General features: G+C 38.2%; 15 protein-coding genes and 2 pseudogenes across 25 annotated transcripts; 9 read left to right on the forward strand and 8 right to left on the reverse strand.

The window, feature by feature from the left end:
* Window positions 1-4,916: 4,916 nt before the first annotated feature.
* LOC133725829 (membrane-associated progesterone-binding protein 4) lies at window positions 4,917-8,922 on the reverse strand. Its single transcript, XM_062153208.1, has 8 exons — window positions 8,776-8,922; window positions 8,453-8,529; window positions 8,268-8,339; window positions 7,748-7,785; window positions 7,254-7,297; window positions 6,817-6,863; window positions 6,038-6,212; window positions 4,917-5,773 (listed from the first exon to the last, which is right to left on the reverse strand). The coding sequence occupies exons 1-8, from the start codon at window positions 8,872-8,874 to the stop codon at window positions 5,606-5,608; spliced, it is 720 nt and encodes a 239-aa protein (XP_062009192.1). The 5' UTR covers window positions 8,875-8,922; the 3' UTR covers window positions 4,917-5,605.
* Window positions 8,923-10,001: 1,079 nt separating this feature from the next.
* On the forward strand, window positions 10,002-14,116 carry LOC133725830 (uncharacterized). Of its 2 annotated transcripts, none has more exons than XM_062153209.1 (12): window positions 10,002-10,157; window positions 10,310-10,440; window positions 10,535-10,617; window positions 10,714-10,792; window positions 10,952-11,019; window positions 11,422-11,503; window positions 11,640-11,752; window positions 11,841-11,924; window positions 12,273-12,419; window positions 13,084-13,192; window positions 13,275-13,394; window positions 13,639-14,116. In XM_062153209.1, the coding sequence occupies exons 2-12, from the start codon at window positions 10,353-10,355 to the stop codon at window positions 13,710-13,712; spliced, it is 1,047 nt and encodes a 348-aa protein (XP_062009193.1). In that variant the 5' UTR covers window positions 10,002-10,157; window positions 10,310-10,352; the 3' UTR covers window positions 13,713-14,116. The 2 variants fall into 2 exon arrangements, with proteins under 2 accessions (XP_062009193.1, XP_062009194.1); XM_062153210.1 differs by having other exon boundaries at window positions 10,717-10,792.
* A 221-nt stretch (window positions 14,117-14,337) lies between these two features.
* On the reverse strand, window positions 14,338-19,407 carry LOC133725831 (uncharacterized). The gene is made up of 9 exons (XM_062153212.1): window positions 19,146-19,407; window positions 18,111-18,578; window positions 17,856-18,024; window positions 17,160-17,457; window positions 16,967-17,039; window positions 16,315-16,405; window positions 15,725-15,804; window positions 15,229-15,636; window positions 14,338-14,886 (listed from the first exon to the last, which is right to left on the reverse strand). Exons 1-8 carry the CDS (start codon window positions 19,203-19,205, stop codon window positions 15,265-15,267), a joined length of 1,611 nt encoding a protein of 536 aa, XP_062009196.1. The 5' UTR covers window positions 19,206-19,407; the 3' UTR covers window positions 14,338-14,886; window positions 15,229-15,264.
* A 1,187-nt stretch (window positions 19,408-20,594) lies between these two features.
* On the forward strand, window positions 20,595-30,127 carry LOC133725832 (vacuolar protein sorting-associated protein 53 A). Of its 2 annotated transcripts, XM_062153213.1 has the most exons (24): window positions 20,595-20,798; window positions 20,956-21,050; window positions 21,171-21,227; window positions 21,323-21,473; window positions 21,659-21,729; window positions 21,937-22,061; window positions 22,235-22,395; window positions 22,477-22,618; window positions 23,291-23,354; window positions 24,261-24,446; window positions 24,534-24,569; window positions 24,897-25,001; window positions 25,094-25,153; window positions 25,808-25,885; window positions 26,307-26,414; window positions 26,503-26,568; window positions 27,053-27,130; window positions 27,206-27,339; window positions 27,423-27,516; window positions 28,208-28,285; window positions 28,689-28,751; window positions 29,022-29,090; window positions 29,175-29,270; window positions 29,523-30,127. In XM_062153213.1, the coding sequence occupies exons 1-24, from the start codon at window positions 20,750-20,752 to the stop codon at window positions 29,820-29,822; spliced, it is 2,466 nt and encodes an 821-aa protein (XP_062009197.1). In that variant the 5' UTR covers window positions 20,595-20,749; the 3' UTR covers window positions 29,823-30,127. The 2 variants fall into 2 exon arrangements, with proteins under 2 accessions (XP_062009197.1, XP_062009198.1); XM_062153214.1 differs by lacking the exon at window positions 20,595-20,798 and having other exon boundaries at window positions 20,968-21,050; window positions 21,319-21,473.
* A 214-nt stretch (window positions 30,128-30,341) lies between these two features.
* Window positions 30,342-34,620, reverse strand: LOC133725833 (DEAD-box ATP-dependent RNA helicase 53, mitochondrial-like). Of its 2 annotated transcripts, XM_062153216.1 has the most exons (9): window positions 34,019-34,620; window positions 33,752-33,879; window positions 33,254-33,665; window positions 32,523-32,621; window positions 32,099-32,323; window positions 31,676-31,837; window positions 31,013-31,379; window positions 30,804-30,973; window positions 30,342-30,655 (listed from the first exon to the last, which is right to left on the reverse strand). In XM_062153216.1, the coding sequence occupies exons 1-8, from the start codon at window positions 34,397-34,399 to the stop codon at window positions 30,816-30,818; spliced, it is 1,932 nt and encodes a 643-aa protein (XP_062009200.1). In that variant the 5' UTR covers window positions 34,400-34,620; the 3' UTR covers window positions 30,342-30,655; window positions 30,804-30,815. The 2 variants fall into 2 exon arrangements, with proteins under 2 accessions (XP_062009200.1, XP_062009199.1); XM_062153215.1 differs by having other exon boundaries at window positions 30,804-31,379; window positions 34,019-34,617.
* A 2,743-nt stretch (window positions 34,621-37,363) lies between these two features.
* Window positions 37,364-47,986, forward strand: LOC133725834 (receptor-like protein 7). Of its 7 annotated transcripts, XM_062153219.1 has the most exons (14): window positions 37,374-37,610; window positions 38,043-38,180; window positions 38,513-38,565; window positions 38,687-38,756; window positions 40,064-40,114; window positions 40,896-41,048; window positions 41,628-41,676; window positions 42,277-42,346; window positions 42,453-42,524; window positions 43,154-43,221; window positions 43,298-43,443; window positions 43,855-43,892; window positions 44,046-44,135; window positions 44,279-47,986. In XM_062153219.1, the coding sequence occupies exon 14, from the start codon at window positions 44,627-44,629 to the stop codon at window positions 47,753-47,755; it is 3,129 nt and encodes a 1,042-aa protein (XP_062009203.1). In that variant the 5' UTR covers window positions 37,374-37,610; window positions 38,043-38,180; window positions 38,513-38,565; window positions 38,687-38,756; window positions 40,064-40,114; window positions 40,896-41,048; window positions 41,628-41,676; window positions 42,277-42,346; window positions 42,453-42,524; window positions 43,154-43,221; window positions 43,298-43,443; window positions 43,855-43,892; window positions 44,046-44,135; window positions 44,279-44,626; the 3' UTR covers window positions 47,756-47,986. The 7 variants fall into 7 exon arrangements, with proteins under 7 accessions (XP_062009207.1, XP_062009206.1, XP_062009205.1 ...); XM_062153221.1 differs by adding an exon at window positions 38,962-39,961 and having other exon boundaries at window positions 37,371-37,610; window positions 43,298-44,135; XM_062153218.1 differs by having other exon boundaries at window positions 43,855-44,135.
* An 808-nt stretch (window positions 47,987-48,794) lies between these two features.
* LOC133725837 (DEAD-box ATP-dependent RNA helicase 53, mitochondrial-like) lies at window positions 48,795-52,316 on the reverse strand (annotated as a pseudogene).
* LOC133725836 (DEAD-box ATP-dependent RNA helicase 53, mitochondrial-like) lies at window positions 52,247-55,179 on the reverse strand (annotated as a pseudogene).
* A 5,051-nt stretch (window positions 55,180-60,230) lies between these two features.
* LOC133731990 (receptor-like protein 53) lies at window positions 60,231-62,154 on the forward strand. Its single transcript, XM_062159449.1, has 3 exons — window positions 60,231-60,763; window positions 60,882-60,963; window positions 61,048-62,154. The coding sequence occupies exons 1-3, from the start codon at window positions 60,231-60,233 to the stop codon at window positions 62,152-62,154; spliced, it is 1,722 nt and encodes a 573-aa protein (XP_062015433.1).
* A 1-nt stretch (window position 62,155) lies between these two features.
* LOC133732000 (receptor-like protein 7) lies at window positions 62,156-62,989 on the forward strand. The gene has a single exon (XM_062159457.1). The coding sequence runs from the start codon at window positions 62,156-62,158 to the stop codon at window positions 62,987-62,989; it is 834 nt and encodes a 277-aa protein (XP_062015441.1).
* A 13,944-nt stretch (window positions 62,990-76,933) lies between these two features.
* LOC133732009 (receptor-like protein 7) lies at window positions 76,934-80,029 on the forward strand. Its single transcript, XM_062159465.1, has one exon. It carries the CDS (start codon window positions 76,934-76,936, stop codon window positions 80,027-80,029), a length of 3,096 nt encoding a protein of 1,031 aa, XP_062015449.1.
* A 1,186-nt stretch (window positions 80,030-81,215) lies between these two features.
* LOC133725838 (DEAD-box ATP-dependent RNA helicase 53, mitochondrial-like) lies at window positions 81,216-84,917 on the reverse strand. Its single transcript, XM_062153225.1, has 8 exons — window positions 84,418-84,917; window positions 84,167-84,294; window positions 83,673-84,084; window positions 83,467-83,565; window positions 83,107-83,331; window positions 82,685-82,846; window positions 81,691-82,170; window positions 81,216-81,529 (listed from the first exon to the last, which is right to left on the reverse strand). The coding sequence occupies exons 1-7, from the start codon at window positions 84,790-84,792 to the stop codon at window positions 81,730-81,732; spliced, it is 1,842 nt and encodes a 613-aa protein (XP_062009209.1). The 5' UTR covers window positions 84,793-84,917; the 3' UTR covers window positions 81,216-81,529; window positions 81,691-81,729.
* A 1,913-nt stretch (window positions 84,918-86,830) lies between these two features.
* Window positions 86,831-88,545, forward strand: LOC133725839 (chlorophyll a-b binding protein 8, chloroplastic). The gene is made up of 3 exons (XM_062153226.1): window positions 86,831-87,102; window positions 87,202-87,263; window positions 87,753-88,545. The coding sequence occupies exons 1-3, from the start codon at window positions 86,950-86,952 to the stop codon at window positions 88,366-88,368; spliced, it is 831 nt and encodes a 276-aa protein (XP_062009210.1). The 5' UTR covers window positions 86,831-86,949; the 3' UTR covers window positions 88,369-88,545.
* A 1,320-nt stretch (window positions 88,546-89,865) lies between these two features.
* On the forward strand, window positions 89,866-92,772 carry LOC133725840 (transmembrane 9 superfamily member 12). The gene is made up of 2 exons (XM_062153227.1): window positions 89,866-90,023; window positions 90,375-92,772. Exon 2 carries the CDS (start codon window positions 90,449-90,451, stop codon window positions 92,426-92,428), a length of 1,980 nt encoding a protein of 659 aa, XP_062009211.1. The 5' UTR covers window positions 89,866-90,023; window positions 90,375-90,448; the 3' UTR covers window positions 92,429-92,772.
* Window positions 92,773-93,118: 346 nt separating this feature from the next.
* On the reverse strand, window positions 93,119-94,645 carry LOC133732016 (myb family transcription factor PHL12-like). Its single transcript, XM_062159475.1, has 5 exons — window positions 94,441-94,645; window positions 94,265-94,341; window positions 94,091-94,151; window positions 93,707-93,798; window positions 93,119-93,586 (listed from the first exon to the last, which is right to left on the reverse strand). The coding sequence occupies exons 1-5, from the start codon at window positions 94,643-94,645 to the stop codon at window positions 93,119-93,121; spliced, it is 903 nt and encodes a 300-aa protein (XP_062015459.1).
* A 2,650-nt stretch (window positions 94,646-97,295) lies between these two features.
* LOC133743533 (uncharacterized) lies at window positions 97,296-105,318 on the forward strand. Its single transcript, XM_062171512.1, has 22 exons — window positions 97,296-97,516; window positions 97,606-98,130; window positions 98,282-98,532; window positions 98,616-98,699; window positions 98,847-98,981; window positions 99,077-99,198; window positions 99,493-99,657; window positions 99,912-100,017; window positions 100,244-100,349; window positions 100,454-100,564; window positions 100,757-100,920; window positions 101,074-101,191; window positions 101,881-102,105; window positions 102,603-102,793; window positions 103,054-103,221; window positions 103,344-103,449; window positions 103,620-103,757; window positions 103,861-104,019; window positions 104,175-104,384; window positions 104,493-104,687; window positions 104,772-104,843; window positions 104,960-105,318. Exons 1-22 carry the CDS (start codon window positions 97,469-97,471, stop codon window positions 105,116-105,118), a joined length of 3,558 nt encoding a protein of 1,185 aa, XP_062027496.1. The 5' UTR covers window positions 97,296-97,468; the 3' UTR covers window positions 105,119-105,318.
* Window positions 105,319-113,027: 7,709 nt separating this feature from the next.
* LOC133725841 (flowering time control protein FPA) lies at window positions 113,028-121,418 on the reverse strand. 2 transcript variants are annotated; one of them, XR_009854579.1, is made up of 5 exons: window positions 121,233-121,418; window positions 120,836-121,138; window positions 115,210-116,426; window positions 113,172-114,485; window positions 113,028-113,063 (listed from the first exon to the last, which is right to left on the reverse strand). XR_009854579.1 is itself a non-coding variant. In XM_062153228.1 (4 exons), exons 1-4 carry the CDS (start codon window positions 121,233-121,235, stop codon window positions 113,273-113,275), a joined length of 2,736 nt encoding a protein of 911 aa, XP_062009212.1. In that variant the 5' UTR covers window positions 121,236-121,418; the 3' UTR covers window positions 113,069-113,272. The 2 variants fall into 2 exon arrangements, 1 of the variants encoding a protein (XP_062009212.1); XM_062153228.1 differs by lacking the exon at window positions 113,028-113,063 and having other exon boundaries at window positions 113,069-114,485.
* Between the last annotated feature and the right edge of the window lie 249 nt (window positions 121,419-121,667).

Genomic DNA, 121,667 nt, shown 5'->3' on the forward strand with positions numbered 1-121,667 from the left:
CTCCTAAGGAAAATCGAACCTTATTGAGCTTTAAAGATATAAGAGCCAACGGATTCCATGCGGAAACGCATAATAAGAACGGAAAAGAGTTCCTTTGCATTACCTCTAATGATTGCGGATGAAAGCACATCTTAGAGAAGCTTATGTGTCAATCTAGTGGACTTTATGTCACTACAATTCGACCTATTGAATCCAATAATGTCATAAGAGAAGATCTCTTGGATTCTGACACATATTGGCTTTGGCATGACCGACTAGGGCACCCTGGTCGTGATATGATGCTCCGTATACTAAAGACTTCACACAGACACCTATTCTTCAGAGTGAGAAGAAGCAAGAATCGAAAATTGATTCCTGGACATAGCAAGACAGCAACAATTGCAGCATCTGGCGCTGCAGCCGTCTTGGGGTGCCATAGGGCCGCCCAAGTCTCATGTGATGATGCCATCCATGGCGCCAACCATGAGCATGACGCCATGGTTGTTCCTCCCAATGGCAATGACGCCATAAACAACAATTCCCATGGCTCCACCACCATGATGGGAGATGTAGTCACACACTTTGCTTATAATAGCGCTACAGACGCTCAAGCCCAACCAAAATTCTGATTAATTGGTTGCTTCTAAGGCCCCTCGCTCATTTTGCAAAGCCTGTTCATTCGGGAAATTAGGACCGAGACCGTCCTACGCAAAAGATCTCAAAATACTCATTCCGTTCTTACAGAGAATCCAAGGGGATATCTGTGGACCAATTCAACCATCATGCGGACCTTTTAAATACTTTATGGTATTGGTTGATGCGTCGACACGCTGGTCACATTTCGCGCTGTTGTCCACTCGAAATGCTGCTTATGCTAAACTCCTCGCCCAGATTATCCGTCTACGGGCTCACTACCCCGACCATCCCATTAAGTAAATTCGACTTGATAATGCTGGGGAGTTTACATCGAAGACATTCGATGACTATTTCATGTCACTGGAGATTAATGTAGAGCATCCAGTTCCCCATGTTCATACCCAAAATGGCCTCGCAGAAGCTGCTATCAAACGACTACAGATGATAGCGCGGACATTGGTTATGCGCCCCAATCTCCCTGTTTCTGCTTTGGGATATGCAATATTGCATGCAGCGACGCTAATTCGTCTACGATCCACTACAACCCAATCTTACTCTGCGTTACAGCTAGTGACTGGGTACGAGCCTGATATCTCACACTTACGCATTTTATTACGCCGCCACAGCGTACTAAGTTGGGTCCACAACGACGAATGGGCATTTACTTTGGATATGAATCTCCAACCATCGTCCGCTATCTTGAACCCTTGACAGACGATCTCTTTACCGCTAGATTTGCGGATTGTCACTTTGATGAGACAGTCTTCCCATCGTTAGGGGGAGATAAGAACATAGATGTTCAACAGGAACGACAGGAATTGTCATGGTCTGTCCCCACTATGTCTCATCTCGATCCCCGTACCGCACAGTCCGAACTTGAAGTGCGACGAATAATCGATGCATTTTCTGATGTTGCCAAAGTGACCAGATCACATATACCTGCTGCAAACGTGCCTGCAAGGATTAATGTCCCGAATAATTGACATAACGCCACTCCTGTGACACCAGGAGATGGCGCCATTGCCCAGGATGGCAATGATGTGGCGTCTATGGCCACAGGTCCCGCAAGGAAGCGTTGTAGACCAATTAGTTCGAAGGATACTCGCCCTAGAAAGAGAGCGAATAAGGCACAAACAAATCCTTTGATCATCGATACTCAAAATTCGTCCCATGAGAATGTTCCGGATTATGGTTATGTCCAAGAGACATCATTGGGGGACGCCTCAATGTCAGAACCTATCCCTGAGAACGTAGAGATCTCTGTAAATTACACTAGTGTACATGGGACGTGGGAAAGAAGCTCCATCATCATTGATGATGTATTCGCGTATCCAGTGGCGCGTGAGATTATTGAGACCGATGACATCGAACCACGCTCCGTTGATGAATGCCAACGTAGAGCTGATTGGCCAAAATGGAAAGATGTGATCCAGGCAGAACTTGATTCTCTAGCGAAAAGAAAGGTATTTGGCAAAGTTGTACCAATACCGCCCAACACCAAACCAGTTGGTCACAAATGGGTATTCGTTAGAAAGCGTAATGAGAAAAACGAGATTGTAAGGTACAAAGCTCGCCTTGTGGCGCAAGGCTTCTCACAACGCCCTGGAATCGACTGCGAGGAGACATATTCTCCTGTAATGGACGTCATAACGTTCCGCTACCTTGTCAGTTTGGTAGTTTCCGAAAAACTGAACATGCAGCTTATGGATGTGGTTACTGCGTATCTATATGGGGATCTAGATACAGAGATATACATGAAGATTCCAGATGGAATTCAGTTACCCAAATCAAGTGGCTCTAAATCACGGAGCGCGTTTGCAATAAGATTGAAACGCTCACTATATGAATTGAAACAATCCGGACGGATGTGGTATAATTGTCTAAGTGACTACTTGATTGGTAAGGGATATGTCAACAATGAACTATGCCCATGTGTGTTCATAAAAAGGACAAGTTCCGGATTTGCAATAGTAGCGGTTTATGTCGATGACATGAACATAATTGGCACCCTTAAAGAGTTAAGGGAAACCGCTGAACACTTAAAATCCGAGTTTGAGATGAAAGATCTTGGGAAAACACGGTTTTTCCTCGGTTTGGAACTTGAGCACCATAGAGATGGTATCCTGATTCATCAATCAGCTTATACCCAAAAGATGCTTAGGCGTTTCAACACTGACAAGATTAGGCCTTCAAGCACCCTAAATGATCGTCCGTAGTCTTGATCCAAATAAGGATCCATTTCGTCCAAAAGATGACGATGAAGAAGTGCTAGAGGCAGAAGTGACCTACCTAAGTGCAATAAGCGCATTATTGTACTTAGCACAATGCACAAGACCGGATATCTCATTCGCTGTGAATTTGTTAGCTAGATATAGCTATGCGCCAACACGACGCCATTGGACTGGTGTTAAAGATATCTTTCTATACCTAAGTGGTACGATAGATATGAGCTTGTTCTATCCCTACAGAGAGACGATGGATTCGGACCCATCAAATGCAAGGGACGCCACACATGGTGGAATGCGTTCCCTCTCCCTATCCCAAAACGATATAAGTGTTTTGGAAGGTTTTGCTGATGTTGGGTACCTCTCTGACCCACATAAATGTCGCTCCCAAACTGGTTATGTTTTCACCATGGGAAAGACCGCGATATCTTGGAGGTTTACAAAGCAGACCTTAGTCGCTACCTCTTCGAATCATGCAAAGATTATTGCTCTTCACGAAGCAGTTCGTGAATGTATATGGCTTCGATCCATAGTTACGCATGTTCGAAGCAATTGTGGTCTGAAGTCTACCACAGATGAGCCAACGAGCATTTATGAGGATAATGCTGCTTGCATTGAACAAATGAAGCAAGGCTACATCAAAGGCGACAACACCAAGCACATATCGCCTAAATTCTTCTACAATCAGCAACAACAGAAGCTCCTCAAGATGAAAGTGAACCAGGTTCGATCTGAGGATAATGTGGCAGACTTGTTTACTAAGTCATTGCCCAAATCCACGTTCGAGAAACATGTGGCAAGAATTGGCTTGCGGAAATTATCTGAACTCCCATAATCGTAGTCATCAGGGGGAGGCGCAGACATCAGGGAGAGATGTCTACATGTTCGTCTCGAAATGTGAAGGGTGTGTTGTGCTCTTTTTCCCCTTCGATCGAGGTTATTTTTGTCCCACTGGGTTTTTGATACTCGGCAAGGTTTTTAACGAGGCAACGAGAGGAGCACCGCTTTTGGGCAACAGAAGGGGGAGTGTTCAAGTAAAACTCTAATTTGTGTTTGGCCCAAACTCTAGGTTACTTGACCTAGTGGTAATAGAGTTTAATTAGAAGAATCTAGAGATTATTTTTCCTTGTATGATTCAGACTTTATGTATTGTAATCCTCTATATAAAGAGGCCCCTATTATCAATGAGAATACACAGCAAATTTCTCTCAATTTCTGATTCCCTAAAACATATCTAAATTACTTATTAATGTAATTTATATTTCTCAAAAAAAAAAAAAAAAAAAAAATCTGTTAACCATAGATATTAGTACACTATAGATTCTGAACATAACCAAAGCCAAATCAGTCAAATTTGATCAAAACAACTATCGATCAGTCGTGATTTGTTTGAATATTTGTTGTAAACTTTGATTTTCTAAAAACACGAGTGAATGAAAACTATTAAAAAAATATATATTTAGGGGGTGGATATTTCGAACGATAGTCTTCAATCTGGGAGGGGGAGAGAGGCAACTACCCTTAACACACTACTGGCCACGTTTGTTTTGCCTCACATAAGGATTGGATAGGAAACGACATATCCAATCAGATCAAATGAGATGTTTGGATGCCCAGATGTGTTAGGATCGGAAATTTTATATCCAATCAGACATGGATAAAAAATCTTGTTGAAATGGTGTGATAAATTAAATCCTGCTACTTATTTCTTCGTCTTTCAGCCTCATCGACAACGTAGAACTTCTCTCTTCGTCTGCGACCTTCACCTTCCTATGCTCTGTCACAATTCTCTGGCCCTCTGCGGCCATTTGACCTCCTGTTGCTGTCTCTCAGGTAAATCTCTCTTGGAATTAATCGATTCGTAGATGTTCGATCATATTCCGCCACCACGTACTTGATCGCCGTCGTCACCACCTCCGTGAGCGCCACCAACAGCACCTCCCCGAGCGCCGCTGTGAATGACTGCATAATCATGATCCAGATCTGTTCAATTTTGGTCTAGAATTGTCGAAGTGAAGGATATGTAACATCTGTTGATTCTGAAATTGTCATCGTCATGCTCCAAAATTTAAAAAAAAAAAAAAAAAATCTTACCCAGTTCCCAATCTTACCACACAAACGCAAGATTGGTTTGGAGTTAGCATCTCCTATCCAATCTAATCTAGTCTAATCCAATTTGAAATCTTAAATCCAATCCAGTCTATTCTACCAAACGCGCCCACTATGTAATTAGATTTGAATCTCCTTCAAATGAAACCTGATAAAGGCCTTTCTACTTGGCTTTCTTCAAGCTTTCAAGGCTAGGTGTTCCTTTTACTGGAGCTAATGCAGCGTTCTCATGGTTCAAAGTACAGTATCTGGAGGAGGGTTCCAATGGACGTTGTAATGAACAATAGCCTTCTTTGGTTCTTATGGAGTGAAAAATTACCCAAAAGTACCATTTTTTCCAAATAAATGTACATTCGAGCATTTACTGAATGATCTCACTTTATTTTAAGTAACTAAAATGTATATAATTTACAATACAAAGCAGAATACAATGAAACACAAAATCCATCCAAATCAGTTTGAGGAATATGTTAAATCCAACATTGCACGGCAAGAAGAGAAACGGACATCACTTCGGCCGCTTTAATAGTCTCTTTCTTCACGTCGCTTCAGTTCATTCCGCCTTGTTCAACCTTTTAAAAAAGGTTGACAATTGACATCTGTGTAGAAGGGGTTCACTCAACACTCTGAGATGGAAGTTCTGCAATGAAACTCGTTTAAACTCGGCAGGTCTTGGCAAGATAATCACATCCTTCGTAGACTTCCAACCCTGGTTGGCTCAGTTGATCCTCTTTAAAGCACGCACATCGCTTGCTCATTTTCCCAGTCAAAGCAATTTCTAGTGGCCTCTGAACTAATCGTGGGACACCCACATCACACCAAACCTACCCAAAATGATTGACATATAAGATAAAGCTCATTCAACACCAGATATGTAACAGACTACAGTTCTGAATTCCAACTTGGGAGTTGATTCAGCTAGTTTTATGCTAGGTTCATTGCATTACCTCTGTTACTAGTGTGTCAGATATCAAGGTACAAGTAGCAGTACTACACACCATTGGTTGGTATCCTAGTTTATAAGCCTCCGCAACAACACAAAGTTGATACACATGGCACAGAAATATTATAAGAACCGAAACACATACCTCTCCGCCCTCATCCTGACTCCACCTTGAATTGCAACCAGGTTGCTTTGCTTCTTCAATCTCCTGTTTCTTCAATAGCTGTGCACCTCTGGCAGCCTTTGCTTCAACTCCCTTCAAATATTTCGTAGGATTTCCTTTGGGATCATAGTACCGACCTACTAGCTTACCAACAAATCTGACAATTAAGTCATGAATAATGATTACCATGCATTTCATTCATTCAAAAAGGTGAGTTATGAAAAAATGCACAATAGTATCTTTCTCATGTAATTACAATTAAAATGACAAGAAATAGAAACCAGGCCCAAATACTGGAGCAAAGAACAAGTGTATTGTGATTGTCATAAGACAAATTGGTGCACCAGTTAGAGGCACACAAGTTTATTCCAAAGAAGAGGCCAGAGGCCATTCGAGTGGGAGATAAAGAAAATGACTTATCCGCAAGCCAATTCTTTGGTAATGGATCTTTGCCCTTTACCAAAACAATTTATAAGCATTAGAATTGAAGACATAACAATGATTCCTATGTGTAGTAGATATCTATATTACATCAAACAGACATACAAGGTTTAAGACATTCATGGTACAACTTCCCAATCATATACAATGGAAACTTAGTATTAAGTCTAAAGTTTCGGTTCCCAACAGTTTCAGAAGTGGAAATAGATGGGCTGTAAGAATGGTGTTCCAGTAAACATGAATTAACTACCAAAAATATTAAAGGCATTTTAATTCCAACTTCCGACAGCACTGAAATAGTAAAAAGATGTATGGCTCACGTGTAAGTTCTAAAGTAGAAATCCCTCCATTCAACAATACTCTTCACCTGCAGAACAAAATAACTGAATCATACTTGTGGTACAAATTAATGAAACTTAGCATGTCAAAGTGCCGAAATTCCAGCTAAACCAAAAAGTAGGGATTCGATTGAATATTTACTTACTTCTCCCTAATTTTATTATTCTGTCTAAAAGTGTGTAATCTGATCATCAAATGATAAGCAAGACATAGGGTGAGCAGGGGGAACCATGGGTTCACAACAGGTGAGCTACTGACAAACTGCAATTCTTTACTAAGAAGGCTAGAATCAACAGCTACATCCATATAAAGTGATTTTGGTAGCCACAGTTCTAAAATTTATGGTTACTTCCCCCCTTTGAGTCCAGTGTGGCTTCACAACCACCAGGCAAGTGGGGGAGGAAAGAACATTAGTTACCTGTTGGCTGGATAAACCACTTAACGAGTCTGTGAGCCCATCTCCTGCAATATAACGAATGAGACAGATACTATATTATTACTGTTGTAACATTGAAACCTTTTAGTGTCAAGAGTTACGTCACCATTCAGCTATAAATCCATAGAGAAAATTAACCATCCAATTACATTCTTGTAGAGAAATATAGAGGTAACTGCTAAGGTTTCCAAATTGTTCCAAAATTCTAAATCCCAAGCTTAAACATCCAAGTGAAACTAACTAACATTCAAAGCTTCTCCTTATTTACCAGGAAAAGAATTCCCTTCAACAGACAAACCCAACTCTTTTGCTTGTCCACTAAAAATTCAAAAGCAACTTCAAACTACTTAAAATACACTAATCAGAAAAATAAGCCAAGAACAGATAAATGCAAAGGCAACTCCAAACATTTTCGAATTTAAGCTTGCATGTGATCAAAACTAATTTAAAGCCAAAAAAGAATAGACCATTCTTACCTGTAAAGTTTCCAGAAACAAATGCTCGTGAAGCATCTCTTCATTCATGAACATGGGAAGGAAAAAACAAATATTAATACACAAGTCTAGACAGATACAAAGGAGAAAAGGATATAATTGATGATCAACTATATTTGAGGGCTCCACAGAAACCAAATACTATTATATCAAATGAAAAATGGAAATTTTGAGGGAAAAAAAGTATCAGTACGAGTTTCTCACTAGAGGCAATTAGATATGAAACGAACTGCCTATCAATCTCATAATACTAGACTCTGTTTTCATTTTCTGTAGTTGTATATTTCTTGTGTACTTCAGCTTGCCCCCTTGGGGATCTTTTCAGTTTACACAAAATTAACCAGTCCATAAGGCACTATTGAAACATTTTTAGCCCATAAGATGAACTATTGCTGTACCGTACATTATGAATGAAGTTGATTAAAAAGAAGAAGAGTTCAGAATGTGGAAGGTCTAACAATAGCACTTTCAAAATTCAACACATGTATAAAAGGGAACACACCTTCCAGAAAAATGATTATAACCCCCACCCTCACCGTAATGAGACTTTCCTTTCGTCACATCGAAAACCGATCTGTTCCAAAAACATGAATTAGTTTCTAGGAATCACCAAGTCTAAGTTCATACAGACAATTAGTAATCATATAGTCATATACACATCTGAACAGAGAGGAAGCAAAAGGGTACCCGAGAATTCCTAACAAGATTGGCAAACTTTGATCAGTCCCATTGTACAAAGCCAATTCTTCAACAGTGAACAATCTCTGCAAATATCAGCATCATCTAGAGTATAATGTCAAACATTCCAATGCAAACCAAAGTTACTTGAGCAATCAAATCTACGCTATTTGTGTTAGTGCGCAAAGCCCAGAAAAACAAATACCCTATTGATTTGTTGAAATAAAAGATCAATTCCCAGGAGTAAACCCAAGCCAAATCGAATCTTGGTTTTGATTAGCTCCCAAAACATGAAAAGAAGAGGCAAAAGAAGTGAGCTTTGAGCTTCTGACCTGTTTTGAGAGTGGCTTATAGTAAAAGGCGAAGAGAGCGAGCAAGATGACAAAAACGGCAATTCCTACAAAAGGAGACGTTAAAATCTTTGCCGCCATCGCCAACTGAAGACTGGAGAGACTTCAACAGCTTTTTAGTTTTCCTGAACTCAACTGCTTTTACCATCGGTCGTTTTTATTTTTTATTATTATTAATTTTTTTTATTGAGAATATTATTATTATATTTTTAATTATGGCATTTACCTTAGTTAAACATTTTTTTTGGGGCAAATGTTGGGGTCATACATTTTAGGTTATCCAAAAAAACTTTATATATGACTCAACGTTAGGAAGTCTTTAAAAGTTATTATTTATGTTGTTCTTTTTCTTTTCTTTTTAAACAAAACAAAAAAAATTACCGTTGTTGTCTAAGATTATCATGTTTTTATAATCTTGATCAATACCGTGTCAATACATGTATATAAAGTGCAGAAGAAGAAAAGTAAGAAAAAATGGACCAATTACTACCAAAGTTAGGTCACATAGACTGATTAAGTCGTTCCAAACTACAGACACATGATAGTCTGAGACTACATAATTACTCTAAATGTATAAACACCTACTGTGTCGTAAATATACGAGAAAATTATATCTGACTTAAAAATGACAATCTCCATCGTATTGTAGCTCATCACATTTGCAATAAAAATAAAAAAACTCTTCATTAGTTTGTTGCATAGTTATTAGAGAGCTGTTCACATATCTTCTACCTTATCACATTTATAATGAAGAAAAAAAATGTAACTATTAGAGAACTAATCACATGTCTTTCTTGTGCCATGTTTGCAATGTGGTTGTTTATAATTGCGTTCGAGTTGGTATGAGATTAAAACTCAGTTAAAAAATATACTCTTATTTAATCTTCTTTCTTAGAGTGATGAAAGATAAATCATGTTGAGATCATACAAAATATGTAACATCTCTAGCAGAAGACATGAACTTTTAAGTGGTCGTAGCTCACGCCCCGAATGAAATTCTGTCATTTGTCAAGGTCCGAAAACATGACTGAAGAAAGTTTGATGAAGAAGAAGGGTTGATACTGCGACGATTTTCAAATGTCAAGCCCAAAAAGTAAATACCTTGAAAATTAGGTACTTAAATCGAAAAAAAGTCATATTGTAAATTCTGTTAAAAAATGGGCCCCAACTGATCAGGATGGTCCAAAAAGGGAGAATGCCGCGGGCTCACGAGAAGACCCCACGGAAGCGCGCACAGAGTATCCCAGCTCCGAACTATATAGCCGGCAAAGGTAGTCCAACAGCTACAATTCCGACTTCCGTGTTTGGTCTTCGCCCCGCAAAATTCTCTCCTTGTTCGCCGATTCGTTCATATACACCTTCAGGTACCTCCGCCTCTGATTTTGAATTCCCAATTCAATTAGGTTTTTGATTTTAATCCCAATTCAATGGTACGAATCCCAATTCAAATTTTCAATTTTGATCGCAAGAAAATTGAATGCCTTGGGTGAAGAATCTGAAATTTTCGAATTTACAGGTTTAGGTGAATAATCTGGGCATTGTTGAGGTGCGAAAAAAAAATGGGGATGAAACAAGCCTTAAAGAGCTTGGATGCGTTTCCTCGAGCCGAGGAGCATTTGTTGCAGAAGACTCAATCTGGGGCTTTTGGTAATTTCGCGTTGTGTTTGTGTTCTTTCTGATGGTTATGATTGTAATATCTGGATTGGGGGATTTATTGGGGGGTTTTGTGTGTTTTGTGTAGTTTCGGTTGTTGGTTTGCTCATAATGGCGACATTGTTTTTGCACGAGCTGAGATATTATCTTTCATCGTATACTGTTCATCAGGTGAGAGGATAATTTTGAAATGCCTTGTCTTTGTTTTTGCATGTATTGTGTATATGAATAGATTTTGTCTAATTGAAATAGCTTATGTTTTTTTAGCAGATGTCCGTGGACTTGAAGCGCGGCGAGACTCTTCCAATTCACATTAATATGACGTTTCCGTCTCTACCTTGTGATGGTTAGCACTCTTGCAATGGTGGTTTCTTTGTAAAATATCTTCTTCTCATGTGTTTGGTAGTTTTGGTGATGAATGATTGGTGGTAATGCTCGGTTTTTAATATTTTATTGCTTGTGTGATGAATGATGGTAATGACTCGTTTTCCACTTTTGATCGCAGTCCTGAGTGTGGATGCAATTGATATGTCGGGCAAGCATGAAGTGGATCTTGACACCAATATATGGAAAGTAAGAGAGCCAATTGATTCTTGTGATTTTTTTATTTTTTATCTTTATAAAGTTATAGTGTGTTATGTATCGAACCGTTACAAACTAAATGTGCTCACTTTGGTAGCAGTGTTTTGTCTGTTAAAAGTTGTTAATAATGCACTTCAGTGATAGTTATGCTGCCCAAGTGTAAACTTCATGTGTATGTTATAGTACAACATCTCTATTTTGAGATAGGTACCATTGTATCTGTTGCGTTCAGTGTAGACTTTGATTCCAGTAATCCTACACCACTTTCCTGTTAGATACCTGTTTTCAGTGTGTGTGTGTGTGTTCCGTGAGATTTAATTTTACAAATTTGTGCTGTCTTTATCCTTCCTCTCTCTCATTGTTATTCTGCTAACCAGTTTAGAGTGGCTACAGCTTCGCCTTAACAGTCATGGACACATCATCGGCACTGAATATTTGTCTGACCTTGTGGAGAAGGAACATTCGCACAAGCATGGTATAACACACTTGTTGCATTACAAATCTAATTTTATTTTTCATGATTTTGAGAAGGATCTATGATTTTTTTTTTTTTTTTTCGCTCTGGCTTTATTTGTTTAAGTGTCCAGCATCTGATAAATGACCTTGACCAGATGATGGTAAAGAGCATCACCAGGAAAACCATTTACATGGAGCTTTTGATTTAGCTGCAGAAGAACTGATCAAGAAAGTAAAGAAAGCATTAGATGATGGAGAAGGATGCAGGGTATAATTATAGATATCACTATTACATGTAAATAATTTTTATATTATAATGTATTTATTTTTTCTTATTATTATAATTTGACTTGCAGGTTTATGGTGTTTTAGATGTCCAAAGGGTTGCTGGAAACTTTCATATATCAGTTCATGGGTTAAACATATTCGTTGCACAAATGGTTGGTTTTCCTTGGATCTTCATACTCGTATCTTTCCATTTCTCTTCATCTTCCATCCAGAATTGCAAAATAATTAAACTGTGGATTTTAAATATATCTTGTTCAAATCCCTATCTGAAAAAAAAAATTATATATATATAAAAGATTTATATTAAATTTTAGTTATACGATTTGGATGAGGAAATAATATAGCGTTTAAAGGTGGTGGATTAAATTGATCCCTACTGTCTCCTTTCTTGTATCAAGGGTTCCTTGTGTGTCGTCTGGTGTCAACTGGCTTTCTTTAAACTTCTTTGGGAGCTTCATGGTGATCTTATTGATGGCTCCTATCTTATTGCTTCTGTGCAGATTTTTGAAGGATCTAAAAATGTAAATGTAAGTCACATTATTCATGACTTGTCATTTGGCCCAAAATATCCAGGGATTCACAACCCACTTGACGGAACAGAGCGCATTTTGCATGACACCAGTGGCACATTCAAATATTATATAAAGGTTTGATATATGGACTGCCTCTGGATTAATATAATGGTCTCTGCTAGATTTAGATCTCAGGACTTTGCTATACACGCTTTATGCAAGTATGTTGTGCAAGCCTTTAAATGAAGTGTTTCATTTTCTTTTAATTGTGAAAGTTCAAGTGATTGTACATATGAGCAGTAAAGCGAGGAAAAAAAAAAACCTAGAAGTTCAACCAAATGCAACAAGGCACATTCCTATACATTGTTTTTTATTAAGAGTTCTGAATTACTATATTCCTGAAGTGCAAATATTTTAACTACCTTTGGGGTCAGCACTTGTATCTGTTGTCTGTACCTAAAATATTTATAGCTTATAAATATACTTCGGGATAAATATCTCATTTGGATTTGTAAAAATAAATATACCTAAAATTAATCAAGAAAACTTACCATGCCTTGAGCTGTTTACTTCTACTTCTACCATCTCAACATCTTGGGAGCTTGCCAACTTCTTGGAATTTGTATTTCCAAGAGAGTTTGGATAAAAGTCTAAAGTGATTATCAACACATTTTGTTGGTTCATCTACTTGTCAAAGCATAATGGATTTTCTCACTTTATTGGTGAATGGGTTTTTGTGAAACATTAAGAGGCTTTGATGAATGATGCTCTGAAAATGTACTTTTCTGTTGTGATGCAGATTGTTCCAACTGAGTATAGGTATCTCTCAAAGGAAGTTTTGCCAACTAATCAATTCTCTGTGACAGAATATTATTCCCCAATGAAAGAGTATGATAGGTCATGGCCAGGTTGGTATATCAGAAATTTATTCATCTCCCCCTTTTATTGGGTTCTCTGTGTTGATTATCTGACCTGTTGATTTATATTCAGCGGTCTACTTCTTGTATGATCTTTCGCCAATTACTGTAACTATCAAAGAAGAACGACGCAAATTTCTTCATTTCATCACTAGGCTTTGTGCAGTATTGGGTGGTACCTTCGCTTTGACAGGTATGTATTTTAGTGGTCTTTTAAGTTATAATAATCTTGAAGGGAACAAACTGCCCATTATACTATGAGGGGATAGAGTACTAAAGCAATTGCCTCTTCTATGTTTTGTTTATAATTGATTCAATTATTTGGCTAAGGAAAGGTGGCCAAATGATAGAGTAGGAACTCAGGCCAAAAGATCCTGTGTGAGGACCTGAATCTTCTGGTTTTGTTTAATTCTGTTTTATTGCTTACCTTGCATCAGGAATGCTAGACCGATGGATGTTCAGGTTTGTTGAAGCATTGACTAAACCAAATGATAGAATTGTATTGCGATAAACTTCAGGAGTCTACAATTACCATCTACTAAAGCCAACCTCACAGGGGACTCATGATGCTTGCAAGGTCATAAAATTTCCCAGTTAACAAATGATCTTGGATGTAAAATGTGGAGTCTGGAGGTGAATGCATTGCTTCTGTAACTTAATTTCATGTTTGCTCCCCCTCTGGTGATGACCAAAATGTCGATTTGCAATGTCATCTTTTCCACATATATTATTTTTATGGTTACAAGTTGCTGGGGAAGCACAAGGTTGTTTTAGCCTAATCAGTACACGTGGATTCTTTAGACTCAATTTTGCTTAGTTTTCATTTAGGTAATATTCAAATTTTGGTGAGATGTTAATGAGCAGTTCTAAACGTCTCCTATATCCTCTTTTTAATGTCACTTTTTGTTATTGAAATCTGGCGTTCCACATTAATCTATGATATCATTTGCTAAAGAAGAATTTTGCCTAACTAGGGTGAAATTGTAAATCAAAACAGGAGGGAAATGTAGCAAGGAAATTGAGAACAGCTTTCAGATTTTCATTCATGGTTATTCAAATTACCAAAATCACATACAGTAATTTCTTGCAAAACTTTGGGGCTGTGCTATTGAATGATAAACTGTAGAAAAAGTCCATAACACAATCATCCGATGAATGTTCCATCATCTTTTCTTGCAGTCATACAATTCTCTGTCCTGTAAATTTCATCATAAACTATCATACGTGCTAGTCATGATAGAGACGCAGATCTTCACCAGTCTCATCTGACAATTCATAGAGAGCTTCCTCCCAAGCTGGCAGTCTGAATGGGAAGATCACTTTCTAGGAAACCCTTGTGAATGACAAGAAATTACATATTTAATTTTCATGACCCCAAAAGACGGGACTCAAGCTAATTGTCAAAATTTTGAACTTTATCATGCTAATTTTCAAGTTTAGACAGCCTCTAATGTAGGATTTTCGCCGTCTCTTAATTACTAGCAGTACCTCCTCGTGTCCGACTGGCTTTCACTTGGCAGATTAGCCAAACACAAGGCTTATAGTTAGAACAATCATTCGGTCAGCGGTCTCTTATATTTCTGACAATAATGTTCCCACAACATGCCATTGCCTCTTTTGCCGAGTTACTTACCCATTTGTGTCTGAACTTCCTGATGGAGTACTTTCTCTTTCAACCTGTTAATCTGCAAAAGAAAATAAAATAAAATAAAAACAATCATGCAAACTCAAATACTTGCAAGTTATAAATTTGATTATTTGTTTTACCAAGTTCGGATATCATGTATTAAACCAGTTGCTAAGAAGTTAGAACTGATCAGCTGTAGTGCCAGTTCTAGTCCAATCTATATTAACTTATGACCTTGTGGACAAAATAAAAATAGAACATCCAGAGGTAATGGAAAGTCTAAATTGCTGAAGCTCAAAATGGCTTTAAACCTTGTAGTTAACCTTTCTTTAGGAAATGAAAAATGTCAATATGTGTTGGCAGAGCTGAAATGTATCTCGTCTACTGAGCTTGAAATTACCTTTTAACAACTCAAAAATTGCTCAATCTTTATGAATTACGTCTCCCGTCCAATGTCTATCCGCAAGGAACCATTCGCATTTGGATCTTCATTCAATTGTTGTTGCTGCTGCTGAAGGCGTTGATGATGCTGGAGCTCTTGCTCTTGCTGTTGTAACTGATTCTGGGAACCTTCTCTCAATTGTTGACGTCGTTGTTGCTGATAATGGCGATGATATTGCTCTTCATGCTGCCACTGCTGGTGCTGCAGTTGCAGTTCATTCATAGTGCTAGTATGTTGATGGGAAGATCCCACTTGCCTGCTTGCTTTCCATCTAAGATACTCCACTAGAAGAGAATTTGTGCTGATCGCAATCCCAAAGCCAGTAAATGAGGAAAGGATGACCGAGAGAATTGGATTTACATTAAGCTGCATGTATAATCAACATCATCAGAGAGCAAAGAAAAGGAAAAGGAAAGAACACACGTAGGAGGAAAGAGGAACAAGTTCTGCTTACGATAGTATAAAATATGTGAGCAAAGAGGATCACGATGGCAAACTGGAAGGAGGCATAGGCCCATATGTAGCTCCTGCTTACTGCCACAATATATATAATCAGATTTATCAAGTAAAAGTCAAAATAACAGAAGGCTTCACTAATGTTTGAAGCAACAATGGAGAGGGGCAGAAAGAGAGGGAATAAACCATATCATGAGTTGCTTGTATAGGAACAAGTCTAATAATTTAATACTGTTAAGAAAGGTATTCCCGTAAAAAATAATATTCCTCTCACATCTGAATTCTCCTTATTTACCCCATTTATTTTTTCAATTGTACACAAACCAACTAGCACATGTTTCATCCAGTGTTCTTGCATTTAATAACATTTGATGTTCATATTTCTTCAGTCTTAAATTGCCTAGAATGGTTCGTTGCCTAACAGATTGACAATATAAAAGTGAGAGTAACAAAAGAACCTGATTGAATCAGGATTGCAAAGTCAAATTGGCAAAATATGGCTTGAGTTATAGCACTGCTTAAGAGAATTTATGAAACGAATTTGTAGTAACACAAAAAAAATTTGATATAACAAAAAGAATAGCTCACCCATTGTTGAAGCAATCATGGATGAAAGGAGACCTAAAAGGCAAGAGAAAGGTAAGGAAATGGCAAGAGCACGAGGGCCCAAGTCAGAGACCTGTTCAAAATTGAAAAAGAAAATGTCACTGATAAATTCATTCTGATGTAAAACAAGAACAAATGTGCATGTGAATTTCGATAACGAGTAGTATAAATAGACTGCAGGAGGTAAACTCCTGAGGTAATCTAAATTTTCTAGAACTATTTGCTCTACTGCCAGCACCACATGGGATCTGTTGGTTAAATCTTCATCAGGCTCCTGAAGCTTTACCCCTGAGGCATTTGATGCTTGATGGCACCCGTATGAAGTTACAGTAGACACAGAATCAATTCTTACAGTATTACAACTTTAAAAGGGTTCCTGATTACATGCATGTCTAGATACCACTACAAATGGTCTTTAAAGAAAATACCCCCGAAGATCTACAGTCTTATTGATTCACTGTTTAACATCTTCAGGATCATATCAATGATAAGATAAAGTATAGTAACTGATAGTAACTTTTTGAATCTAGTAGAATATTTATCTTTGCCAGCAAGTCAGAATTTTTGTAGTACCCAAAGAATGATGCTATATAGTTACAGTTTCTAGGTATTTGCAATTAAGCATAAAGCGTACCAGAAGTTGTTCCAGAAAGCAGAAATATGCAAGCATGCTGACCAGAACAAGAACTGGTATGTCCTGCCAGACCCTGTCAACGATGCAACAAGGTAACACCCAAAATTAAATTAAAATAATAATTTCAAATGGAATTTCTACAAAAGTCTGTGACTGATATATTGATGGAAACACATCGAATACTTCGACTTGCCTGTAACGAGCGACTTCCCTCTGCTCGGGTATTGTTGGTGGTCGTCTAATAATAGTTTGAGGATTGTGTATTTTGAGTAGTGTTACATGTAGGTTTCGAACATCCTGTCTGCAGACATCACAGGTCTTGTTACCTTTAATGGTAAACCACTTTATTGCACATTCTTTGTGAGCCAGTGCCAGCTCTCCTTTGCAGCTGCACTCCATTTTAAGAGTATCACCACCTTCTGCAAGCTCAACCAAACAAATTCGACAAACAGCTTCTTCTTCAGGAATATCCTCACCAGGATCTTCGGTAGCTGAAATTAGCAAGTTATCAGCATAACTTGCATATATGGATAGTGCAACTATACAAAGAACAATCAAAATGGGAAACAAAGTAATAAATCCATAGGCATTTAATAAAAGATAATGACCCTATCTTTCAGCTGGGTAATCTGAAAGCCTTGGTTAAGACTTAAAAGAACCGAAGGATGTCGTTCCTGAAAGGTAGGGTAATGAAGAGAATTCAAGAGATGTGAATATTTGTGTAGAAGATGATTACTAAGTCACTACTAAGTCCTTTTCAGCATGCACCAGTGACTTTGAATAGATAATTACAGAATTGGTTTAATGAACCAAATATCTTACTAAGGATATACAAAAATATAAAATAAAATAGTTTGAAACATGTGAACAAAAAAATTGTATTAATTACCAGTTTCCATTGCTGGGGCACTATTTTGGGAAGCAGCATCAACTACTGCAGGACGTGGAGTTGAAATTACACGCATCATGCCTCCAGAATCCATCCGCCTTAAACTTCTGGTTTTAACATTCACTGGAACCGAAAATGAGCGGATCATTTGCTGCTCAACTTCAATTTTCTGAAATAAAATTGATTTTGAAATGCAATTTAGAAGCTATTTGATTTAATAATTGTTAATCAAAATGACAGTGGGATTGCACTTACAGATAAATCAGAATGACCTTCCAACTGTCTTCCCTGCACAGACTCTGAACCTGAATTTGCACTCGGTGTAACTGGTAAAGAATGTGTTGCTTTTAATGATGGAGAGAAGAACATCCTATTAAGTGAGAAAGACCTCGAGGTAGAAGGCTTTTCCACAGGAGCATCTGATGAAGCTGTATCTGGCAGAATGAGAATGGCCTTCTCGCCATCATGGGTCATATTTTTCGCCCTAATGCTCTTTGAAGGAAACAGATATTTCACGGATGATTTGATCTTAGCTGAATGTGGTCTTGGCGGCAGCCCAGCTCTAATAGAACTAGGACTTTGTACAGACGGAACATCAATCATCGTAAAAGCAGACAAACTACTTTCCAGAGTCCTCTCTGGTATCTGCAAAGAGGACAGGTTTGGCCTTCGAGACTGTTGAACCAAGGAAATTTCTTCATTTCTTTCCTCTTGATTACGAATCTGCAAGCCACCAAACAACTCCATTGACTCACAATTCAACAACGAGCCCCAAAATTTTCTATAGTCTAAGCAATAATCCACAACAACCAAAGCAAAGATACTGATACCAACTCCGAAAATGTAACGAAACCAGTGTCTAACATGCACAACAACTCAAAGGGTGTACTTTGTGGGTGTAATTCGAAGTGATTGACATAAAATTAAGTCAAAGACACATAATTTAAGCTTTCTCAGCAATCTCTGGGTCTGTGATGCCTGAAAGTAGTGGTGTACATGTAACATATCTAGAAAATGAAGCTTTTATTATATTCCATTCAGCAATCAATTCCATATATCATATTACAGATACAATCATACTGATAAAATAACAGAAAATTTCACCCTTTAAAGTTTAAACTAAAATTACTACTAAAAAAAACTTTCTTTTTTATAATTTAGAACAATTAGAGCAAGACATAATACATTAATATAAACCCAGAAAATGTAGGAAATGAACATAAAGATTAAACCTTTACATGTCAAATTACCAAACTTTAGAACCAGAAAATTGCCAAATAAAAAAATCACCTGGGTTTTGTTAGAGTCTGATTCCTCTCCATGTTGAACCTCAGGAGCTGAATTCTCCATCAAACCCCAGAAACCTCTACAAAATCTCACCCCAAGAAAAAGCCCTAAGTTTTTGAAAACTAAGGAAGTGTGAGACAGACTGTGCTTAGCTACTGAGGGTGACAAACTCGAGTATAAATTAGAGAGCACGCAACTCAGTGAACAGTGGCAAAATGATGGAACCAAGAAAGAGAAGCTTGGTCGGACCTCAATCTATTATTAAATAAAGTTTTGTTCTTTTTGGTGATATTGGGAATTTTAAACTCCTTTTTGTTTTATAAAATTACCCGCCAACTTGATTTTGTGTGTGTTGCTTTTCGATTCCCTTTTTCGCCTTTTTCCTTTGCTTCTTCTTTACTTTACTCGCGGGGTTTTATTTTAATTAGCACTAATGGCACGGTTAGGTGGTTTGATTGCTTGTTTTTAGGTAGGTATGAGTGCGATTAACTACTCCCTTCCTTTTTACTTTGGATGAATTAACAATGCAACAAAACTAGGGACGGTGATCGGATTGGGCATGTCGGTTTTCGTATCAATTTCGTGTTTAGGTAAAAAAATGGAAATTCGTGATAATGTGGCATGTTTGTATTTGTGGATTTGTGACAGATACATGTTAATTCGATAAATAATACCACATTACCACTAACTATTCGTGCTTATTGCCCACGTTATTCACATGTGTCATCGCAAGTGAGGCTAACAATGTCTATAAAAAGTGTGGCTAACAATATCTATGTAAGTGAGATTAAGTACACCGAAGAAGTGATATGTTATCCCATATCTGTGGGAACCAAAGCTGAAACTTTCTCAAAAAAAAAAAACAAATTTTTTTTTTTTTCAAAAATCATCATTTGCACTCAAGATTGTGGAATAGCATATAGTTTTTTTTTTTTGTTGCTAAATTCGTATGTTTTTATTTTCTCATCAAAATCTAACCACCTCTAAATCATGAAATTTAAGCAATTATGGAATTAATAGACCTAAAAAATTTCAACTTTTTTTTAATGATTTTTAAAGTTGGAAAATTGGGTTGAAATTTCTGAGGGTTGTCACTTAGAGCAATTATTTTAGATAATTAGATTATGACACGAGAGAATTTCGAAAGAAAAAGATGCTGACAAATGACAAAAAATGGTATATATTTTGCCATAGCACAAATACCTTATGTTGGTAATGTCATGCATTCCTTTTATTCAAGCTTCAGGTCCCATTTTATTTTTTCAGACTATGTTGCAGTGCTGTAAATTTTCATGTGCGGAGGAAAAAGTTAATGGAAATTAACTGTCTTCATGGGTCAACCAGTGGGGTTGTATAATAGAGCACTAAACGCACAATTGGGCCTAATTAATTGGGCTCGTACTCTCCCAACCTCTGGCTCCATAATAACATCGGGTCAAAGTCGTTATTTCCTTAACCCGGTTCACAAAATGCCCCCGGATCTGAGATCGACCCAATTCCAGCGCCATTGAACCAAGGAGAGCTCTCAGACTGCGAGAGAGAGCAAACCCCCCACTCTCCACAATTCTCAGATCTCCTTCGAAACGTTTCGAGCTCGATTCACAGCCATGGACAAGTCCAGCGCTCTCGAGTACATCAACCAGATGTTCCCCACAGGTTTCTCTCCCTCTCCCTCCCTCTCAATCTCAATCTCTCTCTCTATACATGTCTTTCTACAAAGAATTGGAAGCTTAGGGTTTACAGAAACGCATGTAGAACAAGAATGTGTAGGTTTTGAACTCACTGCTTGAATGCTTTGATTTTGTATGAACAGAGGCATCGTTATCCGGCGTCGAGCCGCTAATGCAGAAGATTCACAGTGAAATTCGGCGCGTTGATGCTGGAATTTTAGCTGCCGTTCGTCAACAGGTAATCATCGTCTTCATCTTTTTCAGCTCACTACTGCAAATTTTCGCCGAATAGTTCTTGGAAATGAAGTGTGTGCGGCATTTCTGTAGTTTTTGATTGATTGTGTGGTTTGTGTTTCAGAGCAATTCAGGGACCAAAGCCAAGGAGGATCTTGCTGCCGCTACGCGAGCCGTGGAGGTCTGTTAATGATCTCTGTCTATAAGAATTGTTTGTTGCTATATATGGCTCATTTGTTTGTTTTGATTTATTTCTTTTGTGATCCTCTAAGGCAGGAACTCATGTATAAGATCCGGGAAATCAAAACAAAGGCTGAGCAGAGTGAGACAATGGTTCAGGAGATATGTCGTGACATTAAGAAGTTGGATTTTGCTAAGAAGCATATAACAACCACCATTACTGCTCTTCATCGTCTTACCATGCTCGGTTAGTTGCTGTGTTCAATCTTTTAAATGAGTTTGTTTGGTACAATGACTTGTACAACGGTTTGGAGTGTATTGACATTACCTTTTCGTATCAAAGTTAATTAGATTAGAAGATATATTGATTCTGAGAAAGTTTTGTAAAGTTAAATTCATTCTCATGGCAATACTTTTTCTGTAACATGGCAGTCTCTGCTGTTGAACAGCTTCAAGTGATGGCTTCCAAACGACAATATAAAGAGGCGGCTGCACAGTTGGAGGTAATCCATATGCTCTCTATGATGTCATTGTACCGTAGGCATAAGAGGTGCTTAAGTCATGCCCTATTTTCAGAAAAGAATCTGTTTACTGCTGATGAATCTTTTGCATTATATACAATTCATGTGAAAAGATATGGCCATTTTAGAATTTTATATAATACTATTGAGAATTGCTTCATATTAATTCTGGTTCATGATGTATATCAGGCTGTGAACCAATTATGTAGCCATTTTGAAGCCTATAGGGATGTTCCAAAAATCACAGAGCTCAGGGAGAAATTTAAGAATATCAAACAAATATTAAAGTCACACGTGTTTTCCGATTTCTCAAGGTATGTTGTTGAAATTGTGTGCATGTGTTTGTAGTTTCTTTTGGGTTAAACATCATAGTGTGTGTTCATCTTCTAAAAGAAATTGTGTATCTGAATTAGTGTTTTTTATTTTTATTTTATTTTATTTTTTTAATATACCCCTAAGTTTTTCCTCTTTTGTGTTTTGTTCTCAGCTTAGGTACTGGAAAGGAGTCGGAAGAATCTAATTTACTCCAGCAGCTATCTGAGGCTTGCTTAGTTGTTGATGCATTAGAGGCATCTGTGAGGGAAGAATTAGTAAATAACTTTTGCAGCAGGGAGCTTACTTCTTATGAGCAAATCTTTGAAGGAGCTGGTGTGTCTCTTAGCACTTATGCTTTCTGTATAACAAACTTCACATTAACTGTCTTTGACATCCTGTTATCTATATTTGTAGAACTAGCTAAGTTGGATAAGACTGAACGAAGATATGCATGGATCAAGCGCCGCATGAGAACGAATGAAGAAATCTGGAAAATCTTTCCTTCTTCATGGCATGTTTCTTACCGACTCTGCATTCAGTTCTGCAAAAAAACAAGGTAGTTCTACTCATCTTTGATATCAAATTAGTGCATTCGGTATTCTTTAATAAAGGCTTTAAGTTTCTTCTGTTTCTTAGATATATGTATAAAGCATCTTATACTATAAAGAGGGAGTATTTGATGTTTGAGCGTTTGTATTGACATAGTTGCCCAAGAGAAACCCTGATATTTGTTAATTGCTATTTGCTGGTGTTAATCTGTACCACTGGAAAACAACTTTTGTCAACCATAAATCTCAAACTTAACATACTCTTTTAAAAACGGTTTAATCGTTGAGGACAATAATGTCAAAGCACAGAAGAAAGCAGGAAAAAAAATCCCACAACTGAACTTAACCACCCTGCACTCACACAGTCCCACGTTCATCGTATGTCTGTGTGGCGATATCTTTTACATGTAGAGAGAGAATAATACTTATGCTATTAGACATAGCAGATAAATTATATGTATTTATTGATCTTTCTTTTTCTCAATTGGCTTTGTAAGTTGTTCTTTCTTTTTGTTTTTACATAACCTTGTCTCCCTGTGAGGTCGTCTGTTTTGCTTACATGAAAAAAATTAATTTTACTTGATCCTCTGGAGTTGTAGGATTTAAGTAACATCTGATTTTGCTAGGTAAATAAAACGTTATAATCTGTTGTGCTGTTTGTATTTTTTCCTTCTCTTCAGGAAGCAGCTAGAAGATATCCTTAATAATCAGAAAGAAAAGCCAGATGTTGGGACATTGCTGATGGTAAGCTTTATTTCTAATTTATCATCTTTAATTGCTTTTAATGTACTTGAGGAATGAAAGTTGGTGCATCTTGGTATTGAAAACTAGAAGAGGTCAATTAAATTTTTTAATTTATGTTTGTAGAAGCCCCACCAAACCTCTAAGTTTAGATAAGCCTACTTTCAGCATTCTGAGGCCTTTAATTCAGTATCATTAGGTCATCAGGTCTATTTGCATTGGCTGAAAACTTGATTTGCCTTAATTTGTCTTCTTGTTCTCTGTTGTACTGTGCCTTTTTCTTTTTCTAATATAACTTCTGTTACTCTTGAAAATAAAATAAAAATAAGTGCAACCATCTGTATATTATAAACTCCTAATAGATAATATCATTTGTGGAACTCCTGAATATAACTGGAAATGGGTCGTCCTACGCTCCTAATAGATCCTTTAGTGGAAACAATGGGAGCAGTATCAAACTTAGTGGTGAACAACAGCTTTAGGAACATTCAAAAACTATGAGTGACCTTGATGTAGTGCAATATATTTTTCAGCTTTTAGGAGCCATTTGGACCATATTGCTTTGCCTTCTTTTGTTCTTCTTGTAAGAATGCTGCCTGAGGAATCAATGGAGTTTATTATGCAATTAAAAAGAATAGAGATAGATAGCAAACTGATTCATGCCCAAGTATAACTGTGAACGGATAAATTGTCTCCAAAGTGATACTGTATTTGATTTGCCTAATTGGACTTATTTGAGAATATATGTTTGACAAGGATTTTTTTTATTTCAAATATCATACTTTTATAGGTGATTGGTTATATTAAAAAAAAAAAGCTGGTCGAAATTTTTTATGATTACATTCACTCGCATAGCTTTTTGCCGTTTTTCCATTTTGGTGTTTCTAAAGCCTTGGTTGTTTTCTATAGGCACTACAGCGAACTCTTGAATTTGAGGATGAATTGGCAGAAAAATTTGGAGGTGGTACTCGAGGCAGGGAGGTTGGAAATGAGATTGAAGAAATTGGTAGAGGAGAAAACACTACTCAAAGTGCTTCAGATATTCGAAAGAAATATGAAAAGAAGCTTGCTGCCCATCAAGGAAATGCCACAGAGGTATGCATGCTGCAGTTGCAACTTTGTAAGTTGGAATTTGATAAATTATCAAGTTACTGATGTTTCTTTCTGGTTTTCTCTTGCCAGGAAAAGGATAAAGAGTTATCTGTGCCTGGAGCTGGGGTAAGCTTCTCAGTAATGAGAAATGTCACACCTGCATATTTTCTGCATTACCTTTTGAAAAAATATCGGTGACTCTCTTACGTAAAGAAGTCAGCTTCGATCATATTTTTGACAAAAGTTCTAATTGATCCATGTGAAGTCAGTTCACCATTATTTTCTTTAGATCTTATTGTTCTGAGAAAGCTCGGGTAACTACTCTTATTTACTTTTTTAAGCGAAGCGAATAAATCAAATTTAATAATAAGATACCGGATGGATATGTTATCTCATACATGGAAGTTCTAGAAACTTTATTTTGGTAGATCTGACATGTGTTTGATTTGGCAGTTCAACTTCCGTGGAATCATCTCATCTTGCTTCGAGCCTCACTTGACTGTTTACACAGAACTAGAAGAGAAGACACTAATGGAGAATTTGGAAAAACTTGTTCAGGTAGTTTAGGTGCAATACTCGTTATAACATATATTCAATATTTCAGTCTCTGTTAGGTTTTTCTTTTAATTACCTTTTATTTCTTTTGATAGGAGGAGACATGGGATGTTGAGGAGGGAAGTCAGAATAATGTTTTGTCAAGTAGCATGCAGGTAAGCATTTAGACATTCATTGTTTTCTGTCAACTCAGAAATATCAGAATGCAGTTCGCGAGCTTATAATTTGATTAATTAATCAGGAACCCTACTTTCCTCATGCTTATTTGTTAATTATTCTCTGAAACAGACTATTTTATCTATTTTTTTTCTCGGACTGAAATGATTGGATCTCTACTTGCAATATTAGAATACTGTTCCTTTATATTGGAAGGCAGCTGTAGTTTAGGGTCTGGCTTGGTTACACTGGTTTGTTTGCAGTTTAGGTCCTTTTGTCCTCTTTTTAGTATCATGTTTTTTGTTTGATGATTGTTGTTTCTCTTCAATTAAAAAAAAGAAGAAAAAAAATAGCAAGACCGTTAAAATCCTGGTAGATGTTTTGGCCTCCTCTTAGGTGTGAACTTAGTATCTTATTTTTAAGTTCTTTTTCCATTTGCAGCGGGAAATTGTCTTCTTATTCCTTATATATAGTTGTTCATTACTCAACTTTTTGGATTTATCAAAAAGAATTGTTCTTCTTAGTGTTCACAATTGTCATTGCATGAATGGTTGAAAAGATGCTGTGATGGAGTTGAAGTTCTTAAGATTATGATGTATTATTTAAAAGATGTTCAATGACACTGACTTGGTTTTCTTTCTTTGGTCCTGCAGTTGTTTCTTATAATCAAGAGGAGCTTAAAACGGTGCAGTGCTTTAACAAAGAATCAGACATTATTTAACTTGTTCAAGGTACATTCTTGAAATTCATCATTTCATATGCCAATTTAGTGTGCACACTTTCATGCACATAATGCTACAACTCACAATTGCTCAGCATCATTACTTAAAAAGGAATAGAGATGTTTCTATATAAAGGGAACTTACCTGCTAATGAGATGAAGCCCTATGCATTATAATATTTCTCAAGAGGGTCGATACATGACAACAAATATAGGCTGTCATATTTTGTTGAAAGACCATTTACCTTCAATTCCCTTCGAAGTGTAAATAGAAATGTGCATTTTTCTTTCTTACAATCTGTTGCAGATGAAAACAGATTTTTCGTCTCATTGTCACTACCATCTCCTATTAAGCTCAGCACCAGTAAAAAATTACACACACACACACACATATTATGAAGATATTGTACCCATGCCTTTTTGCATTTCAGGTGTTTCAAAGGATTCTCAAAGCATATGCAACAAAGCTTTTTATAAGATTACCTAAAGGCGGTACAGGAATTGTTGCAGCAGCAACTGGTATGGATGGACAGATAAAGGTATTAATGGAACAATTTTTACTTTCAGGATATTTCAGAAAGTTATAGTCATCTTAAATAGGTGCTTATCTTTTCAATGATTCAGCAGACATCAGACAGAGATGAGAGGGTGATTTGTTACATTGTCAATTCAGCGGAATATTGCACCAACACGGTAAGCAGTTTTCTGTACAAATGAAACTCCTCTGTTACTGTGAAATTTTTAGCTTCGTTCCTTTTTGAGTTTCTGCATATGAAGATATGGAACCTCATTAAGAACTAGATGGTTTATTTTACAGTATGTCTGACAGACATTCCTTAACAAAACCTTAAAGTGAAGTACGTCTTAATGCAGCTCAATCAGCCATAATATAAAATTAGATGCAGAAAATAGAGGATTTGTTATTATCTTTGAAATATGTGTTTTAATATTCTACATCAATTGTCTGAGAATTTATTGCCGGTCTTTGTTTAGTTGTTCAGTTCTGTATTTGAGTTAAGTTGACATGGAGCGTCTTCTTTCTGAAACTATAGAAAGCTGTCATTATGTTATGACAGCACTGAATTTGGTGTTCACAAGATTATCATATGCACACATGCTTAGTACAAGACTGAAACAGATTCTACATTCTTGTTGATTTCTGTTTAATTCTTGGCAGTCTGGTGAACTCGCTGAGAGTGTGTCCAAAATAATTGATTCTCAATTCGCAGATGGGGTGGATATGTCGGAAGTGCAGGTATTAGGCATTTCAAAAAAGATACCTAAGGCATATATTTTCTGTTCATTTCTCAAGATTCGTGCAATTGTACAGGATGAATTTTCAGCAGTTATAACAAGAGCATTGGTAACCTTGGTGCATGGCCTAGAAACCAAGTTTGACAATGAAATGGCTGCAATGACACGAGTTCCATGGGGTACACTTGAAAGTGTTGGTGACCAATCAGAGTGAGCTAACATTATTCAATAATGTATACAGTAATCTAGGTGTAACATCTTTTCCATAAATGACCATGTCCACCTTTTTGCAGGTATGTTAATGGCATAAATATGATCCTTGCTAGTAGTATACCTATACTTGGAAGCCTTCTTTCACCGATCTACTTCCAATTCTTCTTGGACAAGGTACGAGTGGCTTAACGTATTTTGTCCCCATTCCTACCATAGATATTGGTCTTGTGTTCAAAGGTTCACAACTCTTGTTTTCTGCAGAAAATTTGTGTTTGTTATAGAAAACACATGGCATGCCTTTTGCACTCACTTTAAATACTTTAAAAGTTGTGTGGCACTATCCTTCACTCTATTCTCTCTGGCAGCATCTTACAAGTTACCACACTTTTCACATGGAATGATCTCTGATGAAATGTCACTATAAATTCTGAAGCAATGATTAAAAATTAGCTCTTTCAATGTTATATATCAAGTCTTTTATAGACTAGAAGAGTTTTCATTTGGTGTATCCTTGTTTTAGACCATTGGTCCGTGTGGCCACAGGCAAGTGTCACATCTCCTCCTTTCTTAATGAGGTCTTGGTCTTGACTCATGACGGAGATAGTAGTTGAACCTGGAAACGGTGAGGAAAGCTACGCTCATGGGTCTGGCCAGTGTACCCAAGGAAAAATGGTTGTACACAATAATGTGAATAAAATTAAGGCTCCATATTCATGATATGACCATAGGATCAAGTTGGTGAATCTAATGACAGTGAATAGATGGATAATAAACATCCTTCAGCTGTGAAGAGTTATTTTGTCCGGTTTGTAGCTAAAGTCAGTTCTCGAAGCTTGTTCTCATATAATTCACTCAATCTTTGCAGTTGGCATCATCTCTTGGTCCACGTTTCTATGCTAACATTTTCAAGTGCAAGCAAATATCAGAGACTGGAGCTCAACAGGTACAGAATGCATTCTTTAGTTCTCTTTTTCTTCGTCTAGATCTAAATCTGTTTATATCAGGAAATGTGGGCTAGTCTATTAACCATTGCTTTTAGATGTGCAATGCTTACACCTGGAGGTTTCTGAAATGAGATTTGTGGGATATGTAGCAAGAATTGATCAATAATAACTTATATTAACAATTCCTTTTTCGTAAAACTTGAACAAGTGCTATAGATTGTAGTGCAAATAAATATACAGTTGAACAGCATAGTGTAACATATTGGCAAGCTGTTTGTGTTATCAAACGTTCGAAGTAATAGGGTTTATAGTTATCATTTATGTTTGATCATTTGGTACAAAAACTTGTTTTGTCAGGGAAATAATCTCTGTGATTGATTCACGTATATGTGCTTATTGCAGATGCTATTGGATACTCAAGCTGTGAAGACTATTCTTTTGGATATCCCATCACTTGGTCACCAGGTGAGACATTATTGACATATTGTAATTGGTGAAAAGTATGATTAGAATCATACTATCCAGTTTATCATATCCCTTTTGTCATTGTTTAGCAATATCAGGATTAATTTTACTCAACATCTCTCTAATTTGACTTGAGAGACAAGATGTCTCTCAAGTCAAATTAGGTTTACCATGAGTGTCTGCAACAATTTTCTTGTCATAATAGACTTGTTATCTTTCATAGTAGACAAATCAAACTCATTAACCAGATAAATGTTTATCTTTTAATAGACGTCACGTGCTGCAAGCTATGCAAAATTTGTAAGCCGTGAGATGAGCAAAGCTGAAGCACTTCTAAAGGTTGGTATCAGTTTGTTGTCACTATTTCTGGCAGCTTCTAGATTTTTTGTTCTAAGGCAGGTTTCTGTCATCTTTTTGCAACAGGTCATACTGTCCCCAATTGATTCTGTCGCAGATACATATCGTGCATTGCTACCAGAGGGAACACCTATGGAGTTTCAGCGAATTCTTGAGCTCAAGGTCATTAACAACTTCTATTTAGCTTTCTCCATTCAGTTATGCTTTTTTTGGCTCAGTGATGAGATGTCAGATTGTATCCATTGGTAGAGTGGTGCTTTGTGCACTTGTAGTTTATGCAAGTATCATTCAACAACAATTCTGTGCCTTTACTGGTTTAGACCACATAACAATTAGCGTCAATATCTAGTCTTTTCCAAACAAATTACAAATTGTACTATCCCACCTGGGGTTTAATTTGACTGGCATATGCAGGGTCTTAAAAAGGCAGATCAGCAGAGTATACTTGAAGACTTCAACAAGCATGGGCCGGGAATTACTCAACCTTCTACCCCACCGCCACCAGTTGCCACACCTGTTCCAACTGCCCCGACAGTCTCTCTGATACAAATTCCCACTTCAGGTGGATTCCTTGCACCCAGAGAAGATGTACTAACCAGAGCAGCTGCACTTGGACGTGGTGCAGCCACAACAGGGTTCAAGAGGTTTCTAGCTTTAACAGAAGCTGCAAAGGACCGGAAAGATGGGCCTTTCAGGAAGCTCTTCAATGCTTGATAGCACTGAACCCCTTAGAACTGTAAATCATGTACTGGTTTCTCTTTTCTTTTTCTTTCCATTTTTTCTGGTTTTCATTTTTCTTATGCTAATCTTGTGTCGTTTATCACTTGCTTTTGTGGGGTTTTCATAGGATCAAAACATTGTATTAGTCTACTAATAGTGCAAAAAGTATAGGAATATATTTCGCTCATGGCATCTAATATAAATTGTTCCCTAATACCAGATACCAATCGTTGAACAAATTGCAACTAGAAATAACAATTTGTTGCAGCATCTATAAGATTTCCCTTTGTAGGGTTTTTACAATGGAATGTATAATTATGTCTTGTGGAGCTCAACTTGTTTTGTTTAAAGTTGGCCAATTTTTTGTTTTACAAAGAATTCCAATCTTCTCTACAAGATATGTAAACTCGTGCTTCTAAATCTCTATTTGGATTATGTACCAATGCGCCCAAATTTACCAAGACAATTTTAACTACCAACAAAACAAAACTGTAAGAATTAAAACACTGCCGATTAAACAACTACACTTTTGAGCTCTTTGTGAAACTTCAAATAAAAGATGAGTCGTTCAAATAAACAAATACATCATACTAAAATTACATGACAGAGCCCTCTTCTCCTTTATATATGATAGGGTCAATTTCGCTTCATCAACAGCTAAATATCTAATGACTTCTACTTATAGGCACTTTTAATAGGTGCAGACGGCCATGCACCATTTTCCCACATGCCTCTGATCTTTCCCTTTGAAAAACGGAAACAAATGGTTCAGATAATCTTTTCCTCTCCGTTGTTCCAGTAATTGTTCTCTCTCTGTTGTAGCTTAGCTGATATTGCAAAACAGACAGGTGAGAATCTCCAACATCACTATCCACTGAAAACGGTGGAATATCTCAACTAATAGGAACCAAAGTGAGCAGCGTACAGTAGAAATGAAAACAACTCACCAAAGAGGAAAGTAAAAATTAGATTTACCATGCATTAAAATCAAAAGGCTCGTCTTCCTGCATCTTGATCATCTCCAAAACTGCTAGAATTATTGTCATCAAATCCACTCTGGCGATCTAAACCATAGTTCCTAGAACCACCGGAACGATCTCTGAATCCACTTGAACGATCAGAACCACCAAATCCTCCAAAACCACCTGATCGGTCAGAACTACCAAACCCTCCTCCAAAACCACCTGAACGGTCAGAACCTCCAAAACCATTTGAACGGCCAGAACTTCCAAAACCGCTTGAACGATCGGAACTTCCAAAACCACCTGAACGGTCAAAACTTCCAAAACCACTTGAACGGTCAGAACTCCCAAAACCACTTGAGCGACCGAAACCTGAATTGCCAAAGTTTCCACCTCGACTTGTGCTAGATTGACCAGAATCACCAAAGGAACCAAAACGACCTGAATTAGGTCCACTATATCTACTGCCAGGTCCAGAACGGCCAAATCCAGGTCCCCCTCCCCCTGGACCACCAAAACGATTAAATCGACCACCACTTCCTATGTCGAACATGTCGGCACTTCCGCTGTCAACAGCAATTTGGGGAAGCTGTTGATCAGAAAAAAAAATCACACAATCAGTCTAGGATGATACATACTCTTAACACAGATATTCGGCTAAGAATACTGGAGAGAATCAATTCAGACCTGCGGAAGGCTGACTCAAACAATCCAGAAAGACATAATCTGAGTGCATTTAGAGATATTAATTTAGAGACTTTAACAAATTCAATACCATCCTGATCTTATTTACTATCAAGCCACTTTCTAGCCTATTAATGAATTTGTCCAAAAACACCTAATAATCCAAATCATATTTTTGTTAGTCTTAATCACAACAGGTACCTCTTTAAAGCGGCATCCAACATCTCGCTCAATCATCCTTACATTCCTGGTTTGATCCTGTGAGTAAATAAGAATAGCACTGCCTTTCTTCCCAGCACGACCTGTTCTGCCTGACCGATGAACAAATATTTCTGAATTATTTGGGAGCTCGTAATGTATCACCTAAGCACAAAAACGACAATACAATTATGTCAGTAGAATTCTGAGTCATTAATTTGACTGCATACTATATCACTGAGAATACAGCTTAAAACCATATATGGGCCTAACTAGAGAGCATTTCAGAGCTATCATTACATAATTAAAACTAAAATGAAGGAAAAGAATGTTCATGAATACAACTAGATTAATAAAATATGAATTCAATGCCTCCTAAATTTAACATTTAACTCAATGAAAGGAGAACAGCTAAAGAATCCTCACCAGATCAACATTGGGTACGTCAAGCCCACGAGCAGCAACATCAGTGGCAACTAAAATATTGAAACGCCCATCTCGAAAACCTGCAAGTGTCCTTTCTCTCTGTTGTTGTGAAATATCCCCATGCAAAGCCTCACAATTATGCTTTCTTGCCATGGCAGATGCCAATCGATCAGCATCACGTTTCGTCTGAGTAAAAACAATGCACTTTCCTCCTCTTGCATGTTCCTAACAAATATATATCTAAGGGTGAGGGTATGCCATATGTGGGAAGCGTACGACCAAGAATTGATGAACTTTCTCAAACATATGCAAATAGAAAAATTGATATCAAATTTTACAAAGAAATAAGAAAATTAAAAAAAAATATTAATAAAGCAGTCATGCTTGAAACAAAGCAGAAAATAAGAAAGTTATAATTACTTACTGTTATCAGTGGTCCAATAATTGACGCTTTTCCATATGAGTCTGCAGCAATCGAGTATAGGGAAATTCCATCTGCCAATTTCTGATCAGAATCCCCAACCTAAAGCACATGCAAGTTGTTAATTTTCTTGCACTAAAATAAATGGGAATGTATATCTTATAGGAAAAATTCCACAAATGGTCACTCAATTATGACTCATTCGACACTTTAGTCACTGAAGTTTCAAATATATCACTTTGGTCACTCAACTATTACACTGTCAATCACTTAAGTCACCCAAAGAGTATTTTTTATAATTTTTTTTAATGAAAAAAATTAACAAAGTGACTTAAGTGATTGACAATGTAATAGTTGAGTGACCAAAGTGATATATTTGAAACTTCAATGACCAAAGTGTCGAATGAGTCATAGTTGAGTGACCATTTGTGAAATTTTCCCTATCTTATAAACCCTACAAATTCAGTCCAAAGTCAACATAATATAGCAGATTTCTCATGTTCCACTAAATTTTTTAAATTAAAATCTCACCAAAACATTTTCTACCTCTAAAATTTTGTATCTTTTGGACACGACAAGTTGATCATACAATTTTCCATTGATAAAACCATGAAGTTACAGTACAAAGCTTGTTGCCGTCAGTTCAGTAACGTCATTACTAGTGCTCTGACCCTATTAATGGATGGTAATCATGGGTTAAGTAAGAACAGACTATAACAAAAATGCATACTTACAAGATCGATAACAGCTGGATCTTTTAGGTAATTCCTAGTAAGATTTTTGATCCATGTAGGCATTGTTGCAGAGAACATCAAGGTCTGACGTTTCTTTGGTAATCTCTCCAAGATTATCTCCACATCCTCCTGAAATCCCACTTGAAGCATCTGGTCAGCTTCATCAAGAACAACAAACTGAACTTCCGATAGATTCAAAGCACCCCTCTTCAGGAGATCAATAACACGACCAGGTGTGCCAACCGCCACATCAACACCATGGTCAAGCTGGCCCATCTGCCTTCCAATGGGTGTACCACCATACACACAAATCGTATCCAAACTCGGTGCTGCCTCATAGAATTCCTTGTCAACTTGCTTTGCAAGTTCTCTCGTTGGAGCCAACACCAAAGCCAAAGGATTCCTCCCACGGCTGTATAATAAATCATCAAGTTAAACCCAATTGGAAAATCCACAATACTACTAATCTAACAGAGGAGTGTGATTGAAGAAACAAACCCATGTTTGGCATTGAATTGAATGATTTTATCCAAAATGGGAATCCCAAATGCAAGAGTTTTCCCAGTTCCAGTTCTAGCACGACCAATCATATCACGCCCTTGCATTGCTGGTTCCAACACAGCTCTCTATGCATCACAAAATCCCCAAAACAACACATCAATATTCCGAAAAAAAAGTTTCGAAATTTAAACACTTTCTTACTTCCCAATCAGTCTCTCATAAACATAACAGAGCACATCAAATTGGGGAAATGATCAAAATTACCTGAATGGGAAAAAGCTTGGTGATTCCCTTCTTGGCCAAAGCAGAAACAATCTCTTGATCAATCCCTAGCTTCGAAATCTCGAGCCCATCGTCGCCGCTCTTTTTAGATGACTCGTCGTATTGGCCGTCCTCAACTGCGAACTGGGCGGCGCTCAACAAAGTCGGCGATGCGCGATAATTCAACGGCACCGATTTCGATTGAAAGTTCCTAGCTTGAAACCCATGGGAGGTCTTGGCCTCGCCGACGACGTCGCCTGAGGCCGGAATCACTTGGCCGGATGACGGAGTTGGCGGGAAGGAGAGGCGGTTTATGAGGAGGGTTTCGATAGCGGCGAGGTTGCGCGCCATCGAGGGTGTCCGTCGGAGCATGATGCTCATCATTTTTGGGGGTGTAATTTGGGGGTTTAGGGTTTTAGGGTCTGTTCAATTCAATGGTTGAAATGGGTTTATGGTAGTTATTTGTGTCATCCTTCTGCGGTGAAAGAGTGAAGACTGTAAGAGTGTAAGTGGTAAGGAGCTTGTTCCCTTAAGCAAGGTCTCGAGTTCGAGCCTTGTGAATGGAGCAGCCAGCGTTGGGAGAGCTTCCCCCCTAAATGGGGTCCGACCCGGCTCGAGGGATTAGTCCTTGCCTACGGGTAGGGGATACTCTGGTGGTTTAACCAAAAAAAAGAGAGTGAAGACTGTACTGAACTCTATAGCCACTATGTTTTACGGAGTTTTTTTTACAGTGTCTTATAACCATTAGATTTTAAGACTTTCAATGGTGAAGATCAACGGTTACAATTAATAACTTAATTATTTTTCTTCTTCTTTCTTTCTTTCTTTTTTTTTTCAGAAATTTTGAAATTTGAAAATACCTGTCCTTAATGTGTTTTTCTGGAAAATGAGGATCGCAGTACACATATCAATCCTTACTGGGCAGCAGAAACCAAAATCAATACACAGAACACCAGATTTTGGTTACGCAGTGAAAATCTCAAATATGAGATTAAAAACACTGCCGGACTCTTACTCTTGAGAGCCCAAAATAAGAATCATCTTATTATGAAGGATATGTTATTTTACAGACTTGAATAGCACTGGCTCAGCTACAATGAATAGACAAAATCTACTACAAGGTTTGTCTTCCTTCTTGAACTCCTTCTTCTCTTGAACGATCTCCACATATCACTCTCCTTTCTTCACAGCTCCTCTACTGATCTCAAGAGAAGTTATGCATATGAAACAATGATCAAGAACACTTAAACATAGACCAAGTGTTTTGACTCTTGTGAATATTTTATCTTAAGAAAACAAGCAAGACTCACCAACTAATTCTTGCGTACCTAGATGCATACTTTCTGACCGTGTATGTTTCTGTGTATATATGATTGACCAATGGCAAGACCTCAATACCAAGATTCTACCCTAATTCTCCTTTAATTAGGAAAGAAACTTTCCATATAAGAAATCCAACAAATCTTAAGGAAAATCACTTAGGAATAGACAAAATCCTAAAATGCCTAGGACATCAACACCACTATTTTAACAATCAGAAATATCTTTAAAAAAACGTTCGGTTTTAGTCTTCCACTGTGTAGTGAGCATGTTTACTTATTGAATTGTCTTTCAGTTTAATTTGTAAACTCTCTGTAATGTAATATGTGACTCTAAAGAACGAGTTTGTATTGACGTTGTGAGCTTGGTTTGTTGTTGCGTAGTTTAAATGAAAAATTTTCTAAGTGTTTTCTTGTGCTTGTTAAGTTATCGCGTTTAGAATTCGAATTCCTTTATTCGAAATTCGGGGCGTGACACTAGCGCAAGAACAAATTAAAAATTGAACAATTCGAAAAAGAAACCAAACAAAAGGACAGTGGCAGCAAGACACCATGCACATTTGTTAAAGAGCTCCATGCCATGATACTACATTAGTAACAAGTGAAAGTGGTTTAGAATCTAATTACATTCCAGTTAGGATTTTAACCCCACGAACGAACCGAGATTCAGGATTAGACACATCCCGCAACATCACCACAATAAATTAGAATAAACAAACATGGATTAAAAATTATTGACACGACTTTTAACGTGGTTCGGCAAATTTCCTGCCTGCATCCACCCAAGATACTTGCTCTTTTACTGATAACCCAAATCTCAAAACCCTTGTACACCCTCACTGATAGAATACCCAAGAACACACTGTCTCACCTAAGAGAATTTCCCTTTTAGCACTTTTCTCTCTCACTCTCATGCACAACCCACAAGTTATTTCTATTGCTTGCATGCTTTAATACATCAACCTTGCTACATATATATATAGGCATACCAACCAGTGGCAGATCTAGGATGGAAATTTGGGGTGGGCTAATATAAGGCTTGTTTATAAGAAATTTTCTTTCCTATCAATATTTTTCAAGAATTTTGAAACTAAATTTTAAAGAAATACTAATAGAAATTGTTGTAACTAAAGAAAAATAGGGAGAAGAAATGTGAAAAGAGGAAAAAACAAGTAAGAAATTTTTAAGAAATATTAATATAAAATGTGGTAACAAAAGGAAAAAAAAAAAGGAAGAGAAAAAGGGAGAAAAAAAATGGAGAAAGAAAAAAAAATAACAGAAACAAAAGAATAGAATGGTGGAGTTAGGGTCTAGTCAAAAAAAAAAAAAGGAATAGAATGGTGGAGAAGTAAATGAGGAAAAAGCAAAAGAAATTCATGCCTCCAAGAGGATTTGAACCTAGGCCACAAGGGAAATAACACATCACTTAGCCATCTAAACCATTCATGGCACTGTAAATTTATTGCACATAATGTGTAACATATTAGAAGATTTTTTGTGTTGGGCTATACCAACGTTGGTGGATACGCTCCTGATACCAACAGCGAGAGCGGCAAGCTTCCCATCTTGTGAATAACGTGGGGCAGCAAACAAAGACCAAGCTAGTCTTTATTCAACATTCTACCACTATTAATAGCCTACAACAATTAATACATTCACATACCTATTTCACCATGCCAATTTAGCCATGCACATACGCGCACTACGTGAAACATTGTTGCATGTTTTCTTCACCAACCATGTCAATTGTCAAACATAGTTACCACATTAATACTTGTGGAGTTGAGGGTCATCACTTCTTTTTGCATGAGAATGAACACCAATCGTCCAATCCCAACAATTCCAACCCTGTCATATTAGGTGAGGCCCATCATCATATTTACAATATACGAAAGCTAAACTACACTGTTGCTGTAGATTTCACAAAAGACAAAATGAATGAATAGTGGACTGGCGATTGTGCCCTCCGTGCTGTTGGTTATTGCACGCAATGAATAGTTCCCTTACTATTCTACCCTTGCCTCATGTCTTCGGTGTTGGATAGCGATCGTTGTCGGGTTTGGAATTCAGCCACTCAGATCAAGAAAAAAAAAAAAAGCAAAAGAAGAGAAAAGAAGGAAAAGAAGAATCGAAGAGAGGGGAAGATCTCGCCGATAACCGTCGGGTTTGAAACTCAGCCACTTAGATCAAGATCAAAAAAAGCAAAAGAAGAGAAAAGACGGAAAAGAAGAATAGAAAAGAGGAGAAGATCTCGCCGAGAATAGACCGGCCGGAAGGTATTTGTTTGATTTTTTTTTTTTTTTTGTGGGTTTTTTCTTCTTTTGTTGGATGTTTTTGAGGACGGTAGTTGTTTTTGGATATTTTGAATTAAGTGGACGATGGTTCGATTTGTTATTTGGTGATTTGATTTGTATGGTTTTGGCTTTAGATTAGTTGTGAATGATTTCATAGAGTTTGGTCGTTTTCATTGTTTTGATGACTATCAATTAATTCCATGGAGATTCAAGGTTGCATGATGAGCTCACCACCAAATTGGAGCAGTTTTTTTTTTTTTTTTACCCACTTCAGTACAGATATATCAAATATGGTCAAATCGTGACTTATTAATGGAGCTGAAAACGAATAGGAGAGGTTTGGTTTTCAAAGCTTATCTGCGAGATTTGATATAAAATTTCGGATTTTGAATTTTTGATTTGATGTCATCGTAGGTCGCTGGGGTGGGAAAGAGAAAGAGGAGAGATCCAAGATTGTGGTGGACTTCCGGGGGAAGGTTTGAGTTTGTTTCTGGAGAGGTGGATGCTAAAATTTTGATCGAGTTTGGGGGAGAGCTTTCAGCAGGAGAAGAGGTGTGTGTTTGATTTCGGTTTCTTTCAGTTGTCTAAAATTGTGGTTTAATTTGATTGAGTTTTGTGTCTCTAAATTTTGTGTATTTTGTATATTAGGATGTAAATGAAAATAATCTTCTTTCTTTGAGCAAATAAACTAAATTTCTTCTGGGTATGCACATATATGTATGTTTGTATACAGAGTAACTGAGACGTTTAACCATACTCCTTCTTATGTTTTAGACTATTACTTCTTTTTAAAATGGGTAGTTGAAAGCACATAATTGACATGTATAATGTTGGGTACCTTAATTGGCATATTGAAGTCCCTTTTCTTTTATGATGATTTCCAGTGTAGAGATGAAGAAGGGATATTCTTGGTATATTCAGTCAGTAGCTTTGAAAGGTGAGTTTTTTATTTTTATTTTTTATTTTTAACTCAATTCGCATATGATCATTCAAGGCTTCAAACTTCTAAATCTGATTCTCAAAGTCTTGATCTTTTGTTGCTTTTGGTTTACTTGCAGCACCTGTGTATTCAATTGGACCAATTTAGGAGTGGAGTGCCTTTTGTGTAATAAAAAGTTTCTGGTCAAGGTAAGTGTTTTGATGCCCTTGATTAGGTTTTTGTGGTTGGAGATGGTCAATTTCCCTAAGAGTTATTTGATTTAGGTCTGAAGTTGTTATCTTCAGCATGTGTGTGTAGTTGCAGATGCCTTTGATCAGGTTTCTGGGTGGGAGATAGTAATTTTACATAAAGCTTATTGTATATGGACTGAATTGTATTGTTCTTTGTGCATAGTATGAAGGAATTCCTGGGAATGGAGTAGCTTGAACACCGCTTATTATGGTGGAGTATCATTAAAATGAGATGTATTGTTTGACATATATTATCTAGAACCCCCACTTATTGTCAAAACAAAAAGAAAGTGAAATGGTTAATTGCTTTTGGGGGGTAACAATGAATACAGAAGTCATTGCCTACAATAGCTCTTTATGTGAGTGGACATAATGGGGAGTGCAATTTCTTTCTGCTGTTTCGGATTATATAGTGCAAATTGTTTCTGTTTCATATTTGTTAGTTGATTACATGGAATAAAAACCTGTAGGCTGTATACTGCTGGTATTAAAAGGAAAGTCTCTGATCCTATGTACTGTAAATATTGACATTTAGAAGATTAACATTTCTCTGGAATTTTTTATATGTTTTTGCTTATTTATTTGAATACGGTATCAGTTTGCCACAAAGAACTATTTGGTAGGTGGGAATTTGAAACACCAGTTCATCCATATTCTGCTTAGTGCTGCTTTCCTTATTCTACACTCTACATTCTAGAGTTGTATACAGAATTACAGTTGAATTAAAAATGGGTTCATAAACACACTCAGTTGAACAAGTCAAAGATAATAATCTATGGCATTCTGTACATACTAGAACTCTCTATTTTTACTTAAATACTGAGACCAAGAGAAGGAAATACATTCATGACCCTTATATATACCATAGACTTCCATGTCATCAAAAGAAAAGAAAAAGAAAAAAAAACACTTCCATGTGCTAAACTAATTAATAACATCAGCTTGGATAATGAGGTTAATATAAAAGTTTCCCTTGGATTTTTAAACTATTGTTAGTCATTTCATGATATTAATTATATCTATTTTGCTTTCCGAGCTTAATAATGCTCCTGTTGTGCTGAGAGGATTTGAATTTAGCAAACTTCAGGAAAACTATCAGCAAGTTTGTTGATTGATTGAACCAAAGTATAGAAATAGGCAATTCATTAGTCCTTGAAATGAAGGTAGTGCCCTTTTTAAATGGCTTTGTTCGGTATTTTTCTCCATTTGATTTTGATTAGGTTTGTCTACCTATATATAAAGTTTTTAATTTACTGCTGTTATAGGTGCGGACTGTTGATAGAAGTTGAGTCTCACTTTTGGCATTTCTCTATCAGGTGACATTTTCTCTTTCCTCTTTTATGTTTTTGTAATGTTGTTTTTAATCTCTAGATTGTGTTTGTTACTTATTTCATTTTTTTTAATCCTGTTCTGTCGTTTGTGTGAAATATATGTTGTTATTTGATGATTCAGTTTTCCCCTTTTTTTTTTTTTTTTGGATTATGCGCCTGAGTTCATGCTATGGTATTGTCTGTCCTTTACATGGATATGGCGTTTACAAATTATAAAAGAAATCTTTTTTTTTTTTGGCCTACGTCATTGTTCTAAATTGCATTTTGTCGGGAGAGCGGAAATGGTTGTGAAACCGTTGAAAAAGTGTGTTTCCTTCTGTTTTGAAATATTGTTTTGATATTTATGAACATTATTATTTTTAAAGCTGAATCTAAACTTTATTTTCGTGTAAATTTGGTGTTTGTTTCGGGTTCAGTGTCTACTCACTTTAGTAACAAACTGTCAACATTCATAACAACAGCAGCAGTAAAGATTGCTATTCACTTTTTCTTGCATTAGTAAGGACTTAGATAAAGATACTGAGGGAAAGACATACAGCAGTGGTATAAAAATAATCAAAGATTTGTCTATGAAATTTGAAAAGTGGTAGGCATTGACAAAAAGCCAAATATTTCTAACTGGTCTAATTTTTGAAGTCTATTTATGTGAGTTATTGTTTAATTGTGCACAATAGGCTGAAGTAGACAATGGAGCTGAGGAGTATTTTCCTATGTATTAATTTACATTTGAATTCAACTTATATCAATCTTATGAATCCTGTATCAGATGACATCTATCAATGGAAACCGGGAACTAGGAGTATAACACTCGCTGTATTTTCTCAATTGCTGCGATTCTCTAAGATTCTCAACTTTCCGGTCTCAATTTATCAAACAATGAGGATTGGTTTGTGCTTCAGTCTAAGGCAATGAGAATGAGGTAATTTTACTTGCTTTTGGTTGAAAAACCCGATCATATGATCGCATGCCTAATTTCAAGGGCCCAAATGGGACAAAGAGAACGAATATACATTGCATGTTGATAGGATTTGGTATCATTTGGAACTATATATTCACACTGCACAACTGGTATTAAGCATGAAAATGAACTATATATTGGGTTGGGTTCATTTGAAATTTGATTACTGAAAATGAAGTAAAGGTGGAGTCTTTTTGTTTTGTTTATTGGTTTTTATTTGTTGGTTTTTGAAGGTATCAATTGGAACTGTCGGAACTGTGTAAGAAAACTTGGGAGGAGAACATAATTGTGTGTCTGGAAACTGAATATAGGGATATGACTAACTCAAATTAATTTTACAGTCGGATTAGGTGGAAGTTTGAAGGTTCAAGACTTGAATGCCATAATACGCATCTTTGGGATGCTGAAAACATGACATGATGTTTCCCAGTCTATGACTTAATGTTTAGGAATTACGAGTTTGAGCTGTAGCTTGCTGGTTATATATTCATGGGACTGATTTGCTTTCAGTGTTCTAATTTGTTATTTTGTGTAATGCAGCAAAGGGTGACAAGTTGTTGGCGTCGCAAAATGCAGAGAGCCATCAGAGGTGTGTTATCGGCTTTTTTGTATCTTAAATTGATTGAGAAATATTCATTCTGTTAAATTGTTTGTTCTCTTTAATAAGCGCTATATGGGGCGCATATCTGTGTTTCCCATGAATTCATTTCTCTACATCTTTTTACAATGGTCTCTTCAAAAGAAAAGATATGGTTTTAGGATGAAGGCAAATTTAAAATCTGTTGAAAGGAAGGTAGAAATAACTGATAATGAGTATGCATAAACTAGGGGTCCCATCTCACGAGTGCACTTAGTGATAACTTAATACTACATTGTGTGGCTGTCTTGCTCAGGTTGTCCAGCAGTTCCAAGAATTGTTTTGGAACTTTGTTCTTCATTTATATGATGTGCAATCTTTGTAGCAAGAACTAATTTGCTCATCTAATTTTCTTGCACGGTGTTCCTGTGCAAGCTCGGCAAACACCACCATTGTTGCAGTACTTTGTTACTATAGGGAAACTCAACACTTTTGAATCATTGGAATTGTCACGTTTGGTTGTAAATCAAAACAAGAAGCATCTTTTGGAGAATTGGCTATTTGAGGACAAGCTTGAATGTAGCGAAGAGCTAACTTTTTCGATAATTTCAGGACGACAAAGTTACTAGATGAAGAAATTGAAGAGGACGAGATGTTCTGGAATCAGGAGGCTCTTAAAGAGGTAATATTTTTTTTTCTCCTCTTTCTTTTTTCGAAGTTTTGTTTACTGTAATTTGTACTACTGTACACTGTTTGTAATTTACGTTCATGAATGGATATTGTGGTAGGAGGAAGAAGATGATAACTATGAAGTGGAGCTGAAAGTTGTTGATTTGTTTGATAATGACTTGGTTAAAGATGTGAGTTCTCTTCTACCAGGGTTCAAATTGTTTACTTTAATTTCGAGTTTTCTAGCATTTCAGAGGAAATATGTGAGTTGAAATTACCTCTATCGATTTGTTTGTGCAATTGATTGGGAACTAAGCTGTGATTATTTTGAGCTGACGTCGACAAATCTTTTCATTTCCTTTGATTATGTATTTTACAAACTTAATAGCTTATACCTGAAGTCACCAACTGATGTGTATAAGAAATTATGCTGATTTTGGGGGTTTTACTGATTTTGAATCAATTTGGCACCTTACAAATGGTGAGCAATGTTCAATTAGAATTTAAGCTCCAAGCATACAGTGCTATAGTCAATGCTGATAAGGATTGCCTAAGGATCTGTTAGACCCTATTTAAAATTTTGACATCATAAGTGCACTTATGATGTCAATCCCTATTTAAAATTTAGAAAAACCTCAGAAGTGAAATGGAGCATTTGATACATGCATATAGAACTTTGCCAAAAATACCAATTTACATATTAAAAGGTTTTCTGGTGTGCATGCATTTTAATTAGTACTTGGAAATTGGAAGTACAGAATATCTCATGCAAGGCAATAGATTGTGTTAATATTAATTATAGCTGGCTTAATACTATCAGTTCCTAAGCTGGATTGAGCGATGCTGTGATTTGGTGTTGAAGCATCTTTCAGTCATCCAGAAACAAAGGTATGTTGCTACTCTCTTAATACACTATTTGTCTCTGTCTCTCAAAATGTACTAATGCATATTATGACTCTTCTAGATGCTGATGAAAAAAGTTGATGCATTGATGAAAGCCATGGAGCAGAGTCTGAAAATAAAGAGAGAAACCGTAGCTAAAGATAAAGAAGCTGCAGCAGCCAAGGTGGATGCTGACAAAAAGAACAGAATTATAAACTCATCTAAGAGGTTCTAATTACTTTTCAACAGCCTCAATACCATTCTTTCCTTTTGTATGATGCTTCTGTAGCAGCATCCCTTTCAAATATTAAAATTTTTCAGATCTGATCACCTGAATATATGATTGATTTTATGGTTTACTTCTAATTGCTGGGGGTAACAAAAGCATCTTCAATGTTTGGTTACACGAGATTTATTGAAGATAATGTGGAGATTTAGTCTTTATGAGCAATGTGTCCTATTATGATCATACGACAATAATTCCCGCAGCAAAGTTTCAGCTTAATGACAAATTTAAACCCAGTTCGTTTTTCTGTCCAAGTTTATGTACAAAATTTGGGTTCCTGTTTCTTTAAAGTTTTATTTTGGGTTCTGATTCTGCGTCATTTTGATGCGTCAAATCTGATATAACTCCCCTAGGTCCACTCCTTGATAAGACTGAACGTTATTTCACCAAGGTAAACTCAACCTCCTGTGCAAAAAATTTAAGTTCATGTATTTTGATTATCGATCTCTGCATTCTTCCGTGACTACAAAGGAACTCCATAAGAAAGCTGACTGGTAAGATGTCTTCTAATATTTATTTATTATCTGCTTTGCCTACATTTTAGATAATAAGCTTCTGATAGAACACTTGGAAATGAAGCGTACTGTTGAAAGGCCAACTGTCGACAACCTTATCTGGTTTGCTCACATTTTAGGTAATAAGCTAACCTCATTAATTCATGAACAGCTAATATATGTTCTCAAGGTTTTCCATGGTAAAATTCAGGTTTCTATCATTTTTGCAGTAAATAAGCTAATACATAGATCATAAATCGGTTCTATCATTCTTTTCATGCAGAAAGATATGAGAAGTTGAAGTTGGAGATTGTGAATAGAAAGAGCGAGAATGAAAATTTAAGGCAGAATTCATCGACCAAATTAAGAGACCAGCTATTGACCAGCATTGCTCTTCAGCAAGCAACACCAACACCGACTGAACATTGTATTCAATTTATAGCTTCATTAAAGTACATACATCAAGTTTGATCTGAAATTCTCAGTTTTGTATCAATCACATTATCATCTATTAAACCAGTTCCCGCGCAAGCCGCGGGCAACTATTGCTCGTAAATATACTATAAAACGACATGACTTTGTCATTGTAAATTTCCTGTAGACTTTGGTTTCTAGTTTGACATCCCACCTCATGGAAGTTGCTCTGTTCCTTGTCCATAAAAGAGTCTCAAGTTCTCTGTTATGTGAAACCCACAAACCTACATACACATATACTAAGAACACAAAATTTTTCATGGGAACGGGAATGAGATCATCCTGGTGGGGCTTCGTTTCTGTGCGTTATATTATACTCTTGTTGCTCATTAATGCTGCATGCTGTTTTTCTTTAGTACAAACGCAGACACTTTGCCACGATGATGAGCGCTCTGCCTTGTTGCAATTCAAAGCTAGTTTCACTATAGACAAGTCTGCTTCCCAAGATCCCTCTGCTTATCCGAAAGTTGCACATTGGAGTAGGCTAGAAGGAGATCCTCAAAGGAGTAACTGTTGTTCATGGGATGGTGTTGAATGCAACCCCGATTCTGGCCATGTTGTCAGCCTTGACCTCGCCAGCAGCTGTCTTCATGGTTCCATCAACTCCAATAGCAGTCTTTTTCAACTTGTTCAGTTGCAGAGGCTTGACCTCTCTGATAACAACTTCAGCTACTCTCAAATACCATCCAGGTTAGGCCATACTCTTACTAGTCTAACATATCTCAACCTATCAATGTCTTCATTTTCTGGCCAAATTCCATCAGAAATTTCATATCTATCCAAGCTGTCTGCCCTTGATCTGTCTTCTAGTTACGAGTCTCATCTCAAAATGGCCAACTTCGGAAGCCTAGTTCAAAACTTGACCAACATAAAACAGCTTCATCTTAGTTTGGTTGAGATAGGCTCCACAGTGCCTAATACATTGGTGAATGTGTCTTCTCTCACATCTCTCCGTCTTCAAGAATGTGACTTGGAGGGGGAATTCCCAGTAGGCATTTTCCACCTACCAAACTTGCAAGTACTTGATTTGGCCATTAACATTGATCTAAATGGTCACTTTCCTGATGAGCTTAACAAGAGCAGTCCCTTGAAGATATTGAATTTTGAATTAACCAATTTCTCTGGTCATCTACCTGCTTCAATCGAAGACCTTCGTGCCTTAAATTTGTTGAACATAGCACACTGTAACTTTTATCCCCATGTTCCATCTTCACTTTCCAACCTTACCCAGCTCAATTTCCTTGATCTTTCCTTTTTTTCCAACAAGGGTACTTCCAGTGGCCAAGTTACTGATTCCTGGTCTTGGGTTGGAAAGCTGACCAAACTCAACTATTTGTACCTTGCTGATACCAACTTAAGGGGAGATTTCCCATGTTTTTTGGCTAATCTGACGCAACTTGTGGAATTAGACTTGAGCCACAATCAAATAACTGGTGAAATCCCATCTTCTTTGGCTAATCTGACACAACTTTCAGAATTACGGTTGTACCAAAATCAAATAACTGGTCAAATTCCATCTTGCCTTGGGCAGTTGACCCAATTAACTTTATTAGACGCAGCATCGAACAATCTGCAAGGAACAATTCCCAGGTCGCTATTCGAGCTTAGAAATCTTGAATATATAGATCTCGAATCAAATAACTTGAGTGGGTATGTTGAATTCGATCAGTTTTCCAAGCTCGAAAAGTTGAGGGTACTTTGTTTGTCGCTCAACAAGTTATCTGTGCAGATCAAAACTGGATATACTGCTATTCCTCCAAAGCTTCAAGTACTAGGAATGAGTTCATGCAACTTAACAGAGTTTCCGGAATTTTTGAAATACACTAGGGAACTGGTGGATCTAGATCTAGCTGATAACAATCTTCACGGCCAAATACCAAAATGGATGTGGAATTCAGCTAGTGAAACTTTGTCGAATCTGAACCTCTCTCACAACCACTTAACAGGATTTGAAGAAAATCCAGTCATCATTCCATGGCCTCGGTTAGAGTCTTTAGAGCTCGACTCTAACATGTTACGAGGATCACTGCCAATTCCAAGGCCGTCAATGTATGTCTATTCTGCTTCAAACAATGAATACGAAGGAGAAATTCCAGCAACATTCTGCAATGCGGGGATGCTAACTGTTCTTGATCTATCTAGCAACAACCTTAATGGCACGATTCCCCAATGTTTTGAGAATCTCACATATCTTTACATATTGAAACTGCAGAACAATTCTTTTCACGGGGATATTCCTCGAATAGGTTCAAACATATGTTTCTACTTAGAAGCGATTGACTTGAGTTATAATCAGCTACAAGGGAAGCTACCAAGATCAATTGCCAATTGTCCTGAGTTGATGTTTCTTAATTTGGGAAATAATCAGATCAGTGATACCTTCCCCTCTTGGTTAGGAACACTTCAACAATTAAAAGTTCTCATTTTGGGGTTCAATGCATTTCATGGCATAATTGGAAAGCCTGCAAGTAGCCATGAGTTCCCTGAGCTGTCCATTGTTGATCTATCTAGCAATGATTTTTCAGGTATGTTGCCCTCCGACTACCTAGAGAACTGGAATGCCATGAAATCCGTTGATGAAAACGAGCAAATATACGTCAATTCCCCTTACGACGGAATGTCTGAAGGAGTGTCCTACTCCTATGATTACCAGATTACAGTTTTTAGCAAAGGTGTTGAATTGAAGTATTTCAAGACCCCTTATCTTCTGAGGCTCATAGACCTCTCGAGTAACAGATTTGAAGGAGAGATTCCAGGTGTCATTGGGAATCTAAGAGGGCTTCATGTGCTCAATCTTTCCAACAACACTCTCACTGGTCCCATCCCCTCTTCTTTGGGGAACTTGACTGCTCTTGAATCGCTGGATCTCTCCCAAAATCAGTTCTCAGGAAAGCTCCCCGGTGATCTGGCGCAACTGACATTCCTTTCATACTTTAATGTATCCCATAATCGTCTTTCGGGGTCCATTCCACAAGGTCGACAATTTGATACATTCCAAGAGGATATGTACCAAGGAAACTCAGGTTTGTGTGGAAAACCTTTGCCAAAGAAATGTGAAGATTCTGAGAGCACAACACCACAAACAGCCTTTGAACAAGATGAAGACTCTGGATTTCAAATTGAGCTAGATTGGTTTGTGGTTCTGCCAGGAGTTGTTGCTGGTCTAATAGTTGGAGTGGTTGGGGGAGACTTCTGGACAACCAAGAAGCATGACTGGTTTGTAGAGACATTCAGCAGGAGGAGGCAGCTGAGAAGCACAAGGTGGAGGAGGGGACTCAGAACTTAAGTCTTATTTAATCCATATCTAAGGGCCCAGTTATGAACATTAGCTTCATGTACGTGCCTAGTGTTTAGAGCAGTGTTGGGGCTATTATCATGTTGTATTTATGTATTATGTTATGTGTTCGTATATTTCGAGCAGACAGACATCGTCTGCAGACTCTGGTGTAATAACTATTAAGCTTCACACTGTCTTGAGTACTTTTTGTTCTATATATATCCAATAAAAAAACCTTGAGGCTGAGCTGCCTAACTGCTATCTTAACCTAGACATAAACCAGATATAATAATAGGTCTTTTCAGTTAACGTTGCTTTTAGTACTTGTACTGCTCCATGCCTCCATCATCTCCCATGATATCACTTCTCTCTGTTCATTATTGGGAGAAGAAAGAAGAAGAAGAAGAAGAACCGCCTCTTCATCATTAGGGAACTTGACTTCTCTCGAGTCCTTGGATCTCTCCCAAAACCAGCTCACAGGAAAGATCTCCAGCAGTTTAGCAAAACTCAATTTCCTTGCTACTTTAATGTGCCCCATAACCATCTTCAGGGGCCTATATCACATGGCCAACAATTCGACACATTGCAAATGAAGGAAACTCAGGTTTGTCTGGAGGACCTTTATCAAAGAAATGTGAAGACACCAAGAGTTCAGTGCCCCGGCGACCTTCAACAATCGAAGAATATCAAGATTCTGAGATGTCATTTAGCTTTTTTAGGTTTTGTTCTGGCCTTCAGTTAAAGCCCGATATCATGTTCTCCATTCAGAATGGGGTTACTTGAGTTCATAAATTAAGTTCAGTAAATCAACACTACTACTAAAATTTGTATGAAGTGCAGCAGCTTTCTACTATACATATACCTTGAATTCTACAGTAGTTGGCTTTAATATTTGAAACTAATCACTCATTTCGAGTCCTGACATTGATTTCAAGTAAGGTTTCATTTTTCAGTCTCAGTGAAGCAAGCATGATCTGAAAAAATTAAACGGGCAAATAGCTATAATTGATAAAGCATTTAAACGATTATGATCAGTAAGACGGCCAAACAATTTCGGATCTAACTTGCTGCCAAAGAAATTCAGGTGCTTATTGCACATTTTAATTCTGTAGTCTGAACAATGCAAATCACAGCCCATTCCAGACACTGAACATCTTTACACTGCGAAAGCACCAAGTAAACTACTATACTCGAGCATTATCTAAGACTTCAAATAAAAGACTAATCGTTAATGTAAACAAATAAGATAAGTTACATGAGAGAGCCCTCTTTTCCATATGTAGTTCATTTCATACCGGAATTTCTCGATTTAATATAAACAGCAAAATATCAGACTTCTTCAGAATAATTAGAAACTTGCGACATGCCCCTCTTATCATTCACTTTGAAACATGAAATGAATTGTTCCTAGCTAATCTTTTTCTTCCTGCCTCCCGTAGCTTCCTTCAAGGCAGACGCATGAGAATCTCCAACAACATCATATAACCAATCGCATGGTGGAACATTTCAACTAAAAGAAACTAAACGATCCAGTAACATAAGGAACAAAGATAAAGAACCGAAAAGCAAAAACAAATTAAATTTTAAATTTACCTTTGAGTAAATCAGAAGGCTCTTCTCCTTCGTTTTGATCAAAAATCAGAACTACCAAACCCTCCCAACCACTTGAATGGTCAGAATTTCCATACCCCTGTGAAACCATTGTCTTTCCCAAAGCTTCCAAACCGGCTAGAATTATTCCCACCAAAGCCCCTAGAACCACCGGAACGATCTCCGAAACCACCTGAACGGCCACTTGAACGATCAGAACTACCAAACCCTCCAAAACCACTCGAACGGTCTAAACCACCAAACCCTCCAAAACCACTAGACCGGTCAGAACCACCAAAACCACCAGAACGGCCAAAACCTGAATTACCAAAGTTTTTACCTCGGCTTGCTGGACGACCATATCCAGATCCCCTGGAACCACCAAAATGACCACCGCTACCACCTCTGTCAGAGAACATGCTTGCACTGCTGATATCAACAGCAATCCGGGGGGGCTGATGAACAGAAACTAACCAATGCAGTTAGTCTAGGTTGCTACGTATATAAAAAAAAGTTCATGCTAAGAAAAGAACTCCCAGTCAGACAGCTGTGTATGCATTCAAAATGTTAGGAAACTCCCATACAATACCTAGAGAGGACCATATCAGACCTGTTGTACACTTTGACTCAAACTAAGAAGAAGGGCACATAGGCAGTGCGCATGTTCATGAGCACTCAATTAGTAGATACAGCTCTTAAATGTGATTTTTTTTTTTTGGAAAGTTAAATGTGATCATGTATTACTTTGGTCAAAGTGCATTAGTAAGTATTAATCAAGAAAATTTAACTAGTACATAACATCCTGATTTTATTAACTTATCATGCCACTTTTTAACCTATTAGTTTTCCCAAAAAACTTGATATCCAAGTCATACTTTTGTTATCTTGACAGACCGTTAACTGTGAGTAGCTTTCACAACCATATAGGTAAAGGTATAATGTAAAGGACAGTGATCTTTACCTCTGTGAATCTGCATCCTACATCGCGTTGAATCATTTGGACGTTCCTGGCCTGATTTTGTGAGTAAATCAGAATAGCACTTCCTTTCTTCCCAGCACGACCTGTTCGCTCTGACCGATGAACAAATATCTCTGAATTGTTTGGAAGCTCATAGTGTATCACCTAAGCGTACAAATAGAAAAGCACAATTGATGTTAGTAGAAGTCTTTGTCCCTGATTTAATCCCATAACAACATCGCATCAATAACCATATATGGGCCTATTTAGGGAGCATTTCAAAGCTTTAACCACATCATTACCAATAAAATGAAGGCAACAGACCAAGAGGCTCATACATAAAACTAGATTATTTAAGGAATGAATTGAATGTCTATTGAATAAACATTTAACTCAATGAAAGGAGAGGAGAACAGCTAAAGAAAGCTCACCAGATCAACATTGGGTACATCAAGCCCACGAGCAGCAACATCTGTTGCAACTAAAACATCGAAACGCCCATCTCGGAAACCTGAAAGTGCCCTTTCCCTATGCTGTTGGGAAATATCTCCATGCAAAGCCTCACATTTATGGCTTCTTGACAGGGCATATGCCAAATTATCTGCATCACGTTTTCTCTGAGCAAAAATAATGCACTTCCCTCCTTTTGCATGTTCCTAACAATCAAATATCTTATGGTGAGGATCAAACATATGCTGAAAGGCCAAGACCAAGATTCTTAAACCTATGCAAATAAAAAGATAAAATCAAGGTTTACTAAAAAACCAAAACAAGAAAATTATATACTTACGGTTATAAGTGGTCCAAGGATCGATGCTTTTCCATATGATTCCGCAGCAATAGAATACAGAGAAATTCCATCTGCTAATTTCTGATCATTGTCCCCGACCTAAAGCACATGCAAGCTGTTAATTTTCTTGCACCATAATCAAACAAAAATGTTTCCTACTAATGACCGCTGAAGTAGAACAGACCAAAATGAAAATGTATACTTACAAGATCAATAACTGCTGGATTATTTAGGTACTTCTGAGTAAGACTTCTAATGAAAGGCGGCATTGTTGCAGAGAACATCAGGGTCTGACGTTTCTTTGGCAAGCTCTTTAAGGTTGTCTCAACAGCCTCCTGAAATCCCACTTTAAGCATCTCATCGGCTTCATCAAGAACAATGAACTGAACTTCAGATAAACTCAAAGCACCCCTACCGATTAGATCAATAATACGCCCCGGTATGCCCACAGCCACATCAGTTCCAAAGCCAAGCTGCTTAATTTGGTTTCCAATGGGCGTACCACCATACACACAGATAGTATCCAAGCCAGGTGCTGCCTCATGGAACTCCTTGTCAACCTGCTTTGCAAGCTCTCTTGTCGGAGCCATAACAAAGGCCAAAGGATTTCTCCCACGCCTACACAATCAAAAGTAAATCAAAACCCGAAGAACTTATAAAACCTGCAATAGCAATTGATGACAAATGAGGGTCATGGAAGAAACTAACCCATGTTTGGCATTGAATCGAATAATTTTATCCAATATGGGAATCCCAAATGCAAGAGTCTTCCCAGTTCCAGTTCTAGCACGACCAATTATATCACGCCCTTGCATTGCTGGTTCCAACACAGCTCTCTATACATCACAAAATCCCCAATACAACACATCAATATTCCGAAAAAAAAAGTTTCAAAATTCAAACATTTTCTTACTTCCCAATCATTCTTTCATAAACATAACAGAGCACATAAAATTGGGAAATGATAAAATTACCTGAATGGGGAAAAGCTTAGTAATAACCTTCTTGGCCAAAACAGACACAATCTCCTTATCAAATCCCTAGCCTCAAAATCTCGAGCCCATCTTCGCCACTCGCTTTAGATGACTCGTCGCAGTCATCCTCCAAAGCCACCAGGCGCTGAACAAAGTCGCTGGTGATGCCTGAAAGTTCAACGGCCCAGATTTCACATGAAAGTCCCGAACGTGAAACCCTGGGTTAGCCTCACCGCCGCCGACATCACCATTCACCGATTAAATCTACCACCACTTCCTGTATCGAACATGTCTGCACTTGCGCTGTCAACAGCAATGTGGGGAAGCTGTTGATCAGAAAGAAATAACAGAATCAGTCTAGGATGATACGTACTGTAACACAGATATTCCACTAAGCATACAGGAGAGACTCAAGTCAGACCTATGGAATGCTGACTCAAACTAACCAAAAAGACACATAATCTGAGTGCATTTAGAGATATTAGTTTAGAGACTTCAACTTTATAGCCTACTCATGAATTTATCCAAAAACACCTAATAATCCAAATCATATTTTTATTAGTCTTAATCTCAATAGGTACCTCTTTAAATTTGCATCCAACATCTCGCTCAATCATTCTGACATTCCTGGTTTGATCCTGTGAGTAAATAAGAATAGCACTTCCTTTCTTCCCAGCACGACCTGTTCTGCCTGACCGATGAACAAATATTTCTGAATTATTTGGGAGCTCGTAATGTATCACCAAAGCACAGAAAACGATGATATAATTATGTCAGTAGAATTCTAAGTCCTTAATTTGACTGCATATTATATCACTGAGGATACAGCTTAAAACCATATATAGGCCCAACTAGGGAGCATTTCAAAGCTATCATTACATGCTAACACAAATGAAGGAAAAGAATGTTCAAGAATACAACTAGATTAATAAAATAGGAATTCAATGCCTCCTAAAGTTACATTTAACTGAATGAAAGAAGAACAGCTAAGGAAAACTCACCAGATCAACATTGGGTACATCAAGCCCACAAGCAGCAATATCAGTGGCAACTAAAATATTGAAACGCCCATCTCAAAAACCTGCAAGTGTCCTTTCTCTCTGTTGTTGTGAAATATCCCCATGCAAAGCCTCACAGTTATGCTTTCTTGCCATGGCAAATGCCAATTGATCAGCATCACGTTTTGTCTGAGTAAAAACAACGCACTTTCCTCCATTTGCATGTTCCTAACAAATACATATCAAAGGGTGAGGGTACGCCATATGAACATAAGACCAAGAATTGATGAACTCTCAAACATATGCAAATAGAAAAACTGAAATCAAATTTTACAAGGGAAGAGAATATTAAAAATATTAATAAAAGCAGTCATGCTTGAAACAAAGCAGAAAATAACGGTAATTACTTACTGTTATCAGTGGTCCAATAATTGACGCTTTTCCATATGAATCTGCAGCAATCGAGTATAGGGAAATTCCATCCGCCAATTTCTGATCAGACTCCCCAACCTAAAGGACATGCAAGTTGTTAATTTTCTTGCACTAATATAAATGGGAAATGTATATCCTATAAATCCTACAAATTCACTCCAAAGTCAAAACATAATATAGCAGATTTCTCCTGTTCCACTAAATTTTTAAATTAAAATTTCACCAAAACATTTGCTACCTATAAAATTTAGTATCTTTTTAAGGAAAAAAAATATAATATATATATATATATATGTATATATATGTATATATTTTGTTCCATCCTCAGGACATAAAATAGACAAGACAAGTTGATTATACAATTTTCCACTGATAAAACCATGAAGTTACAGTACAAAGCTTATTGCCGTCAGTTCAGTAATATCATTACTAGTGCTCTGACATTATTAATGGATAGTAATCATGGATTAACTAAGAACAGACTACAACAAAAATGCATACTTACAAGATCGATAACTGCTGGATCCTTTAGGTAATTCCTAGTGAGATTTTTGATCCACGTAGGCATTGTTGCAGAGAACATCAAGGTCTGACGTTTCTTTGGTAACCTCTCCAAGATTATCTCCACATCCTCCTGAAATCCCACTTGAGCATCTGATCAGCTTCATCAAGAACAACAAACTGAACTTCCGATAGATTCAAAGCACCCCTCTGAAGGAGATCAATAACACGACCAGGTGTGCCAACCGCCACATCAACACCATGGTCAAGCTGGCCCATCTGCCTTCCAATGGGTGTACCACCATACACACAAATCGTATCCAAACTCGGTGCTGCCTCATAGAATTCCTTGTCAACTTGCTTGGCAAGTTCTCTTGTCGGAGCCAACACCAAAGCCAAAGGATTCCTCCCTCGCCTGTATAACAAAACATCAAGTTAAACCCAATTACAACATCTACTACTAGTCTAACAAATGGAGTGTGATTGAAGAAACAAACCCATGTTTAGCATTGAATTGAATGATTTTATCCAAAATGGGAATCCCAAATGCAAGAGTTTTCCCAGTTCCAGTTCTAGCACGACCAATCATATCACGCCCTTGCATTGCTGGTTCCAACACAGCTCTCTATACATCACAAAATCCCCAATACAACACATCAATATTCCGAAAAAAAGTTTCGAAATTTAAACACTTTCTTACTTCCCAATCAATCTCTCATAAACATAACAGAGCACATAAAATTGGAGAATGATAAAATTACCTGAATAGGAAAGAGCTTAGTGATCCCCTTCTTGGCCAAAGCAGATACAATCTCCTGATCAATCCCTAGCTTCGAAATCTCGAGCCCATCGTCGCCGCTCTTTTTAGACGACTCGTCGTATTGGCCGTCCTCAACTGCGAACTGGGCGGCGCTCAACAAAGTCGGCGATGCGCGATAATTCAACGGCACCGATTTCGATTGAAAGTTCCTAGCTTGAAACCCGTGGGAGGCCTTGGCCTCGCCGCCGACGTCGCTTGAGGCCGGAATCACTTGGCCTGATGACGGCGTTGGCGGGAAGGAGAGGCGGTTTATGAGGAGGGTTTCGATGGCGGCGAGGTTGCGCGCCATCGAGGGTGTCCGTCGGAGCATGATGCTCATCATTTTGGGGGTTTAGGGTTTTAGGGTCTGTTCAATTCAATGGTTGAAATGGGTTTAATGGCCACTATGTTTTACGGAGTTTTTTTACAGTGTCTTATAACCATTAGATTTGAAGACTTTCAATGGTGAAGATCAACGGTTACAATTAACAACTTAATTATTTTTCTTCTTTTTTGAAATTAACTTCTTCTTTCTTTCTTTCTTTCTCTTTTTCAGAAATTTTGAAATTAACTTAGTTCCCATCCATCTCTTCATCACAGAAACTAAACTCATCTTTTTTGTCAGTTATCCCATACATCACACTGTTCATTTATTGAAGAATGGAATGATAACTCCCAAAACAAAAACCAAAAACAAAAGTGATGAGTACAAGTGAAACTCAATCAACATAAAATATATTTCGAATTTAAGAACCCTAATTTCGAGCAGTCGAGTACTCAATCTTCATATAGAGATCAGGGCCTCAATAATCAACATAATATAGGATTTTAAATTAATCTAATCTCATAGAATTCAAGCTTTCGGCAATAGATGGTATTATTGAAATCATGAATTCCTCCCTTTTAATTTTATTACTTCAGCTGCAAATTAATTTTTCAAAAGCCAATTGTTGTGAGATCCAACATGAAGAACTGGAAGACAAGGGGTGAAAAATAATTGATATAGGATCTGGAAAAAGAGCTGCACCAATAGGATTTTTTTTTTATCCTTTGAGAAATACCTTTAGTTTTTTTTTAAGGAAAGACGACAAATTATATTAAGTGATAATAGAGGGTTACATGGAGCGATGCAAAAGCATTGAAAGAAAACAATAAAGCATAACGAGATGCACAAAAACATCTATAATAAAGAAAAAACAATAAAGGATAATAAGATGCACAGACGCATCTAGAATGAAATGTAACCAGGATGTGACTTAATGTCGAACGACACCGTTGCACTGCATATGTCACAAGAGCAGTGTAAATGTAATAGTAACCGTAACTGTAATCGTAACCGGTGATATGATCACCTAGGAGAGGTGATTCGCCCACCAGGAGTTCGAAAGTAACCGAGGGTGTCAGAAACTCGAAAATTAGCAAACGAACTCCTAAGAACCAGAACCAATACCAAATCAATATGAGCAGCTGTCTCGGATCCAAAATCCGGATTTGTGAGTGACTAGGATCCCAAATACGGATCCAAATCCGGGCTAAGACCAAAGACAAGACTGCCAAAGCAGCCTTGACAAAAGCCCAAGCCCATTTCAATCTGATTAGGGCACCCAAGCTCATGGGCACCCTAGCATCAGCTCCTCTCTGGGCACCCGAACTCCTCCACACCCAAACACCACTGATCTGAGCCGCCGCGAGAAAGCATTCCGGAGAAGGCAGCTGCGCAACAGACCTGGGATGACAGGACCCCTCCCCAAATTTCACCCTGAAATTCGAGGTGGACCTGCGGGACCCACTTTTAAAGAAGGTTTACCAAAATTTCGACATAATCTCCCCTAAAAGTGGACAACCCAAAACCTGTGGAGAGTAACTTTCACTTCTAATAGACCAATCACAAACTCCTGGAGCCACCCTGCTCCCAAAATCCAATCTATCTCATAAACGAAAAGCAAACACAAAACTTTCCCAATAATTAAAGTCTAACAACTCCAATATCCAGATACAACAATTTGTCCAAGATAGGTCAAAAGCCCCAAAATAATATTTACTACAAGTTTGGGTCACAATTCCCATAGTAATCAGAGCAATTCTAGGAACATAAATTAACATAGTGCAGTAGGTTAAACAGGTAACCTACGGGATGTGATGACGGAAGCGGATGCGGTCACTATGGCTCACTCCAAGACGCCGAGCAGCAATACTGTAATCTGGGCATTTGAAACCAAAGGGCCCAGGGGGAAAGTATTTAAAAACGTTAGCGTGAGTGGACAAAAATAAATGTTTGTAAAACGAAAGAAATAGAGTTTATACTTTCCCACATTTATTTCCTTTAAAAACCCGATGCATGCAAAAGTTAAAGAAACAAAACAACTATTAATTCAACCCAAGAAAACCGACTAGCCCCGCTAGTCACAACCATCAAGTAAAAAGGATTGAAACTCCGTTACTCAAGAAAATAAGACCAGCCCCGCTGGTTAAAAGAATCGGACTAGACCCCGCTAGCCCAGAAATAATATAATGAGTAGGGGAAGATGATAGCCATACGAATAAGCCACTCAGGCTCGGGTGATAGCCTCCCAGGCTAAAGTGCTCCCATATACTCCCGTTATATACCCACACGCCACTATGTGTAGCGACTAGGATATTGGGCTTCAGCATTACTGTCACAAAGACAGTAACCAGCGCCACAAAGGCGGACGGGCTTCGGTGATCCCATCACCTCGCCACAAAGGCGGAAGATCAATGCTAGCAATGATAATAGTCACCCAAAGTATGGCAAAAGGGCAATCCAATAACCACATAAATCCATAAATACATAAGACTTCCCCAACTCTCGCAAGTGCATTTCCAACGATGTGTCCCACACGCCAAGATAAATCAACGGCGTGTCCCACACGCCAAGATAATCTCAAGTTCAAAATAATTAGGAGAGAAATAATAATAAAACATAATCTCCGTAAGTTGAAATAAAACCAAATCCAAAATCATCATCAAGGCATTCTCAATGCCAAAACCGAAAGTCGATAAATAATTAAGAAATATAACTCTATCGAAAACCCAATTCGAAAATTCTTTCAGAAATCTCAGAATCAACGAAAGAGAATATAAATCATTCCGGAAAACACCTCGGAAATTGTATTATTGAAAAACAACCAATAACCATGTTATCCAAATCGAGCATAGAAAATAATAACTCGAAATCATGCTAGAAGCATTCACCAAATAAAAATATGATAATCCGAAATTAATATCATATGCTCGATAAACGTCATGTTAATTGATAAAGCATTAATTAGATAAAGTAAATGCATGCATCGTTTCTTAAAAATAAAGGTCCACTCACAGTATGTGGTCAATCCTGACGTCGCTCGGTATTTTCCTCGTATGGAGACTCCTCTCGTCCTGTATGAATAGCACTTATAAAAATATATTTATAGGACGGAAATTAACTTTACGATAATTAGAAATTGAAATTCAAAACGTCCCCCTTCAAAATCCAACTTCTCAATTCACATCGAATCCATCCGTAATTCTCCAATAATATTCATTCATCGATATATAAATTCTAAAGTGAATTCGAAAGAAATTCGGCGATTGAATTCACGTAAATCGATAATCAACAATTTATACTCAATTCGTAATTCCTCCAATTTCCACCAAACTTCATGTATAAAATTTTACAATCATTATAGGATTTATGGAGCCAAAACAGTAATTAAAACGCAGCTCTACGCGCCACCCACAGTGGCCGCGCGTGGGGCCCACGCGCCGGCGACCACCACCTCCGATGGCCACCAAATTCTGGCAGCAGCAACATCACAACAGACCCAACAATTTCTTCAACTACAACACATTCCAATTTTACCTTAAAGTACTCGAAATTGGCCGGTGAAGAAAACCCAGAAAAACCTCCGAACCCTAGAATTTGCAATCGTCGATTCGACCTCCACACTGTAAATTGAAGTGAATGGCCTTAGGGGAAATGATCACCGGCTTGAGGCACCCCTACTGTCCCAATTTGATGGTCGGAAACGGCCGGAAACGGCGAAATCGCCGGAAAGCTCAAACTGCCCCCGTGGACTTCCTTGCTTCGATTCGGGGTTTTCCGGCCAAATTGCTGAAATCCAAGGGCACCAGCGTGGAAAGGGGAAAGAGGCGACCTTGTGGTGGCCGGTTGTCCACCAGTTGATGGCCGGACGGCGGAGAATTGAGGGGAAGAAGAAACCGGCGAAAATGAGGGAGGAAGAGATCGGGGGAGAGGAAAGAGAAAGTTACCGTGGGTTTCCGAAAATGGAAACCTACAGTGGTAACTTTCCATATATATATATTTATTACCATGAACAGTAACTATCTTAATACACTCATAACTTTCGCACACGAACTCCAATTTTTACGTACCACACGTCCACTGACTCGGTTTAACGTCGCCTACAACTTCCGTGAAGAAAATTTTCTCAAATTTTAACCCGAATAAAAAGTCAACTTCTAGCCCCCCCCCCTTAAAAGGTAAAGCTCTAACCGCGAATGGTAAAACATATAGTAATTCACTTAAACACAGTAAAAGGGTAAATCAGATACGGGGCGTAACATGGGAAGCTCTTCAACGTCGATTCGATCTGCATAAAAGAAGAGGACGTATGATTGGAATTATTTCTTTTTCAGTATTTTAAGCTGTATAAAAGAACCAGAGAGTTGAAATCTGCCCGAAAAATAAATGAATAAAAAAGAATAGTAATTAGTTTATTCCAACCTTCATTAATCCTCACCCTTGAGAGTCTTTAAATCTAATGGTTATAAGAATGTGTAAAAAAATAGTGGTCATTGAACCTGTCCTAACCAGGTAAAAATTTCACTGCATCATACTGCGATTACTTTATAGAATTATATCATGAACCACAAACTTCTTTTTAGACTGATGTCATGATAGTCCGTCTCAAACTTCTTTTCAGTTTATATGAATAATTTCCTATAGAAAAAAGTCAAATAAAAGAAACCAAATCAAATGTTTTTATTTAGGTTGGTGAGAATTATAACAGAAGGACCCAATATAAAGCAAACAAAACTTGCATTCTTTAACTGAAAGAAAACACTTATATGAATAGTGACTTGACAATAAGAATGAATTAGTAAATGAAATATATATAAACAAAAGAACCAACAACCAAACTAGCAGAAACTAGCGCAAGAACGACATAAAAACTGATCGTGCAGTTCGAAAAAGAAACCAAACAAAAGGGCAGTAGCACCAAGACACCATGCACATTTGTTAAAGAGCTCCATGCCAAGACGCTACATTAACAAGAAGTAAAAGTGGTCTAGAATCCAATTACATTCCAACTCTGTCATATTAGGTGAGGCCCATCATCATATAAATATATTACAAAACGACCTGACTTTGCCATTGTAAATTTCCTGTAGACTTTGGTTTCTAGTTTAACATCCCACCTCATGGTAGATGCTCTGTTCTTTGTCTATAAAAGAGTCTTAAGTTCTCTGTTATGGGAAACCCACAAACCTACATACACATATACAAAGAACACAGAATTTTTCTTGGGAACAGAAATGGGATCATCCTTGTGGTGCTTCTTTTCTGTGCGTTATATTACACTCTTGTTGCTCATTAATGCTGCATGCTGTTTTTCTTTTGTACAAACGCAGACACTTTGCCACGATGATGAGCGCTCTGCCTTGTTGCAATTCAAAGCTAGTTTCACGGTAAACAAGTCTGCTTCCCAAGATCCTTTTGCTTATCCGAAAGTTGCATATTGGGGTAGGCTAGAAGGAGATCCTCAAAGGAGTAACTGTTGTTCATGGGATGGTGTTGAATGCAACCACGACTCTGGCCATGTTATTGGCCTTGACCTCGCCAGCAGCTATCTTCATGGTTCCATCAACTCCAACAGCAGTCTTTTTCAACTTGTTCAGTTGCAGAGGCTTGACCTCTCTGACAACAACTTCAGCTACTCTCAAATACCATCCAGGTTAGGCCATGATCTTACTAGTCTAACATATCTCAACCTTTCAATATCTTCATTTTCTGGCCAAATTCCATCAGAAATTTCATATCTATCCAAGCTGTCTGCCCTTGATCTGTCATAGTTACGAGTCTCATCTCAAAATGTCCAACTTCGGAAGCCTAGTTCAGAACTTGACCAACATAAAACAACTTCATCTTAGTTGGGTAGATATAGGCTCCACACTGCCTTATACATTGGTGAATGTGTCTTCTCTCAAATCTCTCCGTCTTTGAGTATGTAACTTAGAGGGCCAATTCCCAGTAGGCATTTTCCACCTACCAAACTTGCAAGTACTTGATTTGGCCAATAACGAGTATCTAAACGGTTACTTTCCTGATGAGCTTAACAAGAGCAGTCCCTTGAAGATACTGGATCTTTTCGACACCGATTTCTCTGGTCATCTACCTGCTTCAATCGGAGACCTTCGTGCCTTAAATTTGTTGAACATAGGATTATGTACCTTTTATCCTCATGTTCCATCTTCACTTTCCAACCTTACCCACCTCAATTTCCTTGATCTTTCCTATTTTTCCAACAAGGGAAATTTCAGTGGCCAAGTTACTGATTCCTGGTCTTGGGTCGGAAAGCTGACCAAACTTAACTATTTGTCCCTTGTTGATACCAACTTAAGGGGAGATTTCCCATGTTTTTTGGCTAATCTGACGCAACTTGTGGAATTAGACTTGAGCGAAAATCAAATTGGTGAAATCCCATCTTCTTTGGCTAATCTGACACAACTTTCAATATTACACTTGCGCCAGAATCAAATAACTGGTGAAGTCTCATGTTTTTTGGCTAATCTGAAACAGCTTTCAGAATTACGCTTGTACCAAAATCAAATAACTGGTCAAATCCCATCTTGCCTTGGGCAGTTGACCCATTTAACTTCGTTAGACGTACAATTCAACAATCTGCAAGGAACAATTCCCAGGTCACTATTCGACCTTAGAAATCTCGAATATATATACCTCGACTCAAATAACTTGAGTGGGTATGTTGAATTCGATGAGTTTTCCAAGCTCGAAAAGTTGAGGGGACTTTCTTTGTCGCATAACAAGTTATCTGTGCAGATGAAAAAAGGATTTAGTGCTATTCCTCCAAAGCTTCAAGTACTAGGATTGGGTTCATGCAACTTAACAGAGTTTCCGGAATTTCTGAAATACAGTACTAGTAAACTGGTGGATCTAGATCTAGCTGATAAGAATCTTCAGGGCCAAATACCAAAATGGATATGTAATTCAGCTCGTGAAACTTTGAGGTTTTCTCAACCTCTCCCACAACCACTTCACTGGATTTCAAGAAAATCGAGTCATCATTCCATGGCCTCGGTTAAAGTCTTTAGAGCTCGACTCTAACATGTTACGAGGATCATTGCCAATTCCAGGGCCGTCAATGGAAGTCTATTCTGTTTCAAACAATGAATACGCAGGAAAAATTCCAGCAACATTCTGCAACACGGGGACCCTAAATGTTCTTGATTTGTCTAACAACAACCTGAACGGCATGATTCCCCAATGTTTTGAGAATCTCAGCGATCTTGAGATATTGAAACTGCAGAACAATTCTTTTCACGGGGATATTCCTCGAATAGGTTCAAACAGATGTTTGGACTTAGAAGCGATTGACTTGAGTTATAATCAGCTACAAGGGAAGCTCCCAAGATCAATTGCCAATTGTGCTCAGTTGATGGTTCTTAATTTGGGAAATAATCAGATCAGTGATACCTTCCCCTCTTGGTTAGGAGTGCTTCAACAATTAAGAGTTCTCATTTTGCGGTCTAATGCATTTCATGGCATAATTGGAAAGCCTGCAAGTAGCCATGAGTTCCCTAAGCTGTCCATCATTGATTTATCTAGCAATGATTTTTCAAGTCTGTTGCCCTCCGACTACTTAGAGAACTGGAATGCCATGAAATCTGTTGATGCAAACGAGATACACATCCAATACATGGTCTTAAGCAGTGGGGTATATGGAGACACGTTCTACTACGATTACGCGATTAGAGTCTTTGGAAAAGGTGTTGAATTGAAGTATTTCAAGACCCCTTATCTTTTGAGACTCATAGACCTCTCAAGTAACAGATTTGAAGGAGAGATTCCAGGTATCATTGGGAACCTAAGATGGCTTAATGTGCTCAACCTTTCCAACAACACTCTTACTGGTCTCATCCCCTCTTCTTTGGGGGCCTAGCAGGGGCCCACCCGAAAGAGTATAAAGCGTTTGCTCAGTAAGTCCATGGTTGACAACGCACTGACGCTAATTATGCTTTTGCAAGTCTAGCGGAAGTAACGCTTCGAACCGCTAGGCAACTCCCCAACCAAGATTGCCCTCCTTGACTGGGGACTTGGGGGACTTGTACTTACATAGGCATTTGCAAGCATAATTAGCTATAATGAGCCACGCTCATGCTACCGCCATCGGTACCAACTCCCGCCAAAGGAGTGACTTACGCCAAGCAGACTACAGCCTGAGCCCCGGCTTACCCTCAGATCACCGCTGACGTGCCGCGCCAAGATAGCATCAGAAGCTCCAGAAGCTGGGAATTGAAGCACATCAGTCCCACATCGAAAACATGGAGAATATCAGCTCCCTCCTCACCTATAAAAGGTTCTCTCATCTCTCCTCATTAATTACGCATTTACTACTTACCTACTGTTACTTTGTCAACATAAATACATTGACTAACTTAGGCATCGGAGAAGAGAAGACCGCCCAACGCGGTCTCCCTCTGACGCCCGCTGTATTTTACTTGACAGGTATCAGAAGCTCTGAGAATATCACAAGTAGCGGTCCGCCCATTGGACCAGCGTTAACCAAGGTTTAGTTACCGCTAAACCTTAGACATTAACAGCTATATCTAGCTAACAAGTTCAGAACATATGAGATGTCCGGTCTTGTGCATTGGGGTAAGTACAATAATGCGCCTATTGTACTTAAGTAAGACACTTCTGCCTCTAGCACATCTTCGTCATCATCCTTTGGACGAAGAAGATCCTTTTCAGGATCAAGACTACGGACGATCATGGGGGTGCTTGAAGGCTTGACTGTCAAAATTCCTAAGCATCTATCAACACGATGCTCAAGTTCCAAACCGAGACATAATCATGTTCTCCTAAGATCATTCATCTCAAACTTGGATTTCAAGTGTTCAGAGGTTTCCCTTAACTATTTAAGGGCTTCCAATGAACCACGATAGAATCCGAAACTTGTTCTGGAAACGCGCGGGCATATCCCTTCCCAATCAAGTAGTCACTTTAGTGAGCGTTTCAATCTTATTGCAAACGCACTCCGTGGTCTAGAGCCACTTGACTTGGGTAAATGAAGTTCACCATGAACCCTCATGTACATTCTGTATCTAGATCCCCATAGAGATACGTAGTGACCACATTTATAAGCTACATGTTCAGTTATTCGGAAACTACCAAACTGATAGGGTAGTGGAGTGCAATGACATCCATTACGAGAGAATGTGTCTCATCGTAGTCGATTCCAGGGCGTTTTCGAGAGAAGTCTTGCTCCATAAGGCGAGATTGCCATCTCTTTTTCTCATCACACTTTCTAACGAAGACCCATTAGTCAATAGGTTTTATGTTAGGAGGTGTTGGCATCACTGGCTCGAAAACCTTACTCTTCGTTAGAGAATCCAACTTAACTTGGATCGCATCTTTCCATTTAGGCCAAATCTCTCTACGTTGGCATTCATTCATCAACGGAGAGTGGTTCGATATCATCGGACTCAACAAACTCATGTACAATGAAATGCGCAACTACATCATCAATTATGATGGAGTTTCTATCCCACATCTCATGTACACTAGTGTAATTTTCATAGAGCTCTATATTCTCAGGAATAGGTTTTGACGTTGAGGCATCCCCCAACGATAACCATAATCCAGAAGATTCTCATAAGACGGATTTTGAGTCTTGATGATCAAAGGATTGGAATGTGTCAAAGTATCCTTCGAACCCACGGGCCTCCCATGCATCCTAGCTGGGGCCATGACCTATAACGCCAGAGTGCCACTCTCTTTGGCGTTGGCGTGGCACTCTGGCGTTGGCGTCATGCCTACCTCTATGTAGGGTGGTGCTACATCCTCTCGTATGGACGTCATTCCTTGTAGGCATATTTGCAGCAGATGTGTGATCTCGTCACTTTAACAGGGATCGAGATGAGACCTAGTGGGGACAGGCCACGACAATTCCTATCGTTCCTGCTAAACATCTGTGTTTTTATCTCTCCCTAACGACGGGAAGACTGTTTCATCAAAGTGACATCCGTAAATCTAGCTGTGAGGAGATCGCCTAGCAAGGGCATTAAGTGGCGGACGATTGTTGGAATCTCAAATCCAATGTAGTTGCCCATTTGTCTGTAAGGACCTATCATAGTGCACTGTAGCGGCGTAATTGGCACATAAATGGCACACTCAAATATGCGTAACCCAGTCACTAACTGTAACGCAGAGATACATTGAGTGGCAGTACGTCGTAGACGAATTAGCATAGCTGCATGCGATATTGCATCATCACCCCAAGCAGATATAAGGAGATTTGTGCGCATTACCAATGTCCAGACTACCATCATAGTCGTTTCCGCGAGACCATTTGGGTGTGTTCATGGAAATATGATGTCCAACATCAGTCCCAATGCAATAACCATCGAAAGTCTTCGATGTAAACTCTCTAGCATTGTTAAGTCCAATTGACTTAATAGGATGATCCGGGGAGTGGGCCCGTTGTTATATGGTATGTGCTAGGAGTGTAGTATAAGCAGCATTTACAAGTGGACAATGGCACAACACGTGACCAGCGTGTTTGCTTGTCAACCAACATCATGAGATATTTAAACATCCGCAAGTTGGTTAAACTAGTCCACAGAATCCCTACGGATTCTATGTAAGAACAAAATGAGTATTTTCATATCATTTGCATGGGACGATCTCAGTCCTAATTTCCCTAAGGAACGGGTTTTGTAAAACGAGCGAGAGGCTTTAGAAGCAACCAATGAGGATTTTGGTTGGGCCTGAGTGTCTGAAACGCTATTTGAAGCAAAGTTTGTGATTGCAGCATCACCTAGGGCGCCATCACCATGATGGACGCCATCCATGACGTCATGGATAGGGACTGTGCCAGCCCTAGGTTGGTGGTGGACTGCGACGGCTCCAGAGGCAGCGGCGGCGGTCACACTTAGTCTGGGAATCAACTTTTGATTCATGCTTCGTTTCACTCGAGAGAAAGAATGTCCATGTGAAGTCTTTAGTAGACGGATCATCATATCATGACTAGGATGACTTATCTTGTCGTGACAAAGCCAATATGTGTCTAAATCCAAGAGATCTTCTCTCATAACTTTATTGGATTTAATAGCTTGGATAATGACATAGAATCCACTAGAGAGACACATAAACTTCTCTAAGATGCGCCTTTGTTGCAATCGTTAGAGGTATTGCAAAGGAACTCATTTTCATTCTCTACATGCGTTTTCGCATGGAATCCGTTGGCTATTCATAGGTGTAATTTGCCCTAGGAGCGTAGAGAGTTTCTGTGACAGTAATCAAGATGCCATTTAGGAACTTGGGCTATTCCATGTCCTTGAATTAATACTGATAGCCCAGCCATCGTAGTCACAAAGTAATATGCTCAGAATCAAAATGGAGTCATAATGAAAAGAACTCGAAATTTTATTCGTAAGCCAACGGAGTACATCATTGTCTCTTAACCATTAGGAGAATCTAATCCAAATGCTAGCTAATGCAAAACAAATGTAGTCGTTTGACTTCTTTCGGTAACTCCAAAATAAATATGACCAGGTGAGTAGAGAGATGTCGGTGGAGCAAAGCTCGCTTAAATACCACTTATCTCAAAACCTTCCTAGACATCACACTCATTTTGGATGAGCCTATGTGAAGAAAAACTAAACCAATGACATTTACTATAAAGTATATGACAATTGCCTATTACATCTCTTGGAAAAATAAAGACTTAAACAGAATTGGCGATCTATTGATCCCAGCCAGATTTGTAGTCTTCAACCCTTCACTCTAGATCATCTTCTTGATCTTCTTGTTCCACATAGTGAGCTTCTCTTGCTTCACAATATGCTTTGTAGGCGGTGACAATTTCTTCACGAGCTCTACAAATGTGTGCCCAATGACCGGATACTCCATATCGAGAACATACATCTCTTTGCTCAGACTCCATTGATTGAGGCGCTTTGAAAGCGTCATTTAGATGGCTCTTAGTGTTGGTGGCGCCACCAACATGGCCAGAGGCGTTGCCTCCCTCTCTCTTTCCATGTTGACCTCTTCAGTTCAGTGTTCGCCTATTTTGGTGGTTACCTTTCCAAGTAGAGCGATTATATGGACCAGAACGTCCAGAAGTATCCCTAAGATTAGAGTTTCGCTCTTGGCGCCCTCTCTTAAGGGCGTGACTATTATTGGATTCCGGAATATGCTTTGTTTCCACGGATCTCGAATTATAATTTTTCACAAGGATGTTGTCATGCTTTTCATCGACATTCATAGCTCCAATGAGCTCATGAAACCTTGTGATCCGTCCTGCAGTAACATCGATTCGATAGTTCTTAGCAACTATCAATGCAGAGACGGGGAAGGTAGAGAGAGTCTTCTTAATCAACATCACATTTGTGATCTCTTTACCACAGAATTCCATTAAACTGACTTGAAATCACAGAAGTGAAGGCTATGCCATCTCACTTCTAGGTCAGGAAGCAGGGAGTCACGGACGTTGCCAAATCTTTCTTCGAGTGAGACCCAGAGCCTTCTGGGGTCTTCTTCATTCATACACTCGTTATGGAGCGAATCATCCATATGACGAGTCATTAGGATGATGGCTTTCACCTTATTTGCCTCTAAGGCTGCTCTATTTGCTTCCAAAGCTTGAGCTTGCTCAATAGTTAGCACGTCCTGGCTAGGCTCAAGAATCATATCCAGGATTCCATCGGCCTTGAGATGCTGACGGACATCACGCACCCACCTGTGATATCCAGAGCCAGTTGTTCCCAATGGAGCAAAGTCCAATTTGTTCAGGTTACTCATCCTGAAAGAGAACAAGAAAAAGGGTTAGTTTCGGAGCGAAAAAGCTACCACGAAAACATATAAAATTCCTGAGCTTAATCGCTTCCAAGAAATTAGGAATTTCTTAGCGTAATTGCTTCCAAGAAATTCAATTCCAAGAGGTATTGGATTAGATCGAAACAATGACGTAAGTGGTCGATCATAAATTCTCTACAAACTCTAAGTTTAGAGATCTCAACAAGCTCCAAGCTTGGAGTGAGCACGAAACCCCATAGTTCGGCTTAATTAGGTCTCCCCTATGATGAAGAAAGGGGGGGGTAGAAGAAGGGAGTTTTCAAGTCCCCGAGAAAAAGAAGAGAAATTGAATAAAAACTAAAAAAAAACAGGAACTTTTAGTAAAAAATACCTCGAAATAGGTCACCGGAAAATTTGGCCGGAAAAAGTGGCTGGAAAAGTCGCTAGCGGTGACCTATCGCCAGTATGCTGATGTGGTATCGATCTGCTGACGTGACGGAGCTGCTGCTGACGTGGCGACGCTGACTGGACGCTGACGTGGATGAGGCTTCTGGGCTTGGTTGGCTTCTCTTCTGCTTCTGGGCCGAGTTCTTCTGGGCCGCACACGCACGTGGGCTGCCTTCCCCTTTCCTCTTTTTTTTTTCTTTTTTTTTTTCTTTTCTGCTAGTTTTCCTGCAGTAGGTGATACGCTAAGGACAAGCGCGCAATTTAACCCTGTAAAATGTAGTTGTTATTATAGAATAAGTAGGGATCGTTCAAGCCAGGGATTGAGGGTACACCTGAAATTGTAAAAACAAATAAAGAATTAAAAAAAAGTACAAAGTATTATTTACAAAAATAAAACAAAGAAAAGAAGATATATACAAGTAAACACAAATAAGGGGGTTTTGGATTATTAAATCAAAAATTAAATAAATAAAATAAAGAAAATGTAAAAACACATATACAAGGGTGGAACGCAAGGAACAAAGATCAAAACCACAATCATATGCAAGAAATCCAATCACAATTCCTATAGTTGATCTTCTATGTCATGAGAAAGAAGTTGACCATGTGAAACGTTAATAAGCAAACAATTTCCCATATTTTACTTTCCTTGAATGTTTAGTCTAAGTGAAAGCACCTAAATTAAACCTATTGAACATGCAATCATAGTCTATAAAGCTACCTAATCAAGAACACATTCAATGCATGAAGAACAAATAAAGGATGTTAACCAAAAAAAATTCATCTATTTGCAATCCTCCTTAATTGATTTCGACTTTTGTCCAAAGCTTTTATTACTTATGATTTAGGTTCACAAAACTATTAGGTGAATTGTTTACCTAAATCTAGCACCAATTACATTCATATATCATAAGTTGGCTACCAAAGAACACGTACATATAAAAGTTTTATGTAATCCAAAATCAATCAAGCAATCTCGCATAAGCAACATAGGAATCAACATAAAGAAATTGCAACTTTATTTCAAAACATATAAACTGGCTTCAAACTTTGCCCTTAACGTCATGTTAACTAGAATTCATAACTCTACGAATCAAACAAAGGAAAACAAAAGAAAGTATGAAATACACCGTGAAAGATGGATGACAAGCCTTGAGACGAAGAACTTGAAGATCCTTGAAAGCAAGCAATCTTCTAGGGACGACACAAGGGTGGATGGCGGCTAGGATCTTGATGTATTGCAGGACTTTTTCTCCTCCTTGGTTGAGACGCAGAGCTTCTGAAGACTAGAGAATGGAGAGAATTTTTTGTGTTGGAATTTTCAGAGGGGGAAGAGATGTGTTAAGTTGTGTAAAGTGGTGTAAATGACGCTCCTATTTATAGGAGGATGACAACTTGGTCTCCAAGCCTTCAAAATTCTTCTTTTTATTTCCTAGGATTTATCTGATTAATCCACACAGCATTAGCCAATCAGATAGGTCCACATCATCCTTTCTGTGTCATCCAACCAATAAGAAGCCTTCAAATTAGTACCTTGATTCTAGGGAGATTATTTTTGCATTAATTGCATGATTATTTTCTGATTTATCTCCTTAATTTCGGCCAAGGATAGAGTGTAGAGCTCAAGGAATGTATCTGGACTTGTTTTCAACCTTCCTGAATATTGTAAATCCCTTAAAACTCTCCATGATAACTTCAAAAACGTCACCTTCTTGAATCTTCTTTTATTTTCATGGAAAATCATGTATTTATCCCCAAAAATGACTCATTTTACCTCCAAGACCCCTATAATATCTAGGTTTCTTCATTTTGCCGAAAATTCCCAAGTATTCTAAAAGAATCTTGAGTTTTGAGTCATCTTGAAGTCACATGGTCTCCTAGTGCTCTCAGGTTTCCTAGCCTTATCAAGACTCCTAGTCAAACAAGGACTCTTCATATGAAATGTTCTTGAACCTTTCAGAATCTTCTTTTGCTTTCCTAGTTCAACTGGGACTCCTTGTGTCTTGCTTTTGTCATCTCCAACGTCTCACATCCTTCTCATGTGTCTTTAAGCTCATTTCCTTGTCATTTTCTCCGATGTACCTAGAAAATAGAAACTAAATTTAAAATGATTAAGTAAAGGAAATAACTAAGCAAAACATGGAGAGTTAAATATTAAAACATTGCATTAAAATGCTCCTATCAGTATGGTTTGGCTGCCGGTTCAGTATCTTCTATACCGATTTTTGGGCTATTTCTTCCGATTCCTGAATCGTTGGTTTGGATAGCTTCCGCTGGCAAAATTTGGTAGTAATTGGAGGTCCGGAAGGTGGTGAACCGGTGAAGTTTTTGCTGTGGGCGGTTTGAAACTTCCGGTGGCCGGTTCGGTATGTTTCCTGCCGGTTCTGGACTCCTGGTGTGGAGGACTTCAAGGTGTGAGGTGGAGGCAGAAAAGGATTCAAGGTTTTGTATTCGAATTTAGGGTTTTTGCTTCTTGAATCAGGGTTTGGCTATTTGTTTCAGGGTTAGGGCTTCGTGCTGATAACGTGTTTAAGGAAAACAGAAATTGGGAGAGAATTGAGTGCTTTCATTGATAATAGGGTCATCTTTATATAGAGGATTACAAGACATAGAATCAAAGTTGTACAAGGAAAGATAATCGTACAATTAATCGGAAATCTATGGATATCTCCGAGAATATATCTAATTATGAACCATATTACAACTAGGTCAAGTAACCTAGAGTTTGGGCCAGACATATATTCTAGATTTACTTGAGCACTTTTCAATTTATATGGATAATTTTTTATTACAGGGGGCCTGAATCCCAAGAAAAAGAAAACAAAGACTCAGAAACTAAACAGCCAAAGCTGTTACAAAGGAACGAAACCTCACTAGGCCATCAATGCAGAGCCAGCCCAGAGGACTGGAACTTGAGGCCTCCCCCTCAAGCCACTGGCCTCCAGCGAGCCTCCGACAATTTTTATTTTATATATATATATATATTTGTAGTTCAGTAATGGTTTATATATTATTTGCCATCATGATGAGAAGTTGCTACTCTAGAGCAGCGGGTAAGTGTGTAGTGTGGCCTTCTAAGCCACCCAGGTTCGAGCCAAAACACTTTCATTTTATGTTCTCTCCTTTTCTTTTTTTTTTAATTATTATTATTATTATTTACAAATGGGACCTAAAAGGCCCAAACAGAAACAAAGAAAAGACTAAGAAGAACCAGTTCTCGTAGTTCAAGCTATAGCAATGAGGTCATCAAGGCTTGAGCAACATGAGTTGGAGGATCCTTAAAGGTGATGAGGCCAAGATCATGATCAATGCTGCATTTAGCCAATGCATCTGCGGTCATGTTGCATTCACGAAAAATGTGAATGAGATGAACATTCTGCATATTGGCCATAAAGTTGTTGCAGCCAACAAGCAGGGATGCAAGAGGATGAGTAGAAAGGTTCTGCTGCTACACTAATTGAAAAAGAATAGCAGAGTAAGATTCAATTTCCACATTTGAGATATGCAGGCTTGAGACTAACTTCAGATTTGGTTTCTTTTATACACATCCTTATTATTTTATATTTCAAATCAGATGTATTAAAAGACCAAAATCATATGTCCCTATTTTATATGTTCCTTATATGTTCCTATCATATAAAATCTGATTTGGTTTCTTTTATACACATCCCTATTATTTTAACAATAATCATATGTTCCTATACATAGAAAAATAATAATAATAATCATATGTTCCTTATATTATTCTATAATTATAAACACAATAAATTTCTATACATGGCATCCTCATTTAAAACAAGAATAAAGTTAGAAACCATCTAATTTAAATTTTCCTTAAATGAATTGTAATTAAATGGGGTGAGATACCATGTAATTTAGAATTTCGAAATCAATAGCATTAAATGTTTTTAAAACATATCGCTTTACTCCCACTTTTTAGTTCATTTTTTTTATTATCTAAAAGTGATTATTAGACAATTTATTATCTAATATAAAACATCACAGGTATAAAACTTTGTAATTGTTAATGTGTTTGACCATCCAACGACAACTTCGTAGTTCCGCCATTGTGGAGAAACTACTGATACAATTTTGGTTGAATGTTCGACTCAAAATTTTATACTTGATCAAAAGGATGTTTAGTGGATGAGAACTCAAATAATATAAAACCTATTTCTAAGCATTTATTTGAACTTTGAAGGGAACAATAATGAATCCTTATGTATTTCCCAATAACTAACACAAGTAACCACGTGGTGTGGTGTGTTGGTCGAGCTGGCTAGTCTGGAACCCCCAGGTCTAGAGTTCAAATCTCAGCTCCATCCCGTGGCCAGCAGATTTGAGGGACCTGGGTTAGTTAAAACACCCAATGGTTCGTGCGTCTGCGGTGCAGTGATTAGTCTGGCTATGCTGGGATACACTGCATGGGTGTGTATGTTAGTTCTATTGACGTCTTCCACTCAAAAAAAAAAAAAAAACTAACACAAGTAATTAATATGGTCAATTATATATACTAATCAAATGTTAAATAATAGTGTATTTCATGGTTTTTAAGTTTAAGGATATTTTAGGTAATTTGGGTTGTGTATTTAGTAAAATGTTAGAATGAGAAATTAAATGATAGGTGTATTGAGTAAGGAGTGTGTATTAAGTAATTAGGGGTGTGTATTTAAAACTTCTCTTTTTTCTGGTTTCTTTTGGTATTAAACACTTTTTTTTTTTTTTCATTTTTATGTTGTCTCCTTTTTCTTTCTTTTTTAATTATTTTTCTTTTTCTGGTTTTTTTTGTATTAAGCATCTTTTTTTTTTTCTTATTGCTACAAAATAGTTTCATTTTATATCCTCTCACTTTTTTTTTCTTGGTTTCTTTTGATATGAAACACTTTTTTTTTTTCATTTCTACTAATGTCCTTTCTAATATAGATGTTTTTTTTGTTCCATTTTTTTAATTGCTACTAGTGTATTTGGGTTCAATTTATTATAAGAAAAAAAAATTGTATGAATGTTCGCCTCAAGTCTCCAAAATGTCAGGACTGGCCTTACATCAATGTCATCTAAGACAGCTTGAGTAGTAAAAATTGGATAGGTATTGAAGCTATAAGTTCCTAGATCTTGATCAAGACTCCTTTTGGCTAAAATATCAGCGACCGTATTCCTCTCTCTATAAATATGCTTTATAGAGAAGGATTCAAAATGTTGTGCCAAAGTTTTGCAATTGTTCAACAAGGTTCCAAGAGGATGAAGCTCAATATCAGTACCGTATAGAAGGTTAAACAACATAGCATAATCAGTCTCCACTTCTAAATGCTTAACATCTATCTCAACAGCCATTTGGAGGCCAGTAGTTTATATAGATAATTTCATATATAGAAAGAAGTAGAGAGAAGTCACATAAAAGAAACCAAATCAAATGTTTTTATTTAGGCAACAACAATAGATAATATTATTGCTTTGGAGAATCCGTGCTTTGGAGGAATTTTTAAACATTGATTTTGATTTTTGAAGGTGCTGGGTTTAGTATGCGTGTGACATTTGATGGAATTTAGGCCATCTCCAACCCAAGGGTTAAAGGGCCAAATGGCTAAAATTTGACAATTTTCATGTCCAACCCCAATAGTTAAGGGTTAAAGGGCTATTTTTGAGGGCCAAAGTGCAATGTAAAATGTTGTGCCAAAGTTTATAGAGTAGGATTCAAAATGTTGTGCCAAAGTTTTGCAATTGTTCAACAAGGTTCCAAGAGGATGAAGCTCAATATCAGTACTGTGGATGTACATACATGTGCATTTGCAAGCATAATTAGCTATAATGAGCTACGCTCATGGTACCGTCAGAGGTACTGATTCCCGCCAAAGGAGTAGCCTACGGATACACAGCCAGGCGAGCTACCGCCTGAGCCTCGGATTGCCCCCAGATCACCGCCGACGCGCCGTGCCAAGATAGCATCAGAAGCTCCTGACGCTGGGAACTGAAGCACATCAGTCCCACATCGAAAACAAGGAGAAGATCAGCCTTCTCCTCACCTATAAAAGGTTCTCTCCTCTCTCCTCATTAATTACGCATTTACTACTCATTTATTGTTATGCTGTCTATATGCATCGACTGACTTAGGCATCGGAGAAGTGAAGACCGCCCAACGCGGTCTCCCTCTGACGCCCTGTCTTTCATTTGACAGCTAGCGAAGATCACCAAGTCCACAGAGTAGCGGTCCGCCCACCGGACCCGCGTTAAACGAAGGTTCGGCTACCGCCGGACTTTGAGCATTAACAGTGGAGAAGGTTAAACAACATAGCATAATCATCTCCACTTCTAAATGCTTAACATCTATATCTTAACAGCCATTTGGAGGCCAGTAGTGTGTATAGATAATTTCATATAGAAAGAAGTAGAGAGAAGTCACATAAAAGAAACCAAATCAAATGTTTTTATTTAGGCAACAACAATAAATAATATTATTGCTTTGAAGAATCCGTGCTTTGGAGGAATTTTTAAACATTGATTTTGATTTTTGAAGGTGCTGGGTTTAGTATGCGTGTGACATTTGGTGGAAGTTAGGCCTTCTCCAACCCAAAGAGTTAAAGGGCCAAATGGCTAAAATTTGACAATTTTCATGTCAAACTTAAATAGTTAAGGGTTAAAGGGCTATTTTTTAGGGCCAAAGTGCAACCTAAAAGACTAAATATATCCCTTGATTTAGCCCTATAGCCCTTAGAAAAAATAATATTTTATTCAATTGGGAGACCTAACTGATTGGATCAGAAAGTGTGGAGGCCCACGTCATGTGATACAACTTGCATGCATGTGTGAGTGTAATTTCAAATTTTTAAATCAATGGTCCATATTGATTACATCTTATAATCTGATGGCTATAAATGGCTAGATGACGTCAGCAACGGCTTATCGAACCAATTAGAACTCATTGCAAAAGTGTTTTAAAAAAAAAAGTATGAAGCTGATGAAAGTGAGTAGAGAGAAGTACATGATTTTGTGAGTTATGATAGTTCAAGCACTCAGTTTATAAAATTATTTTTTGCTAAAGATAACGAGTGCCACGTAGACGGAACACGTGTCATTCAAAAATCTTATCCAAAAATTTGACAGGATTCGATCAAGCCAAAAATTGCTTTATATCCATTTTGAAATTTCACAAACAAATCACGACGAAACACGTGGCCTCGAAATCATATCCAAAAATTTAATAAGATGCGATCAAGCCAAAAATTGTTTTAGGCTGACTATTCTGGGTCATATATGGTTGGCATGCTTGGCCTATTTGGACCAAATCCACGACTACCACCCCTATAAGCAATGCAATGCAATTTGTCTGGTGATGGCTTGACCATGACCTGTGACCATCATGGATGGCTCTTTCTTCATTTCAAATCCATGGTTCCACCATTCCAATTTTTCCAAGCATCTTAGAATAGTCGATTCCTGTTGAAAGGTAATTAGTATTCCTTTTCATTTGTTAGCGATATTGAGAGAAAATGTGATGGTTTCAAGTCGAAATGTCAAGTCTAGCCCTCTATGATTTGAGGGTCAATTTGTAGACTAAATTTCGCAAACATCACCAATTCAATTGGTATTCTAGCACTTTAAGTATGAACTACCATCAAGGCCGGACTGATCATGTACGTAAGTGATGTATTCATCAATTTAAGTAAGAGTATGACTTGAAACTATAAAAACACCCATTATGTAACTAGCACATGAAATCAATTTGAACAAAAAATATAGAAATTAACGGAGAACATACAAATTGACATTCTAAAATCTAAACCATTTAAGATGTGCAATTTGATATTCTAAATTATTTAAGATATGCAAATTCAAATAATTACGTTATAAAAAGAATTTTATTCTTAAATTTTTCAACTGCATTGTACCGTATAAGCAGTTCGTCGTTTTCATAACTCGACCGAAGATCAACAGGGTAGGGTAGGCTGTTAGAAAAACAAATGTCGTTTGAGGGCAAAATTCTTGAGTTAGTTTTTCATAAATCAAAAGAAAAAAATTAGAAAAAAATGATTGTGTTTTTGAAAAATTTGGATGTGCGGTTGATCCCCTAATATGTTATGGTAGTTGTTTGGCGCTGGGATGATTCAAAACAAAACGAGAAACCCACCAAGGAAACCGCCATCATTCGGTGTTTCTTTGTGCCTGACTTTTTGTCCTGGAGACTTGCCACCAGAGTTGGAGTTATTTACGAAAATGCGAGGGTGCATATTACTTAGCCGGGTTAATCGCGCCTGTTTTTCTAGTCAATTTGCATGGCCTTCCCGCGCGTTACTTTTTAAGTGTGTGATTAGATTAAATTAAAATGGAGTTTGAGGCCCACGCGCAGTAAGTGAAGAGTCGAATTGCTGTTGCTTTAGAGTGGAAAGTGGAAACCACGGATTCTCCAAACCGAATCTAATTACATTCCAACTCTGTCATATTCGGTGAGGCCCATCATCATATATAAAACAACCTGACTTTGCCATTGTAAATTTCCTGTAGACTTTGGTTTCTAGTTTAACATCCCACCTCATGGAAGAAGCTCTGTTCTTTGTCTATAAAAGAGTTTTAAGTTCTGTGTTATGTGAAACCCACAAACCTACATACACATACTGAGTAAACAGAATATTTCATGGGAACGGGAATGGGATCATCCTGGTGGGGCTTCTTTTCTGTGCGTTATATTATACTCTTGTTGCTCATTAATGCCGCATGCTGTTTTTCTTTTGTACAAACGCAGACGCTTTGCCACGATGATGAGCGCACTGCCTTGTTGCAATTCAAAGCTAGTTTCACTACAGACAAGTCTGCTTCCCAAGATCCCTTTGCTTATCCGAAAGTTGCATCTTGGGGTAGGCTAGAAGGAGATCCTCAAAGGAGTAACTGTTGTTCATGGGATGGTGTTGAATGCAACCACGACTCTGGCCATGTTATTGGCCTTGACCTCGCCAGCAGCTGTCTTCATGGTTCCATCAACTCCAATAGCAGTCTTTTTCAACTTGTTCAGTTGCAGAGGCTTGACCTCTCTGACAACAACTTCAGCTACTCTCAAATACCATCCAGGTTAGGCCATGATCTTACTAGTCTAACATATCTCAACCTATCAATGTCTTCATTTTCTGGCCAAATTCCATCAGAAATTTCATATCTATCCAAGCTGTCTGCCCTTGATCTATCTTCTAGTTACGAGTCTCATCTCAAAATGGCCAACTTCGGAAGCCTAGTTCAAAACTTGACCAACATCAAGCAGCTTCATCTTAGTTTGGTAGAGATAGGCTCCACAGTGCCTAGTACATTGGTGAATGTGCCTTCTCTCACATCTCTCCGTCTTCAAGCATGTAACTTGGAGGGGCAATTCCCAGTAGGCATTTTCCACCTACCAAACTTGCAAGTACTTGATTTGGCCGATAACAGCATTCTAACCGGTTACTTTCCTGATGAGCTTAACAAGAGCAGTCCCTTGAAGATACTGAATTTGTGGTCAACCAATTTCTCTGGTCATCTACCTGCTTCAATCGGAGACCTTCGTGCCTTAAATTTGTTGAACATAGCATACTGTAACTTTTATCCCCATGTTCCATCTTCACTTTCCAACCTTACCCAGCTCAATTTCCTTGATCTTTCCTTTTTTTCCAACAAGGGTACTTTCAGTGGCCAAGTTACTGATTCCTGGTCTTGGGTTGGAAAGCTGACCAGACTTAACAATTTATCCCTTTTCGATACCAACTTAAGGGGAGATTTCCCATCTTCTTTGGCTAATCTAACGCAACTTGTGGAATTAGACTTGAGCTACAATCAAATAACTGGTGAAATCCCATCTTCTTTGGCTAATCTGACGCAACTTGTGGAATTACGCTTGAGCTCCAATCAAATAACTGGTGAAATCCCATCTTCTTTGGCTAGTCTGACGAAACTTGTGGAATTAGACTTGAGCTCCAATCAAATAACTGGTGAAATCCCATCTTACCTTGGGCAGTTGACCCAATTAACTTTCTTAGACGCAGCATCGAACAATCTGCAAGGAACAATTCCCAGGTCGCTATTCGAGCTTAGAAATCTTGAATCTCTTTACCTCGACTCAAATAACTTGAGTGGGTATGTTGAATTCGATGAGTTTTCCAAGCTCGAAAAGTTGAAGGACCTTCGTTTGTCTCTCAACAAGTTATCTGTGCAGATCAAAACTGGATTTACTGCTATTCCTCCAAAGCTTCAAGCACTAGGATTGCGTTCATGCAACTTAACAGAGTTTCCGGAATTTTTGAAATACACTAGTAAACTGGTGGCTCTAGATCTAGCTGATAACAATCTTCACGGCCAAATACCAAAATGGATGTGGAATTCAACTAGTACTGAAACTTTGTTTCATCTGAACCTCTCTTACAACCACTTAACTGGATTTGAAGAAAATCCAGTCATCATTCCATGGCCTCGGTTAAAGTCTTTAGAGCTCGACTCTAACATGTTACGAGGATCACTGCCAATTCCAGGGCCGTCAATGGGAATCTATTCTGTTTCAAACAATGAATATGCAGGAGAAATTCCAGCAACATTCTGCAATACGGGGATGCTAATTATTCTTGATTTGTCTAACAACAACCTGAATGGCAGGATTCCCCAATGTTTTGAGAATCTCACACATCTTTACATATTGAAACTGCAGAACAATTCTTTTCACGGGGATATTCCTCGAATAGGTTCAAACGGATGCTTGAGGTTAAGTGGGATTGACTTGAGTTATAATCAGCTACAAGGGAAGCTCCCAAGATCAATTGCCAATTGTTCTTGGTTGGCGTTTCTTAATTTGGGAAATAATCAGATCAATGATACCTTCCCCTCTTGGTTAGGAACACTTCCACAATTAAAAGTTCTCATTTTGCAGTCTAATGCATTTCATGGCATAATTGGAAAGCCTGCAAGTAGCCATGAGTTCCCTGAGCTGTCCATTGTTGATTTATCTAGCAATGATTTTTCAGGTATGTTGCCCTCCGACTACTTAGAGAACTGGAATGCCATGAAATCTGTTGATGCAAACGAGCAAATATACGTCCAATCCCTGCTCTACATCGGCGGGACGTATACAGTAACGTTCTACAATGATTACGCGATTACAGTCTTTGGAAAAGGTGTTGAATTGAAGTATTTCAAGACCCCTTATCATTTGACACTCATAGACCTCTCAAATAACAGATTTGAAGGAGAGATTCCAGGTATCATTGGGAATCTAAGAGGGCTTCTTTTGCTCGATCTTTCCAACAACACTCTCACCGGTCCCATCCCCTCTTCTTTGGGGAACTTGACTGCTCTTGAATCGCTGGATCTCTCCCAAAATCAGCTCTCAGGAAAGCTCCCCGGTGATCTGGCCCAACTGACATTCCTTTCATACTTTAATGTATCCCATAATCGTCTTTCGGGGTCCATTCCACAAGGTCGACAATTTGATACATTCCAAGAGGATATGTTCCAAGGAAACTCAGGTTTGTGTGGGAAACCTTTGCCAAAGAAATGTGAAGATTCTGAGAGCACAACACCACAAACATCAAGCTTTGAACAAGACGAAGACTCTGGATTTCAAATTGAACTAGATTGGTTTGTGGTTCTGCCAGGAGTTGTTGCTGGTCTAATAGTTGGAGTGGTTGGTGGAAACTTGTGGACAACCAAGAAGCATGACTGGTTTGTAGAGACATTCAGCAGTAGGAGGCAGCCGAGAGGCATCAGGCGGAGGAGGGGACTCGGAACTTAGACCTCATGTATATTAGGTCCCAGTTCACGAACATCAGCTTCATGTTCCTAGTGTTTAGAGCAGCATTGGAGCTAATATCATGTTGTTCATATGCATTATGTTATGTGTTCTGGTATATTTGTCTGTTAGGTTTGTATTTTAAGCAGACTGATAGAGTCTGGAACTCTGGTGTAATGACTATTAAGCTTCACACTGTCTTGTGTACTTTTTGTTCTATATATACAATCAAAAACCTTGAGGCATGAGCTGCTTAACTGCTATTTTAACCTAGACATAAACCAGATATAACAATAGGTCTTTCAGTTAACATTGCTTTTAATGCTTGTACTGCTCCACCAACTCCCATGATATGACTTCTCTCTGTTCATTATTGGGAGAAGAAAGAAGAAGAAGAAGAACTGGTCTCACCCCCTCATCATTAGGGAACTCGACTTCTCTTGAGTCCTTGGATCTCTCCCAAAACCAGCTCACAGGAAAGTATTTAGCACAACTCAATTTCCGTGCATACTTTAATGTGCCCATAACCATCTTCAGGGGCCTATACCACATGACCAACAATTCGACACATTCCAAATGAAGGAAACTCAGGTTTGTCTGGAGGGCCTTTGTCAAAGAAATGTGAAGACACCAAGAGTTCAGTGCCCTGGCGACCTTCAACAATCGAAGAACATCAAGATTCTGAGATATCATGTTATTTAGCTTTTTTAGGTTTTGTTCTGGCCTTCACTTAAGGCCCGATATCATGTTCTCCATTCAGAATGGGGTTACTTGAGTTCATAAATTAAGTTCAGTAAATTAACACAAGTTTAAATTTATAGTGCTAAAATTTATATAAAGTGCAGCAACTTTCTAGTTTCTACTATATATGTACCTCGAAATTCTACAGCAGTTGGCTTTAATACTGGAAACTAATCGCACATTTCAAGTCCTGACATTGATTTCAAATAAGGTTTCATTTTTCACTCTTAGTGAAGCAAGCATGAACTCACTTCATCATCTTTTTGTGATCTGAAAAATCAAATGGACAGAGCTGTAATTAATAAAGCATTTTAACGATTACGATCTGTGAAACGACCAAACAATTTCGGACCTAACTTGCTGCCAAAGAAATTCAGGCACTTGCTGCACATTTTAATTCTGTAGTCTGAACAATGCAAATCACAGCCCATTCCAGACTCTGAACATCTTTACACTGCTAAAGTACCAAGTAAACTACTATACTCGAGCATTATCTAAGACTTCAAATAAAAGATCAATCGTTAATGTAAACAAATAAGATAAATTACATGAGAGAGCCCTCTTCTCCATATGTAGTTCGTTTCATACTGGAATTTATAGATTTAATATCAACAGCAAAATATCAGACTTCTTCAGAATAATTAGAAACTTGCAGAAGCCTGCGCACCACCTTGTGACATGCCCCTCTTATCATTCACTTTGAAATATGAAATGAATTGTTCCTAGCTAATCTTTTTCTTCCTACCTCCCGTAGCTTCCCAACTGATATTCAAGGCAGACATGTGAGAATCTCCAACATCATATAAGTGATATAACCAATTGCACGGAGGAACATTTCAACTAAAAGAAACTAAACGATACAGTAACATAAGGAACAAAGATAAAGGACCAAAAAGCAAAAACTAATTAAATTTTAGATTTACCATGCAGTAAAATCAGAAGGCTCTGCTCCCTCGTTTTGATCAAAAATCAGAACTACCAAACCCTCCTGAACCACTTGAACGGTCAGAATTTCCAAACCCTGTGAAACCACTGTCTTTCCCAAAGCTTCCAAACCGGCTAGAATTATTCCCACCAAAGCCCCTAGAACCACCGGAACGATCTCCAAAACCACCTGAACGGCCACTTGAACGATCAGAACTACCAAACCCTCCAAAACCACTTGAACGGTCTGACCCACCAAAACCGCTTGAACGGTCTGAACCACCAAACCCTCCAAAACCACTGGAACGGTCAGAACCACCAAAACCACCAGAACGGCCAAAACCTGAATTACCAAAGTTTCCACCTCGGTTTGCTGGACGACCATATCCAGATCCCCCGGAACCACCAAAATGACCACCGCTACTACCTCTGTCAGAGAGCATGCTTGCACTGCTGCTATCAACAGCAATCCGGGGGAGCTAATGAACAGAAAGCAACCAATGCAGTTAGTCTAGATTGATGCATATATATAAAAAAAAAAGTTCATGCTAAGGAAAAAAACTCCCAGTCAGACAGCTGTGTATGCATTCAAAATGTTAGGAAGCTCCCATACAATACCTAGAGAGGACCATATCAGAGTATTAGACCTGTTGTACACTTTGACTCAAACTAAGGGGAAAGGCACATAGGCAGAGTGCATGTTCATGAGCACTCAATTAGTAGATACAGCTCTTAAATGTGATAATTTTTTTTCTTTTTTTGTGGATGTTTAAATGTGATCATGTATTACTTTGGTTAAAGTGCATTAGTAACTATTAATCAAGAAAATTTAACTAGTACATAACATCCTGATTTTGTTAACTTATCATGCCACTTTTAACCTATTAGTTTTCCCAAAAACACTTGATATCCAACTCATACTTTTGTTATCTTGACAGACCGTTTTCACAACCTTATAGATAAAGGTATAATGTAAAGGACATTGATCTTTACCTCTGTGAATCTGCATCCTACATCACGTTGAATCATTTGGACATTCCTGGCCTGATTTTGTGAGTAAATCAGAATAGCACTTCCTTTCTTCCCAGCACGACCTGTTCGCCCTGACCGATGAACAAATATTTCTGAATTGTTTGGAAGCTCATAGTGTATCACCTAAGCGTACCAATAGAAAGCACAATTGATGTTAGTAGAAGTATTTGTCCCTGATTTAATCCCATAACAACATCGCATCAATAATCATATATGGGCCTATTTCGGGAGCATTTCAAAGCTTTCATCACATCATTACCAATAAAATGGAGGCAACGGACCAAGATGCTCATGCATAAAACTAGATTATTTAAGGAACAAATTGAACGTCTATTGAATAAACAATAAACTCAACGAAAGGAGAACAGCTAAAGAAAGCTAACCAGATCAACATTGGGTACATCAAGCCCACGAGCAGCAACATCTGTTGCAACTAAAACATCGAAACGCCCATCTCGAAAACCTGAAAGTGCCCTTTCCCTCTGCTGTTGAGAAATATCGCCGTGCAAAGCCTCACATTTATGGCTTCTTGACAGGGCATATGCCAAATTATCTGCATCACGTTTTCTCTGAGTAAAAATAATGCACTTCCCTCCTTTTGCATGTTCCTAACAATCAAATATCTTATGGTGAGGATCAACCATATGTTGAAAGGCCAAGACCAAGATTCTTAAACCTATGCAAATAAAAAAATAAAATCAAGGTATACAAAAAAACTCAAAACAAGAAAATTATATACTTACTGTTATAAGTGGTCCAAGGATCGATGCTTTTCCATATGATTCTGCAGCAATAGAATACAGGGAAATTCCGTCTGCTAATTTCTGATCATTGTCCCCAACCTGAAGCACATGCAAGCTGTTAATTTTCTTGCACCTTAATCAAACAAAAATGTTTCCTCCTAATGACGGCTGAAGTAGAAAAGACCAAAATGAAAATGTATACTTACAAGATCAATAACTGCTGGATTATTTAGGTACTTCTGAGTAAGACTTCTAATGAAAGGCGGCATTGTAGCAGAGAACATCAGGGTCTGACGTTTCTTTGGCAAGCTCTTTAAGATTGTCTCAACAGCCTCCTGAAATCCTACTTTAAGCATCTCATCGGCTTCATCAAGAACAATGAACTGAACTTCGGATAAATTCAACGCACCCCTATTGATTAGATCAATAATACGCCCCGGTGTGCCCACAGCCACATCAGTACCATGGTCAAGCTGCCTGATTTGATTTCCAATGGGCGTACCACCATACACACAAATAGTATCCAAGCTAGGTGCTGCCTCGTGGAACTCCTTGTCAACCTGCTTCGCGAGCTCTCTTGTCGGAGCCATAACCAAGGCCAAAGGATTCCTCCCACGTCTATACAACCAAACATAAATTAAACCCGAAAAAAAATTATAAGAAATTGATGACAATTGAGGGTCTAATTGAAGGAACTAACCCGTGTTTGGCATTGAATCGAATAATTTTATCCAATATGGGAATGCCAAATGCAAGAGTTTTCCCAGTTCCAGTTCTAGCACGACCAATCATATCACGCCCTTGCATTGCTGGTTCCAACACAGCTCTCTATACATCACAAAATCCCCAATACAACACATCAATATTCCGAAAAAAAAAGTTTTTCTTACTTCCCAATCAATCTCTCATAAACATAACAGAGCACATACAATTGGGAAATGATAAAATTACCTGAATGGGGAAAAGTTTAGTGATCCCCTTCTTGGCCAAAGCAGACACAATCTCCTTATCAATCCCTAGCCTCGAAATCTCAAGCCCATCTTCGCCGCTCGATTTAGACGACTCGTCGTAGTCGTCGTCCAAAGCCACCTGGGCGCCGAACAAAGTCGTCGGCGATGCCCGGAAATTCAACGGCCCAGATTTAACGTGAAAGTCCCGAACTTGAAACCCTGGCTTAGCCTCACCGCCGCCGAGATCACCATTTCCCGGAAGTGCGGGAGATGACGTGGCGGGAAATGAGAGGCGGTTGATCAGTAGGGTTTCGATGGCGGCGACGGCCCGCGTCGCGGATATTGTGGGTGACCTCCGGAGCACGATGCTCATCATTTTTGGTGTAATTTGGGGTTTAGGGTTTAAGGGAGTGGGATCGATAAACCCCAAGAGATCGGGTTTCGGGTTTCGGGTTTAGGGTTTAAGAGAGGCGGAGGAAGAGAGTGACAAAAAATCTCAGAGAGGGTTTAAGGCTTTATGGGACTATTTACGGGTTATGATCAGCTGTGCTCGAGACTATACTTATGGATTTGATTTTTTTTTTTTTTTTATGGGTTGGGTTTTATTTTGGGTTTTCAAAATTGTGCTGACTGGGCTCGAGTTGTTAGGCCCAGTTATTTCTATTTTGGCATACCAACACTTGGGAGAGAAGTACCATCTGTTTTGGTCGAGAGGAAATGGGGACTTGGAGGTGTGCATACTATTTTTCGAAACTCGTGTGACTAATTTCTTTTAGGTAATTAGGTCTGTACATCTCCACGTTCATTTTCTTTTGCTACATCTTCCTCTCTTTTGGTTGAGCTACTTGGTTCCTAAGTTTTTGAAATGATACATTTTCTACATTTTCCTTTCTTTCGGTCGAGTCACTTGGTTCCTAGGTTTTTGAAATGATACATAATAGAATGAAGTTCTTTTGGTCTTAATTAGAAACTAGTAATGCTAAATTTTTGTATAAACCAAGGCCTTACTTCATTGGTTTTGCCATTTTGAGACTATCGATATATCACTTCTGAAGAAAGAGATCTAAATAATTGTTTGAGTGAATTTTGGGTCATATTGTTAAAAACGTTAAATTGTTGTTCTAGCAAGTTGTGGTGGTGGTAGAAGCGGCATACTGCCTCACAAGAGTGACCATGTTGCTCATGTCATAACATGTTATGGTCTCATAGCGTGCAAAACTTCTTATATTCCTACTGTATATGATTTGGAGCCTTGGTGGGTATTCTTTGGTATGAATTGTACTGCATCATTTGTTACGTCCTTCGGGTCAACCTAAATAGTGAGAAAATATGAAATTGAGTTAGGATTCGGTTAAGTTAGAGATAAATTATATTGTAAAAGTAATTATATGATGTAATCATTGAGACTTATGTTTCCTAAGTTTTTAGGGTAGTAGATAGTGGTTTAATCAAAGGGCAGTTTTTTACGCATCCAAACTTGTAAAATTTCATTTCATCTTTTGAAATTCGGTTACTTTATCACAAAAACATACAAGTAATTATTAACGTTTAGTTGGGTAACTTTAACAAAAGTAGTAGGAGTAGTATTTAGCTTTTCATTTATATTTGTTCACCAAAAAAAATATTTAGCATTTCATTATTTGCTTGTCCAATATTATACCTTTTTTTTACTTGGTAGTTGAATTTCAAAGTCTGAACTCTGACTTTGAAGTATGTTATGCATACTTTTGTTAAATGTATTCACAATTCATTAGATTAAAGATGTTCCATTCCAACCCATACGAATAAAACATACTCTAAATAACAACGCATATAGTCCAGTTATTAAAAGAGGCTAAAGATCGAAGAAAATTCAATGTTGAACTACGCAAGTTGGATGTGCTCTATACCACTTGAGTTACAACTTACAAGTTCCCACTTTGGTTAGATGTATTCACATTCCACTCCAACCATACCGAGTGCCACATACTCTAAACAGTACTGTAAATACATATATCAATCAAGAACTACAAGGGTATGTAACCTTATACTTCTAGGGTTAAGGCACTCACCCTCTAAGTCATAACTATGACATCAAATTGCTCTCATATCAATGTACCAACTCGGATGAGCTGCTAAGTGCTTCTGTTTAACTTGATCACAGAAACTAGAATACTAGATATTTCCTTCTACTTGGATTGTGGAATCCACTCAAAGTTTGTATTCCTAAATCAGTATCCATTGGAAATTCTGCAATATCCCTTATCCAGGTCAAGAGTGCCACGTGTACAACCATTGTTGGGCAGTGAGATCCTAACCTAATCTGAAACCTGGGGCAGCTCCAATGTCCACCAGGAGTTCAATCTCAACGGTGCCCAAAAATCTTGGTGCCCCCTGCCCCACTCTCTCTGTCCTCACCCTCGTTTATTACATTACTTGTACGAGTTTGGGGTACCTGTGGTTCATAAGCTCTCAGACTTTGATACTGATAAAACATAGTCGAGTTTCACAGAAGAAGAAGAAGAAGAAGAAGAGAGAGGCATAGAGAAAGAAAATGGCAGCACAAGCCCTAGTGTCGTCGTCGTCGTTAACCGCCTCGAAGGAGGTTGCGAGGAACCTACTAGGAGGAAGATCAGCTCAGTCTCCATTTGGGGTGAGGAAATCAGCTTCCTTTGTTGTAAAGGCAGCCTCTACTCCCCCTGTTAAGGTACATATATGCTTTGGCTATAAGCTTAATCATGTATATGGTGAGGTTATTGAGGAACTACTAAGCACTGAATGGTGTGTTGGGTTCTGAATGTTTCAGCAAGGAGCAGACAGACAGTTGTGGTTTGCATCAAAGCAGAGCCTTTCTTACTTGGATGGCAGGTGATTTACTAATCTGTGCTTCTGCTTTTCTATTCCATGATGCTACTGAAGAAACCCTAAACAGAACGAAGAAGATGATAGCTAGAAATCAAGTTTTGCAATGTTATGGTGGCCAAGAGTCCGATATACAAACTTGTTCTACCTATAAGCATCGACTACATGGATCATATATTCTCATATGCTAGTGTTTCCATCTTGTTATATGTTAAGTTGTCCGTTTATATTTAATAATCCGATATCACGAGGAAAGGAAAAAAAATCTTGAGTGTACAACGCATTACGCATTATAGTCTCAAGTAGTTAATAACTTGCAACTAATTGCAATTGATTAATTTGATTGTAAGGTTGCGAGTTATAAAATTGTCAATTTATAGTGTATGACGCAATAGATAACGTAACAACATGATATGTCATACTTTAGTAATGAAATTTTCTCTGAAATATTTCACTATTGTGAATTCACTGGCTGATAATTATGAGTAATTGTAGTCTTCCAGGTGACTATGGATTCGATCCATTGGGCCTCTCAGACCCAGAAGGCACCGGAGGGTTCATCGAACCAAGATGGTTAGCCTATGGTGAGGTCATCAATGGACGTTATGCCATGTTGGGTGCAGTCGGTGCCATTGCACCCGAGATCTTGGGGAAACTTGGCCTGATTCCAGCTGAAACAGCTCTCCCTTGGTTCCAAACCGGTGTGATTCCCCCGGCCGGAACTTACAACTACTGGGCCGACCCTTACACCCTATTCGTCTTAGAGCTTGCCTTAATGGGCTTTGCGGAGCACAGACGTTTCCAGGATTGGTACAACCCCGGATCCATGAGCAAGCAATACTTCTTGGGCCTTGAGAAGTACTTGGGAGGATCCGATAACCCAGCCTACCCTGGTGGGCCGTTATTTAACCCATTGGGCTTTGGAAAAGATGAGAAGTCACTGAACGAGTTGAAGCTCAAGGAAGTGAAGAACGGGAGGTTGGCTATGTTGGCAATCTTGGGCTACTTTATCCAAGGCCTTGTGACTGGAGTTGGGCCGTACCAAAACCTGTTGGACCATTTGGCTGACCCAGTGAACAACAACATCTTGACCAGCCTCAAGTTCCATTAATGAACAGAGTTGTACAATATTTTAGTGCTGCCCCTTTTGTTGTTTGGAAATTGAAATCTCTCCTCTCAAAACTCTTCTCCTCATTGTAAGATTATGTGAGAAACTTTGATGTTATATTATGTGAATCTGTAAGAAATGACATGTTAAAATAGTTAATTTAAGATTTTAGTTAAGCTACATCTTTTGCCAAATAAAATATAATTGACATCATGAAATAGGTACATAGAAGTAGAAAGCATAACATTAGCTACTTATAACCCATTGATGACACATCCAATTTGGTGTATATTTTCTGACCTTCATCCTCCCCGAAAGTCCTTTCAATGTAGGAAACCACACTTATTTTGTTTCCTATAAATATAACCGTTGCAAACTAGTTAAACTACTTTAGACCACGATATCATTGTTGACACATTGTTTTTTTTAGTGAAGAATGTTAGTAATTTTTTTTTCATCAACCTTTCTCAAGTTTTAGCTTGAATCGTAAAGTAAGTTTTTGATCTGAAACTACATTTAGTATATTATCATTAAAGAACCATATATGCAAGATTGCAAGAGATAAACTAAATTAGAAGTATAAATGTATCAAATAAACCTACAATTTACGATAACAATATTTTTTGTTTGAACCGTGCGTTGATTAGCATATTCCGATGACCAGAAAACGTCATCAAATAGCTAATTATTTTCATAGATCTTCAATGACAATACAGAGCATGAACTTACTTTCTGATTTGAGCTAAAACATAGGAAAGAGAAAATTGCTATATTTTTTTTTTTGTAACAATTTTTTTTATTTAATTTTTTTTTAACACAATAAGATCCTCATCAAAACGATTAGCCTTGTATGTATAAATGTTCAAAAATAAAATATATTTTTCCTAACTTGTATGTTGTGGGGGGATGTACACATAACTCTTTCATCGCACCGACATCTTAACTACAATTATCGAATGGATGACTAACAACTTAAGTTTTTGCCATAATGGTCATACAATATTCTTTGAAAACAATGGTTAGTATTGTGTCATTATTCAATTTCATGATGGACTATTTCTATCAATATTGCCAATTATATCAAGCACATTATGATAGTCAATTTTTAGATCTAATACCATAATCTCATTCTCATAAATCATGATTTTGATGATAGAACTAATAGCACATTCCTAACAACTACAAGCACATCGCAACAATGATATCCAAAAAAACGTTAAGCACATAATAATATGGTGAAGTATCTCAATCCATTACCATATATATAAGCTCATTACTTTGATGATACGACTAATCCTAATCCCTAACCACCACAACTACATCATCACTTAACTCCCATCAAATCATAATCAATCCCTACTCTCACATCTCAAATTCTCAATCTCATTCACACAAAAAAAAAAAAAAAAAAAAATTGGTCCAAGATCCAATCTCATGGGCTGGGGCCCAAACCCAAGGTCTGAGAATCAATTCATTTCGCGTGAGAACCCGAATAGAATAATCCCATCTTCCATTTCCACCATCCCTTATATTTTTACTACGAAGAAGAAGAAGAAGAAGAAGAGAGGAAGGAACCGAAAACCACAAGGCTTCTTTTCCAAGCAAACCCTCCACCACCTCTGATTCAATCTCCGCTACACCTTCTCAGATCCATCACGGTTCGTTTCCTCAATCCTTCTCATCCTTTACGTCTTTGTTATTGCTGCTTATTACTGTTTTATATGTTCGTTTCGATTTTCGTAGATCTGGAACTGAAATTCTTGGATCTGTGCGTGTGTTAGTTTTTGGTTTCGTTGCTAGTTGGATCTTATTGAGTGTGTGTGCTTGTTTCTGCTGTGTTGATTAGTGGATCTGGTGTGGTTGAGGAGTAGGATGTATGTAAACCCTAAATTAGCTCAGTGTTGTAATTTGTTTAAAGAAAGTGGTTGTTTTGGTGTATTCCAGCTTATAATTATTGTTCCTTTTTTTTTTTTTTTGGCTGATGTTAGTTTGTTTGGATTTTGATGTAGATATATTGCTGGATGCGTTTTTAAGAGTAGGTGGTTAGATACAGTGGTGGGTGTTCTTTTTTGTTTCGATTCAGATGGCTGTGTCGAAATCGAGAATGCCCGCGATCCGATGGGCGTTGCTGGGTTTGGTTCTGTTTGTGCATGTCTGTAATGGGTTTTATCTTCCTGGAAGCTACATGCATACGTATTCCCAAGGGGAATCAATTTTTACCAAAGTGAATTCCTTGACTTCTATTGAGACTGAGCTTCCCTTCAGCTACTATAGTCTGCCGTATTGCAAACCCAAAGATGGTATCAAGAAAATGGCGGAGAATCTCGGGGAACTTCTTATGGGAGATGAGATTGAGAGCTCTGCTTACCGATTCAGAATGAATGTTAACGAGACTGTTTACCTGTGTACTACACACGCTTTGAATGAGCATGAGGTGAAGCTGTTGAAGCAGAGGACCAGGGATCTGTATCAGGTCAATATGATCCTTGATAATTTGCCCGCCATGAGATATGCTTATCAAAATGGGGTGAAGATTCAGTGGACTGGGTTTCCTGTTGGTTACACACCAACTAACAGTAAAGATGATTACATCATCAACCACCTCAAGTTCAGGGTTTTGATTCATGAGTATGGAGGAAGTGGTGTGCAGATAATTGGTACTGGGGAAGAAGGCATGGGTGTCATTTCAGAAGCTGATAAGAAGAAGGCATCTGGGTATGAGATTGTTGGCTTTGAGGTTTACCCTTGTAGTGTTAAATACGACCCTGATACCATGAGTAAAAATGAGATGTATAAACCTATCTCACCTGTCATTTGTCCCTCAGACCTTGACAAGTCTCAAATCATAAGGGAGCAAGAGAGAGTGTCATTCACTTATGAGGTTGAATTTGTGAAAAGTGATATAAGATGGCCATCAAGGTGGGATGCTTATTTGAAGATGGAGGGTGCCCGTGTGCACTGGTTCTCTATCCTCAATTCGTTAATGGTGATATTCTTCCTTGCTGGTATCGTTTTTGTCATATTCCTAAGGACCGTGAGGAGGGATTTAACAAGATATGAAGAACTGGACAAAGAAGCTCAAGCTCAGATGAATGAAGAGCTTTCTGGGTGGAAGCTTGTTGTGGGAGATGTGTTCAGAGAGCCAGATCACCCAAAGCTTCTTTGCGTGATGGTTGGTGATGGGGTTCAGATTACAGGAATGTCAGTTGTTACTATCATTTTTGCAGCATTTGGCTTCATGTCACCTGCTTCACGAGGAATGCTACTGACAGGCATGATCATTCTATATCTTTTCCTTGGAATTATTGCTGGTTATGTTGCTGCCCGAATGTGGAGTACCATAAAGGGAACTTCAGAAGGGTGGAGATCTGTTTCCTGGTTTACAGCATGCTTCTTTCCTGGAATCGTCTTTGTTATTCTTACAATTCTGAATTTCATCCTATGGGGAAGCAATAGTACTGGTGCTATTCCTATTTCCTTGTATTTTGTACTCTTTTCCCTCTGGTTCTGCATTTCAGTGCCACTCACTCTTCTTGGAGGATTCTTGGGGACACGAGCGGAGGCTATTCAATTTCCTGTTCGAACCAACCAGATTCCTAGAGAAATTCCTGCACGCAAATATCCATCGTGGCTTCTTGTTCTCGGTGCCGGGACACTTCCCTTTGGAACTCTCTTCATTGAACTATTCTTCATCCTTTCAAGCATCTGGCTAGGAAGGTTCTATTATGTCTTTGGTTTCTTGCTTATAGTGCTTCTATTGCTGGTGGTTGTTTGTGCTGAAGTTTCAGTGGTTCTCACATACATGCATCTCTGTGTGGAGGATTGGCGGTGGTGGTGGAAGGCTTTCTTTGCTTCGGGGTCAGTTGCCCTTTATGTGTTCCTGTACTCCATCAACTACCTGGTATTTGATCTGCAGAGTTTGAGTGGCCCTGTGTCGGCTACCCTTTACCTTGGTTATTCATTAATCATGGCAACTGCAATCATGTTGTCAACTGGCACCATCGGATTTCTCATGTCTTTCTACTTTGTTCATTACCTATTTTCATCTGTCAAGATCGATTAGAAGTGTTGGCTGGTATTTTTTATCACACAGTTGGAAATGAGTCTGCTATGTCGGAAGGAGTATTTTTGGTCAAGGTGATTGTGTTGCAGCATATCAAGAGTCATGAAGACTATATTTTCTGTATACTGCCTCGTGTGTAACAAGCCCAGCAGCAGCTTCTCCTTTTACCTCACATATCACATTTTATTTCTTACCACACCCAGTGTTGCGCATCAATTTGAATTACGTACTTTAGTTTGTTCACGTTCTGCTAGAAAGTTGTAATATCATGGACCTTCAGTCCCCGTACTCTCCAATTTCATATCTGAAATGAAAGTAAATTTGATAATTCTTTGGATTCTCAACAGATTGATTTGTGATGATTAATTCTTTTATTTTTTGTTTTATCTTTGGTTGTTTAAATATGATGCACCTCACTCTCGTGATATTCAGATCAGTTACGCTGCAATTTTGTTTTAATTTGAAAGCACCCCTTTGTTAATTATATGATTATATCCATGTCTGCCAGAACAGCAGGGTTGCAATTTGACCAAGTCTATCTTCATTGAAAACTTGAAATTGCTGGCAACAAACAGATATAAATTGTTACAATCTTTACCCCAACAAGAAATCAATCTTTACCCCAACAAGAAATCTGAAACTAGGAAACTGAATAGCAAACAACAATAGGTCGGTTGACAAAATTGGGTTTCAAGACCTGCCACTTCCATTTTCAGCAGTATCCAGAATCAAATAAGTTTCTGCAGGGTCATCATCCAAAATCTCAACCTCGTTATTCCCATCTGTATCGAAAGTTGGGAAATCTTGCACAGATGAATTTCCTGAATGCCCAGCTGAGATCAGGTGGTCTCCGGTTGCAAAATAGGCTTCACTCTCAGGCAGAAAGCTACCAAGTTGGTTTCCAAAACTACCAAGTTGGTTGTCAAAACTAGGCTGCATAATCTGAGTCATATGATATGCAGGGTATAGGTCTAGATCCTTCTGATGTGGTATTGACCCCATAGTTTCTAAACCAGCAGCATTTTGTCCAAACACACCTGCATAATCTGCTGCACAGCCTCCAAGAAATTGATGAGCAAGCTTTTCACATGCATTCTCTACTGCACGACTCAAATATCTGCTTTGGGCTTCTTTACGCAATTGCAAATGCTTCTTAACCTGCAAAATCATTAGCAAACTTGAAAGCTAGCCAATAAAAATTTGATTCTGGACATTAAAATTCTGAAGCCAATTCCATTCTCATCAACAAATGTTTCTGAATTACTACTAACAACTTGCCTCATTTCGCAGACGAAGTTTCTCTTGAGCGTCCTTCCGGGCTTTCAGATCCTGACTCAGTTCACAAATCCTATATGTCGAATAGTCGTCAGCTAGCTGAGAGAATGTAAATGAAAATGCGAATGAAAACATTTAGATGAAATTAAGGGACAAATGATCATACTCATTCTCATGGGGTTGCAGCAAGCTCAAGGAAGGAGTACTAGTAGTACCACCGTTTTGCCCTTTCAAGACCTCTGAAACTGTGTTCTCTTTCATTTAGAGGCATTGAAAAATCTAGGGTTAGCTCAAACACAAAACTTTACTCACAAGTCACTGACAAGTTAGCTCAACCTTTATATTTATACCCATATGTCATTGTTCAGTAAGATCGATCGATCATACCTGTTCTGGAACTACTCCCATCTCGCCACTCCTTCACTCCATACTTTCCAAGTCTGTACTTCTGCAATATATTTACACATCAAACACTATTATCAGTGACATTTCTGTTGCACTACTGAGATTTTTTTCTCTCTCTTTGTACATAAGATCAAGTAGCGGATCAAATTAACAGACCTGGAGGTGGCTCTTCACGTGGAAAAGCGATAGTCCCTTAACATCCATTATTTGCATAATCGACTTTGGAGTTGCCTCTGCAAATTATGTAATGTGTGACATTAGATGACTGAAAAACAAGAGATATATATCATATACATAACATATGGATATAGTGATGGATGAGTTATACTGACTATGAGGGCCACCAAGCTGACAGACAGCATCAACAAAACTGGCATGAAGGTCAGCACTCCACCTAAGCCGAGATTTGAGCTTATAACGAGAAGGAACGTAAGGACGAGCTACTGATTCAATCTGAGAACTACTATGATCACTTGAGTTCTCTTCCTGTTCTTCTTCCTCCTCCTCTTCTTCACCCTCAACAACACCGCGATCCATATTCGGGGTCAGGGGTCCTTGAAATCCTTGTTCTTCCCCAAAACCAAACATCCTTGCTCCCTCCTGAGAGACCCAGAGAGAAGACACAAAGAAGAAAGCTAATGAAGTGAATGAAAATGTGAAATGCACATGTACTATATACTCCAACTACCAGATAAAGCCTGGCTGCTTTCTCTTCTCTCTGTCATATAGCACTGGTTTTTGAATACAGCCAAGTGAAGAAACCGAGGTCCTCTGTATTAGCTAAGCATGTAGTGCGTAACTCAGAATTGGAGGTTTAATTTCTGTAATTTTGCGAGAGAAGAGATAGAAAGCACCAGCTAGCTTAGTTGTTCTAACTAGTGCATGAAGGGAAACGTGGAAGACTGGAAGCTTTTCTACTTGGTTAGTTGCTGGAAATTGTCTTTATCCTTCTCATAACTCCCAAGAAGTTAATATCACACTGCACTAAAACTCTATCTATTAATCACAGTCTGTTCTTCGGTTGACCTTCACGTTAGAGTAGCTCTAGCTAGCTTGGTTTTCAATTTTAAATCAATATTATTCCTAACTGTCCCTAGTTGGTACACACATCAATGGACTCATTTCAACTTATTGAATAGTATTTATTAACTCCTGTACGTAGTACATCTTCAATTCATTCATGCTAGAGTGATGGTAAAAGGGTTACCGAAGTCTTCAAGTTGGGATCAATAGTTGATCTTAGAGATAGAAGTGTTTACTTGATCTTGATGAAGCTTCCATATATTCAGGGTACAATTTGTATATAGACATCTTAATTCACAAGAAAATTTAGAAAATTGCAAATTCTGTAATTTATAACCTTCTTTCCGATCTTTTCTTGTCCAACTCATGTAAAATGTGGTGTGTCTGTGTGTGTGTAATACTTTGGTACGGTTTTGGAATGGAGATATTCTGAATCAAATGATTGGCTGAAACGGACGTCTGCTTAATTCAAAGAAATTTATGCGGAAGCAACAACAACAAAATTAGAAAATTGCAACTTCTGTAACTTATATTAACCTTCTTTCCGATCTTTTCTTGTTCAACTCGTGTAAAACGTGGTATGTGTGTGTGTGTATCATTCTGATATGGTTTTGGAATGAAGATACTCTGAATCAACTGATTGGCCAAATCGGATGTCTGCTTAATCCAAAGAAATTTATGTGGAAGCAACAACAAGAAAATTTAGAAAGTTGCAACTTCTGTAACTTATATTAACCATCTTTCCGATCTTTTCTTGTCCAACTCATGTACAGTTTTGGAATAGAGATATATTGAATCAAATGATTGGCCAAAACGGATGTCTGCTTAATCCAAAGAAGTTTATGCGAAAGCGACAACAACGTTATAAACTTTCATCAAAGAATGTACCAAACTTAATGGTAAATGACACGTATATAACAAAGACAACAACGTTATAGAACTCGATGAGAGATTGAAATGGAACTTATGTAGCACGGACATTACATGTACACAGCAACAACAACACTCAATGGGAGAATGCCTTGAATTTATGTGGCACATGACATTTATATAATAATGACTACAACGTTATGTAACTCAATTGGAGAATAAACTGAATTTATGCGGCACATGGTAGATGTTTGAACTAAAAATAGGACCATTAAAATGAGGACTAATTGAGTACTTTTTTGTGAGGCTCACTTTTCGTTCAGATTTTCGCAAATCAACCGTTAGATGTTTAGATATTCATGTGTAGATAATTTATGCAATTCTTCAACCAAATTGAAAATCGTTAAGGCATTCATAATCGTGACTTATCAGTTACGAACATGAACTGTTCATGTTTGACAGATTTGGTTTGTCTATTGATTTGATCTAGGTCAATACCTTTACGATAGCAATTTGGAAGAAAATTTTCAGAAGTGATCTACTCATGCATACATAAATATTTAACGAAATATAATCGAAAAGTGGGTCTCCAAAATTATTGATTGGAAAGTCCTCAGTTAGTCCTCAATGGAAGGCTTCCTGGTACGAACATAGTAGTTACAACAAAGTGATCATTTTCCGCATATTGATATTTCTAATATATATATATATATAATGTTTTTATTATAAAACTTAGTGGGAGAACAAATTGAATTTATGTGGCACATAATCCATACATAATAATGACAACAAAGTTATAGAACTCAATGGGACGAATATAACCCTCTAATATTAAAAAACTTTAGAAACTGAAATAACTAACAGGGACAATAATGTCAATTTAAAAAAAATATAAAAAAATTAAATTCCTTAAAATAAAATAAATAGTAGTTATTGTTGTAGAAAACTGCTTTGGTTAAGAAACTACCCACTTCTTTATCAAAAAAAAAAAAAAAACACCCACACACATAGAGTGTGGGCACAGCTAGTTATTATACAAGCAATGAACGGTTAAATTTTGTTTAGATTTGAGAAAGAAAAAAAAAAAAAAAAAAAAAAAGGTAGAGAAAACAAGGAAAGCCTCCATCTCCAAATGAAAAAGACCCTTTTAAATTATTATTAAAAGGAAATAAAATAAAAGTGTCCCTTTTACGTTTTGCAAAAGAAATACAAAAAAAAGGTCAAACTAGCCGTTGCAGACGACATCACCACCACCACTACCTTACAGCTACACACACCACCGACCTACGCTCTCTTCTTCTTCTTCTTCTTCCTCACCTCTCTTTCTCTCTCTCTCTCTCTCTCTCTCACCTCCATTATTACTTTTTCTCTTCCCTCTTCAAATCTTTCAGACCAAATTAACCAAAACCCTTCTTCAATCTCAAACCCTCCAAAACCCAAAACCCCATTCTCTCCTCAAATCCCAAAATGTTCACAGAAGGCCTCGACGAAAACGCAATCAAGTGGATCAAGCAGGTACCCAATTCAATTCAACCCTCCCTTTTTCCAAAAACCACACAAAGTTTCCATCTTTGACTCCAATTTCTGCTTTTGATTTCTTGCAGGGATCAGACCTGGACTTACCGGAACAACCACCGCCGCCGCAAATCAGGTCGCCGCTCGCCGAGAAGCTCACCTCCGACCGTTTTCCCAAGTCCCCATTACTCTTCAGCTCCAATAGCTCCGGCCATGCTCTGCCCCCACTCAAGTTCCACGCCGGTCTGCTCGCGCCTCACAGCTTGGTGGCTCCGTCGTGCCTGAGCAGCGACATGGACGTCGACGAAGACGACGACGAGAGCGTCGATTCGGTCTCCGATGACTATTCCGGTGCTAATTTCTCCGATGAAGAATCGAAAGCGCAGACGGAGTGGTATCAAGAAGAAGAGGAGAGTGTTGGGTATAGTAATAAGGGTAGGACTGGATTGAATATGGGGTTTTTGAAGGAGGGTTTAAGGGTTGAAGTTCCTGGGAATAATTTCAGAAGGTTTACTGAGAGTGAGGTGGGGTTTAAGCAGAGATGTCCACCCAAGACTTATACACCTTCAACTGCCAATCAGCTTCTGAAAAGGGTTCATCTTCGAAATGTCAATGTAAGAGTTGGTGCTTTGGTTTCATTTGAGAATTGGTTTTATGGATTGGGAAAGTTTTGTTTGTTATTTCGAATATTGTGTTGATGCTTTTGTTTCATTACATTATGTTGATTTGTGATTTTGAATTTTGTGTTGGTGGGATTGTTTGTAGGGGACTACCCCAAGTGGTGATGAATGTGGGATGGTTAGAGATTCTTCAGACTTGGGAACTCCAAGTGCGCCTCCCATTTTTGAGATTGCAAGTGATGAGAAGGGCTTTGAGGTTGAGAGTGAATCAAGGGAATGCAATGGAAATGAAAATTGGACTTGCCCACCAAGGGAAGAAATGGCTTATGGTGAGAGTGTAGAAGGTTTAGCGGATGTCGGTACCAGTTCTTTGAAAGCTTCTGAACTTGATGACAGGTATGGAAGCAGTTATTTATCTTCTTTGTTGGGCTTTTGATGGTTACAGGGTTATAGAATTGTCTGACATTTAAATTCTGCAGGGTCAACGAAAGCATAGCTGGAGAAACAAAAATCCCTTCTGTGCAAGCCAGCCGATTGGACCACTCATCTCATTATAGTACCAGGTATGTCCAATGTTTAATTTCATATGAAGTCAGATTAGATTATGGGGCATGTACAGTGTAGTAGCATAGAAAAGTAATACTAGTTTTGTTATTATTGAATTTATTCATTTTCATTTTTTTTATGGCATCTTAATTCAATCATTGCAGTGGTCAATATGCCTGGCAAACGTTGGTTGCACATGAGGCATGTATACGCTTATGCCTACAAGCATGGGCAAGAGGCTGCACCGAGGCACCTGACTTTCTCCGTGATGAGTGCCTAGCTCTTCGAAATGCCTTTGGGTCAGCTCTCTCCTCTTGATGATAGATATATTTTAGTACATGTCTGGTTCTCCGCTTTGAATTGACATTTTGGCTTTACACTCTTACTTTTACAGACTAAACACCTTTTTGCTGCAACCCCGAGGTATGCAACCACTAGAGGCAAAGACTAGTAGGAATGGAGAACAAATATCCCATCCGAGGGCAAAGAAGGTGGTTGGAAAGATAAGAGTAGAAGGTATGATCTAACTAACTCAATTTATAAGTTAGTTATTACGAACGGACTAAGATTTACTTTTCATTTCAAAAGATACATTGCCACTGTATTTGAAGTTTTGAACTAAAACATGCCTTTTCTGCTAAATACAATTAACTGATTTAATTGCAACTGTTTTGGAATGCGAAAACTATAACAGAGATTCTTATCTATTTCTTAAAACTAATAGAGGGCTTTTATGTTAGCATTCAGACATGTAAATGTTATAAACCATATATAGTGCATTTGTAATTTATAGTCTTGGAATGATGGCAGTGAAGAAACTTCGGGTAATACCAAGAAGGAAACTGAAGAGCACATTTTCACAGCGAGGTTCAATGTACATACAAGCAGGGGCTGAATATGTCCGACATGTTTCATCACTAGTAAAAACCAGCATAAGTTCTTTAAAGTCCTCCTCATTAGCAGTTACAACTGAAGGTGTGTGCTGTCATCAAAACTCTCATGTTCTACTAAATAAAAATTGATCTTAGGGCTTAATCTGAAACTTCTATTAGAATCCTGCAGCTTTATTGTTTTTGATTAAGATAAGTGCAAATGCATATCTTTGTGCTAGATCTCTTGGTGGATCTTTTCGATCCCTGTCCTGTATATTTTATACTGCGATTAATAAAAAGGTGATACGACCTTCCATGTGTCAGTGGAGATTAACAATTACTGAATTGGGCTTGCAGAGTCACTTTCATGCATATTCCAACTCAATAGCACCACTGAGGATTCTGTAGTAGAGCCAAGTTCGGCAATTTGCTTGCGCCCTGGAAGCGGTGATTACCATGTCTTGTAAGTTTCTTGTGTACATAATGGAAAATGATCTATTTCTATGCCTTTATTCTCTTCATGTTTAAAGAATTTGAAATAAAATGATTGCAATTCTCATATCTCTTCTAGATTAGTACCGGATATTCTGTTGCTACCCTAGAATGTAGGTCTGCCCCTTCAGGTTGACAGATCATATTATGTTAAAACTTAAAAATGGATAATATCTTATATATTTGTGTACTTTCAGTTTCCCAGAGAGTCAAGTGGACGCTCTTCTGGTGGAAGTTCAAGACACGAAAAAATCAGTCCAAGGTCGAACCAGAATTCCTATTGCCTCCTTGATAGATAACACCGTATGCATTCCTCTCCTATCATCCAATGTCAAATTTCTTAAAAAGAAAACAATAATCTTTCTACCATCGACATGTTATTTGATATGATCTTCTTGAATATGCAGAGTGATAAAGTCCGGTGGTGGCCTTTACACCATGATGATCAAGAATGTATTGGGAAGATTCAGCTTTACGTTGGTAGTACAATAACAAATGATGAAGCTAATCATATAAAGGTTTCATTTCTTCCAACTCAGCCCCATCTAAGCAACCTTTAGTCACACATTTCATTTCTTACCATTTCAGTCCAATAATATTGATTGTTATTTTAATTTCATCATTAGTGGAATGCATGAAAAGGTGTAGGTAGCCATACTTGTGTGTAAGTTTACCTAGGTTCTCATATGTACTCTTTTGACATAATATAGAGCGGACCAGTTGCAGAGACTCTAGCCTATGATCTATTGTTGGAGGCTGCTATGAGAGCACAAAATTTTCATTCCCGAAACTTGCGGTTGCACGGACCATGGAAGTGGTTGTTGGAGGAATTTGCAGACTATTATGAAGTTTCCAAGTCATACACAAAGCTGAGGTACTAATGTACTTTTGTCAAAATTTAGTAAACAGCATTATTGATGTGAAAATATTATGGTGCTTCTGACCAGAAACAAAGAAACGGCAAAATTATGCTCCTCCTTGTGATTGCATAACACATTCACTGCCCTCTGTTTTTTTTTTTTTGTAGATATCTTTCACAAGTCATGGATGTGGCAACTCCAACAAAAGATTGCTTAGAGCTTGTGAATGAATTGCTTGTACCTATAATAAAGGCCAGGAGTGAAAAATGTTTGACAAGGCAGGAGGTATGGCTCTACAGCTAACAAGAAACATTTCCATTATAGCTATTTACACCTATTTCATATTGGGTTATATTGGGACAGCTAACAAGAAACATTTCCATTATACCTATTTACATCTATTTCATATTGGGTTATATTGGGTATGTGCTTTTCTTTATATATCTGCCAAGTTGTTATATTGGGTTATGAATTGAAATCTATTCATAACCCAATCTAGTCTTGTTACTTTAAACTGGGACATCTACTTGTTTCTGTTGTGATAATTTGTTTCATTTTCTGTGAGAATTGATCTTAAACTGGGACATCTACTTGTTTCTGTTGCGATAATTTGTTTCATTTACACCTATTTCATATTGGGTTATATTGGGACAGCTAACAAGAAACATTTCCATTATACCTATTTACATCTATTTCATATTGGGTTATATTGGGTATGTGCTTTTCTTTATATATCTGCCAAGTTGTTAGATTGGGTTATGAATTGAAATCTATTCATAACCCAATCTAGTCTTGTTACTTTAAACTGGGACATCTACTTGTTTCTGTTGTGATAATTTGTTTCATTTTCTGTGAGAATTGATCTTAAACTGGGACATCTACTTGTTTCTGTTGCGATAATTTGTTTCATTTTCTGTGAGAATTGATCTTAACCTTTTATTTTTATTTTTGGCTTTGATTTTGGTTTCTTTCAGAAAAGTATACTGTTGGATTGTGAAACCCAAATTGAAAGTCTTTTGGCAAGTGTTTTTGAAAACTATAAGTCATTAGATGAAGGCTCTCCTTCTGGGTTAGCAGACTTGTTTGGTCCAACTCCAGAGTCTGCAGCACCAGCTCTGACTCCCGCAGTACAAGTTTACACCCTCCTTCATGATATCCTTACTCTGGATGCCCAGACTATGCTGCGAAACTATTTGCAGGTACATGAAAAATCTATATGATATGTACTCATGTTTCTGTAAGTGGAATTGTAAATGTATGAATACTCAGGATGAATTTCGTAGTCTTAGTTTCCTATCCTCAATATCTATAACCTAAACTAGAGAATAATCAGAATATGCACCAACCACGTGAAGATTTCAAAGTTACTTTCATCATGCCTTACAAATTTGGTAAAAGAAAATACTACTTTCCCTTATCTTATTTTTGGTGAAATTTGAAATAGAGAAAAAAAAACGAGGTTTTACTTTGCCACACAGAGTGTACTTGTTATTACTGAATTCTCTGCATACTCAAATATTTTAGAAGCAACAGTTGAAAACAGGCTTTAGCTTCTTTTCTTCTGGAGTCTAGAATGTAGATGTGACTTTCTGCCAAAACTCCTCAATATGGAGGCCAGCTTCTTGGGTTACATTGCACTGCATTTTGATTGCCTACTTGGCACAAATTGAAGTCTAACAAATGTATATTTTAACAGATGGCAGCTAAAAAACGATACCGGAAACACATGCTTGAGACTGATGAGTTTGTGTCAAGTAACTCTGAAGGTTTCCTTATGGATTCCATATCCATCTCAACTGCATATTTGAAAATGAAGAATTTGTGTACAAATATACAAAAGGAAATTCAGGCAGACATCAAGATCCACAACGAGAATGTACTCCCCAGGTGCTGACCTTTCTTTTTGCATCTAATGCGACTCATTCTTCAACATTATAGTTGAATGCGATACTATAAACTTTTTCCCCATCAACTTTCTACTCTTATTATTTCATATATGTTCTAACAAAGTTTACCTTTCTTTTTGCATCTTATGCGACTCATTCTTCTCAACATTATAGTTGAATGCGATACTATAAACTTTTTCCCCATCAACTTTCTACTCTTATTATTTCATATATGTTCTCACAAAGTTTACCGATTTCCAGTTCAATTGATCTCTCGAACATCACCGCTGCCATTTACAGCACAGAGTTGTGCAACAGGCTTCGAGCATTCCTTGCTGCCTGGCCCCCATCTGGTCCACAGCCACATGTAAATGAGCTTTTAGTTGTAGTTGCTGATTTTGAAAGGAACCTTGAATCATGGGATATCAGGTCTGTGAATGAAACTTGGGCTAGCATTAAGTACAAATTGCAGCCAGAAAATTATGTTCTTTCCTAGAATGTAAATTGCTTTCTGATTTGTGGTTTTTTTTTTTTTTTTTTTGACTTCACAGTCCAGTGCACGGTGGTGTAGACTCAAAGAATCTGTTTGACAATTATATAATGCTCTGGGTAGAAGATATGCAACTTAACTTACTTGATCTTTGCAAGGCAGAAAAGGTACCCTTTGATTGACATGCATATGATATCCATTTCTTTCTCCACTCATTCCCCATTTTCCCTCTACTCTCACTTGCCTTCATGACCTCAATCAAAGTTGTGGGGCAGGCAATGCTTTATTCTGGAACTGTGCTAGCGTTAACCAACTAGATGTCCGGATAATGTTGCAGGTGCCATGGTCTGGAGTGTCAACAAATCATTCCACCTCACCATTTGCTGAGGAAATGTATGAAAAAATCAGAGAGAATCTCATTCAGTATGAAGTGGTAATCAATCGATGGCCTCAGTACTCTTTGATTTTGGAACATGTGAGTTCTTATCTCATCCCTAAAGAGTTATACTCCTCGAGTTTGGAACGCATTCATCTATGGTTGTTTAATACTCATGTCTGCTTGTGTTGGATTGTTTAAGGCTGTTGCAAATGTGGAAAGAGCAATCATAAAAGCACTGGAGAAGCAATACAATGATATCTTGACTCCATTAAAAGATACTATCCAAAAGAGGCTTAATATACAGGTCCAGAAGCTGACAAGAAGACAATCAGTTACGATCTATTCTGTCCCTAATCAGGTAAGTGAAAATATTCCTACAGGAACTAAACACGGAATCAGAATACAATTGTCATCTGATGTAGAATCTACTCCATCCAGTTACAAGCACACACACGGATACATGTGTCACAATTGCATATTAGTAATATCTTACCCATATATCTTATTCACCAGCTTGGGAAATTTTTAAACACGATGAAGAGAATTCTTGACGTCCTACACTGTAAAGTAGAAGATATCTTAAAGTCTTGGGCCTCCTATCTGCCTGTCATGGGAGATAACAAGAAGGCACAGTTTGGTGAGCAGATGAATGGAATCACAGTTCTATTGAGGACAAAATACAAAACCTACTTGCAGGCAACAGTTGGGAAGCTCATTAGCAATGTAAGTGCCACAAACTAGTATCCTTGTTCTTCTTTTGAAGTACTCAAACTTTTGGCCACTTTATGCCAACCTAGTAAACATTCTTGACACTTGAAAAAATTGTTTCAGCTGCAAGCTAACCGTAATACAAGGCTCCAAAGGATTCTAGAAGAAACAAAGGAAGAAGATGGAGAGGCTGAGGTCCGTGAAAGAATGCATGCACTGAACACCCAGCTTGTTGACTCCATTTCTAACTTGCATGAGGTCTTTACAAGTCAAATATTTATTGCAATCAGTCGTGGATTCTGGGATAGAATGGGACAGGTAAATAATGAGGAGTTGAATAACATACAACACTTGCTATACTTAATCTCTTGATCCTGACGATATTCAATTCCTTTGAATCAGATTGTGTTGAAATTCCTCGAAGGCAGGAAGGAAAACCGAGTGTGGTACAATGGATCTTATTATGCTCTTGGGGTAAGCATCTTCAGATATAGGGATTCCTATTAGAGCTAAATCCAACCACTATTTTTTTGTACTGCCAGAATGAGTACGTACTGCATTTTTTTAACTTCACTCTGTTTTGTTTGTAGATATTGGACGATACCTTTGCTTCCCAAATGCAAAGATTACAAGGAAATGCTCTGCAAGAAAAAGACATCGAGCCCCCTCGTTCAGTAATTGAAGCTCGATCAATTCTTTGTAGAGATACACCAAATGCTGCAGACGCATCTACATACTTCTACGTCTAGCAGGATTGGATCATATGGCATCTGATTTTTCATGCTGATCGTGGACTTAACCAGTATAGAGTTTTCATGAAGATATGATAGTATACATGTATAGTGCACAATTAGTTATATTCATTCATTCATTCATATTGGTTGTGTAATAAAAAGCAATAAGATACCTTGTAATAATTTCTTCATATATAAAAAGCAAAATTATTTCTCTCCAGTAATTCTTCAGTCGTACGATTAGTTCATTGATTGATTTGCTCAATAAGATACCACATGTTTTTTGAAGACTCAATAAGATACCACATGTTTCTTGAAAACTAATAAAATACCACATGTTTGAGGACAAGCATAAATTGACAGAAATATAGAGAGAGTAATAATTCAGAGAGAATGGAGATTCATGTGCTCTGCAAGAAAAAGACATCGAGCCCCCTCGTTCAGTAATTGAAGCTCGATCAATTCTTTGTAGAGATACACCAAATGCTGCAGACGCATCTACATACTTCTACGTCTAGCAGGATTGGATCATATGGCATCTGATTTTTCATGCTGATCGTGGACTTAACCAGTATAGAGTTTTCATGAAGATATGATAGTATACATGTATAGTGCACAATTAGTTATATTCATTCATTCATTCATATTGGTTGTGTAATAAAAAGCAATAAGATACCTTGTAATAATTTCTTCATATATAAAAAGCAAAATTATTTCTCTCCAGTAATTCTTCAGTCGTACGATTAGTTCATTGATTGATTTGCTCAATAAGATACCACATGTTTTTTGAAGACTCAATAAGATACCACATGTTTCTTGAAAACTAATAAAATACCACATGTTTGAGGACAAGCATAAATTGACAGAAATATAGAGAGAGTAATAATTCAGAGAGAATGGAGATTCATGTGTGTTTATTCATCTCATACAAGAGGGTATTTATAGGAATACATTACAAGTGTGAAAGCTCAAAGATAATATCAAGCTTGGTATCAACTTGATTTACAGCTGCAGCTCAACATGATAGCTGTGATGATGATAATTGCCATGTTTGTTGCCCTTTGGCATAAAGCTTGTCACACAAGTCTCTATACCTATATTATACACTCAAGTACCTTATCTATACACTCAAGTGCCTATTTATACATGATATAGACATTTATACTATGACTCATATATACTACAATATGATTCATGTATACTACAACACTCCCCCTTGGATATTTCATGTTTAATAGCATTGTCTAGGCCGTGCGCTTCGAAATTGCCTCGTTAAAAACCTTGCCAAGTAATAAAACCCTGTGGGAAAAAACAACTTTGGTCGAAGGACAAAAAGAGCACAACGCGCGTTTGAGTGTGGAGTATGTTTCTGGATACTCCCCCTGATTTAGACTTCCCTTGAAGATCATGGGAGTTCGGATAACCTTCTTAATCCGATGCTCTTCACATGTTTCTCGAAAGGGGTTTTTGGTAACGACTTAGTAAATAAGTCCGCTACATTATCCTCTGATCGGATTTGATTTACTTCAATTTTTAGAAGTGTTTGCTGTTGCTGATTGTAAAAGAATTTCGGTGATATATGCTTGGTATTGTCGCCCTTGATGAAACCTAATTTCATTTGCTCAATACAAGCTGCATTATCTTCATAAATGCATGTGGGCTCATTTGTGGTAAACTTCAAACCACAAGTTCCTCGAATGTGTCTATTTATAGACCTTAGCCATATGCATTCACGCACAGCTTCATGTAGAGCAATAATCTCTGCATGATTTGAGGAAGTAGCAACAAGGGTCTGTTTTGTAGATCTCCAAGATATCGCCGTGCTTCCCATGGTAAAGACATAACCTGTTTGGGAGCGACCTTTATGAGGGTCAGAGAGATACCCTGCATCAGCAAATCCCATCAAAACATCATTATCATTTTGATGGAGGGGAGGAGGAGAATGTCGGTCACCATGGATAGTGTCACCGGCGTCTACATTACGGAAGATGGCTTTTTGCCTCTTGGGGTCTGATCCCATGCTTCCGTCTTTTCTTTTCTCTCTGTAGGGATAAAACAAGCTCATATCAATCGTACCTTTTAAGTATCGAAAGATTGTCTTTATGCCAATCCAATGACGGCGTGTTGGCGCAGAACTATGTCGAGCTAACAAGTTCACTGCGAATGAGATATCCGGTCTTGTGCATTGAGCTAAATACAATAATGCGCCTATCGCACTTAGATAGGGTATTTCAGCCTCTAATAAATCTTCGTCCTCATCCCTTGGACGAAACGGATCTTTTGTGGGCTCAAGACTACGGCCGATCATGGGAGTACTTACAGGCTTTGCTTTATCTTCATTAAAGCGCCTTAGTAATTTTTGAGTATATGCTGACTGATGGATCATAATCCCATCACTACGGTGCTCGAGTTCTATTCCGAGGCAAAACCGTGTTTTCCCAAGATCTTTCATCTCAAACTCGGATTTCAAATATTTAGCAGTTTCCTTTAACTCATCTAGAGTTCCAATTAGGTTCATGTCATCGACATAAACTGCTACAATTGCAAATCCGGAACTTGTCCTTTTAATGAACACGCAAGGGCATATTTCATTGTTAACATATCCCTTCCCAATCAAGTAGTCACTTAGACGGTTATACCACATCCGTCAGGATTGTTTCAATCCATATAGTGAGCGTCTTAATTTTATTGAAAACGCGCTCCGTGGTTTAGAGCCACTTGATTTGGGTAATTGAAGTCCATCTGGAACCTTCATATATATCTCTGAATCTAGATCCCCATAGAGATATGCTGTAACCACATCCATAAGCTGCATGTCAAGTTTTTCGGAAACTACCAAACTGACAAGGTAGCGGAACGTTATAACGTCCATTACGGGAGAATATGTCTCCTCGTAGTCGATTCCAGGGCGTTGTGAGAAACCTTGCGCCACAAGGCGGGCTTTGTATCTAACAACCTCATTTTTCTCATTACGCTTTCTAACAAAGACCCATTTATGGCCAACAGGTTTTATATTTGGTGGTGTCAGCGTTATAGACCCAAATACCTGTCTCTTTGTTAGTGAATCCAATTCATTCTGGATCGCATCTTTCCATTTAGACCAATCTGCTCTTCGTTGACATTCTTCAACGGAGCGAGGTTCGATATCATCGTATTCTATAATTCCTTTTGCAATATGATATGCAAATGCATCATCAATAGTCATAGAATTTCTATCCATCATCACATGTATACTAGTGTAATTCATGGAGATCTCTCTATTCTCTGGATTTGGTTCTGTCATTGGAGCGTCCTCCAATGATGTCTCTTGGACATAACCATAATCCGGAATATTCTCATGAGATGGATTATTTGTATCGATGATTAATGGATTATTTTGTGCCAAACTCGCTTTCTTCCTTGGGCGAGAATCCATCGAACCTATGGGCCTCCCGCGCTTCCTGGCAGGAGCCGTGGGCCTAGCCAATGTGTCACCCATAGAGGGGATGTTGGCGCCATTCTCATGTACTCTTGAGATGACATTATGTCTTTTAGGGACATCAATCCTTGCAGGTACATTTGCAGCAGGTATGTGTGATCTCGTCACTTTAGCGATATTAGAAAACGCATCAGGCATCGATTCTGCTACGTTCTGAAGATCGAGAATTCTCCGCACTTCTATTTCAGACTGTGCGGTTCGGGGATCAAGATGAGACAAAGTGGGGACAAACCACGACAATTCCTGTCCTTGTTGTTGAACATTAGTGTTCATGTCTCCCCCTAATGACGGGAAGACTGTCTCATCAAAGTGACAATCCGCAAATCTAGCGGTAAATAGATCACCTGTCAAGGGTTCTATGTAGCGGATAATGGTTGGAGAGTCATAGCCAACATAAAGGCCTAATCGTCTTTGAGGACCCATTTTAGTGCGCTGTGGCGGCGCAATTGGCACATAGACTGCACACCCAAATATGCGTAAGTGTGAGACATTTGGTTCATACCCAGTTACCATCTGGGACGCAGAAAAGGGTTGTGTGGCAGTGGGCCTTAGACGAATAAGCACAGCTGCGTGCAATATTGCATAGCCCCAAGCAGAAATAGGGAGATTGGTGCGCATAACCAATGCCCTAGCAACCATTTGAAGTCTTTTAATGGCAGCTTCTGCGAGACCATTTTGGGTATGTACATGAGGGACAGGGTGTTCAACCTCGATCCCAATGGACATGCAATAATCATCAAAAGTCTTTGATGTAAACTCCCCAGCATTGTCAAGACGAATTGACTTAATAGGGTGATCAGGGTGGTGAGCCCTTAACTTAATGATTTGTGCTAGGAGTTTAGCAAATGCAGCATTTCTTGTGGATAAGAGCATGACATGTGACCAACGTGTCGATGCATCAACCAACACCATAAAATATCTAAATGGTCCGCAAGTTGGATGGATAGGTCCACAAATATCACCTTGTATTCTTTGCAAGAATGGTATATTTTCTTTAGTGTCCTTTGCATAGGATGGTCTCAATCCTACTTTTGCTAAAGAGCAAGCTTTGCAAAACGAATGATATGCTTGAGAAGTAATTCTTTGAACCTCTCTTGGGTTCGTACTTCTTTTCGTTTTGAAGAATGGATGTCCGTGTGAAGTTTTTAATATACGGATCATCATATCACGACCTGGATGTCCCAAACGGTCGTGCCAAAGCCTGTATGTGTCAGAATCCCATAAATTTTCATTCATGACATGGTTGGATTCAATGACTCTAATAGTGGTTGCGTACAATCCACTAGAGCGACACATAAGTTTCTCTAATACTCGTGTATTTCCGTAGTTATTAGAGGTGATGCAAAGGAACTCTTGTCCATTCTCACTATGTGTTTCCACATGAAAATCATTGGCTCTTATATCTTTAAAACTCAATAGGGTTCTTCTAGCCCTTGGAGCATATAGAGCTTCGGTGATATTAATATTTGTGCCATTTGGCAACAAAAATTGAGCTGGTCCTCGACCATGAATCAATTGTGATGGTCCTGCCATCGTAGTTACTGAAGTTTGACTAGGCGTCATCCATAAGAATAATTGCCTATGTCGTAATATAGTATGTGTGGTGCCACTATCAAGAAGGCATTCCAATTCTCCCGAAAACATACTGAAAAAATAAAGTTCGGAATATTAACACATGTCCATGACATTGAATGATAATGCGATACTTTATTAATAAGGAAAAAGCCAATGATTACATCAAAGTTTCCAAAGTCTATTCCAAAATAAAATCAAACTTATACAAATTGTAATTGCTCAATCCGTTTGGTAATTCCAATGAAATATGACCAGGGAAGTAGAGAGATGTTGGTGGAGCGAGGCTCGCTTAAATACCCCGATCTCAATTACTTTCCTAGACATCATACTTCATTAGGTACGCCACATGAGAAAGAGTTAATACAATTGTCATTTATTGACTAAGGCACATTTGCCGTTTTATTGGAAAATAGAAAAGACTATTCTAATCAAAGTCTGCGGCATCCTCGTGCTCTTCATTTACAGCTTTGAAGTCTTCTATGGTGAGATTGACATCTTCACCATTTTCTTCTTCAGCAAGGTTGGCTTCTTGCTCCCTTGCTTCCCTGTACTCCTTGTAGCGTGCAGCTAGTTGAGTACTTGCCTGGCATTGCTTAAACCAATGCTCGATTGAACCACACCGATGACACATGTCATTGTGGTTGCCTCCCTTGATTTGAGGTGCAGGTGGTGCACGTTGTGGATATTCCCTAGGCGGGTTGTTACTGCTACTACCACGGCGTATGGTGCGACCTCCACGGCCCACAGTGTTACGGCCTATGGTGTTGTTATATCCACCTCTCCCACGTGTGTAGTTACCACCACGTGTGCCCGCACTATAGTTGCGGCTGCCTTCTTTGTTGGGGCGGTTATATGGACCCGTTCGTCCTTCATGTCCCCTGTTATTAGGGTACACATGTCCCCTATTAGTAGGGTACCGCTCCTTGCGCCCTCTCTTGGGTGCATTATAATTCGCCTCACGAACGCTTTTGGTTCCAACGGGCCTTGAATTATAATTCTTTACAAGGATGTTGTCGTGCTTCTCAGCTACCGACAAAATATTGATGAGCTCATTTAACTTTGTAAGTCGTCCAGCATTAAATTCAGTGCGATGCTGCTTTGATACTATAATTGCTGAGACGGGGAAGGTGGAGAGAGTTTTCTCAATTAGCTCTTCTTCTGTGAGAGGTTTTCCACAGAACTTCAGCATGACCTTTAGGCGAAGAGCTTCTGAATTGTATTCAGAAACAGACTTGAAGTCTGAGAAGCGTATATTGTTCCACTGAACCTTCAAGTCAGGGAGGAGGGAATCTTGGATATTACCAAAGCGCTCTTCTAGCGCTGCCCATAGGTCCCTTGCATCTTTGATGGACATATACTCTAATCTGAGTGCTTTGTCCATATGGCGTCGCATCAAGATAATTGCTTGTGCATGCTTTATGGATGTTCGTTGGAACACAAGGCCCGCAATTGGTGCCTGTATGATGGGCAATATCCCTTTCGATGTGAGATGGTTCTCAACGTCGGTTCTCCAACTATGGTATTCCAAACCTGTTGAGTCAAGGATTTGAAAATCGAGTCTAGGTTCATTCGACATCCTGAAGATAAGAAGAAAAGATATATTAGTTTCGGAGTTTAAACTTCCACGAAAGCTAAAGTAATCAGATTTCCGAGCTATGCTACCAAGAAATCAATTTCCAAGAATATTTGGATTAGACCTAAACAATGATGTTTAATAGGGTCATAAATCGATGCTCGCGGACACTCTTAGTCCGAATATTATGAACACTCTTAGTTCATTGGTCACGAACGCTCTTAGTTCGTTTAGCGTGAATTTCTATAATTCCGCTTTTTGATTGTAAGTTCCCGATAAAAAGAAAGAGGAGAAAAATGAATAAAAACTCAAAAACGAGAACTTTTAATAAGCAATACCTCGAAATAGTGTTGTCCGAAATGACCGAAAAGTTGCAGGAAAAGTGTCCCGAAAGTCGCCGGAAAAGTGTCCCGAAAGTAGCCGGAAAAGTGTCCGGAAAGTCGCCGGAAAAGTTGTCGGAAAAGTCGCCGGAAAGTTGTCGGAAACTTGCTCGACAGATCTGTCGACAGATGTGTCGACAGCTGCTCGGCAGCAGCTCGACAGGTGCTGTCGACAGGTCTCGGCAGCACTCGGCAGCTTCTGCGCAGGGCTTCGGTAGGTCTCGGCAGGACTTCGGCAGCGGTTCAAAAACTTCCGGCGGCCGGTTCAGGTGGTTTCCGGCCGGTTCCGGTGATTCTGAGGCCGGTTCTGAGCTTCTGGGATCAGGGGCTTTGATATGAGCTAGGGTTTGGAGGTTTTTTGTAGGTTTGGAAAAATGACTTCGATTGATGATGAACTCTACTCGATCTTGTCAATTTTCGATTCTAATTCTAAAGCAATTTCGTGCTGATAACGTGTTTGAGGACAAGCATAAATTGACAGAAATATAGAGAGAGTAATAATTCAGAGAGAATGGAGATTCATGTGTGTTTATTCATCTCATACAAGAGGGTATTTATAGGAATACATTACAAGTGTGAAAGCTCAAAGATAATATCAAGCTTGGTATCAACTTGATTTACAGCTGCAGCTCAACATGATAGCTGTGATGATGATAATTGCCATGTTTGTTGCCCTTTGGCATAAAGCTTGTCACACAAGTCTCTATACCTATATTATACACTCAAGTACCTTATCTATACACTCAAGTGCCTATTTATACATGATATAGACATTTATACTATGACTCATATATACTACAATATGATTCATGTATACTACAACACCACATGGATTTTGAAGAAAAATAGTGGAATTTTTGAAAATTTTGGACTCTTTGCCTGAGTGCTAACGCTAACCAGGAATCTTGGGGACAACAGTGCAAAAGGGACAGCAGAAACCAAGTAATCTACGTGCTGGAAGCCAACAAGAAAAAAGAAAAATATTAATAATATTCACATCTAATTACAAAGTTTATCAGGGAAAAAGAAAATCTATGTGCAAAGAGTACTCTGATTTTAAACCTGAAATTTCCATTGCATTAGCACTACGACCGGACTGTCAAAATCTAATCAGTCACAATCTCCCACAAGATGAGACTCAACACACTAATATCTGGCGCTTGTCAACTTCCTTTCCCTTGTTGGATTTTCTGAAGTAGAGCTGCTGCAAGCTGTAATGTCGCTTGCATGCAATCTGTTTCTCCACCTTCATTTGTATTGATATTTTGCAGATGTTGATTTCCCCGACCCCCTGCTTGAACATCTCTTTGAACCATTTGAGGCACATGTGATATCTGCTGTTGCGGCTGCTGCAACTCTTGAGCTTGACCAAACTGAGATGTCGTGGGCTCAGAAGTCACCTGATTATTCTGCTGCGCAAATTTCTGGTATGTCCTTGGCAGGTTCTCAGTTTCATGTACTGCATTTCTGAGCCTGAAATCTTCTCTGGTGGATGGATTTGGAATGCTCCCAGACTGCCTCTGCTGTCCGAGAAGAGATGCCAATTGGGCAAGTTGCTCCGGTTGCAGGGCTGCAAGAGGCGTAGGTAAAGAAACCGAAGGCTGGGTGTCCTGGAAATTGCTGTTTTGAACACGAGGCATTCCACCAGTAGGGATTGCCTCTTGCAGGGGCCTTTGAATGACCGAGGGATGCTCCTGAAGAACTGGATCAACAGCATTATTGGACACTTGGTTGGGTCTATTTCTAGCAACAGAAACTGAATTCTGTGGGTGGTGAGAAGACCAGTTTGGTCCCAACATAGGGCTTTCCTTATGAAGTGGATACTCATGCCTGTTCTCATTGTAAGGTTCATATCCATTTCCAACACCATGAGCTGAACCAGAAAATGAAGCTGTTGGAATTGATGAAAAATTCCCCAAGGAAGATAGATTGCTAACTCCTGATTTACTTGAATCAGGCAAAGATGTAAACGGAGGAATGGATACTGAAGGTGTTGGCAATCTTGAATATGGTGGGTCGCCAGTAAATGACAATAATCTAGTATCATTTCTTTCATGTTGCTGGTGAAAAGATCCAAAGTTGGAACTAGGCTGGTCTAACCTCAAAACAACACCAGAGATGCTGACTTTCCCAGGTACCTTCAGCACTTTCTCTGAGAACTCTGATGGGGGTACAAGAAACAAGGTGGTCCTGTCATCCAATTTAGCAACGGCTGCTCGCTGCTTCTCCCCAAGATAATGCATAAATTCATTGTAGTATCCAATATCAGCATCACTTCCAGGGGAAAAGAACACAACCCAAGCACTGGTTGCTTGATCGTAATGCTTAGAAAGCATATCTAGACCAGTCCTTGCAGTACAATCTAAAAACTCAGGCCTGCAGCATAGCACCAGTGATAACAATGATTTAGATCCAATATCAAAACATCTGAACAAATTTACTCTATTTAGAAGAATTGAAGATTGCACAACGTAGTTTCCACATCAGACAGACTCAAGAACATCAAGAAAAGTTCAAACATGAAGCGAAAACACATATGATTTTGGACCAAGCCAATCAAACAAAATTAGGAAAAGCCTTCCAATTATATGAACATACTATACAATTAGAAGCTTTTAAATCAGTTAAGACCAGAGATGATTGTGAAATTTTAATAAATTTGGGTCACCTAATTAACAATGATCCCTTTAGGCTAGAGCATCAGCAACCTACTAGAATACCATTACATGATTAATGAACACTCGGATGCATGGAAAACAGATTAGAATTATTCCATTTGTCATACTCCTAAATGCACTGTGACATGGAGTAACCAGCTAAACATAGAAAAAATAATGACATACATAGTGGTTAATGCACATTTACTGATGTAAAAGCAAAATAAATAAATAAACAGCATATTACTGAAAATAGTCAAGGCAACAAGGAACAGGTTAACAAAGTGCTCTTTTGACATCCGTGGATCTGTATAGTCTAATCATATCAAGCAGCCATATATGAGGAATACTTGCTTAAACAAGTCACACACACACAAAAAAAAAAAAAAAAATTAATTAATTAAAAGCATCCTTATCTGAGGAAAAGAAATTATACTACTTACAAGTTAATGTCAAGGACCTTCCCCACAGGAAAGCAACGGGCACGACAGACAGGAGTTCCTCCCTTTGCTATAGTCCCTTCCCATTTCCATATTTCCAAAGACTTCTTTGGTTCAGGAGTGAATCTTTTTCTATCAACAGAATTTAGTAGCTGAGAACCCGCCTGCAAATTACCATAAGATTCTTTCCAAGGGTCACCCCTCTCAACTGGAGGTAGAGCTAGATTCATTGGTCGTTCAGGGATTTGTTTGTAACCAAATGGATCAGCCTCAAAGTTTCTATTGGAATTGTCAGCTTGGTGAAAATCAGTGAATAATCTAGGGAAACCATGTTTTTCTTGTTCGTATACAGACATTGGATACTCTGGAAGCTCTTTCTCAGGAATGTAAGACTCTGTTTTCAATTTCTTGGCTCCATGAAAGAAATTAACGTCATCTGGTAAGTCCCATGGTTCTTCATACGGGGGATTTGTTTCAGGAAATCTTTGAGGATAATCATGTAAACGAGCATATTTCTCTCTCGTAGGACTACCCCGATAACCATACATGTCTTGTGAGAGTTCTAGATCAGATACTTCACCGGGCCTCCTCTGTTCAAATGTATTGTTCTCACCTGTCCATAAATTTCCTTTCCTCTTTATACTATAGGGCTCATAAGCACCAGAATCCAAAGTTGAGAAATACTGAGGAGATCTGATGCTAAAATCCTCTGTTAAGCTCCCAAAGTTCCTATCTTGTCGAAAGTTCTCAGATGATCCAGAACGACCATTCAACTTCAAATGTGGGGATGGAGTGTCAGTGATTGAATTCCTTCCACTGTTTGATGAGCTGGTGTCGCTCCTTGCAAAACAAATATGTACACGGGGGTTTCCAAATAATTTTCCTTGAAGAGCCGCTTTCGCTCTGCTAGCTGACATTACACTCCTAAATCGCACAAACGCATAACTACGACCAGGAAAGGCAGTTATCTTCTCAATTTCACCGAATGGTGCAAAAGACTTCCTTAATATAAATTCATCCACCTTCAATAAAGCTGGAAAACCTATCCATAATACTTCACTAGGCTCTGTGTTTTTATCACCCATACTGGATTTTTCTTGATAAAATTGTTCAGGAGTATCTTGGCGTGCTCTAAACTCCCTTTGCAACAAAGGAGATCCTCTTACTGCTGAACGTTGTTGGGAGTAGTCTTCTTCACGTGATGGCACTGATGATTTATCCTGTGATTCAAGATCTCATTAACTTTTTTTTTTGGCTAAAACGATCTCATCAACTTAAGCATATAACAACACTCATATCTTAGGGATATTTAAAATGAGAAAAACAACTGAGCCTAGCTTATGTATTATGCTCAATTAAATCCTGTCTGTCACATGTTCGCATAAGTTCATATTGAAAGACAAATACAAGTTTAATACAAAGTTACAAACTCTCTGACAGGAATTTTCAGAACCCTGAAGTTTTCTCCTACCACTTATTTCAACCATCTCATGCAACATTAAATCTAAAAGCAGAAACGATCATAGAAGCAGAAATTTCAAACATCCCAAAATATTACTGAAACATTATAATATTCAAGAATAATCAACAGTGAACAATGACCTAAAAATTCTCATACACTACCACTGATCCCCTGGCAGGAAACAAGTACAACAAGAGTCACAAACCAAGGAAAAGACTAGACAGATAATCTAAACCACTGAATTAAATTGAAAAGAGAAATCAGACATGGGAACAGATAGTGAGGATATCCAAAAAAAAATTATAGCTTTGCATTGAAATTACATCTGATGAATCTATTTTACAGGAAACAAAAGATCAAGTCTTATCAATCCAAACACAAAATATTTGAACAACGCTCGTCAGATCACGCATATACTTGGTCAATAATTAGCCTCAAGTTAAAAATACAGCACAGTCGTTGAAATGTATGGACAAGACCCCATGCTGCAATCATGTCAAATTGGCAAACTGGAAAACTAACAAGCCCTTTGTGTCAAAATGAGCTAGTGCTGTTTGATGCCAAATCATCCAGATATTCCACAAATTGGACACTTGACTACTATGGCCACATACTTGGTCTACAATTCAATATGCACAATAATAGACAATCACATTTACAGTCAAACAATTAAGCAGAATCTGCCTTCTGTTCAAATTTTTGAAACACTAGTCTTCCCTCCACCAAGTGAAATTATCTAGATGACTCATTAGTCGAAAAGTAACCCTCAAGATACAACAAAACCAGCACACATAATACATATGTATGCCGGACCCATTAAAGTGAAAGCCTGGAGATGCAATTAAGCAGACTGAAAACCAGTAGGGAAAGTCAACAGGTCATGATAGTGTAATTAAGATGGCTTCCTTCAAGTACATAAAGTTTGGTAGTTGTGGCAAGAATACCACGCACATAACATGGCAGTTTCTATGCACCAGAATGGATGAAGGAACAAAAAAGAAAAACTTTTTATTTGTAAACTTCCATTGCTTAACCATTAGGATACAGACCTGCATTATTTTGACTAAAATTGAATTGGTGAAAACCTATAGACTCACTGACTGAGGAGCCAAGAAAAAGGGTCTCCAAGCAGAAACTGTAGACCTTGGAAAACATAATGATGGAACACGATTTAACTGGAGGTGTTGAGAAGTTTCACATTGAAGTAAATTCAAAATATTCCAGCTGTATTGCTGAATGTATGCATCATATTTCAATTCATATTAATCCCTCTTAGATAAACTCTTAATAGATCAAACAATACCTTCTACTGTACCCTGAGAATTGCATGATATTCAACATCGTGACTAGAATGAAAGATGAACATTGCAGGGTTGAGTCATCTGAAGAATTATGCATATAGTTGTTGACTTATTATAATGAAATGACTTTCTCAGAAGCTTCTTTTTGGTTAAGTTTGAAAAAAAAAAAAAGATAATGAAGAAGATTTTGTCTATGCTTTTGGTTCTGGAGTCTGAGGTGAACATCTTGTCACAGTTTGATTGCTTGATTCTATCAATACAAGATTTCTCTTTTTTCACCTCATAGGAATGAAGACTAAATAGACCATTTAATATGACGCAATATTCATAAGATTCGACAATGGATACAATTTTAATTTATAAAAGGATTTTTTTTTTTTTTTTTTTTTGTCACGATGATAAAATGATGTTTGAAGTGTGAGTATCAGTCAGATTTCTGGTCATTCACATGCAATATGCAGTCATTGGTTGTGCTGCATTTTAATCCAACATACAGAACACACTTCAAGACCAATTAACCATAATGTTCAACTATGAGTGGTGCATCTCATGGTTTTATATCACAATATTATGCATATGTTATTAATCCAAACTCTACTAGTCGATTGAAGACTTGTATGAATAGCCAACACCAACAAGGCACTGTGATCTCAGCTATATTCCAGAGATAAACAGAATTTAGAGGTGCACTGGACCTTGCCTAGACCTTTTATGAACCTTGTAAAAACATCTCGAAACAAGAATCCTCTTCCAAGTCTCTCATGCTTTCGAAAAAAGTAAACCCACCCATGTCTAGCTGCATGCAATCTATAATTGGCCATGCTTGGAGAGATTGCATATGTAAACGTTATTTTCATGCTATTGCATATAAAGGTGACTAGTTATACTGAGTAGCTTGCAGTTCAAGGGATTTTGATGTTTGCCAGTTGTGGAATCAATTTCATGTGATAGACGATATCTAAGATTGGATATGTGATATTCATATTATCGGTCTTGGTGCTAATTGGTCTCCTTTTTTGAAAAGAGATGTACAAAGAAATTTGCATTTGTTAAAAAATATGTTAAGGGCTTGTTACTTATCCAGTATAAGAAATAAAATATGCCTTTATAGTGAATTATTTATTCCTGTCTCATTTATTCCTTAGGAAAAATACTGGATGTACTGATTCATAGTTTTGATGAACATCCGGCCATACACACACTCTTTTTCTGTTGCATGCTTATTCTTTGTTTATTTCTTTTAGGGAAAGCATCTTTACCTGTTTTTTCTTTACAAAGGATAAGATATGGAGGCGTATTCAATATTTATTGTCAATTGTTCACAACTATCTTATGGAAAGATTCTTTTAAGATTCTATAAAATCTCAAGAAATGCGTTAAATTGCAAATTAAGACGTAAATGCTTTTAGACAAAGGAGAAGGAATAACAGACAATAGCAAGTAACAAAGTCTGAAGTTAAACTTGCATATGTTGAATTTTAAGGGGTATACATTAATACTGGCCCCATCTAAACAAGCTGTCAACCTAGAGAAGATACATATAAAGGGATTTTTATGTACACACATCTCATAATCAAATAACAATTGGTATATCTTGCTCTCTTAAGTGGAAAATAGTTTGACATGAATGTTCAACAAATTCCAGTAATAAAAAGCAATCTCAGGCTTACATAAGCAGAGTTTAAACTCTGGAAAATATAGCTTCACATCTCTTCAAAACTTCATGAATTTAAAGTACCTAGCTAGAAATGCCATTCTCTAAAGGCTCGAACATACAAGCAGTAAAGCAGATCAACTCTTACAATTTTTCCCTAGATGAGACCCTGGTACTACCAACTAGGTAAGCTGTTGAAGGATAACAAGTTCTTTCTATTATAGACCCTGGTACTACCTTCTCTTTTCTATGGTAAGTTTGCAAAAGGAAGACTACACTCGCAAATTCATCTGTACAATTAATATTCTGGCATTATGTATAAAATGATACCCAATCATTAAGTTCACATGAAGCAGTGTCTTCACAATCACACTTTGAACTTTAGAAGTCCAGCCTGAACCTGGTCTAATTATCAAATGTCCATAACTATACATATGACTATTAAGCCCAGCAAAGTTGACATAGAGTAGAGATAACTCCAGTTAGACAAGATCGATAGAGGTGAAAAATGGTGTGGTTTGCGCTCCTTTTCAGAATTAATTGAAGGATGGCAGTGGATATGGATATGAATATGGATGGTATTATTCTAGGCACGGTATGTACCACCCCTGCCATTCTTTGGTTCTGCAGTTAAACTTCAATTTGTCCAACTTGTACATGTTTCCAACAATTCTTAAATATAAGGATAGAAAGCGTTAGTTTCCTGTTATTCACCATACTTCTTAGATAGGCATGTAACACAGAATATTCTTGTTCACTGCTCAAGTTAAGTCAGTATGTGATTACTGATTAGACATTTGGAAATAAAAAGAAAAGGCAAGAGATTGGCTTGCATTCTATTGCATGACTGACTTTCAAATCATTAATCTGAATGCTATGGTACCGCTGAAAACTGTGGAATGAAACTATGAGAGCATAGCATATGCTCCCCCACTTAGCCTTAGAAATGTTGCATACATAAAAGGGGGACTCAAAGTTTTAGTTATATAAGCCTTCTTATTATGCCGGTTTACAGTATCTGATCGATTTTTAATTCAGCCGAATATGAATGTTAGATCAGTTTATTTGTTGCAGTAACAATTTTCCAAGCTCAGAGATGATGAAACTGGGCTGCTATGGTTGCCTTTAATTTCGACAAAGGAAGTCATACCACATACACAGTGCATAGTTACAAGGCAGAAAGTAAAAAGCATCCAGTAAAAAGTAACTAACCGCCTTGGTAAACTCGACCCTGAGCGGGTTGCCTGCAACAGGAAAGCCCTGAAGAGCCTCCATGGCGGCGATTGCGTCATCCTCCCTGTTAAAATTGATGAAGGCGTAGCTCCGGCCGGGCTGGAACGCCACGCTTTCCAGGTCTCCGAACTGCAAAAAGTGACGTGTCAGGTCGTCCTCGGTGATACTGTGAGAAAGATTCCCGATCCACAAGTGTCTCGACGGCGGCGCCTTGCTGCCGCCTTTGCCGTCAAAACGCCGCGTTCCACCGCTCAGCCTGTCGCGTCCTCCGCCCCGACCCGCCTGATAACCCGATCAAACACAAAAAGCGAATCCGAATCAAATCAACTTCGAAGTTCCAGAATCGAAAGCAAGCGACTTCGTCAGAGAAACTTACCATAGTGTTGAAGAATATGTACAATATGAATGGCTTCTCTCTCTCTCTCTCTCTGTGAGGGTAAAGAACAAAGGCGGAGAGCGAGGGTGAGAGTGTGACTGTAATCTCAGCCTGCGCAAATTTACGGTTTAGGGTTTGGGTATTGGGGGTTGAGCAACCAAGTGTTTGGTATAGGAGAAAACTAGAAATAGGCCTGCGCAACGAATTTATATGTTTAGTGGACGATTTGCTACGGCACCAATCAGCTTTTTATTTTTTTTATTTTTTATTTTTTTTCCTTATGTGGATATAAAATGTCTTCTCATGACACCTCCGCATCACGGCTGACCTATGAACTTAACCCTGACGAACTGATGTGGAACACGTACCAAGTCTCCACAACTCTCATATTTGAATTTTCGTAGGAGATTACAGATCGAGTGACCCAATGCAAGA

The sequence above is a fragment of the Rosa rugosa genome, chromosome 1 (genome assembly GCF_958449725.1).
Source record: "Rosa rugosa chromosome 1, drRosRugo1.1, whole genome shotgun sequence".
Lineage (NCBI taxonomy): Eukaryota > Viridiplantae > Streptophyta > Magnoliopsida > Rosales > Rosaceae > Rosa > Rosa rugosa.

What these genes read in the sequence shown, in the direction of transcription:
- LOC133725834 (XM_062153223.1), top strand. Translation starts at nt 44,627, where the DNA reads ATGGAAGTTGCTCTGTTCCTTGTCCATAAAAGAGTCTCAAGTTCTCTG.
- LOC133725829 (XM_062153208.1), bottom strand. Translation starts at nt 8,874, where the DNA reads ATGGCGGCAAAGATTTTAACGTCTCCTTTTGTAGGAATTGCCGTTTTT. An exon ending in TATAATCATTTTTCTGGAAG is followed by an intron (nt 7,786 to 8,267) that starts GTGTGTTCCCTT and finishes TCATGAATGAAG; the next exon opens with AGATGCTTCACGAGCATTTG. An exon ending in TTCTACTTTAGAACTTACAC is followed by an intron (nt 6,213 to 6,816) that starts GTGAGCCATACA and finishes CTTAATTGTCAG; the next exon opens with ATTTGTTGGTAAGCTAGTAG.
- LOC133731990 (XM_062159449.1), top strand. Translation starts at nt 60,231, where the DNA reads ATGGTAGATGCTCTGTTCTTTGTCTATAAAAGAGTCTTAAGTTCTCTG. An exon ending in TACTCTCAAATACCATCCAG is followed by an intron (nt 60,764 to 60,881) that starts GTTAGGCCATGA and finishes GATCTGTCATAG; the next exon opens with TTACGAGTCTCATCTCAAAA. An exon ending in AACAACTTCATCTTAGTTGG is followed by an intron (nt 60,964 to 61,047) that starts GTAGATATAGGC and finishes TGTAACTTAGAG; the next exon opens with GGCCAATTCCCAGTAGGCAT.
- LOC133725833 (XM_062153215.1), bottom strand. Translation starts at nt 34,399, where the DNA reads ATGATGAGCATCATGCTCCGACGGACACCCTCGATGGCGCGCAACCTC. An exon ending in ATCCAGCTGTTATCGATCTT is followed by an intron (nt 32,622 to 33,253) that starts GTAAGTATGCAT and finishes CATGTGCTTTAG; the next exon opens with GTTGGGGATTCTGATCAGAA. An exon ending in TTATTGGACCACTGATAACA is followed by an intron (nt 32,324 to 32,522) that starts GTAAGTAATTAT and finishes TATATTTGTTAG; the next exon opens with GAACATGCAAGAGGAGGAAA.
- LOC133725830 (XM_062153209.1), top strand. Translation starts at nt 10,353, where the DNA reads ATGGGGATGAAACAAGCCTTAAAGAGCTTGGATGCGTTTCCTCGAGCC. An exon ending in TCCGTCTCTACCTTGTGATG is followed by an intron (nt 10,793 to 10,951) that starts GTTAGCACTCTT and finishes TTTTGATCGCAG; the next exon opens with TCCTGAGTGTGGATGCAATT. An exon ending in GGAACATTCGCACAAGCATG is followed by an intron (nt 11,504 to 11,639) that starts GTATAACACACT and finishes GACCTTGACCAG; the next exon opens with ATGATGGTAAAGAGCATCAC.
- LOC133725839 (XM_062153226.1), top strand. Translation starts at nt 86,950, where the DNA reads ATGGCAGCACAAGCCCTAGTGTCGTCGTCGTCGTTAACCGCCTCGAAG. An exon ending in CCTCTACTCCCCCTGTTAAG is followed by an intron (nt 87,103 to 87,201) that starts GTACATATATGC and finishes TGAATGTTTCAG; the next exon opens with CAAGGAGCAGACAGACAGTT. An exon ending in CTTTCTTACTTGGATGGCAG is followed by an intron (nt 87,264 to 87,752) that starts GTGATTTACTAA and finishes GAGTAATTGTAG; the next exon opens with TCTTCCAGGTGACTATGGAT.
- LOC133725832 (XM_062153213.1), top strand. Translation starts at nt 20,750, where the DNA reads ATGGACAAGTCCAGCGCTCTCGAGTACATCAACCAGATGTTCCCCACA. An exon ending in TTTTGTCAAGTAGCATGCAG is followed by an intron (nt 25,154 to 25,807) that starts GTAAGCATTTAG and finishes TTGGTCCTGCAG; the next exon opens with TTGTTTCTTATAATCAAGAG. An exon ending in TGGATATGTCGGAAGTGCAG is followed by an intron (nt 27,131 to 27,205) that starts GTATTAGGCATT and finishes GCAATTGTACAG; the next exon opens with GATGAATTTTCAGCAGTTAT.
- LOC133743533 (XM_062171512.1), top strand. Translation starts at nt 97,469, where the DNA reads ATGTTCACAGAAGGCCTCGACGAAAACGCAATCAAGTGGATCAAGCAG. An exon ending in GCTCTTCGAAATGCCTTTGG is followed by an intron (nt 98,982 to 99,076) that starts GTCAGCTCTCTC and finishes TTACTTTTACAG; the next exon opens with ACTAAACACCTTTTTGCTGC. An exon ending in TGGAAAGATAAGAGTAGAAG is followed by an intron (nt 99,199 to 99,492) that starts GTATGATCTAAC and finishes GAATGATGGCAG; the next exon opens with TGAAGAAACTTCGGGTAATA.
- LOC133732009 (XM_062159465.1), top strand. Translation starts at nt 76,934, where the DNA reads ATGGGATCATCCTGGTGGGGCTTCTTTTCTGTGCGTTATATTATACTC.
- LOC133732000 (XM_062159457.1), top strand. Translation starts at nt 62,156, where the DNA reads ATGTTACGAGGATCATTGCCAATTCCAGGGCCGTCAATGGAAGTCTAT.
- LOC133725831 (XM_062153212.1), bottom strand. Translation starts at nt 19,205, where the DNA reads ATGGAGAATTCAGCTCCTGAGGTTCAACATGGAGAGGAATCAGACTCT. An exon ending in AAGGTCATTCTGATTTATCT is followed by an intron (nt 18,025 to 18,110) that starts GTAAGTGCAATC and finishes ATTTTATTTCAG; the next exon opens with AAAATTGAAGTTGAGCAGCA. An exon ending in TGCCCCAGCAATGGAAACTG is followed by an intron (nt 17,458 to 17,855) that starts GTAATTAATACA and finishes TGCTAATTTCAG; the next exon opens with CTACCGAAGATCCTGGTGAG.
- LOC133732016 (XM_062159475.1), bottom strand. Translation starts at nt 94,645, where the DNA reads ATGGATCGCGGTGTTGTTGAGGGTGAAGAAGAGGAGGAGGAAGAAGAA. An exon ending in TCAGCTTGGTGGCCCTCATA is followed by an intron (nt 94,342 to 94,440) that starts GTCAGTATAACT and finishes CATAATTTGCAG; the next exon opens with AGGCAACTCCAAAGTCGATT. An exon ending in TGGGAGTAGTTCCAGAACAG is followed by an intron (nt 93,799 to 94,090) that starts GTATGATCGATC and finishes TCTCTCAGCTAG; the next exon opens with CTGACGACTATTCGACATAT.
- LOC133725841 (XM_062153228.1), bottom strand. An exon ending in GGGTCGAGTTTACCAAGGCG is followed by an intron (nt 116,427 to 120,835) that starts GTTAGTTACTTT and finishes CTTGAATCACAG; the next exon opens with GATAAATCATCAGTGCCATC. An exon ending in AAGGTCCTTGACATTAACTT is followed by an intron (nt 114,486 to 115,209) that starts GTAAGTAGTATA and finishes GCTATGCTGCAG; the next exon opens with GCCTGAGTTTTTAGATTGTA.
- LOC133725838 (XM_062153225.1), bottom strand. Translation starts at nt 84,792, where the DNA reads ATGATGAGCATCGTGCTCCGGAGGTCACCCACAATATCCGCGACGCGG. An exon ending in CGATTCAATGCCAAACACGG is followed by an intron (nt 84,085 to 84,166) that starts GTTAGTTCCTTC and finishes TTGGTTGTATAG; the next exon opens with ACGTGGGAGGAATCCTTTGG. An exon ending in TAGGATGCAGATTCACAGAG is followed by an intron (nt 82,171 to 82,684) that starts GTAAAGATCAAT and finishes TCTGTTCATTAG; the next exon opens with CTCCCCCGGATTGCTGTTGA.
- LOC133725840 (XM_062153227.1), top strand. Translation starts at nt 90,449, where the DNA reads ATGGCTGTGTCGAAATCGAGAATGCCCGCGATCCGATGGGCGTTGCTG.